This window comes from Pituophis catenifer, unplaced genomic scaffold (genome assembly GCF_029215685.1).
Source record: "Pituophis catenifer annectens isolate HBS135680 unplaced genomic scaffold, rPitCat1.0.hap2 SCAF_1, whole genome shotgun sequence".
NCBI classification, from domain to species: Eukaryota; Metazoa; Chordata; class Lepidosauria; order Squamata; family Colubridae; genus Pituophis; species Pituophis catenifer.
This window is the reverse complement of record NW_027256881.1, coordinates 226,100,260-226,218,621: the sequence shown is the minus strand read 5'-3', so window position 1 is coordinate 226,218,621 and position 118,362 is coordinate 226,100,260. Positions and strand designations below refer to the sequence as shown.

The 118,362-nt window shown below is 38.8% G+C and overlaps 2 protein-coding genes across 2 annotated transcripts; one reads left to right on the top strand and one right to left on the bottom strand.

Annotated features, from left to right (window-relative positions):
* The first annotated feature begins 210 nt into the window (after nt 1–210).
* EPB41L5 (erythrocyte membrane protein band 4.1 like 5) lies at nt 211–66,543 on the top strand. The gene is made up of 26 exons (XM_070951123.1): nt 211–274; nt 5,016–5,200; nt 9,991–10,095; nt 25,215–25,257; nt 26,437–26,515; nt 29,684–29,728; nt 30,716–30,768; nt 32,773–32,893; nt 33,647–33,734; nt 34,838–34,926; nt 35,887–35,956; nt 38,158–38,327; nt 39,014–39,120; nt 40,195–40,222; nt 40,781–40,823; nt 41,682–41,788; nt 53,544–53,707; nt 54,436–54,530; nt 58,067–58,195; nt 59,565–59,626; nt 60,882–60,995; nt 61,819–61,912; nt 63,543–63,620; nt 63,826–63,864; nt 64,747–64,877; nt 65,903–66,543. Exons 2-26 carry the CDS (start codon nt 5,021–5,023, stop codon nt 65,955–65,957), a joined length of 2,289 nt encoding a protein of 762 aa, XP_070807224.1. The 5' UTR covers nt 211–274; nt 5,016–5,020; the 3' UTR covers nt 65,958–66,543.
* Nucleotides 66,544–69,550: 3,007 nt separating this feature from the next.
* LOC139322193 (rab9 effector protein with kelch motifs-like) lies at nt 69,551–91,709 on the bottom strand. Its single transcript, XM_070951245.1, has 8 exons — nt 91,688–91,709; nt 82,245–82,466; nt 80,591–80,670; nt 78,196–78,274; nt 77,008–77,054; nt 74,811–74,931; nt 74,486–74,672; nt 69,551–73,871 (listed from the first exon to the last, which is right to left on the bottom strand). Exons 2-8 carry the CDS (start codon nt 82,402–82,404, stop codon nt 73,187–73,189), a joined length of 1,359 nt encoding a protein of 452 aa, XP_070807346.1. The 5' UTR covers nt 82,405–82,466; nt 91,688–91,709; the 3' UTR covers nt 69,551–73,186.
* Nucleotides 91,710–118,362: the final 26,653 nt, after the last annotated feature.

The following is a 118,362-nucleotide window of genomic DNA, read 5'->3' as shown; positions in this document are numbered from 1 at the left end:
ACACACATACACAAAACCACGCACGCATTTCGTCTTGGCGACCTGTCCAGCCTTAAACCAAGCGACCAGCTCTCGCAGAGGCGGCCTGGGCGGGCAGCCGGGCGAGGGAAGAGGAGGAGGAGGAGGAGAGAGGCGGCTCCTTAGGCGGCCATTTGCCTCCGCCCCTCGTCCCTTTCCTCGTCGCCACCGGGATCCGATCCCGCCAGAGCTGCTTTTTAGCGCCGGCGGCCGGGTCGCGGAAGAGCGCCCTTTGGAAGCGAAGGCGGCTGGGCCGGTAAGTTGAGGAGGACGTGGGGTGTGGTTGTTGTTGTTGTTGTTGTTGTAAAAGCAAGGTGAAGTTTCCCCCGAAGAACCGCAACCACAGACTGTTGCTTCTTTCCTTTGCTTCCTCCGTCCTTTTCTCTTTGTCGCCCTCGGGGAGGCTTTCGAAACTCTCCAGAGATCTTAAGTTTCGTCTCCCCGCCCTCTTCTCCAGTGGTCCGCGAGGTTGGATCGATCTTGTCGATCCCTGGAAAGGGGGGGGGGCGAGGGGAAGTCGGTGCCTCTTCAGCCTTTTTGGATGTCTCTAGGGTGGCCACCTCCCTTCGCCACCGCTCCCCCCCCACACCCACACAGACACAGACACGCGCGTCACGCCTTGTTCAGATGGCTGTGTAAACCTTTTCCTTCCCCCCCCCCCACAATTCCCCGGATCTATCCGGTTGCTCCTGTCGAGCCGCCCCAGAAGGTGTCGCGTTCCCTGTGACAAAAGCGCGCTTAAGGTGGGAGAGAAGTGAGTCCAAAGTGCAGGAATTAAAAAAAAAAAAAAAAAAAGAAGTGATTTTAAAATAGAGGATTAAAGCCGTGGTTTTTCTGCCTCAAACGCCTTGATCTTTTCACCCACGAGAATGAGAAATCGTCTCCCGCTGCCTTGGAGTCAGGCTCAATTTCGTTTCTGTAAGATTCTCTGCTCAGTCCTTGTAAATCTCCCATTTTTTTCCGAAATCGGGCCAATATGGAAAAGGGGAAGTGCTTGAATCATTGATCCTTCCCCACCTGTTTCTATATTTCCATGGCACCTATGTTTTATTTTTTTTATTTTTTTTAATCCTTTCTTTTAACGGTGGACGACGTTAGCTAAATCTTCCTTTTCCCAGATTTTGCTGGAAGGCCTTGATCCTCCATATGTATGGACGAACTTGATCTGCTTAGTACATTATGATGATATTGTAAGTGTTTAGCCCAGATATTATTTTGTTAACCTGTTCTAAAATTGGGTTCTAATGCAAATTCCACTTTTATCTTGCTCTGGAATGGTGTAAGTGCGTTCTCTATATAATTGTTCTCCTGTTTTATTTTCCTATCATGAGTGCTCTATGACATTTCCTACATGTAATGAAATAAGACTATAATTTGTGCGAAACTGACTGCATAAAGGGAAGAGATTGTATATGTATATGCAGCAATGTGCCGTGTACATCTGTTTTTGTTGCACGTTAGCTTATCCATAGGAATTGCTATGATAGAGGTACCATATTAGAACAAGATGTTATGTGGTTAGAAAAATCACTATAAATTTCATACTCTTGTGACAATTTAAAGCAGAATGGACAAATATCCTTTTTTGTTTTTGTCTACTGTCTATGTACTTAATGAGCATTTTGTATCCTTTACCAAATAAGTTAACTCTGCCATATGCATATACACCTGCTATGCACCTCCTCTCCGCCTTATTTCTTAATGTATGTGTAAGTGTGTGCAATGTACTCTCATCGCGAAACTATGCACCCTTTTTCCTATGAGTATTTTCCCTTTACCATAGCCAAGATTTCTACTTGCTCCTACTTAGTTCTCAGACTATGAAAATAGTCCTTTCATGGACCTGTAGATGATTGGAGAAGGCATACTAGCTGAAATTAATTAATTAAGCAAAGAGACAAAATTCACAACCTTCCAGGTTCCAAGTCCAATAATAAATGTAGCTTTGCTATATATGTTGAGTTTTGGTGAGTCTTAAACAATAGCCTTTTGGAAAAACAGATCTGATACTTATATGTGCTATCTTGTGTGAAACTGCCAACGGTAGCTGGTTTGTATACAGAGTCCAGATTCAATCCCACATCATATGTTTTTAAAAAAACTAGAATAAAAGATTTGTAAAGATTTATTCTGTATCTCACAGAATCATAATTAAAGTAACCAATATTATATAGCTAAACCAACTTGCCAAAGCAGCTTTATATATCCAAAAAGTGCAACACGTTTAAATTTCATACTCATAATTTTTTTAAGTTAGGGTCTGGAGTTGTTTAAAAAAACAAACCAGCTTTGAATTAACCATTGTTAATGAGAGCAGAAACAGTTGAATTATATTGACACGTTTAAGGTTTTAATCATAAAAGGTATAGTTGAAGATTAAAATTTAAATCTCCCAGTTCTGCTAACTTGACCTTTGAAGAATTTCAGGCTTTTACAAGGACATGTGAAGGCAAGTCCAGGCAAACAAAATAGAAAGTATTTATGCCAGTTTATTCTCTCTAGTACTGGTGGAAGATAAAATTTCTGCAATCATTTGGATTCAATTAGTCATTCAGGGTAGAAACTCCAGGAATGCTCTTAATGTATTTTATGTGACTAGGCTGGTTTCCCTAATCTAGCTCAAAAAAGTCTCTTATCTGTAGTCAAGATCATCATTTTGCATAATACCAGAATTTATGCATGACCATCTCCCAATTTCTTATAATAGGAAAGTTAGTAGAAAGGCTTCTTTTGCCACTTGGTCACTGGATCTAATAATGTATGAATCCCAGTGCTTTTAAATAATTATTGAATATAGTTCAATATTTGCATCATCAGCTTACAAATAAAGTATTGTTTTATTCTATATTGTGAAACTGTGTCTTATTGGGAGACACTGTCCTATCACGCTTGCCTGTCCAAGGGATGGAGATTACAAGAATGACTTTAGTCTTCCAACTTTTGATAGGAATATAAACACTGTGATCATGACATATATAGGTGGATGGGAAGTTGCTGGAAAAGTGATTGATTTGTACTTACAGAAATGGAGGGGGGTTTGGAGGAGGCAGTATGGATTATCTGAATTCATGGATGTCTTCAGGCATAGAAGATACTTATGCCTAGGCACAGGGACAGGGACAGAAGAGACATTAGTCCCTCTCATGGGTAACTCTGTGACTAGAATGGAGAGAACACAACCAATTCTGTCCTAGGTATTCCAGTGTTTTCAAAGCTGTCCACACAATGCTGTATCCTTCTGAGTACTGTTTTATTGGCCCAGTTGTGGTTAAGAGATGGGCCCGTGGTTAACAGGTGTCCCAAGGCTTTATGCTTTCCCCTATCTTTTTTAATACCTACATAAAAGTTTCAGGAGAAGTCACTCATCATTTTGGGGTGATGATAGTCAGTTGTACATTTCCACCTAAGGCTCATTTGGAGATGCAATCGAAATTCTGATTGTGAAAAAAAGGAGACTCGGACTCAATCCACACAAAATGGAGTGGGTGTTAATTTAAAAGCCAACTGATTCCAATCCTGCACCATTTTTAATTCTCAAGGAGGTTGCACTTTCCCAGGAAGAGCAGTCTCCTAAGTGAGTAGTCCCCCAGGACTTGCAGCTCCTGCTTGAAAGAACAAGTAAAAGCTGTGGCTAGTGTTTTAGTTGCAGCCTTACCTTGGAACAGGGCACTCCAAAGATGGTCATGTGTGCTGTTATCATCTCTTGATTAGATAACTAGAATTCGTTCCAGGTGGGTTTGTCCCTGTAGACCAGCCAGAAACCATCCAGGATGTCTCAGCATACGTGCTTACTCAGCCATTGCTCTACCACGTTGCTATCAGTGCTTCACCGATTACTGGTGTATTTCCAATTCAAGATGCTTTACAGCCTTATATGTCTCAGGGGCAGGGTACCTAATAGCCTTCCTTCCCCAGATAGATTTTGCCCATCCCATTCAACTTGGCAAGGCTTATAGGGAGTGTGGCAGAAACAGATCTAACAATAGGCATTCTCTGTAAGAGCTCCTTCCTTTGGAACAGCTTGCTTCCTAGGCAAGAATGGCCTCCACTTTCATGGTTTTCCAGAGTCTGATGAAAACTTAGTTTTTACTTCGGGTGTTAGCTGTGTAGCTTTGGTGCATATGTTAGTCTAATGTTTTAAGGAAACTTGGTGTTATTTATTATTTTATATTTTTAATATCAGTAAACTGACTGGAACTCTTCCAGATTGAGAAAAATATTAGCATCTACAAGCCACTTCCTGAATTCTTGTGATAAATTGATTCTATTTGGTTTCTACAATTAATCCTTCTGATAGCTCCTGGTACTGATAGCAGGGATGTAACATTATTGTATGTATATCTGTTTTGCAAATGTTTTTTCTTTTTTTTTTCTTTAAATTTTTATTATTAAAATATTGGACACAGTGCGACCATCCTGGCATTATCTCCGCCATACACACTAAAATATAAAGCACATATCATATATACTCATCATACATTACTGCTTATATACAATTATTCTGCCCAATATACTCATTTATATTTATATATATTACATCACATTTTGGGTCTACAAATCTTGATTATTTCCTGTTCCAACTCCCACCTCTCAGTTCCAACCGTTGGTAAAATCTGTTCCATATATCATGATATTCTGTCTCCTTTGTTTTTTAATTCTAAGGTCAATCTATCTAATTCTGCGCAAACCAATATTTTCTTTATTATCTCCCTTTCTAAAGGTATATTTTCACTTTTCCATTGTTGGCATATACCATTCCACTGCTGTTATAATGTGTAGTATTAAATATGTTAATTCTTTACTATAGCCCTCTGATATGGTTCCTAATAAAAATAGTTCTGGTTTAAATTCTAATCTTTGTCCAACCATGTTTTCTCCATAGCACAGGCACATTTAGAAACTTTGTGAAATGTAAACGTATATCTGCTTTAGGGAGAAATAGTGCCGTCTTGATTTATCTTGAAACATTCACAACTTCTTTTTCTGGTCTTATTTAGGAACGATGTTAAGTTTCTTTCGCCGAACACTTGGACGCAAGTCTATGCATAAACATGCTGAGAAAGAGCGGCTAAGAGAAGCTCAGCGAGCTGCAACTCACATCCCTGCAGCTGGAGATGAGAAATCTATAATTACGTGCAGGGTCTCTTTGCTGGATGGAACGGATGTCAGTGTGGACTTACCGGTATGATACATTTAATGTATTTTATCAAGAATCTTGGCAAAAGAAAACGTGTCCTCCTTTATCTCTCAGTTGAATGGAATACATTGTGTCCATGTGATTTAGTCAAGAATGCAAAATGTATTAAAGTTAAAAGGTTCTTAAAAGATGTTGGTCATAGGTCTTCCAACAAGAATTTTTAGAAGAAGTACTAGGAACAAAAACTACTGAGGGAATGGACGCTCTCTTTTTCTGTAGTCCCTTACCTGCTATCCATAGTTTCTAGAGAAGGTTGGGGAACTCCCCAAAGCAGATTTGGGTTGTGTGAGAATATTTTTCTTCCAGTGTGTTTCAGATTAAAGAGCAGTCAAAGAAAGCTGCTTTGACAAGGTTTTGGCTTTCTGTGTGTTTTTTTGCAGAAACCCCAGGAGTACTTTGTAAAAGAAAAAGACTTGTATGAGTTAAATCTGACTCCTGGAGTCTTCGTGAATGAATCTGTGAACTTCTCTTGGCAGCGATTTGTATGATTTTAGGATATATTTTTTTTCAACTCGCCTGTCTAGCCAACACCCCAGCATTCCCATGTTCTTTAGCCCAATTAACTAGAGCTGACCTTTTTTTAGCGAAATGCTCTGTTTACTCCCTTTGGCTGATTTATAGTTCAGTTAAAGATGAAAAGAATTATATAGGAGGTTTTGTCCTTTATTTCTTTTTGAGCAAACTGATAATTGGAAAAGATAAATTGCACAAGTCTCATTTCTAAAACAACAAAAAAAGACATCAATTCTTTCTTTTTTTTTAAATGGTAGATTTAATGTGATCTACTTAATAGTAGATTGAAATATTTAACTGCTGTTTGGACTTTCTCTGGCCAGGACAAAATTTTGAAACCTAAATACTGCATATTAATCTAGAAATGGATGGATTTTTATTCCACTCTCTGTATTTGCAAACAATTTCATTTGCTTTATTCTTTTCTGTCATTGTAGATCAAATACTAAAGGCCTAAAGCCAAGAAATTAAATAAAGTTGAACGTATAAATTATGTAACTAATTAGGTCAAAAGTCAGTAGATTGAGACAATGTCTTTCTATTTTGCTGAAATAGAGTTCTGTTGCCATCTAGTTATTAAGATACATCACTTTAGAAATTAAAGTATTCTTGCTTTTTAGTATCTCATGGAATATGATGTATTTCATTGAAAAAAAATATTTCATCAATGTATTGCCTCAATCACAACAGTAACCCGACAGCATACAGAACTTGCATATTTAAGAGTTAAAAGAAGTAACAGAAAAAAACTATTCATAACAAAGAATAGTAATGTTACTAACATTACATTGGAAAAAAACCACAACATAATAAAACATACATCTGGGATCACAAACCATTGTGCTGAAGCTTTGCTGAAAAGCCAAGTTTAAGGGCCTTATGTAAACACAAAAGGGTTTGGGTCCATGCAGACTTCAGGAGGAATTCTGGTCCAGAGGGCAGGTGTGGTCTCAGAGAAGATTCATCTCTCATGACCTACAGATTTCAATGCTCTATTGATGGAACAAGCTGATCCTTCTAGATTTTACAGGATGGGTAGAAACAACTGGTCCCATAGATATCTAGGTCCTAAGCTATGAAGGATTTACTTTGAATTCTAGCCAGTATAGCATGTAGTAGTGTTACATAGGCAAAATAAGGTAAACCTTGGTAGTACAGTGGTTTAAAGCACCCTGTTATTAACACAGCTGCCTGCAATTACTTTAGGTTCGAATCTTACCAGGCTCAAGGTTGACTCAGCCTTCCATCCTTTCTAAGGTAGGTTAAATGAGGACCCAGTTTGTGGGGGCAATAAGCTGACTTTGTATAAAATATACAAAAGTATGAAGGCTATTGCTTAACGCATTGTAAGCCGCCCTGAGTCTCCGGAGAAGGGCGGCATATAAATCAAATTTAAAAACAAACAAACAAAACCTCATAATGATTCATGCTGTTGCATTTTGGATCAGCTCTAGCTTCTGATTGTTCTTCAGGGGCAGCCATATAAAGAATGCATTGCAGTAGTCTTCATGCGGAGTGACCAAGCAGGAGTAACTGCATAAAGATCATAATCTGAAGATCCCTCCACATTCTGGGAGGATCATAACTGGCACATCACATGAATCTGTGCAAAAGCCTATATATTTTTCATTTATGGAAGAGGTACCGCTTGATGGGAGTATTTTGCGGGATCATCAAGATTGATGAAAAAAAATACTTTTGCAGTAAAATGGCTTTATTCAGACTTGCAACAAATGCAGACTTTGTGAATTACTCCTTGTTTTATTTTTCTTTTTAAAAACAAGCAGCTTTTTCTCAGTATGAATGGCCTCAAAATTCTGTTAGTAGAGATGTATTTAAAGCTTCGGTATTGTGTGTGCATTTTAAACACTTTAACCTTTTATGAATGTTGGGTATGGGAGAAAAGGAAGCAGGAATTTAGGTTGACAGCTTATGGTAACTGCTTAGGGGCATTCATGATTTACCATAAAAGAGATTTGTTCTGATTTTTTCTGCATCTAAACTAGGCACATAAGAAATTTCAAAAGTTCATAGTTATTGCCATTCCTTTTCAGTAGGCTAAAAATGGTTGGATTTTTCTTTTAGCAGCATTTCTCCTATTCACCATCTGGAATGTTATGAGATTGAATTATCTTCCCCAAACCCTTGGACATTGTCCACTTGTTCTATATTGAATAATAGACATATTTATGATTAGTTGAGATGGCATTAAGATTTACTATATGACAATTTCTTCCCTTGAGAGAATAATAGTAATTGTGCTTCCCATCACTTGTTGGATTTTATAAAAAGTACATACTGGTAATTGGTATTTCAGTTTAAAATGATTCAAAATGCATGCTATTAATCAATTGAAACAATGGAAACATTTCAAGGAATTACTTTTAGTTTTTTGCAACTTTTGAATTGAATTTTGTATTTAAATTTTTATTTCTGATATGGATTTATTAAGTAAAAAATAGTTGTATGGCACAAAAGGGCTTGTTCTGGATTTTATAATATAATAAGAAAAGATATTGAATTATTGCAGAGAAACTTTTAATACCAGATACTTTAGGGTTTGCAGGATTCCTGGAATAGAAATGATTAATAACCAATGGTTTGGGAATATACAGAAAACGCTTTCATTTAACTTACTGTATATTGAGATGGGATTGTTGATCTTTTTGTAATGAAATATTTGATTACTATATAAATAGTATAATTATTATTGGAACTTTAAAAAATAGTTTGGATAATCACTTTTAGATTTTTTTTTATTTCCTAATTATTTTACCTAGCATATATGCATTCTGAATTAAAATGAAGGTTCTTGAATAGTTTGTTTGGCACTAAAGTTTTTGTTATGGTTAAGAATAAAATGCACAAATCCCCCCCCTCAAAAAAACACATCTTGGATTACAAACTATGTGTTATCCTAAAGAATTTGGAAATGCTTCTGAAAAATTAAATTAACAATAAAGAAATCTGAATTTCTTAATAGTGTTGGCTTCAGTAATCAATTCTAAGTCCTTTTGGGAACTGTGTAGATAATGAGATAAAACAATAGGATCTACTATCATAATACAATAAGAAGTTTCTGGTTCATTTAGTAAAAAATTAACTATTATAATTTGAAGCCAGAAGAATAGGTAGTATTTATAAAATTATGGAATAGTGGACTTGAAAGGAACACTATTTTATCCAACCTTTAATATATATAGGAAAATAAATTACATAATTTTTAAAAAAATCCCTGGAGACAGAGAACCCATGATCTCCATAGATATTTCCTAATGCTAGAAAGATCTTATCAGAAAGTTTATCCATATATCTAAATGAAATACAGATAAGTACAATGTGTACCTGTTGTTTGGTCCTAGTTTATATGGAAAGGAAACTTGTTCCTGATAATCTTCCCTGGGAAATACTTTTAGATACCTGAATGTTGATATCATGTGTCTCTTCAGTCTCTTTTTCCAAAGACTGAATTTCACCCCATTCTTCGGCCTGTTCTCATAACACACGTCCTCAATTTTTTTGGATTATTTTTGTCACTCTCCATTAGACTTGTTCTAATTTATAATTTGAGAAGGGGAACATTTGTGTCTCCTTCTTTGGGGTAGAAAACAAGCTAACAAGTATGCAACATCTTCTTGTCCCTGCTTTCACCTCTTATATTTGAATATTTAACTTTCCTCAGAGTTGAAAATGCCATGCAAAAACTCACTGGCTGCAGATGTAGGATTGGATTTGGGAACTGGGAAGGAATGAGTGAACACTTAAGGGGAACTTTTCAGAAAAGATTGTTCAGTCCTAAGAAAGAGGAACATATGGGGAAGAAAATCGGAATAACCCCAAATGGGGCAGAGCAAAACCCTGAGGGTTTTTTCAAAATTCTGTTACTCTGCAAAAAGAGCATTCTTGGAATTCCTGCCATGACTGTTTCTTGCCCACACTGGATCATACTTTCTCAGACCAACACACCTCACAGGATTATTGTTGCAGGGGAAAAACTAGAAGAAGGCATGTTACACATGCCATCTTGTACTCCTGCAGGAAAGGTGAAATAAACATCTCAATGAATCATTATTAGTTCAATTATCGGAGTCAATATGTTCACTGCTATTCTTTCTTTGGTCTCTGGAATAGTTTTACAGCCAGAATTTGTACCTATAGTGTCAAGAGACCTGGAGTACTTCTTGGCGGCTTCTGGCCTCAGAAGTAGAGTTAATCTGTAACTAAGCTATATCTTCCTAACTTGATTCCTCTTGCAATTTCAGAAAAAAGCCAAAGGACAACATCTGTTTGAGCAGATAATGTATCATCTGGACCTCATTGAAAATGATTACTTTGGCCTACGATTCATGGATTCAGCACAAGTGGCTGTGAGTATCATGGTATTTTTCGATAAAATATTCTAGTAGATTAAATCATATTAAGTGGAATTTGAGTTTTATGTATTATATAGTGTGTTATAAACATGTTTTTCATGATAAAACAATTTATCAGTACTGTTATTTTAGAGCAGGGGTGTCAAACTCAAGGCTTGGGGGCCAGATCTGGCACACCAGGTGCTTAGATCTGGTCCGCGGGGCCACCCTAGAAATAGCAAAGGACCAGCCTGCAGTGCCTCTGCCAGGGAAAATGGAGCTCAGGAGAGCCGCATGCGGCCCTCCCGAGCTCCATTTTCCCTGGCAGAGAGTTGCAGGAAGCCATCACAGCGGAAAACTGAGCTCGCAAGGGCTGCATGAGGCCCTCCCAGGCTCCGTTTTCTCTGGCAGAGGGTTGCAGGAGGCCATCGCAGTCGGAAACGGAGCTCACGAGGCCTGTGTATGGCCCTCTTGGGCTCCGTTTTCGTTGGCAGAGGGTTGCAGGAGGCCGTCACAGCCAGAAACAGAGCTTGGGAGCCTGTTTTCTCTGGCAGAGTGCTCGGGCCACCAAAGGCGCCCCTGACATGAGTGACGTCGAGCTGGCCACGCCTACCCCAGTCCCTGAGGTCAAACACAACCCTGATGTGGCCCTCAATGAAATCGAGTTTCACACCCCTGCTTTAGAGGTTGTTCTTAGTCATGCCAGTGGAATTGTCCAACATATATGTAGAGTACTCAAATTTGGTAAATGTTCATTTAACATCTTTTGGTAATATTTTTTCTCCACTAACAAATTTTATTAAAAGGCATATGCTTTCAGATACCCTTTTATTTTTTGCCACCATAGGTAACGTGGTTCTCCTAAAGGGTGGACATCTTTCATTTGCTATTCTTTCATGTGCTTCTGCCAGCTCACATTAAAAAGATTGCTGCTTATGGCATGTTTTCTTATAAAGTTTGCCCATATATCCTCAGGTTATTGTCAGTACTGGGTACCATACTAATCTAAGGTAACAAATCAATTGTTTGTATTTGTGTTCAGTCATTTTCACTTATTTATAGTCTGAATGCATTTATGATTCTTATGTGTTGGTGGGTAATTTTTAATCCTTTGAAAAATTTGTTGGAAAGCTTGTTTTAATTTGAAGTTCTATTTATTTATTTATTTATTTAGACTTCTATACCGCCCTTCTCCCGAGGGACTCAGGGCGGTGTACAGCCATATTAAAACACATAGATTTACAAAATTTAAAATCAGTTAAAATCAAATATATAGAATTTGGCTCAAAAATTAAAACACACCTAAAACACACCTACACCCCTTATAAAATTCCTATTAGGCCAGTCCGGCTTGCTGGAACAGAAGGGTCTTCAGGGCGCGGCGAAAGGTACACAGGTTGGGGCTAAGAAAAAGCTCTAGGGGGAGTCATTCCAGAGAGCTGGTGCCCCCACAGAGAAGGCTCTCCCCCTGGGTGTCGCCAGTCGACTGTTTGGCCGACAGCACCCTGAGGAGCCCCTCTCTGTGGGAGCGTATTGGCCGGTGGGAGGCTGTTGGTGGCAGAAGGCGGTCTCGTATATACCCCTAAGCCGGTCCTAAGCCATGGAGCGCTTTAAAGGTGGTCACCAACACCTTGAATCGTACTCGGAAGACCACTGGGAGCCAGTGCAACTCGCGCAGGAGGGGTGTCGTGGGAGCGCCGAGTCGCCCCCCATAACCAGCCACGCGGCCACATTCTGGACCAGCTAGAGCCTCCGAGTGCTCTTCAAGGGGAGCCCCATGTAGAGAGCGTTGCAGTAGTCCAGACGGGACGTGACGAGGGCGAGAGTGACCGTGCGCAGGGCATCCTGGTCCAGAAAGGGACACAACTGGTGTATCAGGCGAACCTGATAAAAAGCTCCACTGGCCACGGCCGTCATATGCTCTTCCAAGGACAGCCATGCGTCCAGAAGAACACCCAAGTTGCGAGCCCTCTCTGAGGGGGCCAAGATCTCGCCCCCAATAGTCAGCGATGGACCCAGCTGACTATACCGGGACGCCGGAAACCACAGCCACTCGGTCTTGGAAGAGTGCTTGTTCCTCCCCATCCAGATCGGCACCGCCTCCAGGCACTGGGACATCATGTCAAGGGCATCATTGGGGTGGTTCGGAGTGGAGTGGAGATGTACAGCTGGGTGCTGTCAGCATACTGATGGAATCTCACTCCAAAACCACGGATGATCTCGCCCAGCGGCTTCACATAAATGTTGAACAGAAGGGGCGAGAGGACTGACCCTTGCGGCACCCCACAAACAAGACGCCTCGAGGTCGACCTCTGCACCCCTGCCAACACAAACTGCGTACAGTCGGAGAGGAAGGAGGAGAACCACCGCAACACGGTGCCCCCACTCCCAGCCCCTTCAATCGTCGCAGCATGATACCATGGTCGATGGTATCAAAAGCCGCTGAGAGATCTAATAGGACCAGGACAGAGGAGCAACCCCTGTCCCGAGCCCTCCAGAGATCATCAACCAATGCGACCAATGCCAATTCCATGCTGTGCCCTGGCCTGAAGCCCGACTGGAACGGATCTAGATAGATGGAACCGAGGAAGCTGTCTCACCACCACACTCTCAACAGCCTTCGCCACGAAGCGGAGGTTGGAGACAGGACAATAATTAGCTAATACAGCCGGGTCCAGGGAAGGCTTCTTGAGGAGGGGCCTCACCACCACCTCTTTCAGGGCGGATGGGAAGACGCCCTCACTCAACGAAGCGTTGATAATCTCCTGAAACCAGCCTCGCATAACCTCCTGGGAGGCCAGCACCAACCAGGAGGGACACGGATCCAATAAACATGTGGCAGCGCTAAACCTCCCCAGAATCCTGTCCACGTCCTTGGGAGTCATAGGGTCAAACCCTCCCAGATAACATTCTCAAGACCTCCATCACTTCATCCGGATCTACCCAATCAGAGTCCAGACCTTCCCGAATCTGAGTGACTTTGTCATGCAGGAATTGCACAAAATCCTCAGCCCTGCCCTGCAAGGGATCTTCCCTCGCTCCCAGATAAAGGAGGGAGCAGGTCACCCTAAACAGGGCTGCTGGGTGGTTCTCTGCAGACCCGATAAGAGCGGAAAAATAATTAAATTTTGCCGCTTTTATCGCCACTAGGTAGATCTTAATATGAGACCTCACCAGTTTTCGGTCAGATTCGGAACGACTGGCCCTCCAATCACTCTCCAGGCGTCTTTTCCGGTGCTTCATCTCTCTCAGCTCCTTGGAGAACCAGGGAGCCAGTTGAGATCGGCACCGGGTAAGAGGCCGCAAAGGCACGACACGATCCAGAGCTCCGGCAGCCACCCTATCTCAGGCGGCCACCAGCTCTTCAGTCATGCCGTGAGCCAGAGCCTCAGGGAATGGCCCAAGCTCCATCAGGAACCTACCCAGGTCCATCAGGCGCCTGGGATGGAACCATCTAATTGGTTCCATCTCCCTGCGGTGAGGTGTAGCGGTTCGAAAGTCAGTGCGAAGAAGGGAGCGATCCGACCATGACAAGGGCTCGATGACTAAATCCCCTCTTTCCAGATCACTCTGCCACTGACCAGAGACAAAAATCAGTTCCAGAGTGTGTGTCCCCCCATGTGAGTAGGGCCTTGAACTAATTGGGTCAGGTCCAAGGCCGTCATGGAAGCCAAGAACTCCCAAGCCGCCATAGACGTTTCGCCGACAGATGGCAAGTTGAAATCCCCCATAACCATAAGCCTGGGGGTATCAACCGCCACCCCAGCTATCATGTCAGGCAGCTCGGGCAGGGCCGCTGCCATGCAGCAGGGAGTACGTGATCAGCAGGCCCATCTGCACCCCACAACCCCACTTCACAAGGAGGGACTCACATCCGGCTATCTGAGGTACAGTGGTCTCCCTCGGACATAGACTTTCTTTAATAATAACCGCCACCCCCCCCCCGCCCCTACCCTGAGCCCTCAGCTGATGAAATGCCCGGAAACCTGGTGGGCACATTTCAATCAGGGGCACCTCCCCTTCTGGGCCCAACCAGGTCTCCGTGATACCTGCCGTATCTGTTCCCCCCTCCTGAATAAGATCGTAAATGAGGGGGGCCTTATTTATCATGGATCTGGTGTTGCACAACAACAGCCGAAGGCCCAGGCCCTGAGAGTCTGTGCTACCTGGGGAACGAGTGAAGCCTTGGAGACCGGAGTGCACAATCGCTCGAAGATAGCGGGAGCGCACTCCCATAACATGATATGGCCCCCTGCTTCCACCATATCTGCCCCTCCCATCCACAATACAGATCATACGGCCCTCATAAAATCGAGCTCTAGCCCCCTCCCTGATGTCCAACCCTGCACCCCTAGTGCCGCTGTCCTCTGCCAGACAGGGCCTTGATCCTTGTGGGTTCTCCCCCAATCCCACTCTGGTCATCCCTGAACCCCTTAAAATTTTAGTTAACAATACATTTTAAAAAACCCTTAATCTCCTCTTTGACACATGCCATCTCTTGGGGTTCCAAAACCCGTCATCAAGATAGGCTCTCGATAAAGTGGAGGGCCAAACCTGCGAGAGGGGGGAATCTCGCAGCGCAAGAAGCTTGGACCTTGAGTACATCCAAAACTCTGGGATGATGGTACAAATAAGGCCAGGGAGTCCATAATGATAGTCCAAAACCGTCCAGGAAACAAGGCCAGATTAAACATAACCGGGAGAGTCACCACTGCCCTCTCACGGCAAGAGTCATAGCGTTCCGACCAACTGGGGGCAACATCCAAACCACCCTCTCATGGTGGTTGGCCATACTGGTCATGGAAAAGATGGAACATCCAAACCCCCTCTCATGGTGGTTGGCCACACTGGACAGGGAAAAGGTGGAACATCCCACCAGTGGTGAAGACGCAGTATAGAACCGACTCTGTCACTCCTCCCGTAAACTGCCATTTTTCCATACAGCCAGCGAGCAGGATGAAAAACAGGGCCAGGTCCCAAAACTCCGGAATAAGAAGGTTCACATTGTTCACAAAGGCGAAACGTACTAGAAAGGGAAAAGATGGAAACGGATGGGGCCACCTCCATCGAGCAGGAACCAATAGAGCAGGATGGCCATCCTCGAGCCTGTAAATCGGCCGAGAGTGTGGGGGGTTATCTGAGGCGACAGGGTAGCCACCACTCTGCCATCCTTTCGACTCTCCTCCTCCACCTCAGATCTTCAACATCCACTCCATGCCCAATCTTAGCCTCCAACGGTGTTAGTGGAGGAGGCCTCGCCACAGAGACTAATCTTCGTGAGATACCCCGAAGGCCCTATAGTGGTCCAGAATGCTCCAGGGTCTAAATTCCACGATGGAGGGTCTCCCATCGTAATACTCCTCATCCACTGTTAGCGCCCGACTTCCGGCCGTCCCACCCCATCGTGGGCACCACCAACAGCCACCTCGCCATGTATCTTCATCTTGCAAATGCCCCCTACCTCCGCCCAGGGCGTCTGCAGCTTCGACAGAAGGAATGCTGCCCACGCCGACGACAATGCTCCGGTTGTAAAAGCCGATGGATCATCTAGCCAGAAAAGTCGGTTAAACAAGCCGACGGACTAGTTCGCCGCCATCCACCGCCGCCGCCCATAAGCCGTTGATGCTGCCCTTCCCGTGGCGACTATAAAGCTGGATTTTCTCACAGAGACGATGTTCCCGGGAGCGTTAGAGAGCGAAAAAGCTCTCTAACGATTGGCGACACGCTCCGCTTGCTGGGCAGGGGGTTGTAGGTGGTCAGAACGGCCCCCCAGAACCTCCACAACGGCCAAATATCACCCCATCTTTCCACAGCGTTTAGTGCAGGACCGCCATCTTGGGCATGCGCAGAGACATTTCTTTTCGTTTTATGCAAATCATAATGGGATGTAGTGTCCAAGGGGGAAAAATGCTTATTTTGTTCTGTGAGCTATGCCTGTGTTGAAAGTTTTGTGTTCTTTACTGTTCATCTTGCTCCTCCCTCTCACTTTATATTAGAATAGAATAGAATAGAATTTTTTATTGGCCAAGTGTGATTGGACACACAAGGAATTTGTCTTGGTGCATATGCTCTCAGTGTACATAAAAGAAAAGATATGTTCATCAAGAATCATAAGGTACAACAGTTAATGACAGTCATAGGATACAAATAAGCAATCCGGAAACAATATCAATATAAATCGTAAGGATACAAGCAACAAAATTACAATCATACAGTCATAAGTGGAAGGAGATGGGTGGTGGGAACGATGAGAAGATTAATAGTAGTGCTGACTTAGTAAATAGTTTGACAGTGTTGAGGGAATTATTTGTTTAGTAGAGTGATGGCATTCAGGAAAAAACTGAAATATTGGAGGTTAGAATCCTTTCTCATTCAGCATAATGCAAAATTTATTTATTTATTTATTAGTCACATTTTTATGCCCAACTCCCGAGGGACTCTGGGTGGCTAACAACAAAGAATAAAACAATGCGAACAATATCCCATACAAAAGTTTAAAAAGAAAACATTAAAACCCATACACTCCAATTCGTGGCTGGGTCTCGCAGGATCACCGTAGCGAGATCAATGGCCCCAGGCCTGTCGGAAGAGCCAGGTCTTCATCGCTTTTCGGAAGGCCAGTAGGGTGGGGGCAGTAGTAGACAAAAGCTCGCACGGCTGCATTCTGGACCAGTTGTAGATATCCTAAATCCCAATATCTAACATTTCCCTAACAGCTCAGGTTAGGAAATATGAATGTACTTGATTTATAGCCCTGCTTTCTTCCCTGCAAACACTCAAAATTTAAAGAAAAGTAGACTAAAAAAAAGTAAGATGAATAATACAATAATATTAAAATAATCTTAACAGTTAAAAGCATGCTAAAAGTATGGATTTTTAGGGATTTTCTGAGTGCCGAGAGAGTGGAAATCAAGGATTACATTCTGAGAACAATGCAGGAACTGGTCCTGTTGCATGTACCAGAAAAAAAATGACCCTGTGACATAGTGGGTGTCTTCAAGAGGTTCTTTCCTGCCATTCTTAACAATTCGATTGGTTTACAATCAGAGTGATATCAGAATTCTCCCGAATAATTTGGTTTTTTCATCTCCCTCTCCCTCTATCCATTCATACATCTGTACGTCCTAAGATTCCAGTGTTTGAAAAGACTTTGAAAGTTACAATAGGGGCATATTTGGATTTCTTGATGATGAATTCTGATTCTATTTGAATAGCTCTTGGAATTGTTATTTTTATAGTAGACAAAAAGCTGTCATTGAGTTTGATTCTGATCTCCTGCTGCTAGTGAATATATAGGTTCAGTTTTGCGGAACTTCTTAACTAGGGAGTAAGAAACATGTGCGTCTCCAAATGTTACCAGTTACATTTCATCGCTCTTGAGCTACTGAAAGTTCAGCATGGAATATTTCTTGTTTCTGTGATCAAAGTAGTGATCAGAAATTTAGGAAGCATCATAAGGAAAGTGTTTCAATCAATCAATGTCATAGAATTGATATTGAATGTTCCTCAGTCCCACAGAGGCCAAAATCCAAGTGGGAGAACAGATTCCTCCTCTCTAATTAATTGAATTACATTTTATTTGAATTGAATTTAAGCTGGTTTTATAGCTGGTTTTGGTTCAGAAGCATCCCTGATTAGTCATACGGTATGAATGATTGCTGTTAGATAGGGGAATGGATTCGGGTTAGTTTTGTTGAACTTCCCTGCAGGTTGTTGAACATTTCTGGACCTTGCTGATTTGGGACTGAAATCACAATATTACCTTCTATCAATGTAAGAAAATGTGTCTTATTCAATGTCTTTGCCACTGATTTATGGCAAAAATGGATTTAATACACCAGTTTTGCCTCTTAACCCCTCCCATTGCTAAAAAAATCCAGCCTAATTCACTCCATCACTGTCATTACAGCACTAACCTTGTGACCTTAATGATGTTGTTTTTAAATAGTTTTTCAGTCACAAGGGGATCACTACTTCTGGATTAGGGCAATTCACCAGAGTTCTGTTTTGTCTCCTGTAATGATTTTTTATTTGTTTCCAATATGTAAGAGTTCTTATTGTTTTTTTTTATTTGTTTGTTTGCCTCATTGTTCAATATAGTACTTCAGGATTTATTGAATCTTGCCATTGTATAGTTTCCCTAGTACAAGAGAGCTAGGATTCCAAGTAAATAAATAAAACTCTGCAAGTGTTAGATGTCACAATCCTTTAAAAAAAATATTCTCCAAACAGATGAAAATTAATTAATTAATTTTTTCAGATTGATCACACTTTGCGACCCACTGTCACAGAGATGCATTTTTTAAACAGTTATTTTGGCTGTTAGGGACCACAAAGTTTGTGTCTTGTAGTGTCAAAAGTGGGTCAGTCTGAACAATTGACAGACTTCAGGGGTGAGGTGAATAGATGCACTTTGACTTACATTTTATTGAGAATAGGCCAGAGAATAATTTATTGTAACTCTGACATTTAGTACCATTATAATACTCTTCTGTTAACACAGAATTTCCTGTAGATAAGAAAGCAGGTTGGCCAAAGAGGGAAAGCTTGTTTTTCCACAAGTCCACAACACTGCTGTAGCTAGAGAAAAGAAAATTCTCCCATAACCAGACTCGGAAAAACCCTGCCAATGGTAGAGTGATAGTATGATCTCTACTTCCTCTGTAAGAATGGGCAGTAATGTTTTATTTCTTATTTTTTTAAAACAGGTAGGCAATCAACAGTATGTAAGTAGCCACTGGCTTCCATGCTATAGCCCCAAGTCACTATGCTAAAATTTAATGGCAAAGTGGCCAATTTTTCAGTATAATTTTTAGCAATATTTTGTGTAGTTGTGTTTATTGTCATTTTAATTTTTGAGTTTGAAATATTGCATCCTCTTTCCAAAATGTGGCTGTTTTTTTTGTTTTTTGTCCCCAGTCATGTTTTTAGAAAAGGCAGTTCTTGATGGAAGTAAATATGCCATGCTAAGCTCTCAAGGAATGCCATAGTAGAGACTAAAGAGCTTAATATGCTGTAGGACAGGGATCCCCAAGTTTTTTGGTTCTGAGGACTGGCAGTGGAGGCAGATTCAGTGGGTTCAGCCATGGGGGGGGGAGGGATGGTTTCACATGCACAACCAAAATCCTCTGTATGCATAAATGAGATTTTGTGCGTTTACCTGCTGCTTTGGCAGCCCAATTCCCAACGGGCTATGCCATGGGGGTTGAGGAGCCTAGCAATAAGAACTAGCTTTTTTTTTTAATGTACTATTCAGCAGGATGTCTTACTAAGTAGGATAGTCCACATTAAATACAGGTTATCATTCTAATTGGGACCATTGTTAAGTGAAGTGGTCATTAAGCAAAACATTCTAATTTAGCAACAACAGTCCTGGCAATCCAGATTGCAGTCATTAGGCAATGACCTCATGGTTCTGCCTTTAAAAAAAAAGGAATATAGATGGGAGAAGATAAAAAGTTGAAATACAGGCAGATTGTGCAGGGATGGAGAACATGACCGCAGGATATTGCAGTAGTCATAACTGTGGGCTAGTCGCCTAATTTTGATCACATGACTTCAGGAATGTTGCAATGGTCACAGTTTTGGGGACCCATCATAAATCATTTTTTCAGCACCATCTTCACTTTCAACAGTCTTTGAGCAAATGAACATAATCCAAGGACTACTATTTTGTTTTGGGATTGGCTACATACAGTCAGGTCCAGAAATATTGGGACATCGACACAATTCTAACATCTTTGGCTCTATACACCACCACAATGGAGTTGGAATGAAACAAACACAATGTGCGTTAACTGCAGACTGTCAGCTTTAATTTGAGGGTATGTACATCCAACTCAGGTGAACGGTGTAGGACTTACAGCAGTTTGTATATGTGCCTCCCACTTGTTAAGGGACCAAAAGTAATGGGACAATTGGCTTCTCAGCTGTTCCATGGCCAGGTGTGTGATATTCCCTCATTACCCCAATTACAATGTGCAGATAAAAGGCCCAGAGTTCATTTCAAGTGTGCTATTTGCATTTGGAATCTGTTGCTGTCAACTCTCAAGATGAGATCCAAAGAGCTGTCACTATCAGTGAAGCAAGCCATCATTAGGCTGAAGAAACAAAACAAACCCATCAGAGAGATAGCAAGAACATTAGGCATGGCCAAAACAACTGTTTGAAACATTCTCAAAAAGAAGGAATGCACCGGTGAGCTCAGCAACACCAAAAGATCTGGGAGACCATGGAAAACAAGTGTGGTGGATGACCGAAGAATTCTTTCCCTGGTGAAGAAAACACCCTTCACAACAGTTGGCCAGATCAAGAACACTCTACAGGAGGTAGGTGTATGTGTGTCAAAGTCAACAATCAAGAGAAGACTTCACCAGAATGAATACAGAGGGTTCACCACAAGATGTAAACCATTGGTGAGCTTCAAAAACAGGAAGGCCAGATTATAGTTTGCCAAACAACATCTAACAAAGCCTTCACAGTTCTGGAACAAGATCCTATGGACAGATGAGACCAAGATCAACTTGTACCAGAGTGATGGGAAGAGAAGAGTATAGAGAAGGAAAGGAATTGCTCATGATCCTAAGCATATCACCTCATCAGTGAAGCATGGTGGTGGTAGTGTCATGGCGTGGGCATGTATGGCTGCCAATGGAACTGGTTCTCTTGTATTTATTGATGATGTGACTGCTGACAAAAGCAGCAGGATGAATTCTGAAGTGTTTTGGGCAATATTATCTGCTCACATTCAGCCAAATGCTGCAGAACTCATTGGACGGCACTTCACAGTGCAGATGGACAATGACCCAAAGCATACTGCAAAAGCAACCAAAGAGTTTTTGAAGGGACAGAAGTGGAATGTTATGCAATGGCCAAGTCAATCACCTGACCTGAATCCCATTGAGCATGCATTTCACTTGCTGAAGACAAAACTGAAGGGAAAATGCCCCAAGAACAAGCAGGAACTGAAGACAGTTGCAGTAGAGGCCTGGCAGAGCATCACCAGGGATGAAACCCACTGTCTGGTGATGTCTATGCGTTCCAGACTTCAGGCTGTGATTGACTGCAAAGGATTTGCAACCAAGTATTAAGAAGGGAAAGTTTGATTTATGATTATTATTCTGTCCCATTACTTTTGGTCCCTTAACAAGTGGGAGGCACATATGCAAACTGCTGTAAGTCCTACACCGTTCACCTGAGTTGGATGTACATACCCTCAAATTAAGTCTGACAGTCTGCAGTTAACGCACATTGTATTTGTTTCATTCCAACTCCATTGTTGTGGTGTATAGAGCCAAAGATGTTAGAATTGTGTCGATGTCCCAATATTTCTGGACCTGACTGTATATACTAGCAAATAGATAGATGGGGAAGAAATGGAGGTAGTGACAGATTTTATTTTCCTGTGTTCCAAGATCACCACAGATGGGGACTGCAGCCAAGAAATTAAAATACGCTTGCTCTTGGGGAGGAAAGCTATGGCAAATCTAGACAGGATACTAAAAAGGAGAGACATCACCTGCCAACAAAAGTGCATATAGTCAAGGCTATGGTTTTCCCAGTTGCAATGTATGGCTGTGAAAGTTGGACCATAAGGAAGGCTGAGTGCCAAAGAAATGAGGCCTTTGAACTATGGTGCTGGAGAAGGTTCCTGTGAGTCCCTTGGACTGCAAGGCGATCAAACCGGTCAGTCCTAGAGGAGATCAACCCTGACTGCTCTTTAGAAGGCCAGATCTTGAAGATGAAACTGAAATACTTTGGCCACCTAATCAGAAGGAAGGAGTCACTGGAGAAGAGCCTAACGCTGGAAACGATTGAGGGCAACAGAAGGGGACAATAGAGAATGAGGTGGCTGGATGGAGTCACTGAAGTAGTTGGCGTGAGCTTAAATGGATTCCAGAGGATGGTAGAAGACAGGAAGGCCTGGAGAAACGTTGTCCATGGGGTCGCGATGGGTGGGACATGACTTCGCAACTAACAACACATATATACGGTAACTGCAAGAACCATAGAACAACATTTTTGGATTGGGAAAACTATCAAATAATGTTGCCTTTTAAATTTGCATTGTCATACCAGAAGAAATGATGATTGTTGCATATATGAATTTGAATTCTTTGTCAATATTCAGGGATTATCAGAATGGCTGTCAGTTAATAGAACAGTGAGCTATTTGGGCCAAAATTGCTGAATGCCTTCAACCATTTGAAGTTGTTTTATTTTAATTTATATATCAATTTGTGTTGACATTTTTTGCTCGGTTCTGCTGAATGAAATTTGCCAGAGTCTGGTTTATGTTAAATAAATTAGAATAGGGAAAGCAGCATCTTTCGTGCATTATCATGAGCTGGCTTGGCTGCTAACCTTGGCGAGAAAAGTGTGCTAGTCCACCAGGCTTATGTCTCTCACCCTTTGCACTTACCTCCCATTACCTCCCTGTCTTGCATGTGCCACTCAAGCTAAATTCTTGGTGGTAGTTGTGGTGTTAGGAACTGAGTTGAACTAAGTGGTGTTGGTGCCTGTCTCTGATCTGTTAACAGCCCCCTTTTGGAATGTGGAGGAGGTGAAAGAAAACAGGCTGGAGCTGAAGCAAACATATTCTCTCCCCTAAAGTGTGGGAATATCCTGCCTCTCTCATTCATCCTAGCTTGTGCTTTCATAGCACCTGCAGTGCTCAGGTCTGCTGAATTGTTCTCAGCAAAGCAAGTTTAAATTGGAGGATACCAGCTGCTGATGGATCACTATCCCTCAAAATGTCCATGATATAATTTCCTATTGCTGATTTATTGCCTGGGGGTCTAGAAAAATTACCTAATCCATTTCCTTCTGCACCAAGAACCAGCTGCCTTCATGGATAACAAAGCCAGCCTCTTTTAACTAAGTGCGCTCCAGCTTTAAATTATGGTTTATTTCTGCTATAATCCTGTGTGTAAATTTCTCCGTTCGTTAATACAGCTGTTGACGTATTATTATTATTTTGCTAAGGTACTGATTTCTTTGGCAAGGATGAATGTTTGATTAGAGATGAGTTTAAAGGTGCCATGGGATTGTATAAGTATAAAATACACTAATCCCTAGCATTTTTTCCTCTGACATCACACAATCTTTTCAGAAATGTCCTAACTACTGGGGAAGTATTTGCTTAGGGATGTAATGGAAAGAAAAAAAAATACTGTAAATATGATCCCTTGCTCAGTTCATAAAAGGACACATGAATCAAAAATTAATAGAAATTAGATTGCTAGGATTTAAATCTAGACCGCTATAAATGAAAGGTAACTGATTAACTGTGATTGTTGCTCGTTGTTGAGGCAACCAGTGTACAGCGAGAATAAATCTGACTATCTGATTCGATGGACATTAATTAGATTCCTACAGTTCTAGAACAAGTTGCTTTAATTCCCCATATGATTCAGTCACTAAGATTCCTTTGAGATACTGTACATGGAATTTGCTCTATTTCTTGCATTAGTCGCATAAATTAAAATCATGGTTTTGAAAACTGGAACTGCACTTGTCTTGGTGTTCTTTGGTTTCATCTTTCACTGTTGTTAGAAAAATAATTTACAATGATGCTCATGAAAATGAATTACATACACTTACACTCTGCACTGTTTTCTCGTTGCCATTATTTGATGGCAACCCATAGTCAGGCCTTCAGACTAACAAAACCATGTGCTTATGTAGGCCACCAGGCTGAAAGGGGGAAGAGGCAGCATGTGTGATTGCTTCCCACTCACAGACATTTAAATTAATATGGCAAGAAGAAAAATAACCTTTTCTGATTGCTTAGTTTTCCTACCTAAGAGCTGTGGTGGCGCAGTGGTTAGAGTGCAGTACTGCAGGCTAATCCTGCTGACTGCTGGCTGCTTGCAATTTGGCAGTTCACATCTCACCAGCTCAAGGTTGACTCAGCCTTCCATTCTTCCAAGGTCAGTAAAATTAGGACCCAAATTGTTGGGAGCAATATGCTGACTTTGTAAACTGCTTAGAGAGGGCTGTAAAAGCACTGTGAAGCGGTATATAAGTCTTATTGCTATTGCTACCTTGTAGGGTGGATAAAAATCAATGATTTTTTAAAAAAATCAGATTTTTTAAATTTAAATTGGATTTTTTTTTTATTTAAATCGGATTTTTTGATTTTTATCGAATTTATTTTAATAAAAAACGTTTGGGGTAAAAATCTATCGTAAGATAGTTTTCTATTTAAGATTCATAAATAATTTAGTTTATTCAGCATGAAATGGAGCTTAGTTATGTAGCATGAGGCTGTATATTCTGCAACACTGGGACTATCGATGAGTCAACAATGGGTCAAAGGAGTAGCAGAGATGACAGTTGCTCTTTAAAAATTATGATTTAAATCGAGTTGATTTAAATCAAGCCTTTTTACTAGTGATTTAAATCATGATTTAAATTGTGATTTAAATCAACTCGATTTAAATCAAATCCACCCTGCTACCTTGTATTCCACCTTCTCCCCTATGAGCTCAAGGCAGTACAGGCTGACAGCAGTAATTGGGGCCAGAATTTCCATCACTAAGCAATGCAGTCTTAAAGTTCAATGTCATGTGACTCTATCCCTTAGCGATGGTGGTCCTATTGCTGTCATTAAATGAAGATGGTGGATCGTTAAACCTGGATGTCCTTGTTGACTTTCTGCTGGCTTCCAACAAAGTAAATCAGTGGGAGAGCCTGCATAGCTTGCAGCTTGGGTGTTGGGCAGATAATTGGCTGGTGTGGCAAGGCACAAGCACAGTTGGACCATAGGAATGGAAGCCTATATGTAGCGGAGAACTGCACAGGTCACTTTAAGTCAGATTAATCAGACAGTTGCAATCAGGGTAGTGTCAATTTTCACTATTATGAAAGCTGAAACCTCTCCTGTCTTACATATCAACTAGCAGGCTATTAACCAGATAAGTGTGTCCCAACTGATACCCTTCAGATATGTGGACAGCATTTATTAGTCTCAGCTATGTCTAAAGGTAACCATTATAATAAAAATGATTTTGCTTGTGCCTCCCTGTGATAATTTTCTTTATAACTTAGCATTTTCCCATTTTTATGCCTTTTATAATATTTCCTTACATTGATCTTTTTTAGTTTTCATCCGATTCTTCTTCTTTTTTCAGCATTGGTTGGACCACACAAAGAGTATAAAAAAACAAGTTAAAAGTAAGTGGTTGAGTTTTTATATATTTTTCAGTGAAGGGTTGGATTCATATTTTGGGATACTATTCCTCTAAGATATATTTTGACAAAATGAAATAAAAATGTTGCAGTAACAGAAAAGGGGTGTTTTATTTCCTTTTGACTCAAAGGAATTAAATACACTGCGTGGAACATTGGCTTGTTGTCAAACTGCATGTAGTTATTTTAAAAAATCTTCTTTCCATTTTCACTGAAAGACAGATATTTGAGGGTGATATTTTCTAGGAAACTTTGTTCCTTTAGTGTATTGTTCATATTTCTCGCTCTTTCAATTTATTCTCTTGGTAGTAAAATACAGAATAGGCCAGAAAGCTTGAAATTCTAGTATAACAGGTACCCTGAATCAACAATTTGGTAATGATGCATTAGTACCATCAGAGGGTACCTGGTCTAGAATTTATCTTATTGAAAGATAATGAGAAATGGAACGGAACAGAATGGAATGGAATAGAATTTATCATAACAAAAATGAAGTAGCAATATTGGTAAAGGCAAAATACATACAAACTACTGCAAAATGGTTGCATTTTTTTGCTACCAAAATAACAGCTTTCAATAACACCGGTGAAGTAGGTGTCAGTGGGATGCAAAACTGAGAAACTAGTAAGAGTTTTGGAAACTGGTTAAAAGTTCAGAGAGGTTTCAGGATTAGAAAATCTAGAGGGGTGGAACAAATTCCATTTTTCCTAGGAAGGTACAGTAACAGTATGCTTCTTTCATTTGTGCTTTGCAAATACCATATAAACCTATCTATATAGCTTTGCAATGTTTTTGCACTCCAAAAATGCAATTCTTATTTCAGCTTTAAATCTGTAGAATGTGTGCTGATACAGGCTCCCACAGCCAAGATCTATGGATTTCTCACTTCATAGAATAGAGCTTGGTAATACTGGGATTAACCTAGATTTGTCTGTTCTTGGCAAGCCAAATCAACTTAATGTAATGTAACTTTGATGGCTTCTAATACCTAATATAAAATTACCTTTGCCTTTTTAAACCTTTTTTTAATTGCTGATATATTTTATATTTATATTTTTTTAAATTAATTTCATTTTGAGAACAATTTGTAACTGGTGTGTACCTCTGTGAATATTTTTGCAAAATATTGTCTTTGCTGTCAGTAACCCATATTCCTTTCTGTAGTTGGTCCACCATACTGTCTTCATCTTCGTGTAAAATTTTACTCTTCTGAACCAAACAACTTACGTGAAGAGCTCACAAGGTACATTGTATGCAAGGAGGAAAATTACAAATCCTATAGAAAAACTTTGATGATCTGTATTTGTAGCTCAGTATATAACATTCTAATCTGAATATGAATGTTGCAAGGTTCCTAGTTTTTGAATAGTTAAATAAAAGTTTATTATGCTCCCAAGGCCAGATACTAGAATAAACAATGAAATGGTAGGAGCAAATTCATGCAATATCAGTGAAACGTATTCAGTTTTATATCCAGTCCTCATAGCATTCCCATTCTATTGAGAAAACGTATGAAATAAAGTTCTATTGAACAAATATTTTATAAAAGATTTTGGACTTGTCCAAGAAATCTGCTTTGGGATTGCTTTGAATGATGAAAAAGTAGGGAAAAAATAATTAAAAATAACCACTTCTCCCTATTCTACCATTTCAGTATTACACCCCAGGAAAACAGAAAATGGAAATTAGAAAATGAGTATTCCTCAGTCAGAATTTTATTCTTCTGTGATAAAACAGAACTAGACTGTTCCTTGTTTCAGTGTTTCACTGAGAATCCTTCGTGCTTTATCTGATCTTTATAAATACTGTATGTATAGCATTAGTCTGTTTATTTTCCTGATCTATTTTAAAATATTTATAGTCTATCCAGCATCCAGAGAATTTGCAGAAAACTAGTTAGATCAAATTGGTCATGACGCTTGGCATCATTATGGATAAATGTTGGGTGTGTTGACCAGACCCTGGCAACAATTCCTAGCTTTTTCAAGAACATCCTTAATTCTTTTAATTCTTAATTCTTTTCTTTTCCTTTTTTTAGATCTCTCAACCTTGCTAAGCTAGTTCCCTTTTTTTGTGTGTATGTGCTTCTCCCAAGATGTGAATTTCTGCCTTCTGAGCAACTTCTCAAGCAGTCTGCCAGTCTTTTTCACCCAGAAACAACTGATTGGCTCTCCTTGCAATTGCTAGTAACCATCCCCAGATCCATACACTGAATGCATCTGTCTTCTTTCTGTCACTCTTTCTCAGTGATCAGTTGCCACTGCCATACTTCAACACTGGTAAACTCTTGCATTAACTATTCTAATCTGTATTGTCATAGAGATATGACAAAAATCTATCATGGTCAGATAAGATCATTATCTTCGTACCTCTCTACGGCATACTGCCTGTCTCTTGAAATTAAGAACGTGAAACTATGCATTTACAACTAAAACTCCGCTCTTTTTCCGACCCATGATGATTTTCTCTGCTTAGGCAAGGAAATATCTCTGAAACAATGGCCCAATGGCTCTATGGATTGTCTAATGTACTGCTATCACTTTGCCATAAACAGCGAGTACATTGAACATACTGGTTGGCATTAACCCAGAGTTTTCCATTTTTATTTTCATAATGAGCTCTCCATTTTGTCTTTGTGTCAGCTTATTTTATTTTGTTTTAGCTAACAATGTGGTATTGTCTGCATATCACAGATTGTTAGTGCTTCAACCTTCAGTTTTGATTCCCAGTTGCCATCTCTTCCAATGTTGCCATTGACATAATATATTCCCTGTGTAATTTCAACAGATGGAGGGACAATATGCATCCTTGTCTCATTCCCTTCCCTATTCAGAACCACTCTGTTTCTTCACACTCAGTTCTAACAGTAGCTTCTTGTTCTTTTGAGGAATAATCAATTGTTCTGGTTCACCCATTAGCCCAATACTTCTACCACAATCTATGAAATCCTTGCTATAGTCAGCAAAGCAGAGATAAAACTCCTTTAAAAAAGGCCTTGCTCTCTCTGTTATCTGTCTTATGTTTGCTACCTGATTGATAATCCTTTGCCTTTGTGAAGTCTTTCTGTGGTTTGTTGTTTTACTCTTCATGTATAGTTTTATTGTTACATAAGGTCTAAAATAAAATTTTATTCACAGGAAGAATTAATGGAAATTTCACATTTTCTAGCATCTTCTTTAAATAGATTTTCCAATCTCTATGCATCTCTATGGAAGCAGGTTAAAGTCATCACAATTTCCCTTGCAGTACCATTGCTTCTGGTTCTGCTGATACCTGAAAATCTATTCACACAAATTTCAGATACAACATTCTTTCCATTCTCACTCAGACAAGTCTTAATGGTACATCCCAAATCCAGTCTTTTCCTCACCAGATGAGGTCTTCTTAAAATACCCTTTTCCTTTTATTATTATTTTCTTTTAGTTATTACCATTTAGGATAGATATATCTTTCCTCTTCCATTCTTGCTTAACTGGAAGTTTGTGTTCAGCAATTCCAGATCTTCCTTATTGATGAAGACTTTTCAATTTCTTCTGTTTTCTCTGGTTATCACAACACTTTGTTCTGAATGCTACTTGGATCTTTAAATATTGGGATTTTTTTTTTCTTCTACATCAATTTTCACACATTTCACTTTTGTCTGAAAATGTTTATCTTTCTTTAATCTTTTGATCTTAAGCCAAATATTTAATAACAGTAATTTGTAATTTGTTTCACAGTCTCCTACTGGAAATGTTCTGGCTGAATGAATTGTATCTCATCTTCTGGTTTCTTTTATGTAATTGATTCAATTTGAGGATTGTGCCTATGCAGTAGTGATCTTTTGTTGTAGAGTATATTTATGGTGCTTGATAGCAATTTCATATGTGTGTTGTCGAGCAAAAAAAAAAAACAAACCCTCATTGCAAAGCTCTATGAATTTATCCCTGTTTTATTACATTATCCAAATCAAACTGTTCTGCAATTTCAAATTCATTCATTTCCCCAATATTTGTATTCCAATCATGCATGAATAGTACCCCTTACTTTCTAGGTGATGCTTTTGACATATTTTGCAGTTTGCTATAGAAATTTTTCAGTGTGGTATAATGTTGCATTTCTAGCTGGGTATATATAATCATATAACAGTGATGTTCAGTTGATATTCATTAATTCTAATAGATTCTGTGTTGGTTGTGATAAAGCTGATAGTGATGTTCTTTTTGGAATATTATTACCGCTCCATTCCATTATACAGTTTCATGTTCAGAATATATAAATTAATCCTTTTCAGTACCTCTAAGTACATTTGTTCCTAAAACATTTTTTAAGAAGCATTAAAGTCCTAAACTGTTCAAAGCCTTAAATATTTATATTCAAACAATCCTTGCTTTCTCAGTAATATTTTTCTTGCTTTTCCCTTTTAAAACAGATATTTATTTGTTCTTCAACTAAAACAGGACATTCTGAGTGGCAAGTAAGTACATTCCTAATTATACTGACAATTTAGTTCACACAGTTTGCTAAATCTCAAATTGGGGTTATTGCAATGTCATACTTGATCCATATGTTAATTATTTTAGCCACAACTTAAATAGCTTCCTGAATGTATTCAGAGTAGGAGGAGGCACCCAGATCTCTGGAAGTCAGCAACTTCCTTTCATTCCAGGTTTTATTTCTAAAGCTAACTCACTATCCCATTTTGGATTACCATTTTTATTTCCTAACCCTACCCCAAACTAGAAAAAGTCGCCCATTGTTAAAATTTGTAGATGTTAGTAGTAGACTCTTTAGCTGGGACTGCTATCTTTTGTGGAACCCAAGGAGCTTCTGTTTACAGTCAAGGCCCTAGGAAGAATTTTCCTGTGTGAATCAAATGCTATTCTGCAGTGACACATCGTTATCAGGTGGTTCAGTTGCTAAATCATTTCCCTTGTGCTTTTGTATATCTGTAGCCCGCTAGACCTGGATAGAGATTCTGTGTTGTCTTGGCCATCTACATGTGTCAAGCATTATAATTTGCATTTCAAGCAAGAGTAGCCATTGGATGCATGCTTTGGAAAAGAGTACTTTCTACTTTCCTAAGACATGCAAAAACCTCACTCATAGTACACCTTGCTATGAAGACAGACCACAAAGAAAGATATGGTATTGCATTTAATCATGGCTTTTTGAATGCTTTTCTGAATTTACACAACCTACCACCCTTTCTTCTTATACTGTATAGGCACAGCAGCTCTCATTGTACTAAGTTTGTTTTAATTTGGTTTCTAATCACCAAATGTAAGCATGCTTTGCCAATTTATTGAAACTAATTATTCCCTTCCTCTCTTCCTTTAAAATCTAATTATATTTCTGCACAGCCTACAGCCCAGTCCTTTGGGATTAAGGTTACCGATAAATTCCCAAAAGAATGAAAATATTAGAACAGTTTGCCTGATACATTTTTTTTTTCTTGTTATAGGTTGGAATGTCCCTTTGAAACAGCGGTGCAATTAGCAGCTTACATGTTACAGGGTAAGTTGGCTGGAGAACTTTATGTGGGTGTGCTGCTTCAGACCAAGGACTTCTTCAAGCCAAACAGGTTTCCTTTGCCAGTAGCAAACTACATGTACATACTTGGTCACTTTTGTACGTGAAGGATCTATTTCATGTTCAGTCCAACCGCAGGATTATAAAGAAGATAGGGCAACGTCAAATAATGTTAACCACCAAGATCTCAGCTTTGGATAACTGTTTTGCAACCCATCATGATTAAGAAGTATGAATGGAATTCTATGACTTGCAGAGCTGTGATCTTTATCTGAGGTGGGGGATTAAACAGGAATAGGAAGAGTCCGCTTTCTTCAGTAAAATAACTATTTTTGTTATTTGAATTTTGTTCTGAAAAACTCAGTGAATCGCAAAATGCAACTTTGATTGCTCTAACAAAGCAAACTACAAACCTAGCTGACAGTTGGAGTCCTGCACTGGCAAAGGCCATGTTCCCCAAGCCCTCTTTTAAAAAGCTGCCAGATTTTTAGTTATTTTTTATTGTTTCTCATAAATGTAAAAAACTGTTTTCTTGATTTAGCTTTAATTAGCTTCTTGAATTTTTAAGAAATGTGTACAACTCTGTGTGATTTTGCCATATGGTGTCCTTAAATTATTTATTTTGCCTCATCTTTATTTCCACATAATAATATTTACTTAATTTTTTAAGTCCTTAAAATTTATTTATGCAGAAATAATTTCTACAAAAGTCAGTGGAATGTTTATAGGATAGCAGTTTTGGAGGCTTTAGTGCTACTAAAGTGCTTTTTGGCTTTTTGATAGTTCTCAGTGTAGATAATTTATTTATAATTGGGCATTCATTTTTGTCTAGGAATATAGAGTATTCAGGGATTTCTTGTATTTGTGTAAATTTTTTTCCATGTATAAAATTAAAACTACAAAAGGCAAAAGATTTTTTTTCCTGGTATCTGCACAAAATCTTATAAATCTGTTAAGCTATTCAGTAAGCTGCTTTTAAATGCAAAAGTGGATTTTTTTCCTTGCACAATTCATTATATATAATATAAAAATGTAAGCTACATCAGTGCTGTTCTTTCTGTTATTTGCTACTAGTTTGAATATAACTACCTCCCTATATCTTCTTTTATTTTTTGTTCTTTATGCACACTGCTGAGCTCTTTTGATTAGATTTATGTGTAACAAAGCCATATTTAACTGTATAGCATCTATAAACTAATTAAACTGATAGGAGAATGAGCCCACATGCAAGAAGAGGAGCGCAATAAAAATTATGTTTGCATAGCCAAAATCATCCTCAGTGTTGCAGAAAAGTTATGAAGAAACTTCCAGAGCTTCTGAATCACTGCTAATGTGCAAGGATGGTCTTAGGATGCAATTTACACCAGAAAATATTGAAAAAAAATGTAATTACGTAGATGTATATTCTGTTTCACACATACCATTGTAAAACTTTTCATTTTTGAAAATATCTATTAGAATTTAAATAAAATTTCCTTAATTTGGGGGGAATATATCCCATATTCCAGCCTAATTCTGTAAATTAGGTTTATAGAAGTGTATCCCTTATTACAAGATAACTTTATACAAATAAATAGTAAGGCATAAAAACCCAGTGATACTCCTTTGAGACAGTGGTTGCACTGGCTGTCAAGAGAAAGAGGCATGTCTAATTAAACAGATTTTCTACTCTTTTCAGCAAATTTAGAGCATGTGTGTGGGAGAGTACAGGAGAATAAAAATATGGAGCATCCCCATTGGGCAAGCAAAATTCCATTTGCATGACATTGGAAGAGACCAGTGTAGAGATAAATGTGTTAATCAACACTGTAACATTATGTTCTCTCGTTTCATGATAGCCAAAACACAGCAAGTTAACAGTTGTAAGCCTCAGTAGAGTGAAAGCTCCCATTACCTAAGCATTTTGGATATTAACTTCCAACCAATCTAACTGAGAGAGGGAGACTATTTTTATTGAGCGAATGACTGAGATACCCTGCTTTTTTGCAGCTGAGCTTGGGGATTATGATCCTATTGAGCACATCCCGGATATAGTGTCAGAATTCAGATTTGTGCCCAACCAGACTGAGGAGATGGAACTGGCCATTTTTGAGAAGTGGAAGGAATACAGGTAACTAAATCCAGGACTGGAAATATCCAAAATTGCCCTTCCTGTATAATCTTTGTATTTGTATGTATTATTTTTCTATCCATGTTTGGTGGTGTGCTATTGAGATTTCTTTTAGTATTTAGGTTAAACTGGGATTTTGACAAAATTTGTAGATCTGTAATTGATCCTTACAAAAGAGACCATAATGAGTTAATTATTATTTCAAATACCATTTTAGACAATTACACAGAATATAATGTCTTTTTGATAACATTTATGTCACAGTAGTATGTATACACAGTAGTAGTATGTATCTTTTAATTTCTTTTCAGTTTTCACCAAAGTTTCCCCAGGATGGGGATCAAGAATGCCCCCAAATACAGAGTTAGGAGTTTTGCTCGATACTTGAATGCCAGATAAAGAAGAAGCTGTTTTTCAGTATTAATGCCATTTACATTTCTCTATGGAGCAAATACCAACTCATCTTAAAACCATCTGGTATCTTTTAAATACCAATCCACAAATTTAACATCTCCGAATTTATCAGAACAACTGGACAGGTCGCCATAGCTTAATTATACATTGCAATACTTTCCCAGTCCTTACATTTCTAAACAAAATAAGTGTCTACGGTCCTGGAACATTATTAACATTTGAATTAGAACTAGTACTTAGTTTGTCCTCCTTGGCACTTTTGAAGTTATGTGTGGTCAGTTTTCTCTGTAAGGATTTTATACTTTTGCTGTAATTTTTGTGTTACATATATTATTTCAGGGGTCAGTCACCAGCTCAAGCAGAAACAAACTATTTGAACAAAGCAAAATGGCTCGAAATGTATGGAGTAGATATGCATATAGTAAAGGTAAGATTATGGTAACAATCTTTTGAGAAATGGTTATATTGTTAATATTGAAAAAACACAATTCAGGTGTAAGAAAATGTTTTTTTGTTTTGTTCCGTCTGTTTGTCGTGGCATGATACTATTGCTGTATCAGATTATCTGTCTCATAAACCATCACAAATCTCTGAATTTTAGGAGACTCTCCAGAATAGATTTAGTGGGATGTTGCACAAAGGAAAAAAGCCATGTAACCAGTTAAGGCTCTTTCCAATGTATCCCAATAGGATGTACTGTTGTACTGGTGGTGATAACAGTACATTTAATACAATCATCTGTGACTAAAAGCTGTTTATTTGTTTCTGACTCTGAAAGCACACGTAATGAATGCATTAGTATAAACCAACAGTTAATGTTGTACAGGTTTCATGGAAAATATGGGATCCATAGGAGTTTTCTTTTAAAAAATAGTATCTTACTGGCAGCCTAACATTAATCACTTTAAAGGACAAATCACAAAGCTAGCTAGAATCTCTCCGCATAAGTAATATGGCGCCATGGTGGCACAGTGGTTAGAATGCAGTATTGCAGGCTAATTCTGCCAACTGCCAGGAATTCGATTCTGACTGGTTCAAGCTTGACTCAGCCCTCAATCCTTCTGAGGTGGATAAAATGAGGACCTAGTTTGTTGGGGGAAATATACTGACTCTGTAAACCACTTAGAAAGGACTGTAAAGCACTGTGAAGCATTATATAAGTCTTAAGTGCTATTGCTATTTACATTATTTTCTCCCCCACCCCATGTTTTATAAAATTCCATTCTTTCCAGCATAGTTATGGAATGTTTTCAGTGGTAATACCATTGTAATAAATAACCATGAGGCAATTTAAAATACAAAGATAAAATATTATGAAAAGTACAGCTCATCCCTAAATGTTCTGTTGGAAAGCAGGGAATTTAGTGGAACTGATTGTTCACTCCCTAGATCATGTGTTAATTTAGACACAGTATATGTGACTCATTTTGCTGCAAAATCATAACAATGAATAAAAGAATAATTATATTAAGATAATCTGTTAAAATCATACCTGAAGGAATATTTTAACCTAATTTTAATTATTATTAGGCAAGAGATGGCAATGATTATAGCCTTGGATTAACACCAACAGGCGTCCTTGTATTTGAAGGAGAGACCAAGATTGGATTGTTCTTTTGGTAAGCTGGATAACCTATATATCTCAAGGAAAACTTGAGCAGTCCTAAAGTCATAGTGCCAGGATCATGAAACCTTTGGGGAAATCTTGAAAAGTGATCTCAAGATACGTCTGTCATGGAGGCAGTCAGTGGGAGAAGACACAGTCCTTCCTAAAAAACTATACATGGCCTAAATATATGAACAGTAAATTGGCCTATCAACCACAGAATGCTCTGATCTGTCAGTCAACAGAAATAAGAGTTAATAACCATAGAGGGGAGGAGGATATGAGAGACAGTTAGTAGTATAAACTACAGGAGAACGGGGGCATTTCTTCACCCTTGAAGTGCATAATATCCATATCTAATGTGAAATCGTTTTGATGCATACATTATTTTAGAGTTTATATAGTCCAACTCTGAGTAAGATTTTGGTAAAGTTTATAACAACTAAAACACTTTAAATTGGTATTCTGTATGACATAGTCAGGGTGACTCTTACAAAGGAATATATCAAATAGCATATTTGAGTGTTTGAGAAGTAAGTATTGACGTGTATAAATAAAGTTAATAAATTTGTCATTAGTTGGGTCTCGTTTGAATTGTGCAGAATTGATGTAAATGTTGGGAGAAAAACTAGGGCACATTAGAATAGATAATCCTTGCAATATCTTTATTATCCTTTATTATCATGGAAAACGGGGATATATATATAGGGTAATTGTGGCATTATTTGCATAAAGTGGTTTAAAACTGTTTAAGTGAACGAATAAAATGAATAAATATATCTAATGGTTAACTTTTAATCAAAGTTAACATTGATATTTAGATTTAAAGCATCTTTTAATTGTAATTGTAAGATTTTTTTTAACTCACTATGCAGGATAATGTTCTTTCTATTACAAATACTTCTTCCAACTTTTTTTTTACTCCTATGAATAAATTGTAGTATAAATACATACACTATCTTTCCTTTTGCAGGCCAAAGATTACTAGATTGGACTTCAAAAAGAATAAATTAACACTAGTGGTGGTTGAAGATGATGAACAGGTAAAAGAAAAAAATCTTCCTCTCCTGGTCTTCTATAAAATTAAACTTATTTTTATTGTATCTCATTAAGGTTATGCCAGGCATATGTACCGTATGGTCACTAAATTAGTGGAGTCAACACTATAGATTATCTCTCTCTTCAAAATGGAGAGTCAACATTTCTCTTGTTTTTCTGTAACTAAGGCTAATCTATAGGAACTTTTTAAAAATATTGCCTCATTCTGAGAATTTGGAGATTGATGATAAGAAAGATATTTTTGGTGTTCCCCCTTGTTCCTCGCTATTTTCCAAAGGAAGCATGTGTGTCATACACAAATCTCTATTTATTTTAAACCTTTCAGATTTTAAAAATAATTTATGACTTATTTTGTTTCCTCTAGTGCAGTATTGTTATGCCTGTTGATGTTTTAATTTCATATTTGCTTTAGTTTATATTAGGTCAGCATGTTAATCTGTTTCTAATGTGCAAGTATATTGTATTTTATTGTTTAAGTGATCCTGCACAGTGCTTAGAAAGTTTATTTCATCAAGGACTTAATAATGTGTCTGTATTGATACATTACATTAGGCCATAAACACTGGCAAAAAGCCTGTATAGTGTAATGGTTAAGCTGTTGGACTGGATTGGGGATATGCAGAAAAAAAGTCCTCATTCAAGTAGTGTTTGCTGTATTACATTTGACCAGTCGGTCGGTTTCAACCCAGCCCATCTCATAGAATTAGAAATAGTGTTAATACCACTTTATAATGCCTTGGTAGGCCACACTTGGAATACTTCATCCAGTTTTGGTCGCCACAATGTAAAAAAGATGTTGAGACTCTAGAAAGAGTGCAGAGAAGAGCAACAAAGATGATTAGGAGACTGGAGGCTAAAACATATGAAGAACGGTTGCAGGAACTGGGTATGTCTAGTTTGATGAGGAGAAGGACTAGGGGAGACATGATAGAAATGTTCCAATATCTCACGGGCTGCCACAAAGAAGAGGGAGTCAACTATTTTCTAAACCACCTGAAGGCAGGACAAGGAGCAATGGATGGAAACTTATCAAGGAGAGAAGCAACCTAGAACTAAGGAGAAATTTCCCGACAGTTAGAACAATTAATCAATGGAATGATTTGCCTCCAGAAGTTGTGAATGCTCCAACACTGGAAGTTTTTAAGAAGAGATTAGATAACCATTTGTCTGAAATGGTATAGGGTTTCCTGCCTAAGCAGGGGGTTGGACTAGAAGACCTCCAAGGTCCCTTCCAACTCTGTTTTTTATTCTATTCTAATTGTTAGTGGAATCTCATAGATACTACTATGAGCTCTCAAGAGAAAAAGCAGGATGTTTAAAACAAACGTATTGATGCAGGCACTCTCTGACTTTTCTTCAGAAGAGTCCAGAAATTATTCTTTTTCCTTTTTCTTTCTTACTTATTAAAACTGTTTTCTGCATCATGGGCAGAACTAGAATCCTATTGCTAAGCTTAACTAGGGACAACTCATGAACAGGTGATGATAGCCATACACCATATGTACACCAGAGAACAAGCTCCCTATAATAAAATGATGGATCATTACATTACAACTGTATAATATATATCTATCATATCTATATATTATATTGTTTTCTATATTATGAAATGCCAGTGAGTGGGCAAACACCGGTTGTTGCAGATGTATACAAAACAATGTTCTGATATAGTAATGAAAGTCAATAATTGCTCATGGGTAACAAAGCTATTAAACACTGATACTGCAGTGTTTAAGTCAGCATGTTTTAATCAGGTTGTTTAAACCTCTCTGTAAAGTACAAAAGCACTTTATTAGATTCTGTGGTAGCATGGCATTTTTAAAATGATACGGGTAGTTATTTATTTTAAGCAACGATGTAACAGTTGCAATTAGTTTTGGGTCTTGCTGCACAACAAAAAGGGAATGCATTATCTTGTCAGTTTATTTGTGTCAAAACAGCAAAATGAAACCGTTGCACTGTCAGTCTTATAATATGTCAAAGGCAGTGTTGTTCTTAAATCAGTAAATATTCACTTCAGTGTTTTGTAATGTTGGTAAACATCACGTTAATTGCTCAGGATATGTGTTTGGAACAAACCGTCTTTTATTTTAGGGAATGGTATTATTCTTGCCCTAAGCGGTGAAGTCAATGTTTATGTGCCTTCTGTTCCACAACATTTCTCTGGTGTTTATCTTTCTTTAAGGGTAAAGAGCAGGAACATACTTTTGTCTTTAGGCTGGACCATCCAAAGGCCTGCAAACATTTGTGGAAGTGTGCTGTTGAGCATCATGCTTTCTTCCGCCTCCGTGGACCTGTTCAAAAAGGCTCCAGTCGATCGAGCTTCATTCGGCTGGGGTCCCGATTCAGATACAGGTTAACCATATCTCCCTTTTGCTTGTTTCTCAAATAATAGAAAGCAAATAAATGTGCTCGGTTGCCTTTCTGGAATTGAACCCTGAAGGTGGGAGGTCTAATTCCAACCAATTTCAACATCTTTAAATGAGCATATTGTTTAAAAATGTGGATTAACAGAAGTGGTTTAACAGCAAAAGCAATGAACTTGGGAGGCAGTGGTTTTGCTTTTTCTAGATCTTTTCAAGCAAAACCTATATAAACATTTCCAAGGGATGCTATAAAGTGTTTTCTTGACTTTACTGGGAATGACTTAGTTAAATTATGTTTAAACTAGTTAAGGTAATTTAACCAATCCCTTGAAACTCTGTGATTCTATGCAAAGCCAAGCATATGCAATTGTTTTTAATTTTGCTATAAAATTTACATTGTTTTTGACCTCACTGGCATGGTGGCAACTTTTTTTCAAGATGGATTATAGATTTGAAAAAAAATTGTTTCTACTTTAATGAATAGGATGGGGGTTGTATGCTTGGTGTGAAGTCCAAAATACTTCTCCTAGATAATTTTTAAAGCCCTACTATTTAATATACTTATGGAACCTTGGCTGGCTTAAATATACATGTAAAATAATTAGGTGTTGTGTGTTGGAGCAACTTAGCTATATAAATCTTTTTATTTTCTTGTTCATTGTATCCTTCATGTAGTGGGAAAACAGAGTACCAGACTACAAAGACTAATAAAGCCAGAAGATCAGCATCTTTTGAGAGAAGACCTAGTAAACGATACTCAAGGAGGACACTACAAATGAGAGGTAACCAGACTTTTATTTTTAAGGCACATCTTGCTTTGCTCATGTTACCTCAGTAGAAATTATTACAGTTTCTTTCAACTTCTGATCTCCATGCCAGTTTTGAAACAATTTGCTGGGTGGTTTACATGGAAGGAACAAGGCATATCCTTCTTTGAATTACTGAACTGCTATCATAATTTTTGAATCATACTAATGACAATACTGTGAACAGATATATTTTCCTCAGCATTTATTTCAAATTGTATCTCCTTAGTTATTGGTAATATCTGGGTAAAATAATAGATTACACATAGGTAGTCCTCCACTTATGACCATAATTGGGCCCAGAATCTTAGTTGTTGAGTGATGTGATCATTAAACAAGACGCCATGTGACTGCTTCACTCAACAACTGCAATCCCATTTCTTCCAATTAGGGTTGTTAAGTGACTATGCAGGTTACAAGAGGATGGAATGCTGGACTTGAGAAGTCCTGTGCAGTAAAGAATTTCACCTTCCAACCATGCAGGGAGGGGAAATCCGCCCACTTCTCCTACACCCTGGAGGAACAGGCCTCAAATCTGGCTAAAATGTTAGTGAATACTAACATTTTGAGCCAAGAGTATTGCATTTTTGTAGCGTTCTATTTATATAGCTTGATCTTGATAATATTACAACCTAGAGCTACCCTGTGATAAGATGGATGAAAAGAAACAAAGAGAGAAAGGGAAGGGAGGGGAGGGGAGGAAGGAAGGGAGGGAGTTTGAGCCTCCCAGGCATGGTGGGACAGGGAGAGAGCCATCTGGGCCATCCACCACTCCAATTTTACAATGATCAAAAATGCTTTAGGATGTAAAGCACCTGTTCCAAGGCTATTGTGACAGTGAACAGTTGTTAAATGACCAGTCATAAGTTGACGACTACCTGTAGTGCTATCCAGCAAACTATATATTGTCAGTTTTCTCCAGCATTCACTTTTTTAATATTTTTGAAATATCACTCATAATATTTTGCAACAGATTAGTTTTTTTAAAAAAAGTTATATTTGATACATTGTATGAACTCAATAACATTTTTGTTTTGTATTTTATTACAGCTCATTCTCATGCATCTGAAGGAATTAGGTAAGATATTCAATTATGCATGTTAATTTCTTCTATAGTTAATTTTACCCCATGAATTTAACTGTTTGGAATCCTTCATATGTAATTACGAGTGGAAAATGTTTTTTTTTTCTTAACCTCTATTATTATTTTTAATATTCCTAATGCTGATGGACTTTCTGAAATCTGCCATCTCAAAAGATCATGGAAAACTTTGTAAGAATTTTAATGGAAAAGCCAACTATATAAGCATTTTAAGCTCATGGGATTTTGAATGTTCATGTATTAAAAATGAACATGTTGTGATTTACAGAGGGGAAAAATGGAAGTAGACCTGCCTGTGTTATGTCCTGCATTTTGTTTTCTCACAAAATGCTCCTTAAAATGCCTTGGCATCATAGGGTTGAAAGGAGTCATTCAATCATTTATTCAGTGCAGAAATCCAATTGAAGTATTTGCACTATCTCCTTGAAAACTTATAAACTTAACCTCCATCTTCTTGAATATGAGAGCAGATAAGTCTTCAGATAACAGTTCAGTCTTAGCAAATTAAACTGTTGATTTTTTTTTTCCTTTCAGCCATTCAGGCAATGTTTTCACTCAAAACAATGGACCACAGCAAGTAAGTCTGTCTGAGAATTTAAGCCCCAAAATTAAGCAATAGTTTTTGAATGTTATAACTATTAAGTATCACATGGAAATATTTGGTAACATGCCTTTAGAAGTTTGATTTAAAATAAACATTTGTAGACTAAAATAGCTTTTTCTTCGCCCATTTTCTTGGACGAGAAAGAGCTTTTTCTCCAAATGATAAAGGGAAAACTACTGTTAAGAGTGGTTAGAATGCAGTATTGCATGCTAATTTTGCATTCCACTGTCAGGAGTTCGATTCTGACTGGCTTAAGGTTGACTCGGCCTTCCATCCTTCTGAGGTTGGCAAAAAGATGACCCAGATTGTTGGGGGCAATATGCCGATTCTGTAAACTGTTTAGAGAGGGCTGTAAAGCGGTATATAAGTCTAAACGGCTGTTGCTATTGCCACTGCTAATATCTTTAAATGCTGCTGGGCAAATGTTGTGTCCCTCGTGTATTGAATGCTCTGAGATATAATATTCATTCTTGGAAATTTCATTTCATTCCTTCAGTCTGTATAAAGAGTGTGCTTTTTAAAGCAGGGTGTAATTTGGATTTAATAAAGCCCATTTACTGGATTCTGTAAGCAAACCATATGGAGATCACACTCCCAAATTAGGACACACATCTATGCTTTTTTTAAAAAAAACCCTGTAGCAGAAGGTTTTAACAGGAAAACTCTGTTAAATTCATTTTATTCACAGAGAATGTTCTTTTTTATATTATTATGCAAGTGATGCAGATTATACCCTTTGCAATAATGTGTGTATTTGCAGACATTTCAGAAAGGTCCATTAAATCAAGGTTTTTTTGTAAACTAAAACATTTTTATCTTTTGATTTTCCAGAACCGGAGTGCATTGCCCTCTGCAGCAGCAGTTCCTTCTGGTCCAGTTTTAGTTGAAATAGAAAATCTTCCCCGGAATACTGGAACAAGCCAACAGGATAAGAAATGGTATGTTACTCTGATCTCTCATCTTGTTCTATATTGGGAATGAACAGTTATTGCTGGTCACTTCAGATATCTTTTGCATGATTGATTTTGGACACTGCTTATATTGTGTCATCAAAAAATAAAAATTGAGATTTAAGTTTGGCAGCAGGCCAGCACTCATGACAAATGTTCTTGCTGCAGAGAAGATTGAAGAAAATAAAGCATTTGCACAATCTTATCCGGGGAATATTCACAGCAGTGAGTGATCAAGTAATGTTTGTAGAAAGTCATACTTTCATCCTATCTTGTTTTCATTGTAAAATATTATAAAACTAGCTAACTGATCAGTAGCGTAGGTTCCACAGCGATCAAATAGAATTTGCATACAGTAACAACTGCAAATAAGAACCTGAGTTGGGCTTAAATTACTATTTCTTGGTGATTCAATCCTTAGCTATCCATTCTGTTCAAGAAAACAAACTTCCTTTTGACTTCAAAAGCACATTATAGCATTGCAGATACCTTGACTTAAAGTTATCTTAAGAGGTTCCATTTTATTTATGATTACAACTTGACTTAGTCTTGTTTTAAACCACTTGCAGGTATATTGGGAATACAAATTTAAATAACATGTGACATCAAATACTAAATCAAAGAAAATTGTCTAATGCAAATCCAGCAATTCTATCTGTTGAATTCAACATGGTCAGGACCTTAATTTTATATCTGAAGCTGTTTGTTTTTTTTTTTTTTTTTTGCAGCTGCAATCCAAAGCTTAATCAATAAGATGCTTTCTCTTTTCTTTTTGCCCTTGATTTATCCAGTGTCTGAAATTGGAGATTTTTCTCTAAGATCTTGATCAATCAGTTTCCTCCTTCCCATGGTGGTGGTGTAAGGTGGTGGTATTTATTTATTTTTATTCTCATTTGTCATACTGGTATGATAGCCTGTCTTGTATAAGCTCAATATAATTGCTGTGCTCATGGTTATTGATCCTTGCCTGTCTTGTTAAGACTCCAGCTCCAAACAGTTCTAGACGTGCTTTTACAATTTCGTGCAGCCTCAAGCTCATAGCATTTCTGAGAAAAGTACGAGTGTGGTTTAAAAACCTGCATACTTGGATTTGTGCTACAAATTGGGGCTTTCAGTAAAGTTTGTTTTGCTTCCGTCTCGCTTTCTCTCCCCCACATACATGTATTTGCACATCTATGTACACACAAAAATACATGCATACATATATGTACATCCCCTATACATTCTCTGTATGACTACAGTATGAATATCCATTCACTTATTAAGTGTTCTTTCCTTAAACGTCTCCACAAGTCAGGATCAGGTGTGACTTCCCACTCTGAATAGCTGGAAAAGGGTATGCAGGTAGTCCTCGAGTTACGATCACAATTGAGGCCAAAATTTATGTTGCTAAATGAAACATTTGTTAACTGAGTTTACCCCATTTTATGACTTTTCTTGCCACAGTTGTTAAGTGAATCATTGCATTTGTTAAGTTAGTAACGAAGTAGTTAAGTGAATCTGGCTTTCCCATTGGCTTTGCTTGTCAGAAGTTTGTAAAAGCTGACCACATGATCCCAGGACAGCGCAGCCGTCATAAGTATGAACCACTTGCCAAGCATCTGAATTGTGATTATGTGACCATGGGGGGTGCTGCAAAGATCATGAGTCACTTTTTCTAGTGTCGTAACTTTGAATAGTCACTAAGTGAACTGTTGTAAGTCGAGGACTACCTGCATGTGGTATGCACATTGTTCGCACATTATTACTTGCCTCCCCGTAGAAAACCTAGGTTTTGAAAATTTGCAACTTTGCAAGTTGCAGTGGGAGTCTCAGAATAGTACTCATTTTCTGGCACGCCCTGTTTATGATATCCATTTGTAAGGCCTTCGGGCTATTCAATAAACTATACTATACTAAGATATCCATTTGTAATGATCTCTTCTAGACTTTATGATTAGAAGAACAGCCCAAGATATAACAGAACTATACACAGGACATAAAGCATTCCCTATGTTTTCCCAACCCTGTTGAGCCTGGGCACTTGAGTCTTCTTCTAAAGTATAGATGGGATCTATGTTCAAAAGGTATTGCTGCTGTAGGAGGCCAATGTATAAAGTGCAAAGCGATCCTTCATTACCTTGATAGAAAAGTGCCCCCCCCCCCACCCACACACACACACAAAATGGCATGCTGAATGGACTGGCGATTTTATTTCTCCCGACAACGACCAATAGCTGATTTTGCCACCAAAGCCGATAGAAAAGTATGCCATTCTTTTTATTAATGGAGAGAACGGATAATTCAACGTACATTTCAATAAATCTATATGGTAGATGCCATCCTTCTAAAAGGGTTGTTGTGTTCAGTGGAGAAAGGGAAGCAGTAAAGATAATGTTTGGAGCTGTACAGTCAGTCAGGTGTGCTGACTTGCAGAGTTTGGAATGAGGTTAAGCAGAATGTGTTGACGGAATGGATGCCTGCTTGGTGGAGAATGACCTGAATGTTTAGGTGCTGTTTACAAGGGCTTTTTTACATCAGCCTCTTCCTGCCTCTCTTAATTGGGCCGTTACCATGATTTGGCTTTGGGTTTCCTCCTTTATGATCAGTCTTCTTTAGAGAACATTTTCCAAACACAGTGCTACGAAGACTATACCGCGTTTCCCCGAAAATAAGACCCTGTCTTATATTTTTTTTTGAACCCTGAAATAAGCGCTTGGCCTTATTGCCATGCGCTCAAAAGCCCGATTGGGCTAATTATCAGGGGATGTCTTATTTGGGGGGAAACAGGGTAATACTTTAAACCATTGTAATTGGATAAATATCATTTTATTAAAGGAATGGTTCTTTGTATTGCTAGAATCTTGAAATTACCGGTATGCTCCACACCTCCCATCATTTGAACTAAAATGATGCAGATCTATTAAAAATGTGTATTGCATTACCATTCAGATAGTTCCCATGAAAAAATTTTCCTATTCTTGGCAAAGTACATTGATTTACATTTCATGCTACCGACTTTTTGAAATTCGTTTGTTTTCCCAAGAAACAGCTGAAACCTATCCAAGTCTTTGTCTTCTAAATTCCACGCTTAAATGTGATATATTGTGCTGTTTTGATGGTAAAAGAAACCATTGGAGCTATATAAGAACAGACAAGATAGGTTAGCAAAAGATTTATATGTACTGCTGTCCATGCCATTTATTCTGAAAGAGATCAAGAATGATATTTATCTGGAGTCTAAAGAAAATTGACTATTTTGAATATCTCTCAACCCTTTTTATTTATCTTTAAGAAAACCTTGAACAGGTGCTCAGCAATTGTATCATTTCAAAACATGGTTGATGTTTCATTAACAGCTATGATCATCAACTTCTCATAAAATAAATGTTCTCTTGGTGACCTATGAATTAATATGATAAAGAACCAGATCCTTAACATAAATAAAACAAGAGTGAAATTGAATAAAATTGTTTCTAAAGAAGACTACTTCTAGATGCCTATGCATTTGCCTTAACCTTCTGCATGCTTTTTAATCTACATTATTTTTATGGGGCATTTTCTAGTTTTGTATACCACTGGTTTGGACACTGTGGTATAACTTAGATTTCTTGAATTTAACCTTACTGATACTTGGCTTTAATTAAATCTCTCATTTTTATGAAAAACAGCATCAGCAGCATGGCAGCATATTTAGCATACTTACATTTGAACCTCTTCCTTCCACCATAAGAAAAATTATTTGAAATATTTCCCCAGAACTAAGATTGTAGGTGACTACTATATAATTGTGACTAAATCTAATACAAACCCAACAGTTGTAATTGAGGAATTACAAATGTTGCCTGATTTACCCAAAATAATTAGCCATAAACTTAGTCTACAAATCTTTTTTTAAAAGACTAACTTATTTTATTTCATTTTATTTTATTTTGATTTATATGCCGCCCTTCTCCAGAGATTCAGGGCGGCTTACAATGCGTTAAGCGATAGCCTTCATACTTTTGTATATTTTTATACAAAGTCAGCTTATTGCCTCCACAAACTGGGTCCTCATTTTACCTACCTTAGAAAGGATGGAAGGTTGAGCCAACCTTGAGCCTGATGAGAATTGAACTCACAGTAATTGCAGGCAGCTGGAAGCTAAATACTACCTTTATACATTATAATGAAACAAAACAAACTATTTATGGTTTAGCAGACTGTATGAGGCTTAAATATTTAAAAAAATGTAATAATCATTTCTTTGCAACCCTAACTAATTTTTCTGCTTAACATTGAATACTTTTAACCAGTGGTCAAAATTTGTGAATATTTGAGAAGATTAGGATTTTGAGAGTGATATGCACTAAGTAAATAAAAATAAAAATAAAAATAATTTATCCAAGAACATAATTTTCTCAAAACAAATGTAGGGATTAAACACCACAATTTACAGGTAGTCCTTGTTTAGCAACCCCTGTTGGGACCAGCAACTAGGTTGTAATGGAAAGGAAACACTAAATGAAATCATGACAATGTTGTGATCTTACTTCAGCTTTCCTGTGTTTTGCAGTCTTGGTGATAACTCCAAGAAACTCACGCTAAACATATCCAAAGCAAATCAAATGGTTAAACCCCCACATATCAACTGGATCATATATTCTACAGCAATGGTGCCCAATCTTTTGGGCACCAGGGACTGGTTCCATGGAGGGAGGTTCTTCCACAGACCGGTGGGGGGAGGGGGCTGGTTTTACACGCTGCCTGGATCCTGCACGTGTGCAGATGGGACTTTGCTCACTTGCACACCTGGTTCTTGGTGGACTGTGGCCCGGTGCCAGTCCATGGGCCGGGGGGTTGGAGACCCTGTTCTACAGGATGCACAACCATTTATTTTGAAGAGTACATGTGAAGTTTCAGCTTAATTTTTGAATTAAAAATTTATATCCTCATTTGCTAATTAAATTATAATTGAAAAATCAGGAATTTCAAAGAGTCTGGTGGATGATAAGAAAGATCTCTCATAGTTACCATAACAGACACCTCAGATTTAAACATTCATTCAGTTCCTTTTGTAAAATGTTAGTGATTAGGACTCATAAAACCTCAGATCAATACATGTGTTAATACACTTAGCTTTAAAATATGATTTTCTAATTTAGAAAATTGTATGGCTTGAAATTAAAAACATAAAAACATTACACACACACACACACACACACACACACACACACACACACACAAGCTTAAAAGTCCATTTGCTCATGTGATAATACTAAAGGTCCCTTAAGGACCCAAGCACCGGATAATCGCCTTGTTTCTAGAGAAGTCCTCATTCTAAACATACAGACTGCTTAATAGAGCTTGGCAGAGTTACTCCAATTAAATTTCTCATGCAAATATCGGGTTACAATGGAAGAGTAAATGGGAAGCTGAAGAAAAGCTCCCAGCCCTGCTTCTTTTTGATCTGAATGTCATTAGTGTAGCTAATCATACCCTCCAAGTCTATTAATCAGTAAAAACTGGCACATCTTCAATAGCTGTGTGCTTTAAAATATATTAAAGTTTCTTCAACCAGGCAACAAGGCTTATTTTATTACATTGGAGCGAGAAATACCATAGGTAAAGTATACATACCATCTTGTCTATCCGGTTGACCCGGCTCTGGAAATTTAATTTTACATGTTCCTGAAATGGACTTTAGGCACAGTAAGATAAAAGAAGCCATGTTCGACAAGCAAAATCTATACCGGTGCAAACTAAATAGCATGTTGTGCATGAAGTAGTTTCTTCTTATCCTTCACCAAATATAACCACAGTCTTTATGTTGAACTGCTTTATTTTGTCCTTGCTTTATTTTTAAAAAATGATTTTTTTAAATAGTTCATAGTTATTGTGTTAATTACTAGTCTGTAAATCCTGAACGTTTTATCATACAATTTAAATGCTTCATTGCTGCTATATGTATAAGGCACTTGCTTTTCTTCGTGAGCATTGAAGCTGAAGGTTAACTTCTGGAAGCTCTAACCAGCTTGTTCGATGCTGAGAGTATAATTTATTGACAGCTGGGAAATACTTTCTGCCTACCTCTGATTTAGTTCACAAATATATTGCTGTGTTTATACGTAAGGGAAATACTGTAGACACTAACTTTAGAGTCTGGGAGAAGTTATATATTAATTTATTACTTTATTTATTGGTTAGAGAAAGTGCTAGATGAAAATAGAGAAGCATTCAAAGTTAATTCTTGCATAGATTACTTTAAAGCCAGTGCATCCTGATAGCAGCATGAAGGGTTTAAATTGTAAGTCCGTTTCCGAAACCTGTGCTTGCTCCTCAAGAAGTTTGCTCTTGCTAGCCTGATACTTCCTCGACTGCATCTTCCGCCTTCCATTCTCTCCCTTTATTTATACCTAGATACTAACTGTGCCCCATCCCATTCCCAAACCAATCTAGGCCCCATGATGCTCGCGACTGCTGTCAACGTGGTGGAAGTGCATGGAACATGTGGTCCACGCCCTCGGCCCACACAGTGGATAGACACTGCAATGACTTTGTCCGTGAACGCAATGTGAAGAATGCAGGAATGTACAGACAGGCTTATGGTTCTGGTTTCCAGACTTCTGTGACTGACCTGTAGGACTTTTGATCTTAAGGAAATCTTGACTGCCCTCTGGAATCATGAATGTTTTGAAGGGCTTGATCTTTAAGAGATAATCCCATATGCCAATATATCCGAACATGAATGACCATATAGATGTTTCTTTTAAAGATGTGGTTTTACATTGGGGGGAAAAAAAGGATCTGTGCGTGCTTTTCTTAATGGGGAGGAGGTGGGTAAAGATGAAATGGATTCCTTGTTTATGGCAAAGCTGCTTATTCAATCTATAGAAACCAATATTTTGCTCGCCAGGTGGAAAGATACCAACAATGATTTAATGATTCTTATCATATAATTATTTTCTGGGTTTTAGAAGAGAGCAAAGAGGTCTACTGCAGATATAATAGAGCAGGTTAAAAAAAATGTTCTCCTGCACTTTTGATAATGTGCCTATTAATAATGTTATAAAATTATGCTTTTTATATTAAAGTACTTTCAAAGAAATGTGAAGGAATGCAAAATAAGGTGTTTGAAGGTTGCTCTCTGTTCTGAGATTCTTTGTTTTAATGCAAAAATCTATTAAACGGCAAAAGGTTTATTCAAATAACTACAAAGTTGCCTCTACTATATTCTGAATGGTGTAATATTGTCAGGCTATCCCTGTGGGATCGATTCTTTTATGCTCAAGCATACCCGATAATAAGACAATGTCAACTCCAAAACCAGTGCTTGCTTATACTTAGGCAATGCTCATCTTTCATTTTTTTCATTGTTTTGTGAAGTAAAAGTGTGTTATTAAAGAAGAAGGTGCTTCCATCCTATCCAGAGTGAGACGTTCACTTCTGATCAGAATGAGATATATTGTTTTCTTTTTATAATCCCTCCCAACTTGTTTAACTGCAGTTCCCTTGATAGTTGGACATTTGAAGGCCTGTGTCCAATATACTGTTTATGTGGGGGTACTACACACCGGTTTGCAAAAGTCATCTCATTTTGCTATATTAAAGTGCTTCTGTTGCAATCCTATGGTGGTGTAAGATTATCTCATGTACGCTGGAGATGTTCCAAAGACTGAAAAGATGTCTGCCTGTTGCCTGGGGAGATTTGATTTCACTTATTTTGTCACTGAAACTGAGAAAGGTGCTTCAAGAGATCTCAGACCAAAAAATGGAGATTTTCTGGAAGTATTTCTTGTTCCCAAAGAAATTTCACATGATTGAAGGCCCTAGTCATATCCTTAAATGGGGGAGCATTGATATAAGTAGGATGGAAGCCACAACGACAAAGTACACTTTGTATGGGGATGGAGAAAGCAGAGTGACATGTCTCTTGCTTTGCTGGGGCTAATTATAAAGGAACTGGCCTTGAAAAAGTTATAACAGATCTATTAAAGGGGCAGGAGGGTTTACGGCGGGAAAAATTACACAGAGGGAGATGGAAGGAAATGTGAGAAGTAACTCAAAATAACCCCAACTTGATTTTGTTAAGGTAAAACAGAGAAAATAATCCCTACCTCCCTTGCTTCTTAAAAGGGTTTTCTTTGAGGAGCTGACATCAATCTAGAAAGCTTATCCAAGGTAAAACAGAGAAACTTAGATAAGCTTTCTAGATTGATGCCAGCTCCTCAAAGAAGACCCTTTTAAGAAACAAGGATGGTCGGGATTCCAGGAAATACATATTATGTACTAAAATTAACAAGAGGGTTTTTTTTTTTACAGCCTGTTCACGTTTCTCTCTGCCCATCTTAAATAAAATCAAGGTGGAATTATTTTGAGTTTCTTTCCTCTGCTTCTCTCTAACTCAAAACTCTGTGATCTTTTCTGCAAGTCCCCTTTAGCAGCTCTAACTTTTTGCTTTTCTCTTAATAGCTCTCATACGTTTCCCAAAATCAAATCTATATTCCTTTACACCAGGCGGGCCAAACTCGTGGCCCGTGGGCCGGATGCATCACATACTGGCCATGCCCGGTTTAGCAAAGGGGAGGGGAAAGTCACAATACGTCACGTGACGTGGTGACACAAGTTTGACACCCCTGCTTTACACTAACTTAACAAGGCTTTGCTAAATCAGATCCTACTTCATTTACTGTAGTAGGATTGCTGTGCCTGATAAGTTGCAAGAATTGATCGGGTGAGAGCTGGTTCTTACATTGATAAAAATCCATTTCCAAAATAATCAATAGCTACAGTTCTATCCTTCCTTCATTAAAAAAAAAAAAGCTTCCTCCCCTTTATATCAAAAGAGCAAAAAAAAACCCCAACCCTAGAACCTTCCTTCCTTAATTTCCTGCTATATATCTTCTCATTTGAAAGAATTTGCTAGAATTCTTGTATTTGTTGCTTTAACAATCTTAACAAATCTTCCTTATTGCAGTTCTGAGGAAGGCTGATACCGAAATCCCAATAGACTGATATATAACAATAGCTTCTGTAGGTGAGAGAGATGTTTAAACAAAAACATAGTTTTAAAAACTGCTGAACTATATTTGACATTCAGTAATTTGGCATATGTGGCTAAGTGCTGTAAGTATCCTTTAAAAAATTCACATAGACATGAGCATCATTTTTCATTTTCCCCAATTGAGGAGAGCCTTGAGGAAAATGCTAGAAAACATTTTGTAATCATTGTTAGTCGGTAAACAAAATGTTTCAAGGTTGTGGGAGCCATTTTGTTTCCTCACACAGATCTTTTCAAGTATCCAGATGAGATGGCAAGAAAGCAGTACAGGTATGTGTGGATGGTGGTGGTGGAAAAACTAAATATATAAGCTATGCCATATTTTAACCAAACTCTGTTATGGCTTAGTGTGAACCCAGCTACTTTGCTGCTTAAAACCAAAATCAGACCAGATTACTGCTAGAACTAGTATTTTCAAAAGTAACAGACAACAGTGTTTGTCTGTCTTTCCTGAGTTTTTAAGTATACATGAAACCTTCATAGCATTTATAGCAGCCTCATAATCAAGCTGCAATCAAATCTAGCTTTTACATGCACTTTGTCTTAAAATATAATATATATATATATAAGTAATTCTTGCAGTTTCTCTCTTCCATTTTCTTTGTTTAATTCCCAGCTTCATTAATCTGAGCAGCACAAAAATTTTGCTCATTTTGGCTCCAGTGATGTTACTGTCTAATATAGCATGCTGAACCATACAAGGTGCCAATTCAACTAGATACTCCAGCATTTACACAAATACCATGAATCTTATTATCTAAGATGAGTATTTCAATTGAATGCAGAGTAACTACCATTATCATTAACACTAATCAGAATCTGAAACATTGTTTTTCAGGTTCATGGTCTTACCTTAGACCATGGTTAAAATTCTGAGAGGTAAGAGGAGTGAAATGATATTTGTATTAATCACCCAAAGGAATTAAACATCTTTTGCAAACCACAGATATCGGGGATTTTTTTCTATCAGACCAGCACAAGTCATCTCTGTTTTTTGTCAGTAATTAGTGGCCTCGTGTTCTGCTTCTACACTGCAAATAGATTTGGAGAACTGCGATGCTATTTCTCTGATTTTAGAAGTATTTGCACCTGTTCAAAATCCTGAAGATTAATAAGAGAAGTGAAGTCCTTTTTAATCCTCCACAGACACCATATTTCTATTTAAGGCTTTAGAAGAGATCAAAAGTGCCATATACTTTCGTAGCTCTCCAATGGACTCCTTATCAACTGGTTGCAAATGCTCTGGATAGAGGGGGTTGGTAAAGGTTGAAAGAAATAATTTAAAAATCATAGTGATCTTATCAGGACTGGTACCATCAAGGACCAGTTAGAAGGCTTCATTTTCCTCACTGTCTTTCTACCTATTCCAGCTCCTCTCCCTACATATGTGCTGACTGAAAAGAAAATCCAATGAGATGAAGCAGTTACAGCCATCCAGTTCTGTAGGACTATTCTGAGTTCTTGTATGCAAGCAGGCAAAAGAGAAAATTAATCCTCTCTCCTAAATTTGTATGTCAATATTGGGTGAAATTAATTGACCCTGAAACTAATCCTGGGTACTTCTTGGTTAACTAGGATGTGATCCCAACCTGTAATAATCCTTTACTGTGTTTAAAAATACAATGGAGCATTGAAGCTATTGTGATTTTAGAGGGATTTCTACAGCCCTTCACCTGCAAATTGTATATGCTGCATAAAAACATAACTTAATTCTATTCTATTATAAAAGGAGAGGCAGCCATTACAGTTTTCTTTCCTTCCTTGGATTGCTCAGCAACATAAGGTAATGACTGCTGCATGTATTGGAACTAGATCAAGCAAATTTTCCCCCAAAAAATGATAGTATAGTTCAGTGATTTTCAACCTTTAGAATATGCTGGCTAGGGAATTCTGGGAGTTGAAGTCCACACATCTTCAAGTTGTCAAGGTTGAAAAACACTGGTCTAACGGATGTTAACCTCTGGTGGTGGCATGATTTATCTTATTTTGCTTTCTGTTATGATTACATATGTAAAGTATGAAAAACAATTAAATTCCAATTCTTTGTGCTTGGGCTACAAATATACCTGTGCACAAAAATGTGTGTCTGTCGTTCACATTTTATTGCAGAAGCAACTATGTGTTGTGGCACTCAGTATTTTGTGAGCAATTGTCATTCTGTTGTACAAGGTAGCAGTGGATTCATGAAAATACTTCTGATTTTGTTTTGTCTTCATATTCATTTAAATCCCTGCATTTATCTATAGTAGGTGTATGCAAAATGTTTTGAACTCAAAATTTTGCCTTTAGTGGAAGTGTTTTGACATAATTCTGAATATCCTGTAAGTATTTGAGCTCAAAATGTTGCCTTGAGCTAAAAATGGACTACTTTTTGCTCAGAACACTTCCAAATGAACAACACTGGGAGCATTCTGGAAGGATTAGGTAGAGTAGCTGTTCAACCTTGGACCACCTCAAATTTGAATTTTTTTGTATGTTACTTACTTATATTAATTGTAAGCAAATTAAATGCAATTAGAAATAGTTAAAAATATGAACACCTTCAGCTGTATGGCTACTTACTTGAGAGAGAGAAAGGAAACATTGTTTAAATGCTAAAAACCTTTCATATACATTGCCATCATTTTAAAAAAATATTTAATAGGAGTATAAGTAATATCAATTTAAAGGTGTATGACATACAGACCTATTTGAATTTCTAAAAGTCTTATTTCCTTTTCCCAGTCTATGCAGCGTGCCTCTGACTGCTGATTTGCTTGATAGCAAGGAAATGTTGGACACTTGTACTGACAGTGCTGCTGGTTTTTCTCCTGCCGAGGGATTAGGTGAAACATTGGAAGGGGGAGATGGTACAAAGGAACCCCCCTCCGAGAATATAAATCTTGTTGGTAAGGCACCATAGATAGTGAGACACTTGGATTGGATTGCTTTGTTGGTAGGCTGAGTGGCTTACAACTATGTCTCTGATGTGTTCTTATACTCTGAAATAAGCAATTTTTAACATAAGTAATGGTTTCTGTTGACCATTATTGATTCCAGATATTCAAAAAACTGTAGTGACAATTTTCTAATTCTGTTTCTTTTCTAATAATTTCTTTGTTCAAATAACAATTGCTACGATTTCTTATCTCCCCACCCCCACCCCAATTGCATGGGTTTGTTGTTTTAGCAGCATTTAACAGTAAATTCCATAAGTGCTCTGCAGTTACCAGCTTGCACATTCCTATGTTCAGGGAAGTGCAGGCATTAGCCAAGGAACTTATTTGCCTAAAACCTATTTTGTCATGAGTTACTATTCTTCCTGCGGTCCTTGTAAGTAGCAACATATTGTCCCTGTAATGACTGAAAACTTCCAAAACTCTCAAGTTTTCCTTGGAATTATCTCTTCCAACCTACCAGATATGTAAAACTATTAAACTTTGCAAAGATTTTTGGATAATGTAGGTACAAGTACCTCTTAACTGTGATTGTATAGAGAGCCTAAGAAAAAAATAGCAGTTCTAGATAAGAGAAATCTCTGTGAAAGCAATGTCAAGGGATGAAATGCCAAAAATTTGTGGAGCTTTATGTCAATCCTGGGTCCTGTATATCCAGTTTCTTTCTTCTTCTCTTCTAGTTGATGAACCGTCCCTGAAACTGAAGCACCTGGAAACCGAGTTCACTCCCGTATTGGTTTCTCAGTCCAACATAAACATCAATGTCAGCAAGCAGGTATTGCATACTTTTTCTTCCCAGAAATAATGGGGTCAGGGTTTATATTATAGTTGCTTTTTCCCCCATAATGTTTTTGTTCGTGCAAGATAAGAACTGCTGTGTTTTGCGACCATGTTTGGTAATTGGAAAGTCTGCAAGATTGGCAGTGCCAAGCCCATGAAGGGCATGCTGGCACAGAAGGGAGCAATTAATTTTTAATTAGATAGGCATTCCAATCTCTTTTGCTTCTGGAATGCAGGGAACGATAAAAGCTTGATTTCACTATATTTTCCATGTGTTTAGGAAGATGTAATATTCTTTTATCTATATCTGCATCTCTTCGAAAGGACATTCTGTAATGAGCAGTAGGTGGAAAAAAATGTGTTTGAAAGAACAAGCTTAAGCTATATTGACATGCGGAAAATTGGAGAAGCACATCAAAAAAAGTCTTTTGGGACCACCGCAGCAGAGTCAGAGGCAGTTTTTCTTTCATGTCAGAAGTTTAGTTCATTTTAGCTTTCAACAGAAAAGATTAAAATTCTACTTCTCGGTGTATTCCTAAAACACAATACTCTAATATACAGTAATTAAGTTAAAGAATCTGAGCTTATCTCAGCAATCATCCTGTCTATAAGTATAATAATGAAAACTCTTGAGGGTGAGGCCAGGCAACTGCATGATACACTTTCTCTGGATGCATTTCAAGGCATCCTGCGCTTAAGCACTGTGACACAGTCAGCTAAAGTAGGATTAATGCCCTTGGCTAAAATAAATACTAGGCAGTTTTCAGGAGGGAAATCTGACCTGACATGTGCTTTTCTCCTTAGAAAAAAATAATTACCTAAGAAAAATACTGCTTCCTATCATTTGAGACAAGTAATATTTATTGTCAGATGAGATACGTTCACTTTGCTGAGTTAGCTCTATTAAATTATGGCAATCTCTAAAGGAAAAGGCCTCGTAAGACATTAAATATATGCTCCATGGACTGAATCAGGAATCCATATATTAACAAGTATTCATTGGTTGGATTATAAAGCAGGAGGATAAATTTTGAAAACTAAACAGAATAAATAAGTAATGGGAGCAAAACTTTCACTTTCCTCCTTTCTACCCAACTTTGCTTAAGTAGTGATGAAAACTGATTTGGAGGGAAAACCTTAAATCAGTGTTGTTGAGGAGGGTACAGATGAAGAATAATTAAAAATCTTAATTCTGTATTTTTTTTCCAGGGTAAAGAAAATGTATATAGAAATTAATTTCAGCCATATAATATAGAAAGAATTATATTTTACATATGAATGCTGAATGGAAAGCTTGGGAAATATCTTTCTGTGGTATACTTCGATATGCTGAAAGTTGATTGAATCAATCCTGCCTGACACACAGTTCTATAAAACAGCATTTGCCTCTTTTGAATTTTTCAAAATTTTTGCATATTGTTTGACAGGGTATCATCAGAAGTTTATGTGGGTTCTTCGGATTTAGTACTTCATTTGAGTTATCTATTAGCAGGCTGCCAATATGAAAAAAAATAGTTGCCTCTCACTAGTTCAGTCAGTTCAGCGAAAGTGATAACTGGGGCGAGTTGTGTAAACATTTCATAAAACTATCAGCTGATATGGGCCAACCCTGTTCAACATAAATTTCACAATGCTGACTGCCATCATCACAGTGAGATTTTTACCACACAGTTTTATAGCATGTCATTCCCCCCCCTCCTTTCCAAATAAAATTATGAAGACCCCCATTAAAAATCATTGATATCAATTAGAAAAAGTTACAAAATGATTTCTAAAGTTACAGGGCTCTAACAGTGCACAAGCAAAATTATATTCTTGCAATGACAAGATTTATTATAGTGAAACTTCCAAGGAGTACTTAATCTGTTAAAATCACTCAAAAGTTATGGTGTAAAAATTATTCAGGAAATTACAAAAAAAAAAATCAGAACAATCTGCAAATCTCTCTCAATGTAACTAAGGCACTAGATAAAAACCAGTTCCTGAGAAAGTAGCACGATAGAAGCCATTGCTCATTAAGAAGAAGAAAACTGATGCTCATCCCAAATTTGTCAAAAACCCATCTGGATGATATTTTGCATTCCAGGAGGAACTTTCTATGGGCAGTGGAGTTTCTGGTCCAATGTAGATGTTACTGTGCCTGGTACAATCCAAATACACATTTCACAATAAAGAATCTTATACCGGTACTTGAGCATGGAGGTGGCAGTGTCATCTTTTGGGAATGTTTTGCTGCTTTAGGAAGGAAACATAAATTATGCTTTGAATTGGAATTCCACAGGAAAATATCAAGCTATTTTGTGCTGAAACTGAAACTGGCCATACACTAAGAACGTGTTTCCAAGCATACCAAAAATCTGTAAGAGAATGGATTCCAAATACATTTAACGGTGTGGATTAGCCAACTCAAAGTCTAGACCTAAATCCCATAGAGATATTGTAAAAGATTCCTAATGAGCAGTTAATACTATAAAATCCTCAAATGTTAGTAAGTAGAAGTTGCTGACCATGCAATAATGGGCCATAATTTCTGAGGTGAGGCAGTGATCAGTAATTTACAGAACAGATTTGGCTGAAGTTAATTGCAGCTAAAGGCAGTTCAACCAATTGCTGAATATTAAGGGTTGTTCACAATGGCACATCACAGGTTGAATGCCTTTGTAAACATAAATAAACATTCAATTCAGATGTTGTTTATTCACGCTGTCTTTTTCACTAAGGCCTACAGCTACACAAATTGAGTAAATAAGTAAAATGAAGTTCTGATAACATAGACTGTGAAATATATGCAAAAATTCAGAAAATCCAAATACTTTCTTTGTAGAACTACATTGCAGATAAGTCCATGTATAAGTTAGCCCTGTTTTGTAAGCCTTTTGACTATGTTCCACCTGCATGTAAGTTTCTGAGCCATAGCAATTGTCCACAGTGTGTGTGTGTGTGTGTGTGTGTGTGTGTGTATACACACACAATTCAAAAGTGAAGAAATAATATTTGCTTTCCAGGGTTTCCGCATTTTTGTGCTAAATAAGAATAGAAAAGAAAATGTTCCTTATTTTATAGGGAACATTTATAGGGAACAGATATTACCTATAAGATTAGATACCAAAATTCTTTAGTTACTGAGGAAAGAGACAGACATAGATATTTTAGGCTATTAATACACACAATGGCTTGGTCTTCTCTCCTTAGTATAGTTTCTGTTCTGGAATAGTTTTAGTGCTAATCATCCTATATTTCACATGGAAACTCATAATAAGGCAGAGTCCTGGTCCAAATCATATATACCCTGTTTTTCCCAAAATAAGACATCCTCTGATAATAAGCCCAATCAGGCATGGCAATAAGGCCAAGCACTTATTTCAGGGTTCAAGAAAATATAAGACAGGGTCTTATTTTCGGGGAAACACAGTAATACATTTATTATGTGCTGGTTGTAGAAGCTGTATTAATTTCTTGTATGTGCTGTTCTTATTGACTGTTTACCTAATGAGGAATGCTGTTTATGAATGTAGTTTTGTTTATTTCTAGGAGGAAGTTGTGAAATTGACAGATAAATGCCTAAACAATGTAATTGAGAGCCCTGTGAACACCTCTATGCGGTTCCCTCCAGATATTAAAAGTAATATTTTGAAAGCCCAGGTGGAAGCAGGGCACAAAGTAAGAATTTTGCTTCTGTAGTGATCTTTTTTTAATATAACTTTTTATATTATATCTATAATATAATTATAATTATATCTATAATATAAAAAGTTAGTTTTTAATATAAAAAACTAACTTTAATTTTCTGTAATACTTTGAGTCAGTATTGATACTTTGTTTATCCTTAGTCTCTAATTTGCTTAAGATAATTTAAGCATCTGTGCAGAGCCTGTTTGTAATCTTCTATCACCTACAGATGTGTTGATAGAAGCCTTCATGTGTTCTACGTGAATAAGTGTCTTCTCAGTAGATGGGAGTGGGATGTGTTACACTGCTGGAGGCTTAGGCAAATCTGAGAATACTGCTGAAGAGAACGGTTGGGTGAGGTCATAGAAGATAGAAGAGAGGCATCTTATCATCCAGATCTAAGGAAGGAGGCCTGCGCTAGAGAGAAATTGCCACTTGTATATTCAGCCTTGCCTCTGAAACATTCCAAGGCTTACTGAAAAGAGCCTTAAGACAACTTTCCACAGCCAGCTCACCCCAGCTAACTCAACCTTCCCAACTCAATGCCAGACAACTTGCCCAGGACAACTTGACGCAGCTAGCTTGATGCAGGACAACTCAAGTGAGACATTTCAACACGAGATAACTGTACTGTTATCCACCACTGTTTCTTTGACATTATTCTGATTTTTGTCATTCACATTTCATTTTGTCCCTCCTTTAGCGTCTTTTCTTTAATGATTCTATTTCACCATTTTTTTTCAACTTTTCTTTGATAATATCTCGCATTGAGTTATCCCACTGTGAGTTGGCCTGCAGTGAGGTGTCCCATTCCATACTGAAAAAAGCAAGAAATGGCTGGGCTCAGCCAATTTCTCTGGGTTAATTTATTGCTAGGTTGAGAATATCTGTAGAGTAAAAGAAGAGGGTTGCTGTTTTTTATCTCGGCATCTACCACCTAACCAGGGGCGAGTTCCAAATCCCGTCGCTACTGATTCGCTCGTGTGCACGCATGCTGGTGCCATTTCTGCATATGTGCAGAAGCGGGTGGGCAGAGCCTCCCGTTGCTACCAATTCACCTGATCAGGTGTGAACCGGTAGCAACCCACCACTGCACCTAACTCTGTTACAGTGGAAGCATGATAATCAATCTTCTATCATCTGGAATATTTCTCCATCCAGACACAATGAAAGCAGAAAACCTGAATGCATGTCATACCCTACAGTGGTATAATGCAGTTTTAGGAGCCCAAAAGAAGTGGCAGAGAAGGGCACTTGTGAAATGTTAGGCTGCTTTGCCTTTGACCTGTCAGAAAAAAAATAGATTTTAGATTATATCAATAAAATTAAATTTTCTGAGTTGTAATTGTGTTTCTTTTAGGTGGTGAGGGAGGGAAGCATATCTGGCAACAAGAACACCAATATTCAAGATACAGCTGGAAGGTATTAATAGGAGCTTTAAATGTGCTGAAGATTTCTGTTCTGTGGTGTGAGCAAGTTCCTATACCCACTTAATAATGGAAGAAGCCACTTACAACAAAGTTCTGTAAAACTGATGTTATTGGTTTTAAAATGCCTACTGGATAACATATTTTTGAGAATAATAATATTCCCAAATATTATTATTATTATTGTATCGTTGTGATTTAGTCTTGTGTCTGCTTAGTCTTTAAAAATGAGGCCTTGTGTCTTATTTGATTGAAATTCTAGAAAATTGAATTTTCCTATCCAGCCCGGAGAACAAAAAGTTTGGGACACATTATTCTGTTGTTTAAGAAGGTAGCATTGATGGTAAATTCCCATGCCTTGCATCCCCTTCTTCGGCATCTTTCTGTCAGAAGTTGGGGAAAAATAGTCTCAGAATGTAGAGAGATGACATACAGGTAGTCCTTGGGTTACATTCATTCATTCATTCATTCAGTGACTGTTCAAAGTTACAGTGGTGCTGAAACAATGGGCCTATGACTGGTCCTTAAATGCAGGCCAATCCACATTTATGATCAGCATTCTGCTGCCTCCACCACTGCATTCATCTATGCTCCTTGCACCTGCTTGGGCACTCATCCCTCCGGCCTAAATTCCCTAATACCTGTCCATAATATCCACCTTAGCTGTCATCCAGCAGCCTGCTTGGGACTTCCGCCACTTCCTGCTTAACAATCCATGCAGTCCAGGGGTTACAACTGGAACAGCCAGGATTACATTGCCAAGCATTAGAAATTCCAGTCCCAATTGCCCTTGTAACCCAAGAAGTACCCATATAGTAGTTATATAAATTCCTACATCCTTTTGTATTTTAATAAAGGTGTGGTTAAAGTTGGTTGTGTATGTGAGAGAGAGAGAGAGGCGGGGGGAGAGAGAGAGAGAAGTAAAAAATATAAATATAAATCCAGTCATAATACTGCACTCCTAAGCACTGCTTATAGAGCTGGGTCGCATCACACATCTTGTATTGATGGTCTGACAGAAACAGAAAACATGAGGTAAATGCTTATCCAGTTGCGGGTTTCCTAGGAAAAAAAACATCCCTTTTTCTTACCTCAATACTGATATCCATGATGACAAAATATTTCCAGGAAATGGTTTGCATTAAGAGAGTTCCAAGCTGCTTTGTTTTGTTGTTTTAATGCTGAAAGAATGTTCTTGGCAACAATGGAAAAGAACTCAATTGTTACATTTTTGGCTCTGCATTATTTAGAAGCGTTCTTCCATCAGGAAAAGAGAAAAACAGTCCCCTGAGAACCCTCAGCCCTGTGTGCCAGGAACCACTAGAGGGACTAAAAGTGATCCCAGTCACCAACGCCTTCATTCTGTAAGTCGTCTTGTGGGTGGGTGGGTATCCCCACCGGAAAATGGTAGTGCATGTAAATCTGGGATAAAATAATCAAAGAAAAGTATATGGAGCACTTGAAGAGCTCACTCAGTTAATTCTGGTAATTCCAGTCAGGTTAGGATTCTGCTTTTCTGTGGGAAACCAAACAGCCAGAAATTTGGCTTAGTTCAGTTCTCAACATGAGTAGAGGATATGTTCTCCTCTAATGAATATTGCTTCTTGCTGAATTGGCAAAAGAAAGACCCCTTCCTGAACCTTAGTTTTCCAATTACTGAAATGATTAAGTGGATTTTCATAGCTGGCAGGAGAAGGATCAAGATATGCTCTAACATAGGAATGAAATGATGCAATTCCAGAATGATTTTAAAATATTTATTGGTTAAGCAATTTATATGAATCTGCTCTTTATTTTTGATATAGTAGACTAGCAGTTAGACTGTTGGACTTCCTTGTGGCAGAAGCACTTTTCTGTCACTCTGTGCTAGAGAGTTGGCTATTTTTTTGTATATTGTTTATTCCTTCTACTTGGTCACCGAAAGCACGGAGATCAGCAGAATCACAGATTCTGGCAAGGGTGCACCAATTGAACCCTAAATTAAGCAAGCTCCCCCACCACCATACTGTGCCTCAGGGGCACAGTATGGCTTAACAGGAAGGTAAATTATTTGGGGAGAAGCTCCTGAGGTCAAGAGGTACTGGCACTGATTTCAGAAGCTGCTTTTGCCTCCAGGCAGGAATTGCAAGTGACAGCAGTTCCTTCACACATGCTCTGTATCATGGGTGGTGTGTTTACATCTTCCAGGAATGAATTCAATGAGAATACTACTGCCCCTGATTCCAAAGATTGTGTGAATCCTACTGATCTGGCTCCTAGAGAAGAGGATGTTCTTGTAAAGGTATGTTGCTTCTTTGTGGGGAGCAGTGTGGGTCTTTAGAAGCACAAGATGAGAAGTCCCAGGCAAATTGCTTGTGTTAAACAGAGCAGTAATTTAAAACTTGGTTCCTGGGATAGGTTCATGGGACAGATTAATATTTGGGGTATAATATTAAAAATGAGTTGTGCAATTTCTATAAGTGTGTCCCTGTCCCCCAATTTTGCATGTAGACCAGGGGTGAAATGTTCCCGGATCGGAACGGATCGCCTGGTCCGGTAGCAATCTTGGCTAGTGGTTCGGTGATCTGGTAGCAACGGTGGAGCAAAGCTCTGCCCACCCGCCCGGGTGTCATTACTTCCTGGTTTTAACCAGGAAATTATGTGGTTTTTACCTTCTGCACATGCGCAGAAAGTCTGCGCACAGTGTGTGCACTTCCAAACCGGTAAGGAAGGTAAGTAGATTTCACCCCTGATGTAAACACAGCAGGGATTATGAAAATGGCAAATGGGATCTTTTTCATGCAAGGATTTTCACTATCGAGGAAAAAGGGTAGGGAAGGGAATAAAAGTCCTCCATGTCCCCAATCTGCTATTTCCAATATATAGATTATCCCCAAATATAAATGCATGATCTCACCTTCATTAAATCATAATTTGGTGTTATGTATAGATCTTTTAGATTGTGGGAAGAATGGCTGGAACTGGCAATAAAAATCTGATGATATATTAAAAATACTAATTAAAATTGTGAACAATCAGCTTTGAATGGTGAGAAGCACAATAGGAGGAGGAAACTATTCATATGAATTTATATTTTTTATTTATTTATTTATTTATTTATAAAATTTGTATGCCGTCCTATCTCCAAGGACTCAGGGCGGCTCACAATAACAATTGACCAGCAACTGTTAAAATCAACAAATATACACAAAAATATGAAAAGTTTAAAAAAATTTAAAATATACTACCCCATCAGTCCAGGCTGGGGGACATAAATAGGCAGGTTTTCAATTCACGGCGGAAGGTGCGAAGGTCGGGGGCCAACCAGAGCCCCAAGGGAAGTTGATTCCAAAGGGTGGGGGCGCATGCAAATCCTGTTTTTAAAGGCATTTTTCAAAGATTAAAGTGCCAGATACTTTATAAAATTGTGGGGAAAAAACATAGAAAACTTTTACATCTAATTTAAGTCCACTGATGTGTGTATGCTACTTTACAAGACTCAAGAGCCAGTTTGGTGTAGCGATTAAGGAGTGGAGAGTGGGGCACCATGAGTTCTAACCCTCCCTTAAGCCCAAAGCCAAGGGTCAAGTCACTCCTTCTCAGCCCAACCCACCTCACAGGGTCCCTATTGTCATAGGGACAATAGAAAGAGGAAGCCACTCATTTACTGCCTTAAACAGTACAGATTAAAAGTGGGTTATAAATCTAATAAATAAATTAATGAATGCATTGCTTCAATTCATATTGTCACTGAAATTTAAATCTGTGTATGTCAGAGCCTAAAACGTATGCCAAAGGGAAACAGTGCTGTTGGGCAGCACTCATAAACATCAGTCATAACCTTGTGGCTTTTTCAGAAGTGAATGAAACCTTACAAAACACTTTGGATCTTTCTCTGTGATTGAGCGTCACTTAACTATTCCATTTTGCAGAGTTCCTCCGAGAGCATGGAGATTTTGTTGACATCACAGACAAAGAATTTAATTGACTTCACAGAAGCCACACCTCAGGTAAGAGTAAAAATTAAAATGTAGCTGTTTCATTGTATAATTTGAAAATATGATTAGTACTTCCATTGTCTCTACCTAACTCTTTTTTACTTTCAGTAAAGCTTCTTTGAGCCCGTGTCTCATGATCAGTTTAGTTGATATGACACTTGGCTAATAATATTGTACTACAATATTATGAGTTTTTTTATGTTTCTTTTACTTTTAGGTGTCTTCACCAATAATTATGCCCAGATGGTTAGTGCCAGTAAGTTATTGAATAATCCTTATAAACAATTAATTTTCATATTCTTTTGTACATCTGTGTCTGTTGTTAGAAGTGGTACAAATTAGTATTAATTTAGATAGTTTGTAAAAGTCTGCCATTTCTATTGCATGGTGGAAAATAAACATTTTCAGCTTTTATCAAAAGAAACCATCTGCCACCTGGAAGTGGCCCTTAATTCTTCTGAAAAAAGGCAGAAGTTCCCCTTCCATTCTCCAGTCAAAGTTCCTTCCTTGTGGTTATGATTGAAAATTATTCCCCTTACTAATACGGAACTATTTGGAGGATCTGTATATTCTGACCTGTCTCCAGGCTACCTTCTCTCTTGAAGAGTGATTGAAGGTGACCAAGTCAAGGGCTATATCAGGTTTTCCTCTGTACTTCCAAGGCTGCATCCCAAAAGTATAACCAGGTGTCACCCCAATTTGGGAGGTTTTTAATGGGTGTGGTAAGTTCTTTTGAAGTTCAAGAACTCATTTTGCTTCTTCCCTAACCATCTCTCAAAACTGAAAATGATGCTAAAACATTTGATGCTGCTCATTTTGGGGGCCATATTTCACCCCCAGAAGACCCCCTTCTGGTATGTCCTGCCTGTTAATGGTTTTTGTAAATTTTATCTTGACCACCGTTATCCCAATCCAAATTGGTCATTGTCCCAACCTTTGCATCTCACAAATTGGAAGGAAAAGCTATGAAGGAAAAAGGGTAGCCTGAAGGAAAGAATTCAAGGGCAAGGGATGAATTGAACATTTATTTCACGTATTAATCCTTCTCTGCTGAGCATTTGATAGACATGTACATTTGTGACACGTATCAAAACAACTGTACTTAAATCACCTGACTTTCCTTTGGTTTTCTTTATAGAGTGGACTGACTTCTAATGGGCCTCTGGGAAACGATGTTGCTTTATCTCTTAAGACAACTAAAATAAACACTGAAGCCCCATTGGCTACTGACTCATCACCTCCATTGTACCCCTGTGAAATCACACCCAGGTAAGGATTTTCTTTCCATGAAATTAAAACAGTCCTCCCTTCCCCTGCCTGTTATCTTCCACATGTTCCAGCCAGCTAGTCATCATGGGAAGTCTACAACATTAAGAGGACACCACTTTGAGGAACAATGGAATGCTGAAGGAATTGTACAAATTTTAGATTATTGTGTAACTTCTGTGCATGTCTTATATAATTTTTACAGAGCAATACTTAACTGGATTCTTATTAATCCAGTTCTTCTGTTAGGTGTTGTGAACACTATAGTATGTTGCAATTCCCAAGCAGTCTGTTAAGTCTACCAAGTTTCACTAGTAATTTTCTGGTCCTCTTTATGACTCAACTTTAGCAATGTAAGAAAGTAAGACTATTATAGCTGACGTTCCATTTACAGTGAGTAATTTCATTAAGATGCTTTTAAAGGTGGGATGTCATTGGGTATACGATACAAAGATCTTTCTGTTCATAATTACCTTTTAAACTATATTTACTGTGTATCAGATACTTTAAATTACAGTGTTTCTGAAAGATAATGTGGATATTCGATGACCTTGTGTAGCTGCAGAGCTGAGCCTGAAGGATAAAAGGTTGGAGATACCTAACCCTTACTCACAGACCACACCCCCAGCATTTGCCTCCTTCCTTGGTTGCCTCCCACACAAAGGTTGGAGGAGAACTGTTGTTCTCTTTTCCACCCCATCAATGCTGGAATGTAGCTTTCTTTATTGTTTCCCTCCTGCTAGAGAACTCATTACATTTTCCAAAAAAAGAAAAAAAAAATTCCACCTGGAGAAAGAGGGGTTGTATCTCCTTTGGTTACATGAGGTTAGCGTCCCTCAGGGAGATCCTGCTTAAAACCTATAGCTCCCTTCCAGACAAGGAGTATATATCTACGTTGGGAATGCTAGCTGATTATCACAACATGCTTGGAATTGTTTGCTTTCCACTTAACTATTAAATTAACATCAGTCAGATAGGCTTTCTGTTCATCATCCACCTAAGTTTGTTTATTTATTTTTTCTTCACAGTCCTGTTACTGAAGATACTACACGGCAGAAATGTTTACTCACCACTGAACTCTGAGCTTCAACAAATCTCATCTCCTAGTGTATTTAGTGAGCAAAGGACTTACCTGACATTAAGCCATGCTTATGCCATGGTTCACAAAGAATGGTTTCTTTACTGTAAATCCTTCAACTGGAACGAAGAGTATGATTTTAGGACACAGAGCTGCTGGGAAACCTGAGTATCTCTTGCAAAATATACGGGAACAAATTCTGAGATGTCATGAAATCCACAGGGTTTTCATCCACTATAATGCTTTTGCTGGAGAATTCCTTCCTGTTTTTATAGGTGCAAATGAAAATGCTCAGAGATAAACTGGGTTTTTTTTTTTTCCTGGCTTAAACCCAATTATGGGGAAGCTGGTGGCAACAGTAAAAGAAAATAGCAGTGACATTTTTACAGTGCTTTTTTGTGGCCATCTCTTTTTATCTTCTTTTGTATTGTTATCTAGCAAATGTTCTTGATTTTAATCTTGTTTCTAGACTCCACACTTCTCCACACTAACAATCTATGGAAGTGAAAATGCAGCACCTTGATTGCAATTTATTCTGCTGGCAGATGCTCTCTTAAGGAAAGAAACAATGTTTTATTAAACATATCAAGGCTACTATATGTGTGTATGGACGACTTTCACATCTTGTTCCATTAAGTCACTAAAATATTGCTAGGTAGTCAGTGCATCTAGTATGGGGTCCTTGGTGCTCTCTGAGCTTGGTTGTTTTCTTGCAGAAAACATTTGTTCTCTTGCCCTGTCAGTGTTAGTGCGAATGGTCTTTGTGGTTTCTTGATTTGGCTGATGCTTATTATTAGCTTGTTTGACTGAGTTGGTACTGAGTTTACTTCTTGATTGTTGATCTAGTGTTCATCTCTGCTCATCTGTGTATTGATTACTGGTGAGGAACTGTTTTAGTCTTTTTGTTTCTTTTTTGGTTGTTTGATTGTCTCTTTAGACAGGGTAAGACAGTAATATATATATAAAAAAGCAAAGCCCACTCCCTTTAGCACTGATATTTCGTTACCAAACTAGGTAACATTGTCTGCAAGAAAACAACCAAATTCAGAGAAGAACCAAGAACCCTACCGTTCAGCCATGGGCTACAGATACTCTCTTGTATCAGTGAACCTAGTTTCTGTTAGATTAGCTTGAAGGGTTAGTCTTCTTTGGGCTTTCCACTAGCTATTTTTTGGAAAGTTCTAAGGTTTGAGCAGAAATAATCTGAGGCTTTTAAAATCGCTTCAAATGCATAGTTAGAATTACTATCCTTTTTGTGTGCTTCATTCTGTACTTTTCTTCAAATCTACTTGTAGTTGGAATATGTACAGTATTTTGTTCGTGACTGGAAAATTAAAAAGCAAAATATACCAACATTATGCCAACTTTCCTATATTAGATGAGTAGGTATTTATATATCAGATTCCTTCCTTTGTGCACTAAACTGCTGTTTGAACTAGTTTGAACTAAACCTATATTCTGTTATAAACTCAGGGGGGAAAACTAAGCAAATCCTGAGTTTAATTTATGCTTAGAATTTTGGAAAACAAAAAAATGCCCTTGGGCTTGTCCAGTTAAGATTTATTCCTATGGGTCCGGTATCCAACTCATCCCGCATCTTCTGTCCCTTTTCAAAATAAGCAAGGAAATGCCTTAATTCTGATTCTTCCAAAACGGCTCTGCTTTGCTGTGGGTTATTGAAATACCAATTTCTAAGTCATTTAAAAACATGACTTATTACTTCTCCATCTGTGTGTCTGATGGAAGACCTATAAGCATTTAGGCAAGAAAGCAAGGAGTGCGATGAATTTCTGGATGAACTCGAGGAAAAGCAAAAGGGCCCCGTCAAAAGTTTCTTTCATAGTGGAAGTGATGTTAAAAATGCAAATGTTCCTCACTCCACTGTACATGCTCTTCCTTTCATAGCTGGTTGCTGCTTGTGAAATAACACAAGCTACTTTGCTTTGATCTGCAATACTTGTTTTAAGCAATTGCTTCATAAAATAGTATAATGGGAACCAGAGTGGGGGAGAGGGAGGGGTTATTGAGGCAAATAACTTAGCGTCAATAACCATAGGACATATCCTGATTACCAGACCTCAGGAGGCATGACTTTTGAAATAGCTTAGGTAGCATTTAATTGGTTATTGATTTTTCAGACATTTCCCTGAGCCAAGATAAACCCACTGCTTTTAGGAACCTTGCCTGTATTTTAACAAGGGATGAAAATATTTAGGGTGACGCTATCTTAATTCTTGATGTAAGAATGAGAGGTTGGTGAACATGGTGCTGTTTGCCTATTATCCAGAAAGATAGCTTTGCTAACTTTGAATTGTCTGGATAATCCTAACCACTAGAATCTTGTGTGCTGACTTTTTTTTTTTAAATAAAAAAATCCAATGGCTGTTGTCATTTTATTTTACTAACCTGATGTACAGCCGTGACAACAAAAGAAATTAAGATAGCTAGTTCTCAATTTTGCTTTATAATATATATATATATTAGGAATTACTCTTAAATTACAGTATCACTGCCTCGTTTGGCAATATATTTACTGACTTGATCCTTAATATAACTGACAGAATTTTCCAAAACATAACCTATTTTCAGTTTTTAAAAAAAGGAAACTGTAATGTGGTATGGAAAATGGAATACTATTATTATCAGCACCATATTTATCAGTGGGTAAAGTCTACTTGGCAGTTATGTACAAAGACATAAAATTACAGCTATCACAACATAAAGAATTGAAAGCCTTTTGTCAAGAGAACAGCCTCACTGCAGGCTTCAGGTCTCTAATAGGGTATCTGGTGGAAACTGCCTTAGTGTCTCTTGTGATTGATTAAAATGGACCAAAACAGCAGATTCTTTTACTTTGACTAATGAATGCAAAATTGCAATTTGTGTTTATTACCAGCCATTGTTCACTCTCAAGCTGTCCAAAGAGGCTTAAATTAGCTTGCATTTTTAACGGGCAATCTTGTTTGACTGCTGAAGCTTTTCCTCTGGTAAAATCATTGTGAAGTTTTTCCTACAAATGCAATTTGCCTGCATGCATAAAGCCGAAAGTCATTCCAGATTTGTCTCTTTTTCTTTACATGTCACACATTACAGTACTTGTGTCTCTGGGCAAAGATGCCCCAAGTGGAACCACACCTTGTTGCTCCATAACTAAAGTGTCTGTGATTATTGAGGCAGAACAGTTTGGACCTCTGTTATTAACGCTAAGCATTAACATTCCTCTTGGAGCAAAATGTTCACCTATTCTCTGTGAAACAGAATGCATGTGGAGTAACTACAGAGCATTCTGCAATAACATTCCTAATGTGATTGTTTTGATTACAGATTCCTTTGTTCTCACATGTTTTCCCTAATTGGACAAACTTACTATGAAGTATGTAAGAACTTCTATTTTGATTGTTTTTTTTTAAAGAAAAATCTCAGACTAACTACTGTATTTGTATCTTTTTAAACGATGTAGTTGCTCAAAGTATAACTTATTTTTTTAAGTATTGTGTGTATGAGTGTATGTGTGTGTAATAAGTCATGCCAGATGTACAAATTATGCTAGAATGATTGCGCTAAATACTGTATAAGGGAACAACAACTGTGATTTGTAGGCCACTTGGAATCAATCATAAAAGTTGTAGTTTATTTCTAAATACAACGCAATTGTACAAAATGTCTGCTTAAGTGTTTTTTCTTCTAGCAGAACAATGCTCTAGCTGCTGATCCATGTATTTCAGAACGCTGACAAAATCGTCTGTTTCCTTAAGGATATCCTGGTTTGGAGTGATATCCTGCTTTTCGCAGCAGAAGTGACCCTACATTTCTACTTCCTGGTGATAACATATAAGCGAATGTTAACAAAAATAGCTGCAATAAGGAGGGGAAAGGAGGGCCGCATATTTGACTTTTTATCCCTAATGGGAACAATCAGCATACAAATGAAGAATCAACAACTCCTCTTGTTTCCCAGCTGCAATGCCCCAGGAAATGTGTCTTACAACATATCAAGTGTTCAGTCATCTTCAGCCAAGCTGCAAATCATTCAGCAAGTTTATGTTTTTGGCTCCCCACCCCCCCTCAATATGCCGCCATTTTAAAAAATCAGAAATACATATTATTATTATTAACAAAGTAATTAAAATCACAGTGAATAACATATTTACAAAATTAAACTAATATAGTTTAGCCCGGGTATAAAGATTCAGGCAGTATAAAAATATAATTAATAAATATAACTTTCGTAGCATATAAAACATTTTCTTTAAAAAAAAAAAAAGCATTCTCAAAAAGGCACCATGCAGGCTTTTCCTGATGCTGTATATACTTCATTATTTTTTCCCCTCTCAAAAATTAAGAAAGAGTAACTTTCAACGGATCATTTTCTCAACGTGTAATGTATTTCGTATAGACTGCAGTTGGAAGTAACTATGACTCTTAAAAGGGACGTAGCTACAGGCTTGGCACCTCCTAGTGGTGACTGCTGGATATGGCACTTTAAGTGCCAGAACTAAGATCCAAGCCAGCCCTCCACAGGTCTAACTGCTTTGTGGAGGGCCTGTTACTAGATACTAGCCTTAATATAGAATCAGTACTAATCCCCCCGGAATTATGAACACCAGTAACAGACAAGAATGCCAATAGTCAACACAGAACGGACAACCATAACTTCCCGTGCTTCTGTAGTTCCCAATTTAAAAGTAAAAGGGGCCTCAACCAACACCAATTACACCGCCACCCGGCAAAGGTGAACACCGAGCACGTAGCAGCCCTTCCCACCAAACGCCTGGCACTGACCCAGGAGGAGGATGAAGCACTAAAAGCATGCAGACAGACACTGGGAGAGGGGAATGATGAAAACAGTATTGTTCACCCTCCTTGCACCCTATTTCCTGGGTCAATCGCATGAAGCGATTAAAAAGCATCTTCAATTGACCAATTGGGTTCCAGCAACTGACCCCCCAGAGAGAATAGAGCACCGTCGTATACCAGACCACCCAGAGAGATCAGACTCCACTACACACCACACCAGCCCGGTTGCATCCCCCACAAATGGATCGGGCTTTGTTACTGATATCTCATGGAGACACGCCCTCCTGGTAGCCGTGGCTAACCATCTCAAGAAGACCAAGATGGGGGCCAAGGAGCTGGCCCAGATCGCCCGAGTCTTTCAGAACGGAGAGATTAGCAGAAAGCAGTGCAGGGCCCGACTAAACCAGCATGCCAAAAGCTGGTTCCCACACACGTGGAAGCTATCGGCGACCAAGCCTGCTGGAGCGAACTGCCAATGGAGCAATAAGTCCTTCCATAGAGCAAACTATGCCCACGTTCAAAAACTACAAGCTCCGGTGTTACGAAGCTGCCTCCACTGTCTTGTCCGGACACTGGAGAAACGCGTACAAAGGACCGGCACCAGTGCCGCCGGAGATGGAAGAATACTGGGCGCAGTATTCACCACACCGAGCACAATCGATGATAGTGTACCTGCAGAGCCACCTGCAGAGCCGCCTGCAGTCCTGTGGTCCCTCATGGCAGCCATAACCCCGTCAGAAGTCACAGCCGCCCCTTATACCGAAGACAGAGAATCCATCGTCTCCTGGGGACTACAGGCCTATATTGATTGCCTCGACCATCCTCCGGGCGCTCCACAAGATCCTTGCCTGGCACCTCCGAGATATGCTCCAGCTCTCTCCCCTCCAGCATGCGTTCCTCCAACAAGACGACTGCAGTTGAATGAGTAATAGCAAAATCACTTCTGACATTACTGTGATGGTGCAAAATAAAAATAAGGAGCAAAATAAATGATTTTGCCAATTTCCAAAATGTTAAATCAGTGAATTCGTCCCAGAAAATACATAGCCATGTCTGTGAAATGACAGAGAGGATCGGCCCAATGTGGATTTTTTATGTTAAACTAATGACATTAAATCAGTAAAATACTAGGCCAACTGAAAACCATTTTCCCTTTTCTATTCTGCACAAATGGCCTCTCCCTGGCCTGAAAAGCTGACCACCCATGTTCCACTCTCAGTGCCAAACTTCTTTATATAGTTGACTGTTTGCCAAAATCCTTCTTCTGTGATTTTGGAAACAAAACATGCCTAGGCATTCTTGGCAGTGTGAGCTTCACAAAAAACAACAACAACCAAGAAGCATCACTGCAGGATATCGAATTATTTGTATGTGACATGCGTAAGGCCAAGTTGTGCTTGCAGTTGCATACTTGGTAGGGGATATTATAAAACGGATGACATCAGATTAAGAGAGACTTTAATCTGATGTCATCCGTCACATGCATGGAATACTGCAAATTGATACGGCTAGAGTGGATGAATGTATTTTGATCATATTCGGAGATCTATTTCTAGGCCACTTTCAAGTTATGGAAAGAGAGTGCTGTAATGCAGAAGTAATTGCCTGTATGCCACTACTCTCTGGGTTGTAGGGTCAGAAAGAGCCACAACAAAAACAACTGGAGAACCTTATTTCGATGTGAATAAAGATTCTCTGAACTGTGCTGGAACAGACACAATTACTCTTACAGATCTATAAAGTTATATGGCTCTGGCACTTTAACTTGTATTGGAGGAGCTAATATAGGAGCCTGATGAATTTCATATTTAGGGGAAATGCTGTTTTAAACAGTACAGTCCAACAGCTAAGCAAATGCTAAGAAACACCCTCCTCCCCCGTTCAAATATCATTTCAACTGCAAACTCAAGATCATAGAGGAAGCACCTGTGTTAACCTGTTAAGATAGCCAAACAATTGTTAATCTAACATATATCAGAATCCACAAGATTAGTTTACAGTGCAAATGCAGAATATTGGGTTTGCTGAATAAATGATGGTTAAGTTTTAAGTTTTCCTTGCATAAGCATATAAGCCTGCCATGCCAACGCAGCTGCTGAACTGAGCTTAGTCATGGGAATGATTTCACTGCATCCTTTATACAGGCAATTTGCAAAGGGCTTTGAAATGGCACATGCACACAAAAAAATGAATGCAACAAACGGCTGCTGTTGCTGTTTCCTATTCATGCTGCCTCATCTACATCTGCAGACCCAAGTTGTCCACAGAGCAAAGAGGTGGAAAAAAATCTCACACTAAATGTTTTACGGATTCCCGTGTATTTCGGGGGTCATACAAAGTTTGAATTTAGGTTTCATGGTACAATTGCAATTCTTCCTAGATGCTGACTTCACTGAGCTTAGGCATGTCTTCTACCTCTTGAGAGTGGTCTGGTATTTTAAGTTCCGTTTAGTTCAATTTGCCAAAATGAGATTGCAGACAAACTGGACAGAGGTTTACCGCCAACAAGTAGCATCACAACAGAGGATTCACAAATGTCTCCATGTTCATTTTTCAGAGTGTCCAAGCTTGACCCTCTATTTGTTAGATCCATGGTGGCAAATTCCTGTTCCTTGGCAATGTTGAGATATGAGGTTCTTTCTTCACACAGCAACTCTGCTGCCGGATCTGAATTCAATTCTGCACTGGATGTGGTTTGATAGGAAGTGAATCCTAGAGAATCCCTTGAAGACTGGCAAAACGTTTTCATTTCTATGTCGGAGCCACCCTCGTTGTTGAGTATCTGGTACATGGGCTCCTCGTGAAGATGCTCAAAGAAACAGGTGTGCTGTTTAGAAAGAGTCAGTAGCTTTGAACAACGCTTTTCTTTAGACTTCAAGCAACCAAGCGATCTCAGTGGGCAATCAGCAGCCGCTTGGGAACCAAATCCAGTTGGCAGCATCTGGTGATATGCTTTGGAAGAAAGCGCCACTGGGCTAGGCAATTTTATCCACATTTGAGATGGGAAATGATATTGCCACAAAGTACTATTTGGCTTATTGCTAGAAAGTCCTCCGCCAAGGACTAGCATGGAATCTTCCAAGATTAAAGCCGAATGTCCCACCACTCTTGGAGGTCCCTGGCTGGAGGCAAACACAGCAGAGATAAATCAGCACAAGGGTGACACTTACGCTCATCAAAATGGGCTCAACTTCCCAATGCTTCTTTCCAGTCAGGGTAATGCATGGAAAAGTCATGAACCACTTTCTATACTTTCCACCCCAAACAGTTCCCATAAATTATGTATTCGGGTATTGTTAAAAGGCATGGGAATATTGTCCATGCTCCTTAAATTGTCTCCTCTGTTCAAACACTATCCATTCATAACTGGGCAATGGCTGAAATAAAAGGGGTGAACCATGTAATCAAAAATGTTTGCTTCTAGAAAAATAAGACCCTCCCTTCCAACAGTACCCATATTAGAAACTTCAACTCTTTCCTTGCCTGTGCCTTCCCATGCCACTCAAGTCCTCCTTGGACAACCTTCTCCCTATTTTCAATTGATGTGCAAACATCTTTAAATCCCAGCTAACATAAGTGGAACATTGTGATGCTAGTCTTCACGGGCTAATGTGTAAAAAGATTGACTTGCTCTTCTGTGCAACTCTAGGAACAATTGGCAGGGGAGAAACAGTTGTATCTTCACCCTCTTAAACTCCTTTTGCAACTGCTAGCGAAGTTACATTCAAACAGTTACCTTCTCCTGATACTGGACCAGTTGGTGGCTATAAAATCCCACATCCAGAAGTCCTTCTGTTCACTCAGTCCCATTAATCCTCCAAACAAATACATGCCATTGCCATAAACCACAGCAGAATGACCATGTCGGGGACCTGGGCTACTCCCACTGGATGCAGCTGATAGAGGGGCCCATTGTTTTGTATCTGAAGGAAGATGGTTATTAGAGTTCATTACCTTTTAAATAGGTACAATACATTTTGGATGTTTCAAAGGGTTTTTCCTCGCATTATTTACCCATTAGATGAGTAATGGGTAAATAATGCTGAGAAAATGTAACTTACCAAAATGAAAGGTCCAAAATTCTTGGGAAGCACCTTTAATGTCAATGTAGCCCCCATATATATACATATTGCCCCTGTAGACCACAGCACTGTGGCCCTTCCGATTAACAGGAACTTGAACCTAGAGATGGAGAGTGAAGAAAAAATGAACCAACCATCCTTAATTATCGTTGCCATCACACCAATAGAAAGCAGGCAGATATCGTAAGGCCGTGATGGCGAACCTCTGGCACACGTGCCGGAAGTGGCACGCAGAACCATCTCTCTGGGCACGCCAGCCATTGCCCATTGCTCTTCTGGGTTCCGGTGGGCCGGCCAGCTGGTCTTCACATGTGAGGGAGCGCCGGAAACCGTAAGAGCAGCAGCCCGGTGTGCATGCGCATGCAGGGAAGATGATCCTCCAGTTTCTGGCATGCATATGCGCACCGGCCAGCTGGGTCTTTGCATACGCATGCTCACCAGAAACCGGAAGACCAGGTGGCCAGTGCACGTGCGTGCCAAAAACCAGATCATCATCTTCCCTGCACATGCATGTGCAACGAGCAGCTGCTCTTCCAGTTTCTGGTGTGCGTGTGCGCCCCCGTTTTAGCACTCAGTGCCGAAAAGGTTCGCCAACACTGTCCTAAGGCATTCATGCTGGTCTACTCATATGGAAATCCTTTATGTCCTCCCCAGCACATTTTAGCAACATCCTTCAAAAATAGTGTTCCTTTCCGGTTTCTTTACATTTATCCCTATAGATCAGGGGTCTCCAACTTTGGCAACTTTAAGCCTGGCAGATTTCAACTCCCAGAATTCTGGGAGTTGAAGTCCGCCAGGCTTAAAGTTGCCAAGGTTGGAGACCCCTGCTATAGATGGAATCACACTAAAACGATTGAACATCTCCATAAATTAAGAGAATGCACATGCATATGTATGTAGATATAAAGACATAGATGGATAGAAAATAGAGAGATTCCATAAATATATTATTATATATTAAACTATATTTTGTGGAGGTTGGAGAAGAAATGACTTCAAAGTTTCCTACATCATACAGATGATGTTCTACTGCTAAACAGGAAGGAAAATGAGAAGTCAAAACTGTCAAAATATAACTTTTGACTAGGTCTGTGGAACCATGATTGTAAGGAAACTAGAGGGATCTATGCATGGATGTTCCACATTTGTTTTGCCTAGAGCCACACACAAGACCATGCCCCTTTAAAGACTAGGAATTGAATCGAGCTCTCTTGGTTGGTCTGAGTTAAGAACTGTGGTAGTGCAGATGCCTTCCGCTCCCTGAGTTTCTCCACATTTAATACAGGAAGGCTGGTAGTGCCTTTTCCAGCTAACAACATGTATTAAAAAGCATAAGCTTTTGTGAACTACAGCTAACATATTCATAGAGTGGCTAGTCTGACGCAGGATTTAAATTGCAGGGAGGAAGGGGATGGGAAAAGAGGGAGAGACAGGTTGGTTATGGGGAAACTCCAGTAACTTTAACAAGTGAATTCAATCTGTGAAAGAATAGAAGAGAAGAGAAGAGAAGAGAAGAGAAGAGAAGAGAAGAGAAGAGAAGAGAAGAGAAGAGAAGAGAAGAGAAGAGAAGAGAAGAGAAGAGGAGAAGAGAAGAGAAGAGAAGAGAAGAGAAGTTTTTATTGGCCAAGTGTGACTGGACACACATGGAATTTGTCTTGGTGCATACGCTCTCAAGTGTACATAAAAGAAAAGATACATTCGTCAAGAATCATAAGGTACAACACTTAATGATAATCATAGGGTACAAATAAGCAATCAGGAAACAATCAATATCAATATAAATTGTAAGGATACAAGCAAACAAAGTTACAGTCGTATAGTCATAAGTGGAAGGAGATGGGTGATGGGAATGATGAGAAGATGAATAGTAGTGCAGACTTAGTAAATAGTTCGACAGTGCATACATCGCATACATAAAATTAATTGCAGCCAAAGAACCACTCTTATTTCAACATTCAGAATTAAAGAGATTCATTTCCAAACGTGACGTGTCAATTATGTGAATGACCCAGAAAACCAAAAGCATCATCATCTTAAACTTATCCTGCTACCTCATGGCTGTGGCTCGTCTAGTCTGGAGCATACTTTTCAAAGTATGTAACTAAGCAAGCTATTTGGTCAACAAAGCAACAGGTTTCATGGATGATTCATTATATTTAGTTGTGTTATTCCTTACCACACCCGCTACTGCTGCGAACCGGCAGGTTATCCACTTGGTTGCATCTGCAAGTGTATAAAATGTCAGTCATAGCATTAACCACAAGAAGGTGCTACTGATCTGCTTGCAGTGCTATGCAAGCACTAAAAGGAGAGATTGGCAGGAAAAGTTGCAGGTTGTATTTCCTTTACCAACAACACGCAATATAAATACAGCTCCCAATACAATTCTCAAGGCAGTGAATGGCAATGTTCTCTTCATTTTAGGAACTGTTTCTAAACAGCAAAGCAAATATCACAATCTAGAGCTGTTCATGTGTGTCAGATGACGATTCCCATGATTTTTGAGCAAGTTAATGTTGAATACTACAGGTTTGAAGCCATTGAAGAGTATCAATCTAGAACAGGGGTGTCAAACTGGTGCCCGTGGGCCGGATGGGTCATGCACAGGCTACGCCTACCTCAGCTCCGCGAATGGAAAAAACGTAGCAAAACGTCACGTGATGGCAATGTTGCCGTGACGCGGCAAGTTTGATACCCATGATCTACAACAGGAGTGTCAAACTCGATTTCATTGAGGGCTGCATCAGGATTGTGTTTGACCTCAGAGGCTGGGCTGGGAGTGGCCAGGGTGCTGTGCCAGAGAAAACAGGCTCCTGTGCCCCATTTTTGGCAGTGATGGCCTCCTGCAGCCTTCTGGCAGTAAAAACAGTTTTTGCCGTTTTCAGTGCTAGAAGGCTGTAGGAAGCCATTGTGGCCAAAAATGGAGCCTGGGAGGGCCGTGCACAGCCCTCCTGAGCTCCGTTTTCACAGACAGAGGCACCGCGGGCCAGTCTTTCACTGTTTCCAGGGCAGCCCCGCAGGCCAGATCTAAGCACCCCGTGGGCCGGATCCGGCCTGGGGGCCTTGAGCTTGACCCTCCTGATCTAAAAGGTTAGCTCAACTAAGGTCAATTTAGACAAAGCAATTGTCTGGCTCAGCTTCTGTGGGGAGAAAAAAGTTACAGTATCTTCTTAGTTCTCCATACAAGCATGCAAGAAGAGGAGGAGGAGACTATTATTGGTTTGATATGTTAATCTGTTCTTTATCTACAACCCTTTCCAGAATAGGTTGTACATGAATAAAAATACACTGATACAAACTAGTACATATTTATGAAATACATGCATAAATATATCGGAAGGATAAAATCTGTCTCATTCCACACCTGTGTCATACATCCATAGAGGATTTCTCTTCTGTGTGAAAGCTGAATCCACCATTCCACCAAAGATATACAGGATATCCTGAAAATACAATAATAATTTTCCAGTGAATCACATTTGCATTTTCTATAGTTCTTTGCCATTCAGTGTGAGATTCAAACCAAAGTCTGAAAGTTTCATTTCTTTGATAAGCTTAATACAAACATCTTCAAGCTCCTATAATTACAATATCAGGAAGCATTATAAATTACCACTTCTTTATATGTCAGTTTCACATGGTTCTATGTTCTTCTCAAATCCATTTCATCAAAAATATTCAACCATGCTTCAGTATGACTTTAGAACCCATCAACGAGGGAAGCAAAGAACGGATGCATGTCCATAAAGTTACTTTAATCCAGTTTCCAATCCACAATATCCACAATATCCAGTGACAGTTCACAATATCCAGTGATAGTTCATTTTTCAGCATGAATTAAAACCTAAACTGTTCCTCAAACAGTTTTTTTTATTTCAAAAGCCAGTTATTGGTAGTATTATGTTAATAGTGTTGTGCAAAATGCTACTCATGATTGAGTTGATTTAAGTGTTTCCCTCATTAAAACTACAATTGAAAAGCAGCACAGATGGCATCAATAGGCACAACAGATAGAGGTCACACAGATTATTGTAATTGAACAAGGTCCCTCCCTCCACCTAGACCTTCCAAGTATTTTAGATTATACCATTTGGATCTACAAGCCAATCAAAGTGGACCTCTAGTGGATCATAACTGCTGGAAGCATTTGGTTGGCAAACATTATGGTACTGGCCTGGCAGATGATACAGTGTTAAGACCCCCAGAAAAAGAGTCTTTAAATAAAATTTGTAAAAAAGTGCTCCCTGAAAAGTCTTTTTGACAGCTTCTGCACAAGAGCTACTGTTTCAGAAGGTTTTTTTTAAAAGTGGCCTTAAAAAAATGTATTTCATTATTCCTCTAAGCAAGGGGCCCAACCTCAGCAACATTCATCATTCCCTCTCTAAGTCAGCTGTATCACAGCTGTAGTGATAGTAAAAGGTTATAATTGAGACCATGTAAACAAGAGAAAAGTGACAGGCAACGGAGTTTAGGTGTGCTTATTCTCTCCCTTTCTAAATGCATACATTAGAAGAAATCCACTTTGGAAACTGAAGAGGGTCCTAGCCTCTTCTTTTGACAACTCTCTTATAATAGTTTAGCTCACTTGCAGGAAATCCTGCTACAGGAAGAGATCAGCTTCAGCTGCTAAAACAACAACAAAAATCCCCAGACATTCCTAACTTGAAGCAGGGGGATACAGAGTAGGCCCATTATCAGATTGAGCCACACTAGAACCATTCATTTGACTAGGACTAAGGTGAACCCAAGAGTCACACTCGGTTATAAAACTCCCTGACCAATCATTCTGTCAACCTAACTCATAGAATTAGAGGATGTCTTTGAGTTCCCTCAAGAATGGCAGAATATAAATCTATGCAATATAGCCATAAGAACAAATAAGCCAATGAAATGCCAGTAAAAGGGGAAAACAATCTACAGGTAGCCCTCAACTTTCCACTGGATGTTTAACAACCATTCAAATTTATGACAGTCTCTGAAAGGGTGTTTTATAACCCACAAAGCACTTCCAGCTCTGCCTATTGTAAAACATGGTGTCATCCCTGTCATATGACTGCATTTCAGCTCACATTTAGTTTGATTGGAAGCCATCCAAGTTGATCATAAGATAGCAATAGCACTAGCACCTAGACTTAGATATAGCTTCACAGTGCTTTACAGCCCTCTCTAAGCGGTTTACAGAGTCAGCATATTGCTTCCAACATTTTACCCACCTCAGAAGGATGGAAGGCTGAGTCAACCTTGAGCCTGGTGAGAAATGAACTGCTGATCTTCTGGCAGCCGGCAGTCAGCAGAAGTAGCCTGCAGTACTGCATTCTAACCACTCCACCACCAAGATTGGTGACATGACATGGTCATGTGACCATGGGATACTGTAACTGGTCGTAAATGTATTTATTAATGTAAAACTTATAATATATTTACGACCAGTTACAATATCCCATGGTCACATGATCCATGATTTGCAATGATTTTTTTGCCAGTTTCCAATATTATTTACTAGTTTCGGGGGGGGGGAACCAATCCATTTAGTAGAATGGATTTGCTTAAGAACAACATGATTCATTTATTGACCATATGATTCAGACTTACAATCACATGATTTGCTTAATGACCATGGTAGAAATGGCCCGAAAATCAGCTCGTCACATGGGTACCTCAACTTACAACTGCAATCAACTACAAACGAAATTCCAGTCCCAATTGTGATTGTAAATTGGGGATTCCCTGTAAAGTGATTTATAGCTAATATAGCTTGCCTGATAATCCACCATTGTGTGCTCTTCCAGTTCTTCTGGGCCATCGTTTGAATTTTCCAGTTCCTCCCATTCATTAGTCACTGCAGTAGAAAGAAAGCGTATGATAACATCAATGCAGCTTTTTGATTAGCATTTGCACTTGCTCTCTTTGGAAATTACAATTTTAGTAGCAGAATCTGCAAATCAAATCACATCCTGGATGAATGGGTTAGGGTTAGGGTTTGGGGTTATAGCACCCTGAAAAATAGGTCCAATTTTTTACCCTTCCCGAACACTTAGCTAAACATGCATTTCAAATACCTCCTGACATCTTTTTCTTTTTTGTCCCACTAGCTATCTGCAGAGAAATATAGAGGGAATAACATCAGAACACAAATGTTTGACATTAGAGAGGGAGGAGAAGAATTGGCTCAGTTACTCCTTTTGGCTGCAGACTTGTGCATTTTGAAAACGTCACTTCAGCCCTATGTTCTTGGCAACAGTCAAGTATCCTGTGAAGTCCCGGGGTTTTCATGTTGTAATCAAGTCTTCATAAAATCCAATTTGGACCATTTCCATTCCCACTATGAAACAAACGTCCCTCTATTCCAGATATAAAGCTATTATTCTATTACAGGTAGTCCTGAACATACGACTACAATCGAGCCCAAAATTTGCACTGCTAAGCAAGACAGTTGTGAGTTTTGCTCCATTTTACAACCTTTCTTGCCACAATTGTTAAGTGAATCCCTGCAGGTGTTAAGTTAGTAACACGGTTGTTAAGTGAATCTGGCTTGTGGGAAAAAAGATCGTAAGTCACTTTTTTTTTTTTTTTTTTTTTTTTTTTGGTGCTGTTGTAACTTCAAACAGTCACCAAACGAATTGTTGTAAGTCCAGGACTATCTGCATAGCAGTCTACCATTTTATGTCAGCTTTGGAAGCCATATTAGGCCGGAAGCTCCAATGCTGCCACCTTCTCATGTGTGGGAAAATAGGAGAGGGGGTTAGTAGACATAATAGCATTCTTCCTGTCGGTCAAGGTCAGGGCGATCCAGCATCTGGAGGAAGAGGGATCAGGGGCTGGGTTGAGGTGAAACGGACGTTGATTGGAGCATGTGACCAACTGGGGAGAAAGGGGTTGGTTTTGGGAGCTCTGACTTACTGAAGGAAAACCTGGGCTTTTCAGATTCGGGTTTTCCCAGATGTGCCAGTTTGCCTATTCTAGTAAAGAGAACTTTGGAAAATGCTTGCTTCTGCGTCTTTACTTGGAGTTGGGTTTTTTTCTGGAACGCTGACATTTTAGATACTACACAACTAGCTGAAAAAGTAACTTAAATGCAGTCTTGCTGGAATATATCATTGAGGCCAGTCTGTTTCCAATAGGAATTAGCTAGTCACCTCTTCATGGTTGCGAAGGCAACAAAAACAGTATATAAAAACGGATTTGATAACCGATTCATAGTTATAGCTATATAACACCTCATTAAATATCTAATTAGATTATTAAAATGCTCCAGATTATCTTGCTTGGAATGAAAAAGCCATTACAGAAAAAGCCATTACCTCTGCCTGGTGGCCATTTCAAAAACAACAATACACTCCAACAGGATTGCATGATTGTAGCTTTAGGCATTTCTTTTCATGGCCTAAAAAAACCAGAAAGAGCATACTTTACCTATTTTGAATCTCCAGAAATCACTCAAACTAGTATTTCTCCGGCCACCATAAACATAAAGGAATCCCCTACAGATGCAGCAAGCATGTTTGTATCGATCGCAGGGAGAAATTTTGCTCTGTTTCACTGGGTTCCATGAAAATGTTGTTTTCCTTTTCATCCCTGTGTTAGCTGGAAAACACACCCATGTGGAGATGACGTCCTCCAAACAGTAGCTCCAAGCTAAAAAGGAAACGAGAGTTAAGAATGGAGATAGGGAGGTTACCGCAACCATTTCTTTAATTTGCTTATTAACTGAATTGGCATAGGCTCACCAAAAGTGACTCTGGATGGATAAAAATGACATATATGAAAAATGTAGACGACCACATTAAGAATTAAATAGTATAAAAAAAAAACCAAATATACTGTAGAAGACGGTTGTCAAACTCGCCACGTCACGTGACGTTTCATTATGTTTTCCCCCTTCGCGGAGCTGGGTTGGGCATGGCCTGCGCATGACCCATCCAGCCCACAGATCGCTTTACTGTAGAGGATAAAAATGAGCACCACAATAGAACAATCTGGACGTATCTCCGGCTTCCTTTACATGATGGAAACATTACTGAGAGTAAATGTGTTGTCTATGATGTTAAATATATCATATGAGCGGAGAGAAATTGGCCCTGTTCATACAGTACAGCATGCTTTATTATAACTAGTGTTGCAGTGGACTGGAAACAGTTAATCCCAGGGACAGGAAATTAACAACTCTGATTAATAGCCTCGGGAAATACCCTGCTTCCAATAAAAAAAGTCAGCAAGTACCCTGCTTTCAAATGAGAGTATTTATATATGCAATCAAATGAAGGAAACAACTTATTTTAGTGCAAAGGAAAAACCTGTTTCTTTTTGTATAGTAAAGGAATCTGCATCTGTACACACACACACACACACACACACACACCAGTGGTGGGTGGCTCCCAGTTTGCCCCGGTTCGGGTAAACCGGTAGTGGCAGGGGTGGGACACACGCCATCAAAAACGCTCTGCACATGCATACTAAGAGCGAACCGGTAGCGCCAGGATTTGAAACCCACTACTGATACACACACATACATATATATATGCAATAACCAATAACCAGTATTCTTCCTATCAATAGGAGAACACATTAATTTTTACAGCAACGTTATTTTGTGATGCAAAACCCCAACCTGAAAATTCACTCAAAAGCAATTGTTGTCTCCTGTTAATACAATTGGGATGGTGGTCGTTTCAGTGCAAGATGGGCCAAGATCAATAAAACACAATTTTGGTCATGTGTAAAGAATTAAAGGGCAAAAGCATATCCCACTGCAAGTAGTCCTTGACTTATGACCCCAATTGAGCCCAAAATTTCTGTTGCTGAGTGAGATATTTGTTAAGTGAGTTTTATCCCATTTTACAGCCTTTCTTGCCACGGTTGTTAGATAAATCACTGCAGTTGTTAAGTCAGTGACACAGCTGTGACCTGACTTCCCCATTGATTTTGTTTGTCAGTTATACCAAACTGCTGGTATAATTTTTCTCATGAAAAAATGGCATTGTATTGGTGCCAACAATTACACAATGTACTAAGTCACCCCGTAAAACCAGTTCTTGATCTCTATAAATACATTGGCAAAGCAACAATGGGAGAGCCTTCTCTGTGGGGGCACCTGCCCTATGGAATGAATTGCCCCCAGAGATAAGGAGGATTCCAGATCTACGCACCTTCCACCGCGCCCTCAAGACCTTTCTATTCCAACAAGCCGGGCTGGCCTAACTCTTTTAATGAGGACCCGGTTTGTGGGGGCAATAAGCTGACTTTGTATAAAATATACAAAAGGATGAAGGCTATTGCTTAACGCCTTGTAAGCCGCCCTGAGTCTCCGGAGAAGGGCGGCATATAAATCAAAAAAAAAAAAAAATTGAGTAATTTAGTTCTTAATTTGATTTTAAATTGAGAGTGTTTTAATTGTCGTGGGCCAATACTATTTAATTTGTTTTAAACTATTTTTAAATTTTGTATTCTATGTATTTTTATCTTCGGCCCTGAGTCCTTTGGGAGAAGGGCGGTATATAAATTTGAACAATAAATAAATAAATAAATAAACAATGGCCCAAAATGATCTAAACACGTTTTTTTTGTGTGTGTGCTATTATAATTACACATGTTCCTCCACTCTCTTTTGAGCACTGTTGATGGTTTTGTGCTTTAGCATATGGTTAAATTGACTGCCATTTTTAATATTGTCATACATATTGTTTTCTCTTACTGACATTGAATTGTTTTTTCACCGTATTACTGTTCTAATTATAGAAAAGTTGTGTGAAATGTTTAAAGAAAATACAAGTAGTCCTAGACTTACAACCACAACGGAGCTCAAAATTTCTGTTGCTAAGCAAGGCAGTTGTTAAGTGAGGTTCACCACATTTTTGAGGAGTTTTTTGCCACAGTTGTTTAAGCCAATCATGTAATCATTAAGCAAATCCCCCATTGACTTTGCTTGTCAAAATCCAGTTAGGAAGGTTACAAATAGGGATGATCACATGACCCCCAGAACAGTATAACTGTCATAAATACAAGTCAATTGCTGAGTGCCCAAATTTTGAGCACATGACCATGGGGATGCTGCAAAGGTTGTACTAAATGTGAAAAATGGTCATAAGTCACTTTTTTCAGTGCCATTGTAACTTTGAATAGTCACTAAACAAATGGTTGTAGGTTGAGGACTACCTGTATTACCAATTGTGATACCTTACCAATTGCGATACCAATTGCGATACCAATTGCGATACCGTATCTGAGGACTAATTAATTCATGCTTCTTTTCTTAAAAATGTATCAATTCACTTATATTGGTATCTTTCCCAAGAAAAGATAGAAGAAGATAGATAAAAGATAGAATTCTTTATTGGCCAAGTGTGATTGGACACACAAGGAATTTGTCTTGGTGCATACGCTCTCAAAGTACATAAAAGAAAAGACACGTTCGTCAAGATTCATAAGGTTCAACACTTAATGACAGTCATAGGGAAACAGTCAATATAAATCGTAAGGATACCAGCAGCAAGGTTACAGTCATACAATCATAAATGGGAGGAGATGGGTAATGGGAACGATGAGAAGATCAATAGTAATGCAGATTTAGTAACTAGTTTGACAGTGTTGAGGGAATTATTTGTTTAGCAGAGTGATGGTGTTCGGGAAGCTCTTCAGCTATTAGAGAATTATAAGCTTCTTTTTTAAAAAAAAAAAATCTACAGTTCTTAAAAATAAAGCTGGGGTTACATGTCATTTTATAGCACTGTTATGTTACATTACACTTTACAATCCACTTAGCTAACATGACATCTGTTTTCAAAACAAAACTTTTTTGGGACACACTTAAGTGCAATTAATTGCTTTTCATCAATGAGCTGTCTGAGAAATAACTACTTCAAGCTTTTAACTAATGGACAAAAAAAATATATACTGTGATGCCCCCCCCCCCATTGGGGGGTCCATGTTAACTGGCAGAGCCAGGTTTTTAGGCTCTTCAGAAAGGTCAGGGTTCATTGCATTGTTCCAAATCTGGGATTTCTAGCAAGCCAGCAAAGGCTTCTCTCATCAGGACTAGATAAAGAAAAGACCTGCTCTGAAGTGAATTCTTATAGCTGTCCCTGAGGAGCTCTGCTGATGTAGTGATATGTGGGAATGACCCTGAGGGTTGCTGGGAAGGGAGAAGCAGCTGCCTACGGATAAGAGAGGGCAGAGTCACAAGCGCATAACAGGCAGAGAAAGAAACTCAGAAAGACTTATCAGGCTGTAGCAGAGACAGTGGGAGATTTATATTTTCAGACTTGCAAGAGTCCATTAATGTGGCCTTACAATTAGCTCATCTAGACAGGTTTCCTATTCAGTCTACCTAGGAAAACTGACTGCTGCACTTCCATAATTTTTCATGTTCTCTTTGCAAGCAGCTCTCCTCTCCTAAGCAAGGGGCTCCACTTACAATTACCATCTCACTATTTTTATGCAAGGCAGGTCAATTTACTCATATCCTTACAAATTATAGCGGGGGGGGGAGAGGGAAAATAAGTATACATAGAATTCCATTTTCTAATTTTTACTGCACTCATTTTCTGAATGGCAGGTAACCAAAGGACTGAAAAATTCTGTTAAAATTAAATCAAGATAATCCTATAGAAAGGGACGTGGTGGTTCAGTGGCTAAGATGCTGAGCTTGTCAATCTAAAGGTCGGCAGTTCAGCAGTTCAAATTCCTAGTGCCGCGTAAGGAGGTGAGTCCTGTTACTTGTCCCAGCTTCTGCCAACCTAGCAGTTCGAAAGCACGTAAAAAATGCAAGTAGAAAAATAGAGACCACCTTTGGTGGGAAGGTAACAGCGTTCCGTGCGCCTTTGGCGTTTAGTCATGCCAGCCACATGACCACAGAGACGTCTTCAGACAGCGCTGGCTCTTTGGCTTTGAAACGGAGATGAGCACCACCCCTAGAGTCGGGAACAACTAGCACATAGAAATCTATAGAAATCCTTTTTGTCATTTCCTGGTCCAATCTTCAGCCCTGGGATTTCCTGATGTTCTACCTCTGAGCTACTAATCAGGTCCAACACTGCTCAGCCATTCCAATATCAGCAAAAGTCATCTGGCTCCGGCCACATATAGTGACCAGTTTAGAAAGAGGACTCTAACTCTATAAAGATAAGATTTATTAAGGTCCTTCATCCTAAAGAATTAGAAAGCTCTGAGAAATGTTCTGGTTTGTTTTGATCTCTGGAAGGAGGACGGAGATTTACCCCTGAATAACTTCCCCTAAAAACAGGATCATTGCTCAGCTTCTACTTTAAAGTCACACAGAATTAGGACAGTATCTGGATTTATTTCTGCAAAAGGGCAGAATTGGCATAGCCCCATGGCAGCAGAGTGGGGAGAATCACTGGAGTCTACCAGCATCTGTCATTCTTTTGTTCAAACATGTGTACCCCCCAAAAGCACTTTAGAGGAAGTTATATCCAACTCCCACATACATAAGCACATGCATACTAGGACAAGCTGTGTCTCTTTGGCCCCCAAAAGAATATACTGTATTGAGGTCATTAAGGTCAAAAGCTTTATAGACAAGCCCAGGCAGTAAAGATTAGAATAGCTCATGCAAACTATTTAATCCATCAACCACTTTTAGAGCTGCAATATGTGATATGGCAAGGGATCCAATAACAAGTAAAACTGACCAGAGAAAAAAGATCGGGGTATTCACCAAATAAGCTTCAAAAACTGTTTTCTCAGGAGCTACCGTATTTTTCAGACTATAAGATGCACCTGATTATAAGATGCACCTAAATTTAGAAAAGGAAATCAACAAAAAAGTTTTTGGCCTCCACAAATCCTATTTTCAGGCCTTTTTTCAGGCCTTTTCCAGCCTTTTTTTTGGCCCATTTTCAAGGCTTTTTACAGCCCATTTTTGAGGCTTTTTCCAGGCCGTTTTTTCCCAAAAAAAATTGGCCAAAAAAAGTCTTGAAAACAGGCCCAAAAGGCCTCAAAAACTGGCTGAAAAAAGCCTCAAAAACGAGCTGAAAAAAGCCTCAAAACAGGCCCCAAAAGCCTCAAAATAGACCCCAAAAAGCCTCAGAAATGGACTGAAAAAAGCCTCAAAAATGGGCCAAAAAAAGCCTCAAAAACAGGCAGAAAAAAAGCCCCAAAAATGTCCCCCCCCCCAAAAAAAAGGCCTGAAAAAGGCCCGAAAATGGGGCGTGCAGAAGCAAAAAAAAACCGGCTGGCAGGTGGGCAGGGCTTTGGCAATATTCGGTCTATAAGATGCACAGACATTTTCACCCCATTTTGGGAGACAAAAAAGTGTGTCTCATAGTCCAAAAAATATGGTATTATATTTGTTGCTTCTAAGGTAGAAAGATGCAATGGTGTAAGAAATCACTAAGTATGATTCATCCCTTTCTGTTCCTCTTTCTCTCCAGGTTTTTTCTTTTCAAATTAAAAAAAAAATCGTCAATTACTGTACATGCTTAATATAAAGTTAACTGGAACCACCAAACGTTTGCAAATTCCCTCTTCTTATTTTGTATCAGCAATACACAAGGAGATGAAAATAAATTTATTCAAAAGACAGGAGGTGTTTGAAGCTAAAATACAGATGGCACTGTCTCTGTTGCAAAAAAAATGGAAAATATCTAAGACGAACAATTCTAAAAAAGGAAAGTGAAAAGGTTGGGGCTTTCTTTGAACATCAAGGAAACAAAGATCATGTCTACTAGAAAACTAGAGGAATTTAAGACAAATAATGAGATGGTTGATAAGTTTGATTTTCTAGGCTGCAGTATTGGTAAAGATAATTGTACAAAAGAGAAAGAATGATGAACAAAAAGGAGTGCATATAAACTCATGAACTACTGTGACATTTCAGACAAAATTTAGAATGGTCCACATACACTGGGCTTATATCAACGGATGAACAAATTTAGGAAAAAGATTTGCCTCCTGCAATGCTGGAAGAAACTGCTTTACACTTATTGAACAACCCAAAGGACCAACCAGAGTATTAGAGGAAATCAATCTCAGATGTTCATTAGAAGCAAGGATCTCAATACAAAAGCCATGTTAGACACATCATGAGGGCTAGTAGAAAAGATAATGCTGGACAAGAATGGATTGAAGGAGAAACCAACAGCACACGAGGGGGCTAGGCAGAGCATAGGAAGCTATACAAATGCACCTTCAAGAACTCTATAATAGCAATAGCACTTAGACTTATATACGGCTTCAAAGTGCTTTACAGACCTCTCTAAGCAGTTTACAGAGTCAGCATATTATCCCCAACAATCTGGGTCCTCATTTTACCAATCTCAGAGGGATGGAAGGCTGAGTCAACCTTGAGCCTGGTGAGATTTGAACTGCCAAATTGCAGTCAGAACTAGCCTGCAGTACTGCATTCTAACCACTGCACCACCATGGCTCTAATGCAGTGATTCTGACATACAACTGGAGTGTAATATATGTTTTTTTGGCTATTCAGTAAGAGGCAGAACAACCTGGAGAGCTTTTATCCATAGAGTCACCAGGAATCAACTACAGATCTAAAGAACGTAACAACGACAAATACATCTTTAGTCACGCTGATGAAGGGATTCATTTATGTATTTATCAAATTCATTGGCCACCCATCTTACTACAGAGTAATTCCATGGTATCTTGGGCAAGCCTTATTTCTCAAGCTAAATTTCCCCCCAGAATTTGATAACTCAATAGTAAATTATATAGATAGTAAAGTTCTACCAAAAGAAAAGTTCTACAGAATGTCAATAGTCCTCAATCCCAAAAAACTGAGAAGGAGGCGGTCCAGCATGAATTAAAGCCAGTTTGCAAGTTTCTTATTACTTCACTTTTGGTTTTGTAATTCTGACTGATATGGTATCAGATTTCCTCTTCAGTAAGATAACAGTACATATTTACCAACAGAGAGTAAATTCAGTGTGAGAACTCATTTTAAAATACACAGCATTTTGTCTTTTGCCCTTTCCTGAACAGCAAGACATTCTCAGAAGGTGCTTCTGGACTTTCTCGGAATATTCCAAAATACCTTATACTTTGCACCCAATAAAAAAATCTGAGGGCTGCAAAAGGTCTCTGTGGATTTCAGCTCTGGAGCTTGTTTTTCATACCAGGGCTCAGCTGTTGAACATGAGAAGCAATAGGGGAAGGAAAGGTCATTCACTCGCTAATAAATGTCTATAAGCAGCTGCCACATACATCTAGGTTTTGGGTAGTAGATATTCCCCATAGAAGTTGAAACTTAAGAGACACCCCAATACAAATTTGCATTCGTTTAACAGAGCACTGATTAAATATCTCGCAGTGCTAGAAAACTGCAAAGGCATGCTGCAAAGTGCAAGTTAAAGGGCAGATGTTGGAAGAAATCAGTGATTTTCTCCCCCATCATCCTTTAAACTCAGCAGTATGGGAGCAAGCAGGAAAAGGAGGTGATCTTTCACAACTCAACCAACACAATGGAAGGGGCGGAACAGTCAGTTATGAAAGAAAAAAAAATGATATTACACTATTTCCTTTTTGAAAATTCCTCTGAAGTTGAAGGAAATGAAGCCTTAACTACACAAATGCAATAGCTCTCAACGGGTGCTCTGAAGACCCCTGGAGGTCCTCCTGGATCTGCAAAATCAAATAACTATTTTAAAACGTTTCCATTTTTAATTTCTAATGCACCAACCTCAATAAATGTACCCCACATAAACCAAAGTCCTCAATCACTTTTGAGAAGGTAAAAGGGGTCTTTGGATCAAAATGTTTCGACAGCGGCTAGACTAATGCAACCTTTCACCCACCCCCACCCCCCAAAACTAATTATTGCAAGAGATCAGCTTGCAATCACCTGGAGAAGCTACCAGGTGGATGGGATGCACCCTCCACCCCCCTCCCACCCCCACCCACCCTCCAAGAAGATCTGATGGCTCGGGGAGGTCTCCTTACTTCTGCATGAAAATTCAGAGGGAAACCAATTCAAAAAAGGCAGAAAAATCGAGAGACACAAGCGCTCCGGGAAAAAGAACGTGTGAATAAGCTCCCCCATCTATCACGTTTTTTAAAAAAGAGGGGGGAGAAACCAGAGGCGAGCATTTAGTCATCGACGCGCGGAAAGAATCCAATTTTAAAGTTAAAGTGGGGGGGGGACCCTGATTTTTCACCATTTACACAACCCCCATCACCACCCCCGTCACAACACATACCGTTGCAATCGGTTGCCGCCTTGCATGCCTTCGGCAAGCCGCTCGCCTCTCAGGCCAACCCTTTGCCGTTTCCTTGCGGGTTTTCGTCCCACCCCGTCCGCCGCCTTCTCGCAAAAAACAGCCTCCCGCCCGCCCCCCCTCCTCCTCCGCTATCGCCGCCTCCTTCAGCCTCCGCCGCTGAGGAGGCGCTCGGAACGAACCGCTCGCCCCCGACTCCAAGGCCCCGCGCGGGACAGACACGCCGCCCACGTAGGCAGCGACTGGCTGAAGGCGCGGGAACGCGCGACTTCGCCTTTTTTTTTTTATTATTCCCCCCCACCCACCACGCTTCGGGTGGGAGGGCGCCGTTCTATGCATAGGAAAAGGATGTGGCCCGTTTGATAAGAGCGGGGAGTGGGGAAATGTACCGATTACACGGCGAGGGTTTTGGCACGTCAGGATACGCCCCGAGCGGGTCAACCCGCGTTTTTTGTTTTTTGTAGTTCTACTGCGTCTGGGGAACGCATCCTCTGTGATTTGGTAGGTCGTAAGAACCTTAGAAACGCAGGTCCGAGAAATAAGGGATTCCGACCGTGGGCAAGCACAGCATGCAAAATACCTTCCCTAGCCGGAATTCACGGAGTCACGGAATTCACGCGTCACGGAGACCCACCCCTCCCCAATGTGCTTTGGTTTTTTTGGCGGTACCTTTTTGTGGGAACGTAGCTATCGTCAATCACTCGTCGTTAAGCAACCCTCCCTTTGCTTGTCATTGGGGATTTAATTCCAGGAAGGCTTTCTCAGCCACTCCGATCCTTAGTCATTGTTGATCTTGCGTCTTAAGATATCTGAGGAGTTAAGACACTCTCGGAATTCAAGGAAGTCTTCCTTTTCCAAGTGAAAACGCTCACGCATTCCTGACACGCATAAACTTGGAAGAGAGCCTCCACGGAGCTCGGGGCCAATAGCGGAGCCTTTCCCAGTTGCCTTAGCTGAAATGCTGCCCACCCACAGCCTCCAGCTGGCATAAAACCCAGAGAACTGGGAGGTTGTGATGGGTGTTTCTCTGATTAAACTTAGGGTTTTGTTTTGTTTTGTTTTGTTTTGGCACGGAAACCCGCTCCCAAAGATACGTACGTAGCAGTGCATTTTACGATTAAGTTACCCTTTAAAAGATGAAGCCAAGTAAGAGCAGTGACAAAACCTCACCCCTAGGAGAACTGCCAAGAAAGAGAATTTGAGAACTCTTGCACTTCTCAAGATGTACGCCTTGTATATGCATAGGTTTGGTCTTTTTTGTTTAAAGCAGGATCCCTCAGTCTTTTGCAGCCCACAGGCAAGCGTTTTATTTTTAAAAACTATGGAATGTGCAACTGCAAAATAGCTTCTCTGAAACTGTGATTAATTCCAACTGGTTTTGAAAATCCACTTATTTGCTCAATCCACAATATAACATTAAGCCATGATAAGGCTTGTTTGGTTTGGGCTTAATGTGTTGTGATTTATAAACTCTAATTTGTGGTATTACTGAAGGCATTGTATCTTATTCAACAAACTATGTTTTGGTATCATGCTGATGATATCAAGCTTTGTATGTCCACCCTTGGCAAATTAAGAAATGCTAAATATTGATGTCCTGTTCTGTGGCTGGAGGATATTCTCTTTATAGAGAACAACAGGCTTCATCTGAACCCTAGCAAGACCAAGTGCCTTTGAGTTTGGGGGCTGTTGGTTACAGGGATTTAGCATATTAGGTTCTGGATGTGGTGGCACTGCCCCAGACAGACCAAATGTGCAATCTGAGGCTTCTCCTGATTCATGGTTCCTGCTCAGAGCAGTCAGGAGGTCCTTTGTGCAATTCCATGTTTCCACAAAATGCATTAGTTGCCCATATACTTGTGGGTTCAATTCAAGGGGCTAGTTATGACCTATAAAGTATGGCATGGGATGGATTATTTGACAAACCACTTCTTCCTGGTTACATCTACCCATCCCATCACAACCAGCAGGAGAGGCAGGATATAGGTGTTTCCTACAGAACTGGCTGTACCCAGGAAGATATATTTTTCTACCCTACATCTGCCTGGGGCTCATCACCCCAGATCTTAGATTGGCCTTGATAGTCCCAGTCTTTCCATTCCCACCCCACTCTGGGGCCAGCCAGAGGTGGTATTTGCCGGTTCTCCGAACTACTCAAAATTTCCGCTGCCGGTTCTCCAGAACATATCAGAACCTGCTGGATTTCACCGCTGATTTGGGGGGATTTTCTAGTCTAGTCTACTTCAGAGGGATAACATTGTGCAAAAACAGATTTTGTGGCTTGTAAGCCATGAATAATAGTTTAGCAAACCCAGCCAATGATAATGTATTAAATAAGTGCTGGTTGGGTAAATCAGGATTGGCTATAATAGGAAAACTGGTTTAATTTTAACTGATTATTGTATCAACCAGCAATAATATTCTAACCTGTTTATCTTTTTAACATGCTTACATTTTTTTTAAAAAAGAGCCAAAATTGCTCTCAAGTGAGCCCTGGTATTACCTAAAGATAATACACCTCTCAACAAAATCTTATTTCCTATAGGCAAGAATCAGGTGGAGCATAATCAGCAATCATTCAATAATCTCTTTAGAAACTTTTTTCAGTTTGCTGTTGGGAAATTATTTTCTTCTTCCTGCAAGATGCATCAAAACTGAAACTGCACAATCTCTTTTAAAAATTGAGAGAATGAAGAGCTGGGACAAAAAAAAAAAAAGAGAGAGAGAGAGAGGAATGAACAACTGAAAGCATGTAATGACAACAAACACTGATGACTGACTAGCTTCAAAGGAAAGTTTCCCCTTGTAAGGTTTCCATTATTTTTTCCAATAATCAGCCAATGTTGCAGCCTGGTGAGAATTCTCAGCTGGGCAAAAATGTTTGCTCCCTTGATACCCTGGCAGGAATCTCACCTGGACACGGGGAGGGGGGAGTGCGCGCAAAGTGACATTACCCCATTGTAAGTTGGAGACATGGGGAGATCACACCAGTTCAGAGCAGAAGAAAATCTAGCATTTTATTTAGGTAGTCCTATTATTACCAATTACCAAGCATTTATCTAACTATAGATAAATTTGTGCGACATGCTTGCCCTGAGCTGCAAGGGGCAGTTGATAATATCATATGAAGATCACAGGCCAGTCTGCACTGGAGTTAGTTAACCCTTCTAAACAGTAAACCAGTCTAGAAAGTCTGCCCCTCATTTAACTTTTTATACATGTGCTCAATGGCACAACTCAGTGAAATGCGCAGAGAAAGATGGAGTATGGCACTGACTCCAATCACAATCTGTCTGGACAGATCATCCAAAGTTGTGTGCTTTGATGCACAAAGTTAGGTTGTTATTCAAGAGGGTGATTGACAGGGTCAATCAGGTTGTGCAAACGGAGCCAAGGACTGTTGGGAGGAAAAGGACTGGGGGGGGGGGAAGGGTTTGAGTTTACTTTATTGATTAGCCCATAGGCCATATCAAAGTGCAGAGTTCCAAATACAAATTGTTACTAAAATTCAATAAAAACAATTTAAAATGGAATTGGAATAAAATACAATTTAAAATGAAATTGGAATAAAATATGATAATTTAATATATAGATATATTTCAGCATCACCCCTATAATCTATCCCAAATCAGTCCCACATATGCCAATCTCAACTGAACCATTCTGCTCAAGTACTGTGCCGTATTAAATGTTGTTTTCAAATTCTGGCCCCACATAAATAAGTTGTTTTAATATTGGGTTCCCAAAGGTTCATTCGGTTAGTATATGGGCGAAGGTATCTGTCTCTAACACTCTTATATAGGCCACAGTCAAATAGGATGTGAGACAGATCTTCTACCTCTGCCACTCTGCAAATACAGAGACGTCCATATAATATAAAATGGAATAGAATGGGGTATAGAATGTAATCTCCCGTATCTGACCATTGTGTCAAGCTGTTCGAATCTCGCATAAGTATCTCCATAAGATGTTTTGGCAATTGTAACTTTAAATAGTTGTCTATTTGAAAAGTACATTTATCGGCCGTTTTTGGCCTGTTTTTGGCTGGCAGAGTGCTGCAGGAGGCCATGGAGGGTGAAAACGAGGCGCGATGGGCCGCACACAGTCCGTTTTAGTCACCAGAAGCACTGCGGGCCGGTCCTTTGATATTTCCAGGCCGGCCCCGGGGGCCGGATTTAAGCACCCCGTGGGTTGGATCCGGCCCTGGTCTAAAGCCTGCTTGTTTTTCTGCAAGGATATGTTTTTCCTCTACCAAGATTTCAATTCTATTGAAAAAGAACCTAGTATCAATCAGTCAATCAGACAAATGACTGGATTGCTGTAGCCCAGTTATCAGCATTCTTTGTTTTAAGACTGTCTGATATTGCCTTTGTATCAACTTTAGCCCAAATTAACCTTTTATTTTGGCTTACCTCTAAGTTTTTAGTGAGCCATCTGTTGGCCATGTTATATGATCTTAAATCTGAGCAACCTCGTAATGTGATGCTCATAGGCTGATGGTTACTTTCATCACCTAAATGTACAGTAAACTCTGAAAAGAGGTCAACTTTATCTCTTGAAACACAGAAGAGATTTTGCACACTACTTGAGTGGGCTGAGTTATAAGTCTAAGCTACATAACTTATATGTAGTTATTGCCCTTACCTCCCAAGATTTGAAGATTACCTTTAAAAATGAAAGAGACAAGGAGCAGACCAGCAGTATTACTTTTTTTTTTAAAAAAAATTTATTTTATTTTTAAACAAAACATAAAACCTAAATCCATCCTCCATTACAATTGCAAACAGTGTGTCGGTCGGTTACAAATCTTTTGTGCTTCATCTCTATATTCAAAATTCCAACGCAAGATGAAGTTATTAAGAAAATCATGGAATGTGCTGAAATGAGTAAATTGACATTTGAAATTAGAGAGCAAGAAGACAAACAATATTATAAGATATGGGATTTATTTTATCAATGGCTAGATAAGAAAGCATAGAAATGAAATATGAAACATCAAATGAATGTTATAAATATAATATTTGAAAATAATTTTTTTGAAGCGGTAAAGCCATAGTTAAATAAATGATAAAAGGATATATATTTATTTGACAATATGAGAAATCAGATAATTAGTAAATTTTGAATATAGAGATGCAGCAGTATTACTTTTGTTGTCTCTAGAAAACTACTGAGGATGATTATCAAGAAATTCCTTTGGGAATCCTTTCTTTTGAGCAAACTCATGGAAGATGAACCTAATTTAGCATTAAAATCTCCAAGCAATATAATTATGGCTTGAGGATACAGTATGGATATATCATCTAATATGACTTCTAAACATGTCCAATAGTCAGGGTTATAATACAGGGATATATTTGGAGGAATGTATACATTTACCAATATTAATTCAAACTCCTCATATCTAAATTTCATAGCTGTAAAATACGAAAAACTTATCTTCATTACATAGTTTCTCCCCCTGCCATTGCAATTCTTGCTTAATAAAAATACATAGTCCACCAGAGGATCGCCCCTTATTCTTTGTTTTTCGGGCAGGGGAAACCCATCCCTGGAAGCCCAGAAGTTGTACTAATTTGTCCTCTTCAGTTAACCAGGTTTCCTGGATGGCTATGACATCAAATTTAGATAGGAAACTCACTAATTCACTGTCAACCACTTCTTTCCAGCCAGCTATGTTCCAAGTCACAATTTGTATAGGACTCTCATAAGCAAGATATTCTGACTGGGTTGGTTGAGTAGGGAATGAGGGTACCAAATGTCAACTTGTTTTTGGAGCTGGATCAATATTGACTATGCTTCCTGTGTAAACACAATTATTATAAAATTCAATATTTCTTCTCATAAATTGTAATTGTTGCTCTTCGTTATCTTAATTGCTAGCATTCCCCTGACTTTGATCTGAGATTGGGCTTTCTACTAATGAACAAGGACTCCGACTTTCTTTCTTATTATCTACTTCTTGTACTGGATGGTTAATTTGGACTTCTACTGTTATATCCTGCTGAGTATCCTTTTCCTTTATTCTTTGCTTTGGGCTGACACGTCTTCTCTTTTTATTTGTTGGGGATTTTGGTGCTTTCAGAAACCGAGCTTGGTAACAATTCCCCAGAAGAGCAGCGAGAGGGAAGCAGAGTGTTCAGATTTTCTGTTGCATTAGTTACCGATTTCAATATTGAACTAATCATTCCAATTTTCTTTAGAATCAGCTGTTGGTCTCCTGGGCAAAGGGTGGAAAACTGATGGATTAATTCTCCCTCCTCCTTCCATAAACCATAACTGCCCATTAAGTAGATCTGAGTTCTCTTTTTTATTATCCTTATCTTGTTCTATCCTTGTTAATAGAGCGTTACTTTGCTTAGCCTTTTATATTTTAGAATGAAGTCAGCCTCCCTCGCTGTCTTGGCTCTCTGCCCAGACTTTAGCAGAGGCTAGATTTGGTGGTATAAAACACCTGTATTGGCCGAATAGAATATTTCCTTTAAAAGGTTTCAAGCCTGAATAACATCGAAGGAAGAGCAAACTGCCCAAAGGCTAACAATATTCTTTTGCAACCATGTCTGCTGGGGAGCCAAGAAATCGCTGATAATTTATTAGAATATACCCATCAGTGTAAAAGTTGGGAGAGTTCAGTATTACTCGTCTGTTATGCCACCTGCCCATTCAAAGTAATATCAGCAACTTGGAGTAGAATCCTATGTCTCTGTAGAACTAACCTCTCCTCTGTGTCTTCTCCATCTTGAAGCCCCCAATCCATGTGAGCTATCCATGAATTAAGAGTACGTTTTGGAGCATGGGCTTTGCTATTTACTTCCTTATCTAATTCAGAGATGTAGTTTCCTATTAGAGACTTTAATTCTTCAATCTTTTTGTTTGCTTCCAAGAGCGGGTCAAATATAGCAATAACTGTGCTGTCAGGAGGCAATTCTTGGCAACCAAGTCTCCTGTAAAATTGCTCTTGGTATTATCCCCTCTGTCTCCTAATGGAGCCTCATTTTCCAGAGAAAGGCAATCATCCTCCTCCCACTCCAGTAAGGAGCAGGGCTTACCAGGGGTGGGTTCTACTTACTTTACTACCGGTTTGCAGCAGGACCGCGCAAATGCGCAGAAGTGTTTGGATGACATCAGGGTCGGTGGGCGGAGCCTCCCGCCGGTTTTACTACCGGTTCTATAGAACCAGTGTGAACCAGGGGCAACCCACCACTGGGGCTTACTTACTGAGGTTATGAGGGGGGAAGAGCAAAAAAAAGACGATTTACCAGTACTTATAGTGCCCATTATCTGAAATAAGTCCTTTATCTTTGTTGTCTGGGTGTTGTTGCTGCCATGTTGTGTTTAGGGTTTCCTCCTGACTGTATTTCCGATTTATGCCTCCTTTTAAATTTTCTTTTCAAGACCGTTTTTGCTTTTACTGTTAGTTTTTGTTTCTGCATCCTTGGATGGTTTAAAAGATTTTAAAACATACTCCCACTTCATCAGTAAATGCTTGAAGCTGATAAATTTCCAGAATTTGTAATCTAAAATCTAATCTTATCTAAGCTAAGGTGACCAGACGTCCCGCTTTTGGCGGGACAGTCCCGCTTTTGAGCAATTTGTCCCGCGTCCCGCGGTGTTTTAAAAAAGTCCCGATTTTTCATTCTGCCTCCTGGTTCCCGGCTGCCTCCTGAATCCCCGCTGATGGCTAGAGGGAAAAAACCTGTTTAAACTCTTGCCGCGGGGCTTCAAAGGGCTGCCCTACGTTAATTAGCTCGGCTTCCCCCTCTCAGCTGATTTGCACAGGGCTCTGCTCTTGCTAAATTGCTCAGTTTTTTTTTCCTCTTTGTGCAAACCAAGCTCAAAACGAAACTGAAAGTAAAACAGGCTGTTGGCTTTGCGGTTTGCTTGCAACGTTGGAAAATTAGGCAGCAGATTTATTTTCCTTTTCCTCACCAAAAAAGGTAAGTGCAAACAATGGAAAATTATTTAGGGCAAAAGAGGAGAGTTCAAGATTTTAAAACACAAAAGAAAAAAAAGCTCTTTTTAACTAGGGAATTGTAATAATTGAGATATTATTAATTGTATACTGTGTTGAAAGCAGAAATGGTTAAGTTGTGGTTTGGAGGAATATATGGGGGAAATTATTTGGTTTATTATTATTGGTAAGTATAATTAATTGATTTGTAAGAAATTGGATTGCATGGAAATAATTGGAATATTCATGTTCATATTGATTAATATACAAAAAAGATAGTTATATAACTAATTGATTTATATTAAAATGTTGAATTTGTATTAAACAACTGTATTACATAATTACATAATTAACCAATGTGAGGATGGATATAAAAATAGATGACAATGGGAAGGGGTATAAAATAGAATAGAAGGGAAAAATTGAATTTGATTAAGATTAGAGATGAGGATGAAGGGTAATATTGTTTTTTTAAAAAAATAGATGAGGAATAAATATGGCAAAAAGGAAATATAGAAATTGTAAATTTAATTGAAATGACTAAACACTGTTTAAATTTGTGAACCAGCCAAATATTCTGTTCAAAGAAAATACATTGTATGTATGTGTGTTTCTAATTATTGCTATTTATTCATATTTGTTCTCTTTTATTCTTTAAAGTTTAACAATTCATTCTTTATCTTAATATCTTTATATTTGTTTGGGGTTGGCTTTCTTCCCTTTCATCTTTTTTATTGTATAGCAATCTTTCTCCTCAAACCTACCACCTCTCTTTTCTTTCCTTCTTACTTTCTCTTCCCCCCCTCTTCTTCTCCTCCCTACTTCCTCTTCCTTTCTCCTTCTCCTCCTCTCTTCCTCCCTCTCTTAACCGTCACTCCTACTCTAATTTCCCTTCCCTTCCTTCATCCCTCTCAATTACTGTATCGTTTTATGCATATGGACTACTCAGAGGGCTGAAAAAGTTATTTTTGACTGGTCCTCGCACTTTTGACCAGTCCTCGAACTTACGACTGTCCTCACATTTTACATTTTTGCCCTATCTTGTCATCATGGTGAAGAGAAGCAGTTGTGAAATGAGTGACATGGTTGTTAAGAATGCTGCACGGGCATAAATGTGAGGATGGTCATAAGTGTGAGGACCAGTCAAAAGTGTGAGGACCTGTCAGAAATGACTTTTTTCAGCCCTCTGGTTAGTCCTTTTGTGCATATGGACTACTCAGACGGCTGAAAAAGTTATTTTTGACTGGTCCTCGCATTTTTGACCAGTCCTCGAACTTACGACTGTCCTCACATTTTACGTTTTTGCCCTATCTTGTCACCATGGTGAAGAGAAGCAGTTGTGAAATGAGTGACATGGTTGTTAAGAATGCTGCACGGGCATAAATGTGAGGATGGTCATAAGTGTGAGGACCAGTCAAAAGTGTGAGGACCTGTCAGAAATGACTTTCCAGCCCTCTGAGTAGTCCCTATACAAATAGCCATGGCCACCCGGTCACATGACCAGCTAGCCACGCCCACCCAGTCACATGGCCTCCAAGCCACACCCACACAATAAGCCACGCCCACAATGGTGTCCCTCTTACCAATGTTAAAATCTGTTCACCTTACCCTATACACATAGCCATGGCCACCCGGTCACATGACCAGCTAGCCACGCCCACCCAGTCACATGGCCTCCAAGCCACACCCACACAATAAGCCACGCCCACAATGGTGTCCCTCTTACCAATGTTAAAATCTGTTCACCTTACCCTATACACATAGCCATGGCCACCCGGTCACATGACCAGCTAGCCACGCCCACCCAGTCACATGACCAGCTAGCCACGCCCACAAAATAAGCCACGCCCACAATGTCCCTCTTTACCAATGTTAAAATCTGGTCACCTTAATCTAAGCCTAAATCTAAAAACTTAAAATTACTACTCGTAGTAAAAGAAAACTAACTTTACTAGCTTATAGATAATATTAGATAAAAATGGACTATTTTACAACTATATAAAAGTAACTATAATAGGAAGATAAGGAACTCACTAAAAGGGCTGTCACATGGCAGCCATCTTGCCCTCAACCTCCACTCCACCCCACCCAAAAAAGGTGGAGAAAGAGTGGAATGGAGCATTTTGAATTTTATGCTAGAGTATTTCCCAGAGCAGCATTATCTTGTCCTTTCCCCCAACCCTCTCTCTCTCTCTCTGATATTCACATTGTTAATCCTTGTATGAATATTAATAATATTCATGCTGGATTCCTGTGTATTCAGAATGGTACCATTCACTAGAGAGAGAGAGAGAGAGAGAGAGAGAGAGAGAGAGAGAGAGGGAGGGAGAAGGTTTACAAAAGCATAGAAAAATATTTAGGAAAAAAGTGTGTTTCAGGAGGAGATAAAGGTTGAGAGGATGTTAGTAGTTACTGAGTGCTAATTTAAAAAGAACACCAAGAAGAATATTTCAGATGAAATATTCCCACGAGTCCTACTTGTTTAATGAGACTTCCGTATTCTACCTTGTAATATTTGTCCAAGAAGAGAAAAAGGAAATGAAAAAAAGGAAAAGAGCCTTTTAGGATACAAAAATTCCCTTTTTCTTTTTTAAAATATATTTCTATCAGAATTGTACAGTACAATAAAAGTATAAAAAGTGGCAAGAAAAAATAAGAGAAAAAAAGGTGAAAAAAGAAAACATAGGATTTTGACTTCTATACTTCTATCAATTGCCATTTTACTCTTTCCCCTCCCGCTTTAATCCTTGTTGACCCTCAAATCCATAAATCATCAGTTCAGTCTTTTCTTCTTTTAGCAAAAGTCCATATAAGGCTTCCAATCTTTGAAAAAGTCTCTGTCGTTTTTTGTGACTCATAAGCTCTTGTGAAATCATGTGAGTAGAGCATAGATCCCCCCCACCTCCTCGCTGTATCAGATTCCTTATCATGCTCCAACTAGGTATTAGAAACGAAATTTTACCCCTTAAAGGTTACAAATTGGTTTCCTTCCTATAGGGAATAGAAGTCCTCTTTAAAAGTAAAGGATGATTTTGCCCTTCATGATCCTTCCAGACTTAAGCAAAAATGCTTGCTGAAAAATGTTACATTATTTTCACTAGGAATTCTTAAATAGTTTTCCAAAAAGAAACATGGTGGGAAATGTATGTCTATGTGCTCATTACACACACACACACACACACACACACACACACACACACACACACATTCACATACATACATGCAATATATACATACAGATATGTACAGTCAAACACTAGATAAGAGCTTTGGTACAAATCAGTTTTGTATCTGATAATCATTGTAAATGCCCACCTATTGTGAAGTTTCTGAATCCTGATTACACAACCTCGGGGATGCTGCAACAATTGTTAAGTATGAGAGCCAGTCAAGCAAGGACAACTTGCATTAGTTTCCACTGTAATGATGCATACATTTTATATATTTTGCTCTCTGCCAAAAAACGGAATGCTTTTCCTCAGGGTGGATTATAAGTATAAACTTGCATGGAGTCTGTACCCACATTACTTCTTACAAGAAGTTGATAACAACTTTCCCTCTCTCTTTTTTCTTTTTTTCTCCTTTACAACTTACATTATATTTATTTCCTTCTATACTTAATCCTCAACATACATACAATTGGAACCAGAATTTTCATCATAAGTCGTTGCACTCGGAAGTTGAGTCAGATCTGATTTTTTTGATAACTGCTACAGCAGCCATTAAGAGAATCAGGCAGACATAAAGCAAATCCAGCTTCTCCAATGGGCATCTTTTGCTGGAAATTGGCAAAGGTTGCAAATTGTGATCAGATGACCACAGGATGCTGCAGGATGTAGCATCACAGGATGATGGCCAGAGGTGCGATTGGTACAGAAGACAAAGTTATGCAAAGGCCCTCCTTTTCAAGCTAGAGCCATGTCTAAGAAAATCCCCAAATTGGCTATTAGCTCTGAGTAGGAAGGTGCAAATCTACATATAGCTCAAAAAAATCTCAAGCATTGGCTTTCAGAGCCCCCAAACCCAGACTTGGTCTTTTCATGGTTGAGTTGGTGCCTAATTTTCCCAATTCTAACCCTTATGGCCTCCAGGCACAGAATGGCATCACTTGGCAGGCCTAGGACAAAGATGTAGCTTACTGATGATACATAACTCCATGCTGACAGGTGACCTCTCCCAAAAGTTTCATGTAGATATTAAGGAACCTCAGGATGGATCTTCTGACCTCCACCAACACTAACAGGAAATGAACTAGATAATCTGTATCCTCCATGGTCCTTTTAAACTCTAGCTCAACTACCTTTTTTGAGAAGAGAAGGTTGGAGACGGGACAAAATTCTGCTACTGTAACAATATAATATATGCCTTTGACTTTGTAGTGTAGTCTATCTCAAAGGGATAGCAACTCGCTGCCACTTTCCAGAAGGCGTCTACAGTGGTAATTACCTGATATCTAAGGGGCAACTAAAAACAGAGCCATGATAGAAACACACTGCTACCTGAGTTATCTTCCCTTCACAGAAATGCAAGACTATAAAAAGATTTCTATACCTATTAGCATTTCTGTTGCTGAAGGGAGAAGGTATCCTAATCCTGTCAAACTGCTTTAATTTGCTTCAGAAAATGTAATCATTGCTCACTCCTTTCGTGATTGTAATTCAGTGACATCCATCTTTTCAAGAACTATATAAATGATCTACGAATTCAGTGTTTTTCTGAACAAGGAGGAATAGGGACTGACATTTTGCTTTCTTGAATTCTTCCATGGTTGCATTTTGCTTTCTTGCATTCTTCCACTATTGCATGCCAAAGCTTTAGATTTTATGGGGCTTTTTTCCTTCAATAAGTGGGGAGTAGAATGTTTAGCCTGCAGAAAAGATGATTGAGAACCTAAGAATAAAAACTGTGCCTTGCTAGATCTGATCCATGGTCCATCTAGTTCAGCAGTCTGTTCTTACAGTGGCCAACAAACTGCACAAGGGACCCCATTAGCTTTCAGAGCATTCTCACTGCCATCAAGACTAGTAGTCATTAACCCCCTTGATGTCCATGAATTCGTCCAACCCTTTATTGAAATCCATAGAGCTGGTAGCCAGCAACTCATCTTGTAGCAAATTCCAAAGTTTAATTATGTATATAGTTGTCTGTTCTGATTCTTCCAAGATTCAATTTCATTGGGTGATAGCTGGTTATTTGAAGGGTTATCACACACAGACAATTCTTTATTGTCCCAGAGGATAGGACCAAAAGCAATGGATTAAACTACAAGAAAGGAGGATCAGGGTAGAAGATAGTCAACAGATCAGTATGTATGAACATTGACAATAATTCACTTATTATAAAGAAGTCAGCTAACTTTGTGAAGAAAAAGACTTGCCTGGCTAACATTTGTCACTTATTTATTGGATACCATGGACTGTGGGAATGCTGTAGGTATAATATATCTTGTTTTCAGCAAAACATTTGATAATGTAGTCCCTGACATTTTGATTAGTGAGCAATTTAAATATGGGTTGGGCTACATGACAAATAGATGCATAGTTGGCTTGAAAATTATATTCAATAGTTTCATCAATAGTTCCTCAACAAACTTAAGGAGGCATGGATTATGGTGCTATAAAGTTCATTCGTTATATTTTTTTTGATGAAAAGGTGCAAGGAATATTTATCAAATTTGCAAATGACACAACATTAGATAAGATACTTAATATCACTGAAGACAAAATATAAAATTCAAAGTGATCTAGGAAGTTTAAAAAATGGTCTGCAATTAATGGATTGAAACTTAATAGAACTAGATGGAGTCCGTTCCCTAGAATCATAAAGTTGCAAGAAGCTTTTTTGACCTGTGGCCAGCCTCTGAAATTTTACAGAGGAAAATGCAGAAGTTTTCTCTTAGGGCACAGAAATCAAAAGCAAATAATTAGGATGGGAACTTAGTAAGGCTGCTTTGGAATAGTAGTTCATTCCAAATGGAAAGTAAATCAGCACTGTGATGTGGTCTTCAAAAACAGATAAAAGCAATTTTAGATGGTGTTAACATAATATACTTTCCAATTGCTGGAAATAATTCTTTTATTTTTATTCTGTTTTGTTCAGAGCCCACTTTGAGTACTATTTCCAGCTCTGGGCACTGTGCTTTTTAAGAATAATTCAGAGGAATTGGAAAGTTCAGAAAAACAGCAACAAGGATGATTGGAGGACTAGAAACAAAATCCTTTGCACAGTAGGGAATTTTACTCTTGAGAAAAGACTGAATGGCTCTTCAAATTCCCCCAAAGAAAGGCACATAGAAAAAAAAATAAGACTTATCTTCTCTCCTTCTAAGGTGCAAATCATGGAATTAGGATTTAATTTATGGAAGGCAGATTCTAACTGAACATCAGAATTTTTTTTCTTAATAGTGAGAGCAGCCCAACAGTTGAACCATTATACCAAAAGTTGGCATGTGCTCCTTTGACTTGATGTATTCAGCAGGTGGTCAGACAACCATGTCTTTGGAATGCTTTAATTTGAAGTCCTGCTCTGAATAAAGGTTGGACTCAGACCTAAATTGACTTTTCAGTACTGTATTTCCATCTAGTATTAAATTATCTTTGATATATTTCTATAAAGCATTATTTGGCATGGGGTATTACACAGTTGTCTCCTTGCTTTTTGAACACAATATGCAGTCATGCAGATACGTAGTAAAGGAGACATTTATGAGATCCAAGCCTTTACATGCATACAGGTGGTCCTTATCATACGACCTGTTGCGTAGACCTGTGCTAGGCATCCCAGTTTCCCCACCACCCTGAAGCAACCTTACCATGCTGCCTCTCTGCTCAGTGGCTGAAAATCCTACTTGGATTTCAGCGCTTTCTTGTCTCTTGGGGCTGGCTGAAAGACCTCTCTCCTAAAGGATTTCAGCTTTGTGCCTACTCACATGGAGCTGAAATCCTTTGTGACGGCTTGGACAGATCTACAATTCTTTGTGCCTGCTTGTATGAAGCTGAAATCCCTTTGGCAGGGAGCTCTGTCCCAAAGGATTTTAGCTCCGTGCCTGCTCTCTGCTGATTTCAGCTCCTCTTTTTTTATCTCACTCTTACAGTGTCCAGATTTCACACCAGTACAGTACTACTGGAAACGCCATTTCTGAATCTTTGCGACTGAAATATCAAACAACAGAACAAAGGTAATAGGAGTTTATGGGTGAACCAAGATGAAAAGCCCAGGCTTTTCTGAGAGTGTGTAGAAAGGGGGAATTCTTCATTTTATATAGATTGCCAAATATTAAATAAGAATTTGCAAATGAAATCAGGACAAATATCAAGGGAAATTGCTAATTCACCAATATATGGCTTTTAATGTTTTAATTTTTAATGGAAAAAAAATATCCCTTTTTCCCAGTCTGATTCTCTTCAAAAATAAGCAAGATGGAATAGGCTGATTGAATTAGCTCTCTGAATGGTTTGGACTTGTTTCCATTGCACTCTTTTTCTAAGGAAATGATAATGTTGTTGCAGTTGTTGCTGCTGCTGCTAGAATCCTCTGAGAGGCGTATTTCAGACCTTTTGGTTCCAGTTCATCCTGGAACTCCAGCTGTACAACTATGAGTAATAGAATTTTGGCTGTGAACCAAAATGGAAGTGGAAGGTGAAAAATGAGGACGCAGCACGAAATTGAGCCAAGCCAATCGATGTGAATCATTCTGATGCTGACATGCAACTAGAAATGCAATAAACCACGAAGAGAGGCATCAAAGAAATCAGGTGTTAAGGAATTAAAAAAGATTACTGTCATGATCCAAAAACAAGAACATTAACAAAGGATATTGACATAACGCTGGAATAACTGCAGACCCTTTAATTTGTAAAAAATACATTTTGGAATTGTACAAATGTGTCTCACGGATATCTACCTATTGATTATTGCTTCTATTGTGTTCTATCAAAGTTCAGCATATTCTACAACTTTTAAGCATGGACCTTGCTATTTTAATTGCTGACCAAGGTTTGTTCTTCCCCATTTTGGACTTTGCTCTTAATGATGATTCCTGGCATAGCTCCTAGTCATATGAGATAAATATAGATGAGTAACTTCCTCATAGTCAAAATGTTTTACAGTAGCATCATCACTTACCAATTATGTAAATAGGCCTTTTCTTTGGAGCGTAATGGTAAGGCAGAAGCTCTGGGGATTAGTAGGTAGGACATCGGATTGAATCTTTCCACCAACAGTTTTCAGAAAAAAGTTAATCAAAATATGCTGTTCACTGAAATGTTCTATGCTATAAAGAATGACAGGGTTACTTATTTGATATGATGCCAATCAGTAGTGGGATTCACTTTCCTTTGCTACCAGTTCGCAAATGTGAGCGCGCGCACCACGTCTGCGCATGCGCAGAGCGTCTGTGATGATGTCCGGTCGGGTGGGCGGAGCCTCCTACCACCTTTATCAATTCACTCGAACCGGGTAGAACTGGTAGAAACCCACCACTGATGCCAATGCCTAAAAACCATAAAAACCTGTCTACAATAGCAGGTCATCTGACGTTATCAAAGGGCAACATTAAATGTGTTTCTGCTGTACCTTTGCTTGTTCCAGAATCTCCATTTTTTATTTAGAGACAAGGGCTTGTAAAATCAGACCACATTATGTAATAGTATATATGTAATCATACAGCTTAAATGGCAATATCTTTTATGATACTAACTGGAAGACTTGATGGCATTTGGCATTTGCAGCCAAAGTATGCTGTAACTGAACAACTCATTTCCAAAGAAGGGTATAAAAAGAAGATTTTCCGTTCTGGTTTTTGAAATGTTGATCATTTCAACATTCATATTGAATCTCCAGATGTTTGGATTAAAACTCCCACAATCGTTTAGCATTTATGGCAACATATGGTGGAAACTGAGGTGAAAATAACTGCCTATCTTGACATAAAAATGATCACAGATAGGTTTTTGTATCAAAAATGTTATAGAATATGGAACTTTCTGAGTCAGAAATAGCACACTTCAAGAATTAGCAAATAGTGCCAGTGCACGCACTAAATTTGTCTGTCTGTCTGTCTGTCTGTCATGTAGCTATCATCTACTATCATTAACATTAAATATGCTTCATATATTGCTCTCTAGGAATGCATTGAATAATGGTCTATGCCTGTTATATTAAAAATTATAACCTGCTAACCTCTGGAAGCCATACTCTTTGGGATCATGTGAAGATAACCGTAGTGCAGCATAATTATAGAACCTTTATATACTCATTGTTTTATTACTTTAATTTTATTATAATTTTGTCTTTACCAAATTCCTTATACAGTCGCATGCAGAACATGATATGCTGGAATGTAGTACAGAATGCCAGGAGGGAAGGAGTGCATTCCAGAGGAGGAAGAGACACCTCAGTTCAGATAGTATGTGTGAGAGTGAGAGGACATGAATGAAGTTGATAGTTTCCTCTCTAATAGTTTCCAGAATATGGTATATGTTTATGGAGTGGTAGCATGCTTTAGTTTGGCAAGATTCTGTCTTTAAGTAAGGAATAACAAAGAAATCTGCTTGGAAGAATCACAACGTGTCTCTCTTGGCTTATGGACCCTGAAATAAAACTGGCAAAAAGTAAGACCAATATTCAATAACATTTTTAATAGACTGAAACGCCTACCATGCACAAAGTATGTTTATTACTTATTTGTTTATATTTATTTGTTTGTTTGCTTGTTTATTCTGCTTGTACAGTATATGGTCAATTCAGAACAGACTCCCAGCAGTTGAAATGAAAGCACCCATAACAGTAAATATATACATGGTGAATATAAATTACAACTAAAATCACAACATCGCAAGAATAAATCATATTAGTGATAATGAAAAAATAAAACTTGAGCTCAGAGCAAAATACAATAATCACAATTAAAGAATAAGTAATTCAAAGTAAAATAAATTAAACATACTGATAACTGATTCAATCAAACACTCTTTATAAAGTTTTCTTTTCAGTAGTTTCCAGAACATCAGAAAAAATGGACTAAATCTTCATTCTAAAGGAGGGTCTCAGCAACCACTAAGAAACAGTGCCTCCTGGTCTCCTGACAAGATATCCAAAGACCATTACATGGACACCAAGTACGTTTTTCTGAGAATGGTGTCTATAACCAATGTGCCAACAATAAGACTATCTTTCTGACAATTCTGCAGCTATAACAGAGAAGCCTCCAAAGAAGTTATCGGTGTCAGAGTAAATTTATATAGCAGGAAGTAATTCTTGGTCTCACACTGGTCAGTCTTTTAAAGAATGGCCTTGGGCTTCGAATCAGACCTACTCTGTTTCCCCCAAAATAAGATATCCCCTGATAATAAACCCAATCCAGCTTTTGAGCGCATGGCAATAAGGCCAAGCACTTATTTCAGGGTTAAAAAAAATATGACAGGGTCTTATTTTCAGGGAAACACAGTAAATATGTCTACTACATTATATTAGCATTATATTATTAAATATTGAGCTCTGGTGGCGCAGTGGTTATACTGCAGTATTGCAGGCAAACTCTGTCCACAGGCTGGAGTTCAATCCTGGCAGGGCTCAAGGTTGACTTCGCCTTCCATCCTTCCACGGTTGATGAAATGAGGACCCAGATTGTTAGAGGCAATATGCAGATAATGCTTACATTATACAGGAGAATGCTGTAAAGTGCTATGGGGCAATATATAAGCCTAAATGCCATTGCTATGACTCTGGTATAACAATCCTGTTCCAGTTTGAGACTCCATTAATCTGCCAGATTTTCAAAATTATCCTGACCCCCACATACATTGTATATTGCAGTACAAGCCAAGGAAGATATGACCAGCAATAGCTAGGCAGGCTCTGTTCAGCTAGCAATGTGTAATGATAATGAAGCAACTTTTTTCCACTTTCTTTCCTTCCTAAAACACTTATACGTCAATGTGTCATAAAGGAAAAGAACTTCATCCTGGGGAATCCTTTTCAAAAGGAAGCACAGATGCAGCATTTTGTTCCGCTGAGCTGTATAAAATATAGCTTGTAAATATCCTAAAGTGGTCAGAGCTGGGCCAAGAGCGGAAGTTTGCTACAGGCAGATAGATACAGTAGGTAGAAAGGAGAAGGGAAGCCAATTGAAATCTCCCAGCTTCCCGATCCCATCTTCTTTTTTTAGAAAAGAATTTTTATTCCCCATCTGAACTCTGAGCTGTTCCAAAACTCAGCTACATCAACATACCAGGGAACCCACTGGACTTGGGACTCTTCAAGCCAGGTGACAGGACAGCATCCTTCACTGTGCCTGAGGACAGATGACAAGCTTAAGGGACATAAAGCAGGCTGTGTGATAATGATCACCCTGTTGTCTCAACCCAGAGGAACCACCAGAGCTCTCAAGAGGAAGGGCCTGTCCACCTCTACATTCCAGCATGGCTCTGACTAATAGACCTGAGCAAACTAATAACAGAGACTCACAGATGCTCAGTGTTAGCCATGTGTTTACTTTGGTTTTGACTGCATACCTCAAATCCTCATTTAGCTCTATTCAGTTGCTAGAGTAAAAGGAATCAGGCAGAAGCCATGATTTTAAAAAGGGAGGCATGCTGCCTTGAATTAAGCAGGAAGATAACAAATTCATCTCGCGTCTAAGCAGCTATTTCTGGTGATGAAAAAGTGTGGAGGAGGAAAACTATACGCCCGTGCTCCTACTTACCCTTCAATATCTTTGGCTTCATTTTGTTCATTGCACACCAGTAAAATCATGAACGTATTGGATAAGAAATTATGGGGGTTGGAATCCAAAGTATCTGGAAGAACCCAGGCTGCCGTGTTTATCAGGAAGTCAAATGGCCACATTAGACCTGATATTTTAATGCTATTAATATGTATCTTTAGCAGCCTAATTACACCCAACCATCACTGTACCACTATCTTGTTGGCAGTTGGAAGTTCTGACTCTCCGTACATCATCAGTTTAGATGGGCAGGGAGATATTTTTAAGAGTCCAGCCTGGCTGTGTCAGTGGTACATCCAACCCTTCCTCCATTTTAAAAAATTAAAAGTGTTTAAAGAGACTTAGTGGTCTCCGAGCTTGGTTGTTTTCTTGCAGATATTTCATCATCAAACTGGGTAATACCATCAGTACTGTTCAACCCTGAGCTACATATATTCTCTTCTGTTGGTACTTGTATTTATGTAAAAAGGTGAAGATTCCCACAAGTTAAGCTTGAATGAAGTGAATGGATGTCATTTTCTAAGAAGCCATATAAAAGTCATTGATTCCTTGTGTTTTGTCTCTTTTCTACTTCCCAATGTAACCAGTGTTTTGGGATTTCCTATCCCATTAGTGTTCATCAGAATTAGCTAAAAGTTACTTGCTGGGATCTTTTAATACAAGTAGCTGTGCCAAAAGAATAGCAATACCACTTAGACTTATATACCGTTTCACAGTGCTTTATAGCCCTCTCTAAATCAGCATTTTGCCCCCAACAATCTGGCTCCACATTTTACTGACCTTAGAAGGATGGATGGCTGAGTCAACCTTGAACTGGTGGGGATTGAACCTCTGGCAGTCGGCAGAATTAGCCTAACCACTGCGCCACCACGGCTCTTTTATTGCCCCTGCTGTTGTTAGCCTTTACAATAAATGTGCTCTTTTCAATTGAAATTCTTATCATGCTAGAAAATTCTGATTATGGCTGAACAAACAAATAAACCCTTCTAAGGTCATTATAATGTATTGTTTTATTCTTTGATCATAATTGTATAATTGGCTTTAATTTTGGATTATTATGCTTTTATTTTAACTCAGATTACAGATTTGGGAAGCTGCATGCTGCTCAGAGTCAATTGATTGGAGTGACCTGTAAGCCCTTTAAATAAGTAAATGAATGAATAAATAACACACATAAAGATGAATTGAAAAATAGTAGAGCTGCCTAACACATCAAAATTTATCTATTAAAAATGTTTCAGAGGATCAGGGTCTTGAATGCTGCCCCCATGTACAACACATTAACACAGCTCGATCTTTTTTTGAGATCCTACAGCAGCTGTACCTTCCTAAAAATACGGACTCTTCCTAAGTGCTACTGTATTTCCTTCATTTGAACTCAGAAACAAACAAAAAGTTAGAACAGTTTCTGAATTCAGAAACAAACCTGAGGCCACAGTGCTAACATTCACTGCATTATCCCCAGGGTGAAACAAGAGGGTGGCTCGAGAGCCCCCAAAAATCATTCCTAAAAAGAAGTAGCAAATTTGGGGATGAGGCATTAGATGAGATGCCTGTCAAAAAAGAGTAATAAACTCTTTAAATGGTGTGGTTGGAGAATAAATAGCAAGTCAAGCTAAGGATATTCTTTCACTTAATTTGAATTGCCAGGGCTGGGAATTTTCCCATAATATAGCAATAGCACTTAGACTTATATACCGCTTCAGAGTGCTTTACAGCCCTCTCTAAGTGGTTTACAGAATCAGCATATTGCCCCCAACAATCTGGGTCCTCATTTTACCCACCTCGGAAGGATGGAAGGCTGAGTCAACCTTGAGCCTGGTGAGATTCGAACTGCCAAATTGCAGGCAGCTGGCAGTCAGCAGAAGTAGCCTGCAATATTGCATTGACTAATATGACTTCAGACAAGGCTATACAAGCCTTAATCTCATTTTAAAAAATACTCTGTATGCAAACTGGGCCTAGGGATTCCCCTCCTAGGAGGAAGTAACTTTAACTTAGGTAATAAATAGGTGGAACAGTGTTACCAGGTCTGAGAGTTAAGAAGTTGGATTGGGCCCATGAATTGGCTATAATGATTGTTATGGATGGCTGTGTTTATAACCCAGTTGCTGTTTTATGTTCATTGTGATTTCATGGTATTTTGCTTGTACTGTATATTTTAAATACCCATTAATCTCAGATGGGAGGCCATATAAACTGCAGTAATAAATTGAATAAAAATTGGACAGTTGATCCAATCAGCAATTTGAGTTGCTCACACACATCATGATAACCTAGACTTGTTTCATCCCTCATTTATCAAATGAGCTATGTCTTCTATAGGAAGTGTCATTTTCCTTGGTTGCATTCCAGTGCAAGTTGAAGCATAATAAATATCTGATTCAGCAGGCCCTGCATGTCTGCTTAAATGACTCATGCCGATCCCTTGGAAATGAATAACATATTCAGCTGTAGATGGTGCAATTGTGTGCTTTGGCTTGTTTAAGCAAAAAAAAAAAAAGTTCAAAAAAATAGAAGTATGCTCAAAGTATCAATTGGAAGCGATATCAAATCCATAACCAAATGTAAACATGTTCACCTATGCATTTCTTCCTCCCATCTATGTATAATCTTCTGTCCTTGTTTTCTTATTCACAATGAGCTGGAGAATGATGATCATGGATTGTAGAGTGTAACAGATAAGTACATGATGCTAGAAGTAACTTTAAGAGGTTGCAGGTCATTGGCTATGCTGGCCAATGGAATTATGATGGAATTATGGACAAACTTGGAAAATTCCAAATTGGGAAGCCTAGTTTTATGCCATTTGTCTGTATTTTTATGTTCAGCACTATAAATAGACATACCTATTGGGAGTGGGGGGCAGTCGTCATTGTATGCCCTTCAAAATGCTATCTCATAATTCTGGCATAACTCCAAAAAATAGAAAACATTTTATATGGAATTCTTCTATAGCAGTGATGGCTAACCTTTTTGCCATCGCATGCCAAAAGCAGGGGGAGCACGGGAGGTTGCATGCGAGCGTGCCCATACTGATAATACAATACCCCATGCATGCGTGCGCGACCCGTCCGCACTCCCCCTGCTCTGGCACGCAACGGCAAAAAAGTTACCGGTGGGCCCTGTAGGCTTGTTTTTCACTCTCCCCATGCTCCAGAGGCTTTCTTGGAGCTTGGGGAGGGTGAAAACAGCTTCCCCACCCCACTCCCCCGGAGGCCGGAAACGGCCTGTTTCCTGATTTCCGGTGGGCCCGGAAGGCCTGTTTTTTGCCCTCCCCAGAGTCCAGAGGCTTTCTTGGAGCCTGGGGAGGACAAAAATGGCCTCCCCGCCCCCAGGCCTCCAGAGGCCAGAAATGGCCCGTTTCCTGACTTCTGGTAGGCCTGAAAATCAGCTGGCCGGTGCGCGCATGCGCACTGGAGCTAAGCTAGGGCAACGCTCGCATGCCCACAGATATGGCTCCACGTGCCACCTGTGGCATGCATGCCATAGGTTTGCCATCACGGTTCTATAGCATTCAATTTATGGAAATATTTCTATGTTGCCTTTAAATTTTTTTAAAAAAAATAATTTTTTTTTAAAAAGTTGACAAGATAAACAATGGATTAGATTCTGGCCTACAGTTGTCAAAGAGAGAGGGATCTAGTGAAGATTTTCTAGGAGGGGACAAACTAGATCTTCCTTCAAGGCAATGACAGAAGGCAAAAAAGAAACCTGATTCAATAAGAATAGAAGGAGCATTTTTACAAAGGAAGAGAGATGCTACCCATGTTCATTCGGGTTAAGTAAGGTCTGCATAGGCGGGTCTATGACAATTTGCCATGGCCAATTTGCTGCAGGACAACTTGCTGTGGGACCAGAATTACACTAATATCAAAGAAATGATGGAATAGAATCATTAAAGAAATGATGCAAAAGGAGGGACAGAATGAAATGTGAATGACAAATATATCTATATCTATATCTATATATATTTTAAATCATAAAATTGAATTGTTAAATTGTGATATGGCGAGTTGGCTGTGGCGAGTTGGCCACAGCCAGTTGTCTCATTCCAAATTTAGGCTTCTCTACATGAAGAGTTGGAGCAAAAGGCATTTTTCCTGAAGTATTAAAAATTAACATCTGAAAAACAGAACAAAAAACTTTGGATAAAGTGTTCCCCAATATTGCAGCCCAGACAACTAAATTTCTGTATAGCTGAGAAGGTGTGTCGAAGCAAGGTGAGGTCTTACCTTTTGTTCACTTATCACAGTTTTGTATAAGACTTTGTGAAAATATAAGGCTTTGTGAAGCCTTATATTTTCTTCTACATTCACGAAAAAGGAAAAGTCAACTGAAAACCAAAAGATTCCAGCACTATAGACACCTGAACAATCACATGTCATTGACAACACAGTCCCACTTAAAATTGTTTCCATATTAATTGAACTAAATCATTACTACTTTACATTTCTTCTTACCCTATACTGCAGAAAATTGAGGTACAGAAAATATATAGCAATATATAGCAATAATTATCCAGATTTTAAACACTGGACATTTAGTTATCTCTGTCTCTGTTTCCTTAGAATACAATAAAATAGAGCCATTCAGAGACAAGTACATACAGTAAATATATGATGTCATTTCATGAGGTTTTCCTTCTTCCATTCTGTTCTTAAAACTCTTATGAAAAGGTCCGGCCGCAGTAAACAAATGAGTTGCCAAGCCTGAACACTGGACAATTTATGGATTGCATCTGCCTGCTTCATTCAGTTCAAAGAATCTGAATTTGTTTAAAAAAAAAAGTCAGTTCAAAATAAAATAGTGAATACAGACACATCAATACTGCTTGAGGCATAAGGAGGAAATTTACAGGACCAAACAAATGTTAAGTCCCTAAAATTAACTCAAGCCAGTGGGAGAACTGGTAGTAAAAAAATTTTTTATTCTGCTGATCAGCTGTGCCGTGCAATTTAAAATTGCAGCAAAATAATACAGGCTGGATTCACTCTAAATCAGTAATTATTCCTAAGTGCTATTGAGATTGTCCTGAAACTTTACTCATGCTAAAGTCTATCTGATTTCAATGGCTATGGGGAAAACAAGGCACTAGTCTGTAGCTCAATGTGACTGATTTCTCAGCAGTGCAATTTTGGATTGCACTGCTGGACTATATACAGTTTCATTTAATAGCTGCAGTCCCATGGCTGTGTTGGAAGAAATGTCTATCTGGGTTCAGTTTCAAGTGGGGAGAAAGACACTGGAAACATGGAGACTGTTAGGAAAGATGGTTTAATGGTGGACAGGACCACATGGGTTGAGGTCCTGGGCAATTGAGGAAATAGGTGAGAGAGAAATTTATACCCTCTCTTGGGCTCTGCCTTGGAGCTTTTTGTTCCTGTGTAAGAAATGTATTCTGATTGGTTGTCAGACTCCCATGGGGCCATGCAGGGGTAACTTTGTAGGTTGTCTTGAGTTCCAGGCTTGGTTGAATCTTGCTGGGTGATGTAATGAAGGGGCTTTGGGCAATTCCTATTATGGCTTAATGGCTTTGTCCTGGTTTGGATTTTGAGCGATGACTAATGCTATCACCCTGGAGCTGGAGGTCTTTTGTAGATAAGATGACCCAGTCTTTTGTCTTGTAGTTAGGTTGGCACCAGTCTTTCTCGGACTATTAACAAACGTTTCCAAGAGCATGTTTCTCCTTTTCTCATCCAGGGAGGTATAATGTTCTGCCTTTTTAATATTTCCTAGAATATTTCATTCTTCTAGGAGGGGGGTGGGTGCTAACTTCCTACAGTTGCAATCCATGCACACTTAAATGAGGACATATTACATTCAATACAGCAAAATGTGTATAGAATAGCTCATTATTAAGCGTGTATATGATAGTTCATCATTTCCAAAGTTAGGAAAAAATAGATATGTATAAACATTTTGAGATTATGGGCGTTATATCTTAAAACTTTTAATTGTTCCTCATGTAAATTTAGTTTCCAGTCCCTCGCCAACTTGTTAGTTCTCCTCTAAACTTGATCCAGTTTTTGATGACTTCTATAATCATGCATTATAAATAGTGTCTCTCCACAAATCAATTACTTCCTGTGAATTGGCTTTTATGCTCCTATTAATATATCCCAAAATAACATTTGGGTTTTTAGCATTTGTATCACACTGCTTGCTCATGTTTAACTTGTGATTAACAAGGACAACCACATATTTCATATGTACTACTACAACCAAGCCAGGTTTTGCCTATCCTATACATACATTTTTCTTATTAACATGCATAACTTTACATTTCTCGCAGTTAAATTCCATTCTATTTTAGTCCAGCATTTAAGCAGGCTTAAAATCTTCTCTGAAGTATTTATTTATTAAGTTTATATGCTGCCCATCTCACTGTTGAAGCGACATTGCATGGCTTACAAAATGATAAAAGGATAGAAATAAAAATAGTTAAAATTAGTAAGATTTAAAAAGAAACTAAAGTATTAACTGTTCCTTCCAGTTTTATTTCATTTGTAAATCTCATAGACTTTCCCTCAAATTCCTCATATAAGTCACTGATAAAATTGTTGAAGAGTAAGGGGATTGGAATAGAACCCTGTACTATTCTACTTGATAATGCTTTCTTAACCGATATAAGATATTATGAGTTTTCTCTAGGTGTCATCATCCAATCAAATTTGTAGCTCATATTTAACATTTTATTAATGACGATATCCTGAGAAACTTCACCAAATATTTGCTGAGGCCAAGGCACATTCCCTTGATCTACTGAGCTAGTAACAATAGAAGACAATATATGTAGCCCAGGGTCGATTTGTGATGTTTTCTGAGTTTAGTTGTTTGCTTGCAGATGTTTCATTACCTGACTGGGTAACATCATCAGTGCTAGTGAGTGTGGGGTTTGCTTTGCTCCCTTTTTTATACATTAGCTTGCCCTGCCAGAGTTGGTGGTTTTCTCCTTGCTAGTTCCTTGATTAGGAACTAGCAAGGAGAACTGTTTGTTTGTTTGTTTGTTTGTCTGGTGTTAAGTTGGTAACTTTTATCGGAAAAGGATACTCTGTCATGACTTGTTTGTGACAAGCTCAAACGCTTGTTAATTGATGCATTCTTATACAAATTCCAAGAATAATCTTCTCGAGAACCTTGCCCATATACGGTAGATAGTAAGCTGACACATCTGTCATCTTCCATGTAACCCTCCTCCCCCCCCCTTTTTTTTTTTTTTTGCAGATACAAACATTTGCTCTCCCTGACTCTTCTGGGTCCTCCTATTCTCAGAAACTGCACTTAGCTATCTCTTTAGTCCCTTCAGAACCCAGAGGATGTACTGTATTTGATTTGGCCTTGGAGATATTAATTCATTCAAATTAGTTAAATCGTCTTCTAGGCTTTCTTTGCCTAGCTTGAGCTGCTTTTCCCTTCTTCATTATTGGCACAATAAGCCATCTTTGTCTGTAGAGTTAAACTGTTACAGAGAGCTGGGTGAGGAGGTGGGGATAACTGAAAAAGCTCATCTTCAAATGATGCTCTAACTCAGCTCTTAATGAATGGGCAGATTCCACATGGAATGAGTGATCGCAGAGGCATCAGGTCCCAAGCCATACAGATAGCTTGAACTGCACCCAAATGTTTACCAGCAGTCATTTCAGTTTTTGCACACACACACACACA

Bases quoted from the DNA above. Each gene is read 5' to 3' on its own strand.
- EPB41L5 (XM_070951123.1), top strand. From the start codon at position 5,021: ATGTTAAGTTTCTTTCGCCGAACACTTGGACGCAAGTCTATGCATAAA. The intron at 26,516-29,683 runs GTACATTGTATG...CTTTTAAAACAG, and splicing joins TTACGTGAAGAGCTCACAAG to ATATTTATTTGTTCTTCAAC. The intron at 33,735-34,837 runs GTAAGATTATGG...AATTATTATTAG, and splicing joins TAGATATGCATATAGTAAAG to GCAAGAGATGGCAATGATTA.
- LOC139322193 (XM_070951245.1), bottom strand. From the start codon at position 82,404: ATGAAAAGGAAAACAACATTTTCATGGAACCCAGTGAAACAGAGCAAA. The intron at 74,673-74,810 runs GTAAGTTACATT...ATCTTCCTTCAG, and splicing joins ATTTTGGACCTTTCATTTTG to ATACAAAACAATGGGCCCCT. The intron at 73,872-74,485 runs GTAACTGTTTGA...GTTTGCCTCCAG, and splicing joins TGGTCCAGTATCAGGAGAAG to CCAGGGACCTCCAAGAGTGG.